The sequence below is a fragment of the Delphinus delphis genome, chromosome 19 (assembly GCF_949987515.2).
Source record: "Delphinus delphis chromosome 19, mDelDel1.2, whole genome shotgun sequence".
Taxonomy (NCBI): Eukaryota; Metazoa; Chordata; class Mammalia; order Artiodactyla; family Delphinidae; genus Delphinus; species Delphinus delphis.
The window spans coordinates 17,421,629-17,563,768 of record NC_082701.1 but is presented as its reverse complement, the minus strand read 5'-3'; the positions used below and the strand labels follow the sequence as shown (position 1 = coordinate 17,563,768).

At 50.9% G+C, this 142,140-nt stretch overlaps 2 protein-coding genes and 1 pseudogene across 6 annotated transcripts; 1 reads left to right on the top strand and 2 right to left on the bottom strand.

Moving 5' to 3' along the window:
- Positions 1 to 38,322: 38,322 nt before the first annotated feature.
- ARHGAP27 (Rho GTPase activating protein 27) lies at positions 38,323 to 69,032 on the bottom strand. 4 transcript variants are annotated; one of them, XM_059998778.2, is made up of 18 exons: positions 68,820 to 69,032; positions 67,756 to 67,888; positions 65,792 to 66,466; positions 46,106 to 46,513; positions 45,675 to 45,857; positions 45,376 to 45,456; positions 45,218 to 45,301; positions 44,758 to 44,825; positions 44,362 to 44,452; positions 43,727 to 43,831; positions 41,053 to 41,151; positions 39,979 to 40,084; positions 39,718 to 39,840; positions 39,546 to 39,644; positions 39,278 to 39,355; positions 39,057 to 39,191; positions 38,794 to 38,899; positions 38,323 to 38,687 (listed from the first exon to the last, which is right to left on the bottom strand). In XM_059998778.2, the coding sequence occupies exons 3-18, from the start codon at positions 66,446 to 66,448 to the stop codon at positions 38,510 to 38,512; spliced, it is 2,601 nt and encodes an 866-aa protein (XP_059854761.1). In that variant the 5' UTR covers positions 66,449 to 66,466; positions 67,756 to 67,888; positions 68,820 to 69,032; the 3' UTR covers positions 38,323 to 38,509. The 4 variants fall into 4 exon arrangements, with proteins under 4 accessions (XP_059854761.1, XP_059854762.1, XP_059854763.1 ...); XM_059998779.2 differs by having other exon boundaries at positions 68,828 to 69,032; XM_059998780.2 differs by lacking the exon at positions 39,718 to 39,840.
- A 1,319-nt stretch (positions 69,033 to 70,351) lies between these two features.
- On the bottom strand, positions 70,352 to 121,612 carry PLEKHM1 (pleckstrin homology and RUN domain containing M1). Of its 2 annotated transcripts, XM_059996305.1 has the most exons (14): positions 121,557 to 121,612; positions 118,698 to 118,859; positions 114,539 to 114,627; positions 111,436 to 111,683; positions 109,041 to 109,667; positions 100,360 to 100,765; positions 88,974 to 89,235; positions 84,693 to 85,616; positions 82,334 to 82,479; positions 78,860 to 79,053; positions 74,342 to 74,405; positions 73,656 to 73,813; positions 73,206 to 73,316; positions 70,352 to 72,897 (listed from the first exon to the last, which is right to left on the bottom strand). In XM_059996305.1, the coding sequence occupies exons 3-14, from the start codon at positions 114,584 to 114,586 to the stop codon at positions 72,786 to 72,788; spliced, it is 3,300 nt and encodes a 1,099-aa protein (XP_059852288.1). In that variant the 5' UTR covers positions 114,587 to 114,627; positions 118,698 to 118,859; positions 121,557 to 121,612; the 3' UTR covers positions 70,352 to 72,785. The 2 variants fall into 2 exon arrangements, with proteins under 2 accessions (XP_059852288.1, XP_059852289.1); XM_059996306.1 differs by lacking the exon at positions 73,206 to 73,316.
- Positions 121,613 to 136,504: 14,892 nt separating this feature from the next.
- The window catches only part of LOC132414564 (RAD52 motif-containing protein 1-like), an 8,736-nt pseudogene continuing 3,100 nt past the window's right edge, over positions 136,505 to 142,140 (top strand).

Genomic DNA, 142,140 nt, shown 5'->3' with positions numbered 1-142,140 from the left:
AAAAAGCATTTGACAAAATCCAACACCTCTTTGTGATAAAAACACTCAAGCTAGGAATAGTAAAGAACTTCCTCAACTTGATAAAAGGCACCTACAAAAACCCCACAGTAGGTTTTTTAACGGTGAAAGACTGAATGGTTCCCCTCTAAGATTAGGAACAAAACAAGGAAGATCACTCTTGCCTTTTCTATTCAATACTGTACTCAGCAAAGTGTAGAATGGTGGTTGCCAGGGGGCTGAGGGAGGGGAAAATAGGGAGCTGTTGTTCAATGAGCATAAAGTTTCAGTTATGCAAGATGACTAATTTCTAGAGATCTGCTGTACAACGTGGTGACTACAGTTAACAATACTGTATTGTGCACTTAAAATCTTTGTTAGGAAGGTAGATTTCTTTCATGTTCAGTGTCCTTACCACAAAAAACAAGACAAAACAAGGGGACAAGAGGGAACTTTTTGGAGATTTATTACCTTGACTGTAGTGATGGTTTCATGGGTGTATGGAATTCATCAAATGTGTCCAAATTGTATGCATTAAATATCTGCTGTTTTTTGTATATCAATTATACCTCAATAAAGCTGTTTAAAAAAAACCCCAGAGAGGTACTTCCCTGGTGGCGCAGTGGTTAAGAATAGCCTGCCAATACAGGGGACAGGGGTTTGAGCCCTGGTCTGGGAGGATCCCACATGCCACAAAGCAACTAAACCCTAGAGTCACAACTACTGGGGCTGCGTGCTGCAACTACTGAAGCTCGTGCGCCTAGAGCCCGTGCTCCGCAACAAGAGAAGCCACCGCAATGAGAAGCCTGCACACTGCAATGAAGAGTAGACCCCGCTAGCCGCAACTAGAGAAAGCCCTCATGCAGCAACAAAGACCCAACGCAGCCAAAAATAAAATCCATAAATAAAATAAATAGATAAATTAACTATATTTGAAAAAAAACACCCCATAGAATTGGAGGTTCTAGCCAGGGCAATTAGGGAAGAAAATGAAATAAAAGGCATCCATGTTGGAAAAGAAGGAGTAAAATATCTATATTCTCAGATACCGTGATCTTTTATATAGAAAATCCTAAGGAATCCACTAAATAACTATTAGAACTAATAAGCAAGAACAAAGAGATTTCAGAATACAAAAATCAGTTGTACTTCTATACACTTGTAATGAACAATGGGAAAATAAAGAAAATAATTCCATTTACAATAGCATAAAAAAGAATAAAATACTTAGGAATAAATTTAACAAAAGAAGTGAAACTTTATACTCCTGAAAACTACAAAACATTGCTGAAAGATGTTAAAGAAGATCTAGCTTCTTTAATAAATGAAAAGATATCCCACATTTGTGGATTAGAAGACTTAATACTGTTGAGATGATAAATTGACTTTTTAGATTCAATGCAGTTCTTATTGAAGTCTCAGCTGTCTTATTTCCAGAAATTGAGTCTAAAATTCATATGAACATTCAAGGGATTCTGAAGTCAAAACTATTTAGAAAAAGAACAACGTTGAAGAACTTGCCCCTCCGAATTTCAAAACTTACTACAAAGCTACATAATAAAGACAGTGTGGTACTGGCATAAAGATAGATATAGAGATCAATGGAATAGAATCGAGAGTCCAGAAATAAACCCTCTCATTTATGGTCAATTGATTTTTGGCATGGATAAAGCAATTCAATGGGGAAAGAATTTCAATAAGTGGTGCTGGAACAAATGGATATCCACGTATAAAAGAATGAAGTTGGATCCCTACCTCACACAATATATAAGAATGAATTAAAAATGGATCAAAGGCCTAAATGTAAGAGCTAACACTGTAAAACTCTTAGAACATAGTACAGGGATAGATCTTCGTGACCCCAGCTTAGGCACTGGTTTCTTAAATATGACACAAAAGCACGAGCAACAAAAGAAAAAAATAGATAAATTGGACTTCAACAAAATTAAAAACTTTTGTGCTTTAAAAAATACCATCAAGAAAAAAAAAAATACCATCAAGAAAGTGAAAGACAACCCACAGAATGGGAGAAAAAAATAGGCAAAGGATCTGAATAGACATTTCCCCCCAAAAGATATACAGATGGTCAGTAAACACATGAAAATCTGCTCACATCATAGTCTTAAGGGAAATAAATGCAAATCAAAGCCATAATGAGATGCTACTTCTCACCCATTAGGATACTAACAACAACAACAATAGATAATAACAACTATTGGTGAGGGTGTGGAGAAATACACTTCTGGTGGGAACATAGGTGGCGCAGACACTTTGGAAAACAACTGAAAACTTATCTAACCCTAATGGAGGCCCCGACAGACCTCTGACTGGGGGCAGTACAAGCACAAGCAACTGTAGGCCAGAGGGGTGAGTTCCTCAAAAGGTTAAACACAGGGTTACCATATGATCCAGCAATTCCACTTCTAGGTATGTACCCAAGAGAATTAAAAACATACATTCACACAAAAACTCGAATGAATGTTCATAGAAGTATTATTCATAATAACCCCAAAGTGGAAACAACCCAATGTCCGTCAACTAATGAATGAATAAATAAAATGTGGCATACCCATGCAATGGACTTTACAATGGAATATTATTCAGCAATAAAAAGGAATGAAGTCCTGATTGATGCTACAAGATGGATGAACCTTGAAAACATTATGCTAAGGGAAGGGACCAGACACAAAGTGTCACATGTTGTATGATCCCATTACATGAAATTTCCAGAATAAACACATCTATAGAGACAGAAAATAGATTCGTTGTTGCTTAGGGTTGGGGTGGGGTGGAGGAATGGGGAACAACTGCTAAAGGGTATGGGGTTTCTTTTTGAGGTGATGAAGATGTTCTAAAATGGACTGTGGTGATGGTTGCACAAGTCTGTGAATATACTGAAATCCACTGAGTTGTACACTCTAAATACGTGAAGAGGACGGTATGCGAATTATTTCTCAATAAAGCTGTTACAGAAAGAAAAGAAACCTAGAAGTGGAACTTCATCGCACCCTCTGACTGATAAAGTTCATCAGCTTAGACACAAACAGAACGAAACCAAGTATGAATCATTCATTACCTTCAGCCTCTCTCACTTCCTCAGTATGTTTTCCCTTGCCTCGCTCAACCCCTCCTTGACCACAAACTTGTGGACCTAGCAGAGGAAACCTGGTTGCAAACCTTAGGCTGGTGTTCCACGTGGTCCTCTGTTTTGATGCCTCTGCCTAATTTTCCAGATCTCATTTACCCCAGGAAGCATTTATTTAGAATCTATGTTCTGCGAAGCACTTTGAAGAAAAGAAATATAGCCATTGCCTTACATTTTTCGCAGAATCATAGGAGAGATAAGACCTATCATTTAGGATTCACTTTGTTGATACAAGATAAAAACCCAAAATACCAATGGCTTAAACAAGACAGAATTTATTTCACTCACGCTAAATAGAAGCCTGGAGGGACTTCCCTGGTGGCGCAGTGGTTAAGAATCTGCCTGCCAATGCAGGGGACATGGGTTCGAGCCCTGGTCTGGGAAGATCCCACATGCTGCAGAGAAACTAAGCCCGTGAGCCACAGCTACTGAGGTTGCGTGCTGCAACTACTGAAGCCCGCGTGCCTAGAGCCCGTGCTCTGCAACAAGAAAAGCCACCGCAATGAGAAGCCCGCGCACTGCAATGAAGAGTAGCCCCCGCTCGCCGCTACTAGAGAAAGCGCATGGGCAGCAATGAAGACCCAACACAGCCAAAAAAAAAAAGAAGCCTGGAGGTGGGTAGTCCAGGGTTGGTACCGTCTTTCCTCAGCGTCACTGGGAACCCAGGCTCTTTTATGTTTTTCCGTTTTGTCCTGGCACATGATTTCCCATCCCAAGCTTCACTTCCTGGGCTGAGACGGCTGCTGAAGCAGGTTGAGAATGAATGGGGACTGAGGCAGAAGGAGCAAAGAGATGAATGGCACAGTAGTTGGATGCGCATATGAGGTCAAGAGATGAATTTGAAAAGATGGGAGACAGTAGAGGCAAGTGAAATAATCTCATTCAGAAGGAGAATTTACAGGTGGCAGAGAGGGTAGAATAGCTCAGGAGTCCGGTTCTTGAGAAGGTGAGACGAGACGGCATCTAGAGCCCATGTGGAGCGAATGGTCTTGGAGAGGAGCAGGGACCCTCTTCCACTTGTCACGAGGAGTAGGAGAACATGGTACGGATGGGGACATGGGAAGGTGAGGGTGCTCCTGAGGGATCGCTTCTATTTTCTAATTGAAGCTGTCTCCCCCTTGGCCCTCTTTATTTCTTTATTTTTTCCTTTCTTTTTACAAGCATTTATTGAGCTCCTACTGCATGCCGTAGCACTGTTCTAGGTTACAGCAGTGATTAAACAGACAACACCACCTCATGGAGCATACATTCTCCCGGGTGGAGTCAACTAATAAAATGAATAAGTAGGTTTTATTGATGTTAGAAGGTAGTAAATGCTACAGGGAAAACTAAAGCAGGAAAAGAAGACAGGATATTTTGGTGGGAAGAAAGGAAGGAAATAAGAAAGGAGGCTGTGGGGAAAAATGTTGGGGTGATTGGATCGGAGATGTTGGAGCACTGGTGCAGCGAGAGAGAGAGCTGGAGGGAAGGGGGATGTTATCTGAGGGTGGGACAAAGTCTAGCATGTTCTAGGGCAATGGGTGGCTGAGATGGTGTGAAGGCAAATAGCTTTGGAGGTGCGGAGGTCAAGTAACTGAGAGGCCAGCGTCTTGAAAAGTCATTCCTGTGGACGGCGAGGTCACAAGAATATCGACGGGGTGTGGGAGTGACGCGTGGACCGTGCCTGGAGCGAAAGTTCCCAGTGAATTAGGAGGTTGGTCAGGAGGCAGGTGGACGCACTGGGGAGAGGCACAGAGGTTTAGCCAGTTGGTGCAGACTTCGAAGGAACTAGAGGGTTTTTTTTTTTTTTGTGGTACACGGGCCTCTCACTGTTGTGGCCCCTCCCGTTGCTGAGCACAGGCTCCGGACGCGCAGGCTCAGCGGCCATGGCTCATGGGCCCAGCCGTTCCGCGGCATGTGGGATCTTCCCGGACTGGGGCACGAACCCGTGTCCCCTGCATCGGCAGGCGGACTCTCAACCACTGCGCCACCAGGGAAGCCCAGAACTAGAGTTTTTAAGGGAGGAAGGAAGAGAAATGACTTTGAAGGAGCTGTGGGGAGTAAGGCAAACATCTGCCCCACCCCCGGCTCTAAGGTACTTGGAATATGAGAGAAAAAATAGCTTCCTCTTGAGCAGGAGGCAGTGTCTCAGGGGAGAGCTTGGTTTCCATTAGGGCCAGGAGGTAGGGGAAATTTCCAGAAGAGGTAGAGTGGGAGTTCCAGAGAGCCCAGGGGGAGGTTTTGGAAAGGGGAGGAGAGGGATCGGGTAGCTTGGAATGAGCGTCTGAGTGATGATGGATCAACAATGACTTGCAGCGAGTGATGTGAACAAGGGTGTGGGGCCTGATGGGATAGTCTCAGTGGTCTCACAGAAGGAGAGAAATTAGTCCAGACTGTGTTGATGAAGATTTGTTTGTTTTGCCCTTTTTTCCAAAATGTTTTATTATGAAAAATTTCAAACATACAGAAAATTTAAAAAAGAATTGCATTTGAGCACTCACATACCTACCACTGAGGTTCTACAATTAAGATTTTGTTCTGCTTAATCACATGTCTATGCATCTCTCTTTCTTTCCCCATCCATCCATCCATCCACCTACCCACCCATCCATTCACCTATACCTCCATTTAAAAAAATCTTTGAGGGAATTCCCTGGAGGTCCAGTGGTTAGTGCTTTCACTGCCAAAGGCCTGGGTTCAATCCCTGGTCAGGGAACTAAGATCCTGTAAGCCACACAGTGTGGCAAAACAAAAACAAAAACTAAAAAAACAAAAACAAAAAACAAAAAGAATTTTTGAACCATTTCAAAGAAAATTGCAGACATTAACATATTTTACCCCTAAACACTTCAGGAGGTATATAATTAACTAAAGTTCAACATTTGTTCATCTTGTTCAGGTACAATTTACATACAAGAAAGGCACGGATCTTAATTATACATTAGGTGAATTTTGACAGGTGCCTGTACCTATATAATTCAAACCTCCATCAAGATATAGTACATTACCATCACCTCAGGAAGTCCCCCATGCTCCTTCCTAGTCAGTCCCTTCCTCCCCCGACCCAGGCAGCCACTATTCCGATATTTTCACCATAGATTAGTTTTGCCTGTTCTAGGACTTCATAGAAATCAAATAATACTACATGTACTCTTCTGTGTCTAATTTTTTTCTCTTGGCATAATGGGTGATTCATTCATGATGTTGCATGTATTGGTAGTTAATTCCTTTTTATTGCTAAGTAATGTCCCATTGTATGATTATACCAGAAGAATTATTTATTCTTCTGTTGATAGTCACTGGAGCTGTTTCTAGTTTTTAGAGATTATGAATAAAGTGGCTATGAACATTCTTGTATGAGTCTTTTTGAGGACATATACTGTCCTTTCTCTTAGGTAAATAGCTAGAAGTGGAATTGCTAGAAGTGGAATCATAGGTAGCTTTTGTTTTAAGAAACTACCAGATCTTTATCCAAAGTGGTTGTACCGTTTTACATTCTTACCAACAATGTATGAGAGTTCTGATTGCTCCACATCTTTGCCAACATTTGATGTTGTCATTCTTTAATTTTAGTTGTTCTGGTAGGTGTATATTGGTGTCTTGTTGTGGGTTTTATTTTGTATTTTCCTGATGATTAATGACGTTAAGCAGTTTTTCATGTGCTTCTTGGCCATCTGTATATTTTCCTTTGTGAAGTTTTTATTTAAATCTTTTGTCTATTTAAAACATTGGGTTCTTCTTATTTATTATTATTGAGTTGTAGGAATTCCTTATATATTCTGCATACAAGTCCTTTGTCAGATATATATATATATATATATATATTTAAAATTTATTTATTTATTTTTGGCTGCGTTGGGTCTTCGTTGCTGCACACAGGCTTTCTCTAGTTGCGGCGAGCTGGGGCTACTCTTCGTTGCGGTGCATGGGCTTCTCATTGTGGTAGCTTCTCTTGCTGTGGAGCACGGGCTCTAGGCACGCAGGCTCAGTAGTTGTGGCACTCAGGCTCAGTAGTTGTGGCGCACGGGCTTAGTTGCTCCACAGCATGCGGGATCTTCCTGAACCAGGGCTCGAACCCGTGTCCCTTGCATTGGCAGATGGATTCTTAACCACTGCACCACCAGGGAAGTCCCTGTCAGATATATTTTGCAAATATTTTCTCACAACCTAAGGCTTGTCTATACTACACCTAATAGTGTATTTTTAAAATAAATTTATTTATTATTTTATTTATTTATTTTTGGCTGTGTTGGATCTTCATTGCTGCATACGGACTTTCTTTAGTTGCGGTGAGCGGAGGCTACTCTTTTTTTTTTTTTTTTTTTTTTTGCGGTACGCGGGCCTCTCACTGTTGTGGCCTCTCCCATTGCAGAGCACAGGCTCGGGACGCGGGCCTCTCACTGTTGTGGCCTCTCCCATTGCAGAGCACAGGCTCGGGACGCGCAGGCTCAGCGGCCATGGCTCACGGGCCCAGCCGCTCCGCGGCACGTGGGATCTTCCCGGACCGGGGCACGAACCCGTGTCCCCTGCATCGGCAGGCGGACTCTCAACCACTGCGCCACCAGGGAAGCCCGAGGCTACTCTTTATCGTGGTGCGTGGGCTTCTCATTGCAGTGGCTTCTCTTGTTGTGGAGCACAGGCACTAGGTGCGCGGGCTTCAGTAGTTGTGGTGTGTGGGCTCAGTAGTTGTGGCTTGTGGGCTCTAGAGTGCAGTCTCAGTAGTTGTGGCGCACAGGCTTAGTTGCTCTGTGGCATGTGGGATCTTCCCGGACGAGGGATCAAAACCCTGGTCTCTGCATTGGCAGGCGGCTTCTTAACCACTGTGCCACCAGGGAAGCCCCACCTAATAGTGTATTTTGATGAGCAGAATTTTTAAATTTTTATGAAGTCTAATTTTTCAATCTTTTTAAAAATAGTTATTTCTTTCTATGATCTATTTTAAGATACTTTGCCTCCAAGTCCCAAAGATATTCTCCTACATTTTCTTCTAGAATTTCAGCCTTTGACTGAGGTCTGTGATTCATCTCAAATCAACTTTTGTGAGGGAGGGAATGAAGTTTATTTTTTTCTATATGAATTTTCAGTTGTTCTAACACTATTCGTTGAAAAGACTTCCCTTTTCCCTTTGGATTGCTTTGGTGTCTTTATTTATTTTAAAAAATAAATTTATTTTATTTTTAACTTATTTTTGGCTGTGTTGGGTCTTCGTTGCTGTGCGTGGGCTTTCTCTAGTTGCGGTGAGCAGGGGCTACTCTTCGTTGCGGTGCATGGGCTTCTCATTGCAGTGGCTTCTCTTGTTGTGGAGCAGGGACTCTAGGTGCACGGGCTTCAGTAGTTGTGGCACGTGAGCTTCAGTAGTTGTAGTTCGTGGGCTCTAGAGCACAGGCTCAGTAGTTGTGGCACACGGGCTTAGTTGCTCCGCAGCATGTGGGATCTTCCCAGACCAGGGCTAGAACCCGTGTTACCTACATTGGCAGGCGGATTCTTAACCACTGCCCACCAAGGAAGTCCCTGCTTTGGTGACTTTATGAAAAAATCAAATGACTGTTTAATTGTGGGTCTATTTCTGGTTTCTCTTCTATTCCATTGTCATTTATCCTTATGACAGTGCTGCAATATCTCAATTACTGTAGCCTTATAAGTCATGATGACAGGTAGGATACATTCTCCATTTTGTTCTTCTTTTTCAAGGTGCTTTGGATATTCTAGGTCCTTTGCATTTCCATAAAAATTTTAGAATCAACATGTCAATTTCTGCAAAAGAGTCTGCTGGGGGCTTCCCTGGTGGCGCAGTGGTTGAGAGTCCGCCTGCCGATGAAGGGAACACGGGTTCGTGCCCCGGTCTGGGAGGATCCCACGTGCCGCGGAGCGGCTGGGCCCGTGAGCCATGGCCACTGGGCCTGCGCGTCCGGAGCCTGTGCTCCGCAATGGGAGAGGCCATGGCAGTGAGAGGCCCACGTACCCTTAAAAAAAAAAAAAAAAAAAAAGAGTCTGCTGGGATTATGATTGAAATTGAGCTGCATCTAAAAATCGTTTTGGAGAGAACTGACCTCACAACAATATTGAGTCTTCCAATCCATGAACATATCTCTCCATTTCTTTAGGTTTTCTGGAATTTCTCTCAGCGATACTTTGTAGTCTTCAGTACAGAGGTCTTACACATAATTTGTGAACTTTTTTCCTAAGTATTTCATGTTGTTTTAAAAAAATGTTATTGCAAATGGAATATTTTCAAACTTCATTTTCTATCGTTGGCAGCAGAGCTGAATGCCAGAACAGTGACAGAAAAGACAGCCCACCAGGAGATCCTAGGTTTGGGAAGTGGGAGTGGGGAAGTACCATTTGTTTACAGGCAATTGTATAAGGTCTAGGAAGGTTAAGAATATTGCGGCCATGTGATGGGAGGGAGAAAGAGGCACAATACGGCGTGGAAGGCTGAATTCCTTTCTCTATCCTGTTCCTGAGAAGGGATGTCCCTCCTTAACACCCTTCTGGGAAGGGAAGGCAGGGCAGTGCCAAGGGGCCTTGGGAAAGTGCTCTCGTGTCCCTCCTCCCCAACCTTCTGGGCCACATCATTCAACTAGCCCTCTGGTGGGGCTGCTGCCACCATGGCCTGGGACGAGTGTGGCCCTCTGTGGACAGGTAAGCTGGCGTCAGTGGTATAGGTGACCTATTCTGCCCACTCTGTGAGAAGCTGCCACAGCCTCTGGTCCTTTGCTGGCCCAGCCTGCAGGGAGGAGAGAGAGGCTGAAATACCTGGGATTTAATCTGCTCAAAATAGCCAAACTCCTGGGCTGGCTTTTCCAGGGCCCCCGCTGACTGCCACCCTCAATGGATTTTCCAGCCCCATTTCTTCATGTCGTCCCGCCCAGTTACTGAGTCAGCTGCCCAGACCTCTCACAAGGGCCAAAACTTCAACTCACGCTCCGAGGAACGATTTTCGAGGAGAAAACTGGGCAAGCCCAAACTCCACCCATCCTGGATCTTGTCTGTTTCAAGGGGAAGGGCGTGGGAGGGGAGGAAGGGAGGAGAGTAAGGCACGGGAGTTGTCCTGTTGCAAGGCAAAAGGGCTGTTGGTGGGGGGACAGTGGCAGTGCCGAGGAGGGGGACTGTCACCCCTCTGTACTCCCCACAGTGCTCCCAAACCCCCTTCAAAGAAAGGTATACTGACCATGCTTTAAGACAGTGCTAGTTGCTGTAACAAGTAACCCCCCCACATACAGTATGTTTCTTTCTCACTCGTGCACCAGTTTATAGCAACGGTTCCTGGTTTGCATTTCTTCCACGCAGCGATTTAGAGACCTGGATTTTTGCATATTTGAGGCTTTACCATCCCCTGGTCTAGCTGTCATCCCTGGCACCCATCTAGTTGGAAGGAAAGAGGCATAACCGCTTCTCAAAAGCTTTGATTCTATTGGCAAGAATCTGTCTTAGGGCCACATTCAGATGCAAGGGAGCCTGGCTCCGCAGCTGTTTCCCGGTGACAAAGTGACACTGGCAGAGCTTGAATTGTGCTGGCCCTGCCACCGAGTCCCACTGCATTTTAACCAGTCTTGTGACCTTGCTTTGTAAACTGTAGAGGGCTGTTTGTATGTGAAGGGTTGTCCCCCACCCCATCCCCAAGCTGGGCTCCTCACAGCTTCCTCTGTCTCTGACGTTGCTTTCCACCTCACTCAGCTACCCCAAGGTCCCCCTCTTTCTAAGACATTTGCCTAAATCTGACCTCCTCCACGAAGCTTTTCAGGGACTTTAATATCCACACTGAAGTCTTCCACTGTCTGGGGACCTCGTTTGCCATAAACACGAGCAGGAGAAACATTTAGGGGCGCGTCTCCCCCTTTCTCACCTGCTTCTAAGGTTTGGAATTCCTTCAACTGAGGACCAAGACTTTCTGTCCACAACCAACATTAAGGCTTCAGATATGTGTACCCCTGGGAAAGGGGGCAGAATTCTCACACCCTGTAGGTCCTTATAGGCTCTTCTAGAGGGGAGGGAAGGAGAGCAAAGGGACCCTGGACTGAGCGGAGAAAGGGGCCAGCTGGGGAAAGGGAGGTGTCAGGCCTGATGCAAGCTTTGATGACGTCTCAGCTATATATATATATATATATATATATATATATATATATATATATATATATATATATATATATATATATATATATATATATATATATATATATATTTTTTTTTTTTTTTTTGGTACGCGGGCTTCTCACTGTTGTGGCCTCTCCCATTGCGGAGCACAGGCTCCGGACGCGCAGGCTCAGCGGCCATGGCTCACGGGCCCAGCCGCTCCGCGGCATGTGGGATCTTCCCGGACCGGGGCACGAACCCGTGTCCCCTGCATCGGCAGGCGGACTCTCAACCACTGCGCCACCAGGGAAGCCCACAGCTATATTTTTTATATTTTTCGATCATCATATGTTGAGCATCTTCAAATTTTTCTAAACAAAATGAGACTAATTAATGTCATTTATTTACTTATTTATTTGTTTATTTGTTTAGGCCGTGCCATGAGGCTTGTGGGACCTTAATTCCCTGACTGAACCTGGGCCCACGAGAGTGAAAGCGCTGAGTCCTAACCACTGGACTGCCAGGGGATTCCCCCCAAGCAGTGTCATTTATTAGTGCTTACCATGTGCCAGGCATGGCGAAGCACTAAGACTTGTCTATTGATCTTCCCAACGATCTAATGAGGCAAGGACTCTTATTTTATCCCCATTTTGTAGACAAGGAAAGCAGAGCTCAGAGAAATGAACTTTCCCAAGGTCACATAGCTAGCGAATAGAAAAGTTGGGTTGAAACCTAAGGAGACAACTCCACAGTCTGTTTATCCCTCTGTGCCTCTGTCTCCTGGGACACCCAGCGAGGCAGAGGCACTGAATGCTCACTGAATAGCCGTGTGCTCCTCCACACTTCCCAGCCTTCCTTGCAGTCAGGTTGGGGTCAAGTGACTAACTCTGATCAACAGGCTGTGAATGGAAGTGATGCGTGTCATTTCTGGACCAAGGCATTAGGTGCTGGTGTCTGACCCTCCTGTTCTCTCTTTTCCTTTAGTGGTGACTATAGCGGCCATAGCTTGACATGGAGGAGCCACTAGGAGGAAGCAGCCTGGATCACTGGTTGTCGTACAAAGACAGCTGTCCTACCTGCAGCTGCTTTGTGTGTACAAGAAATAAGCCTCTGTTGTGTTAAGCCACTGAGATTTGGAGACGAATTTGTTACCGCAGCATGTCATAGCCTCTCCTGACTAATGCACCAGACAGGACACCAAATATATCACTGTTTCACCCTGTTGTCTATTGACAACATAGTGTCCCTAAGATACTTTGTTTCGTGAACTGTATTGTGCCCAGAGTAAGAATGACTGCCCAAAGACAAGCTTCCAGAAGCAGATGGGAGAATACTGAGGGTCTTCCTGAGCCCCCTGAGCAGCAGGGACCCCCAGGCCTGGCCTCTTGCTCTGGTTCCTCCTCTGCTTGGCATCAGGCTTCTCCCTGTTGCTGGTTTCCAGAGCTGCTCGTCTTTGGCACAGTGCCCCTGTCTCCACCCCCAGCAGATGGCTTCCAGAAGCAAAGGCCCAGACACCACTGGCTGCCCTCCAGATGCTGGCCAAAGTGCCTGGAAGTTTCTCTGAGCCTCACATTGTCTTTCAGATGTATCCCTGGGGACGTAGAGCTCTCGCAATCAGGGCAATCACCATCTTTTGGCCCCTGCTCACCGGGAACCACGGGCTGGGTGTGGCAGGCAGGAAGCTCAGGGCAGGGCTGCCTGCTTTTAGCTTGTACCTGGGGAGGAAGTGGGGGTTCAGGGCATTGGGCTGGCTCCTGGCTGGAGTGGAGACGGCCGGGACAGTGAGAGTGTTCACTCCTCATCCAGGCAGTTCTCAAACACTCATCTCTGCGCATCTCTGCGGGCCTGGCCCTGTGCTTGGTGCTGTGAGAGCACAAAGGCAAGAGGTCCTCGCCCCTGCCTTCCAGGAGCTTCCATCCCATAGGCTCAAATAGGACATTAGCTACAGAAAACCAGAGCACAGGGAGTAAATCAGTCTGGGGTTTTTCAGTTGTAAGTAATATGACCTCTAGAGAGAAAAGATTGTGTGCTTCTCACTTCTGAAGGTAATTCCGTTTCAAGTGTTATTTTCTGAAGTGTTATTTTTTGGAATACGTGTGCGGTGTGTGTGTATGCCAAAATTAACATTGACTCTTTAGATTTTCTGATTGCAAAATTCTAAATACGTTTATCAAAGCTGAAATCTTTTCCTTTCTTCCTCTGTTGGTCCCCTAAGTTAGCTAGTGCCCTAAGTCCATGCTTTGAGTCATCCAAACTGAACCAATCTCAAAAAGGGAATATTTTGTCCTCATGTCTGAAGGGATTACAGCTTCAGGCTTGGCTGGATCCAGGTTCTTCCTTCAGTTCAGCTCAGACAGGTCTGGAGTTTTCCAGTAGAAATGCTTACTGAGAGACAGAAGGAAAGTGAAAGCACAAAGTGTGATTACAGCGTTTAGCTTTCTCCTGCCAAAGTACAGAAGGTTTGAGTACCCCTGACATCCCCACTACACTGGGCTTAACCTCCCCTCTCCCACCCTATAGGCTGAGCCAGAGGCTGGGTGGAGGATGGGCAGGGTCTGTGGGGACCCTCAGGCTCTCCAGCCTCCAGTCAAAGGTGGGATTTGGAGTTGGTCAAACCTGTGTTTGAATTCCTCCTTTGTCCCTAGGGACAAGTCATGTAACCTCCCCGAGCCTCCGTTTCCTTTTCTGCAAAACGGAACGAGTAAGCTCCATCTCACAAGACTGGCAGGAGGATTAAACGGGATCCTGTATGTCACATACAGGCACAGGGTCTGCAATAAATGGTGACAATGATGATGGTGAAGATGATGAAGGAGATGAAAGAACCAATCAGGGAGGAAGGAAATGGCCAGCAGAGTCCTGTCCCTTGGAGCCTCTGAGCTGAGCCTGTGCGTGAGGCCGTGTCATCAAGCTGGGCAGGTGCGGGGGAAGGGAGGCCGGGACAGAGCACAGGGGCCAAGGGCAGCCCCAGCCCCAGACCACGTTCCTGGACTTTGAACTCTCCTTGCCCTGCTGGGCTCAGGGAACCCCAACATGAATACCACTGGGTCACCCTTCCTGGAGATCCCCAAATTAAGGGAAGCGTGGGCCCTGGGTCATGGCAGAGGACCCTGGAGAGTCAGACTGTGCCCACACATTCCAGGTAGTCACCCTCAGAGCCTCGTTTACCCCACTGGTTAGGGGATACCGGTCAGGCTCTTTGGGGTCCCAGGGCTGCCAGAGGAGCAAGCTTTTCACAGGATTTCTACAAATCTCAGGATGGCTGGAATAGGCCTGAAGGATGGATGGGGTGGGGCTGGTGGTGGGGCAGAAGGTGGGGTGAAGGCTCAAGCCAGGGGTGACCAAGCTTTACTGCTCCCTTCTCAGTAAAATAATTTGAAGATGTATCCCCAAAATGTCTTTGTTTAGTTATTTATGTCAGTGATATATACGATTACACTAATATATTATGCCCACTGTACAATATACATAAAATGAAAAATTTAAAACAGTATCAATAGGAAACAAACAAATTATGGCCCATCCGTACAACGGATTACTAAGAATGTAAGAATGAGGTCTTATAACTCAATAATAAGGGAACTAAATTGAAAAATGAACAAAAGATTTGAATGGACATTTCACTAATAAAAGAGATATGAATGGCTAATCAGCATATGAAAGTGGTCAATTTCATTTAACATTAGGGAAATGCAAGTTAAAAACCACACGGGTTCGTGCCCCGGTCCGGGAAGATCCCACATGCCACGGAGCGGCTGGGCCCGTGAGCCATGGCCGCTGAGCCTGCGCGTCCGGAGCCTGTGCTCCGCAACGGGAGAGGCCACAACAGTGAGAGGCCTGCATACCGCAAAAAAAAAAAAAAAAGAAAAAAAACACATGAGGGGGATTTCCCTGGTGGTCCAGTGGTAAAGAATCCGCCTTACAATGCAGGGGACGTGGGTTAGATCCCTGGTCAGGGAACTGAGATGCCACATGCCTCAGGGCAGCTAAGGCCACGTGCCACAACTACTGAGCTCGCACACCTCAACTAGAGGCCGTGTACCACAACTACAGAGCCCACGTGCCCTGGAGCCTGTGCACCACAACTAGAGAGAGAGAGAAAAAGAAACCTGCACGCCACAACTAGAGAGAAGCCTGCGCGCCATAAGGAAAGATCCCGCATGCCTCAGTGAAGATCCTGCAGTGCCGCAACTAAGACCCGACACAGCCAAAAAAAAAAAAAAAGTCAATTATTAAAAACAAACAAAACAAAACAAAACAAAACAAAAAAACCACATGAGGTAACCCTGCACATCTTCTACCATGGCCTTCTTCAAAAAGAAAAATAATAGCAAGTGTTGTCAAGGACATGGAGAAATTGGAACCTTCATCCATCACTGATGGAAATGTAAAATGGTGTGGCACTTTGGAAAAACAGCTTAGCAGTTTCTTAAAAAGTTAAACATAGGGGCTTCCCTGGTCGCGCAGTGGTTGAGAGTCCGCCTGCCGATACAGGGGACGCGGGTTCATGCCCCGGTCCGGGAGGATCCCGCGTGCCGCGGATCGGCTGGGCCCGTGAGCCATGGCCGCTAAGCCTGCGCGTCCGGAGCCTATGCTCCGCAACGGGAGAGGCCACGGCAGTAAGAGGCCCACGTACTGCAAAAAAACCCAAAAAAAACAAAAAAACAAAAAAGTTAAACATAAACTTACCACACAACTCAGCAATCCTCCTAGGTATCAGCCAAAGAGGAATAAAAACATGTGCCCACACAGAGACTTGTCTGTGTTTGTAAGCAGCATTATTCATCATAGAAAAACCTGGAGACACCCTAATATCCATCCACTGGTGAATGGATAAACAAAATGTGAACTATCCTTACAATGGCTATTACTCAGGGACAAGCTAATTAAACGTGCTGCAACATGGATGAACCTCAAGGACATTATGCTCAGTGAAAGAAGCTAGACACAAAAGACTACATAGCCTATGATTCCATTTCTATGAAATTTCCAGAGAAAGCAAATCCCTAGAGACAGGAAGCAGCTCAGCAGTTGGCTGGACTAGGGGTGGGAATGAGGGTTAAACTGTAAATGACCTGAAGGAACTTTGGGGATGATGGAAATATTCTAAAACTGGATTGTGGTCAAAGTTGCACAACTCTATAAGCTTAGTAAAAATCATCAAACAGCATACTTACAATGGATGAATTTTTATGTAAATTATATCTCAATATAGCTGTTGTTTTAAAAAAGAGGACATTCTTTAGGCATCAGTATATACAGGTTTCCAAGACATATTTTTTTAAATTTTTAATTGAAATATAGTTTGTTTACAATGTTGCGTTAATTTCTGCTGTATGGCAAAGTGATTCAGTTACCCATATCTATTTATTCTTTTTAAAAATATTCTTTTCGGGACTTCCCTGGTGGCGCAGTGATTAAGAATCCACCTGCCAAGGCAGGGGACAGGGGTTCGATCCCTGGTCTGGGAAGATCCCACATGCTGTGGCGCAACTAAGCCCGTGCGCCATAACTACTGAGCCTGAGCTCTAGAGCCCACGAGCCACAACTGCTGAAGCCTGCGCGCCTAGACCCCGTGCTCCACAACAAGAGAAACCACCACAGTGGGAAGCCTGCACACCGCAATGAAGAGTAGCCCCCACTCGCCGCAACTAGAGAAAGCCCGCACACAGCAACGAAAACCCAACACAGCCAAAAATAAATAAATAAATAATAAATTAAAATAAAATAAAATAAAATAAAATATTCTTTTCCATTATGGTCTATCACAGAATATTGAATACAGTTCCCTCTGCTACACAGTAGGACCTTGTGTTTATCCATTCTATATATAACAGTTTGCATGCAAGATGTATTTTAAATGGAAAAATCAATGTACAGAGTATGCTGCTGTTTGCATTTCTTAGAAAAGAAAAGGTGCAGCTGCTATGGAAAACAGTACGGAGTTTTCTCAAAAAACTAAAAATAGAACTACCATATGACCCAGCAATTCCACTCCTGGGTATATATCCAAAAAACCCCAAAACACTAATTTGAAAAGATACATGCACCCCAGTGTTCACAGCAGCATTATTTCCATAGCTGGGCATTATTTATAATTGCCCAGCTATGGAAGCAACCTACGTGTCCATCAGCAAATAAATGGATAAAGAAGTTGTGGTATGTATACACAACGGAATATTACTCAGCCATAAAAAAGAATGAAAATTTTGCCATTTGCAACAACATGGATGGACTGGGAGGGTATTATACTCAGTGAAATAAGTCAGACAGAGAAAGACAAACACTGTATGATATCACTTATATGTGGAACCTAAAAAATAAACTAGTGAATATAACAAAAAAGAAACAGACTCACAGAAATAGAGAACAAACTAGTGGTTACCAGTGGGGAGAGGGAAGCGAGGAAGGGCAAGATAGGGGCAGAGGATTAAGAGATACAAACTATTTTGTATAAAATAAATAAGCTACAAGGATCTATTGTACAACACAGGGCATAGAGCCAATATTTTATAATAACTATAAATGGAGTATAACCTTTAAAAATTGTAAATCACTGTGTTGTACACCTGTAACTCACCACCATCCATCTCCAGAACTCTTCTCATCTTGCAAAACTGAAGCCCTGTACCCATTCATCAGTAACTCCCCCAGCCCCTGGCAACCACCATTCTACTTGCTGTGTCTGCGAATTTGGCCACCCTAGGTACCTTATATAAGTGGAATCATACAGTCTCTGCCTTTTTGTCCCTGGCTTCTATCCATTCGCATAATGCCCTCAAGTTTCATCCATGCTGTAGCATGTGTCAGAATTTCCTTCCTTTTTAAGGGTGAATAATATTCCATTGTCTGTATATACCTTTTGTTTATCCATTCATCCTTCCGTGGATGCCTTGGGTCCCATCTTTTGGCTATTGTGAATAACGTTGCTATGAATACGGGTGTACAGATTAGCTCGTGGAGATCCTTGTATATTTACATTTCTAAAGCATGTGACTTGTGCAACTTCTTTGAAGAAAAAAAAGTAAATTAAAATGTAAAGCTATGAAATAGAAGTGAATCGAAATGTAGGTTGTACTATTTCTCCCCACATCCCCTTCGAAGGCCCCTGCGCAGCCGTTGGGCCTCCCGGGACGCGCTTGCCTGCCGGAAGGAGTGGGGGGGCACTGAGCCGGGTCCTAGGGGGCGCGTCCTCCCCGCCCCTTGCAGGGTAGCTGCCAGACGCTGGGGGTCCGGCAGGGGCCCGCAGGGAGGGTCTTGCTTAGTCACCGGCAGCCCAGCCGTGCCCTCGCCTGCCCGCCGCCCACCCCCTGCCAGGCGATTGGCCGGGCCACATTCCTGCGAGCTGCCTGCTGCGCCCCGGTGACTCACGGCCCAGGCAGCCAGGGAACGCCCGGCCTCGTCCTGGGGCCCCGCAGCCGTTGGTTTTCCTATTTGGAATCTCCTTAGACGCCTCCGCTCCAGCCAGCCCCCTCTCCTCCCCGGTCCCCAGCAGGAGGGGGAAGGAGGGCAGGGAAGCCTGGGGACAAGCGCCCTCTCTGTGCAGCGACCCACCGGCCTTGGAGAGGAGCCATCCACACTCGCTTATCCCCAATTCCAGAATCCAAAAATGCCTGAAAACCAAATGGATGGCAAAACCTGCTGAACTGACGTGAAACTAAGTTACCGTCTTTATCGCGCTGAATGCAGATGCTCAGACTTTGGCTACGGAAATGTACGTCTGATTACAGGATGCTGCCCCAGGTGCCCTGGAGGTGCCATATAATGTACATTTCATGCTGAACCTCCTTTCTAAAATCTGAAAAATTCTGAATTCCAAAACCCACCTGGCCCCCAGGATTTTAGATAAGAGACTGTGGATCTGTGCTTTGCCCATTTTACTGAACAGGGTCAAGGCTCAGAGTGGTCAGTCAGAGCTGGGCATGGGCTGGTGGGTCTAAGCCTGAGGTGGTGTCTCTCCCAGATGCTGTCCCTGCAAGACTCTGCCACCCTCTCTGTCCCACCCCCTCTTCTGTCCCTCCTCTAGAAAACTTTCCTTGTCCATCCAACCAAAACCTACTGTCCAACTTGGCAAAGGACCTTCCCCTGTTGGGTCCCAGTGCCCACCACTGATGGGCACTTGTTGGGAAGCAAGAGAGTAGAGAGACTCAGCAGGCTGACCCGAGGCTCCAGCTACTCAGGACCTAGCTTTGGTTTGGTCACTTTTCAGCTATGTGACCTCAGGCAGGTTACTCATCCCTTCTGTGCCTCCGTTCCCTCCGTAAAGGAACATGATAATAATACCCCTCCCATAGGGCTGGTGTGAGGACTGGAGGGGGTGGTCTGGCGAAGGGCTGCCAGATAAAGTGCAGGACACCCATATTGCATGGGACATACTTATGCTAAAAACTCATTCACTGTTTACCTGAAATTCAAATGTAACTGGGTGTCCTGTATTTTTATTTGCTAGATCTGGCAACTTTAGCCTATATGTTAGCTAGTATATTAATAATAAATGTTGAACGACATGGGAGGCTTTTTAAAAAATTTATTGAAGTATAGTTGATTTACAATGTTGTGGTAATTTCTGCTGTACAGCAAAGTGATTCAGTTACACACACACATACACACACACACACACACACACACACACATATATATATATATATACTATGAAAGGCTTTTTATCATAGTATTTGTATGTGACTAATCTTCCTTACTAGATTAAAAGCTCTTCAAAAGTATTCATTCATTCAATCATTCACTTTATTTATTGAGCACCTACTATATGCAAGTCACAGTTCTAAGCTTTGGGGATAAAGTATCAAACCAGACTTGGTCCTCATGGAACTTCCAGTCTGGCAAGGAAGATGAATATTAAATACCAATTACTCAAAATGATTAGTAACCATTGCGACAAGCCCTGAGGAGTCCTAGCTGCAGGGACTGTCTGTGATGGGGGCCTGGACTGGTCAGGGATGGGTGCCCAAGCCTCACACTTTTCCATCATTCTCTCAGTGTCCTGCCTGGTGGGTGGCTGGGTGGTGGTGCTAATGGAGAAGGGCTTAGCGAGGATGCTCTCGATCCCCGTGCTCCTGCAGGGGACCCATGGATGGACACACCCTAAACCATCCACGCTCTCTCCCCATCCTCCCTGTGAATGGAGCAGGTTGGGAGGTGGCAGGTTTAGCTGAGGACCCAGTCTGAGATCCAAGTGGATCTGGGCTGAATCCAGGTCCTTATCTTTAGGCGCGTCTCCTTCCTGTGTGTTTTTCCAGTCATCAGGCTCTGGCTGGGGGCTAAGAGAACAGGTTTGGGGTGAATAAGGTCTGTGGAGGCTGGAGAATCAGCTTGTGATGTTACCAGAGGAGAGCGTCTTAAAGATCAACTGACCTGACATTTGATGGATAAGGAAACTGAGCACTCTAGAGGGAAGTGACTTCTGAAGGTCACGCAGATGTCTCCTGGTGGAGCTGCCACCAAAACCCAGGCTGACTCCCAGCCAGGCCAGAACCCACCCCCTGGCCCCACCCCCACCCTCCACTGCGGTGCTGGAGGAAAAGGGCCCTGTGAGTTTACTGCCCTGCCTCCACCCGGGAATCCCCGCGGGGGTCACCTGGGTACTGTGGCCCCCCTTCTCCCACATCCCCCAGGCAAGTTTCGGTACGTTTCAGGTCCCAGACCTTTGCCTGCTGCTCCAAGCAGGGGAGCCACTGAAAGCCAGCCTCACACAACAGATGAGAAAGTTGACCTTGAAAAAGTTTCACTTCCTAAATTTCATGGTGGTGACTACAATCTGGGCAGCGGGATCTGACATCCCTATGGCTCCCTCACCAGCTCCTTAAAAAAACCCTGAGGAGTTTGGCCCGCGACCGTTCCAGGCTCACTGAGTGCAGGAAGGCCCTCTCCCTTTTCTCCCCGGTGCTAGGTACTGATTCAGGCCCCCTGCCCTGGAGAAGGGGCTCCCCGAGCCCCTGGAACCATCCAACCAGCCCAGCAGTCCCTGAGCCTCTGGGCTGGGATGTCCGCGGGTAGACAGGACAGAGCTCTCACCTTCTTAGCATCACTCCTCTCTGTCTCCTCTCCAAGCCCACATCTACTGCCTTCGTGAAGCCCCTTCTCTTTCCTTCTTGGCAGCCTGGAGTCATGTGAGGTCCTATGGCCTGATGCGTAGACACTGCCATCAGACACCCCAAATTCACCTTCTGGCGCCGCTACTCCTAGCGGTACGTGGCAGTTCTAAACCACGCCCACAAATTCTTTGGCCATCAAGAGGGGGGGTCTATGTCTCCTCCCCTTGGAGGAGAGCCAAACTTATAGAGTATGGCAACAATAGGGTATGGCAGAAGTGATGGGATGTGACTTCCAAGGCTAGGTCTTAAGGACAATCCAGCTTCCTTCAAGTTCTCCAGGGATACTCACCTTTGGAGACCTGAGCTGCCGTGTAAACAGTGCGAGGCTGCCACGTTGTGAAGAAGCCCGGACCGTGTATAGGTGTCTGGCCAACAGTCACAGCCAAGGTCTGTGCTGACCAGTATCAACTGCAGACAGTGAGGGGAGCTGTATTTAGAGAGAGAAGAATGAGCCAGAGGTGTCTGCCAGGGATGCTGGGAGCTTCTCAATCAGGACCCACTAAGAGGTGGAACCTTGACTGGCCCCAAATCTGGGCTTACAGCTCGGAAACTCAATGTCAAGGGTCTCCAGAGATGAATGGGCTCAAGGGGAGAGAAGCCCCCCGCCCCGGACTCATAATTAGAGATACTAGTTTTGGGTGCTATTCCCAGCTCTTAAGCTAGCACCCTCCTCCCTATGGGCTCCAGCCCAGGAGGAGCACGCTCATGAGCGGCATGTTGGAAGGGACCGTTGGTCTGGGCTGTTAAACCACACCAGCTCTCAAATCTCTGTTTCCTTTATTTCTTTGTTTCTTACTTAGCTCTCTCTCTATGAAAGCAGGGGCTACAGGAGTTTATCTGTGTTGTAATCTGCAGCATCTCCGGCGCTTACAGCAGTGCCTGGTATATAGGAGGTGCTCAATAAACATTCACTGAATAAGTAAATGAATGGATGCATGGATGGTGTGTCTGTCACTGTGAGGCCAGACCAGCTGCAGACTAGGTCCTGCTCCCTCCTCTGTGCAATGGGCGCCATGACGGGACTTACCCATCGGGGGTGTTTGTGGGTGACTGGAGAGGATGGACGAGTGCTCATGCCTGACAGATCACTAACCCTCAAGGGGCAATTGCTGGGACTGTTACCATTATCAGTTGTCACCAGGACATTGGTTGGGTTCCCTCTGACCAGAAAGGCACATTCAGGTTTCCTGACGCCCCTTGGCCCAGGCTCCATGAAGACTCGCAACCTGTGAGCATACTACTGCTTCTGACACTCCAAGCAGCTGAGGCACCTTCTTGGGGCTCCCAGAGCCCCATGTGTACCCAAATCCTAGTTGTGGCACACTGATCACTTGTTGGTCTGTGAAATCCCAGCCTCCCTCCGTACACCGTAAGGATTACTGCTCTGTGACAGCCAAGATGGTGGCTCACAGGGCCAATTTCTTCTCATTTCCCTCCCAGAGCAGGAGCTCCATGTGGACCTGTCAAGACAAAGGCGGTGGTAGTGTCAAAGGGGTCCCCCTACACACACGGATAAGGTAGCCATGGCCTCTGAGAGGCAGCTTCTTTCTCCACAGCAAACACAGCAGGGACACCAGGGGACCTGGAGGCTAATCTGGCACCCCAGGTTCCCCACCAAAGCCCCTCATGGTTGAAGAGCAGTTTCTGTGCCTCTCTGGTGCCCACGGAGATTATCTGCAAAGGAGCAGCGGTGAGGAGATGGGGCCTGTCCTCCCTGTGTCCCTCAGCTACTTTCCCCTGGGTCTGCCCAGCCTCGGGGCCCCAGGCCAGGAGGGAACCCCTCTCCCCAGAGTGAGGGAAGGAGGAAGGGGTCTGGGAAAGACCAGTACTGCTGGCCTGGAAAGACCAGTGGTAGAAGCCACAGTTCTGGCAGTTTTGGGGGTTCAAGGCAGTTCTGCAAAAGAATGGATAGTTAACCTGGTCTACGTAAGCTAGTTAACTTCTCGCCCTCTTTGGGACCTTCCTTCTTCCACAGCGCCCTCTGCCGCCACGACCCATGGCCTCCGCCCTCTCCGTCCCCACCCGGCCTGCCCGGCTGGCCTGTTTGTTCTTCTACTCCAGCTAGTTGGGAAGTCCACCCAGGGTGACCTCAGCCTGGCCCATCTCCGCATCCGGGCCTCTCTCTCAACCCCTTTACAGCCCTTCCTGGGGGCCTCGGGGTTCTCAGGGTGTCCCCCCAACCTCCTGGTCAGGGTGGAGACTTCCCAGCAGCCCTTGCAAAAGGAGGCATCTCAGGGCCAGGAAGTGTGTGTAGGGGTGTGTCCTCCTCTTTCCCTATAGTTTCCAGACCATTCCTCCTTCAACCCCCGGCCCCTCTGAACACACACCAACCGCAGCTGTACCAGCCTCTGCCAGCGCTGGCGTCCACCACCTCCCAGCCACCCCCAACACTCTGGGGGCCCCGATGCCTGTCACCCAGCCTGGCCTGGTTCCCAGTGACTCCCACATCCACGCAGATGGTCCTCAGCATCCTGACCTCCTGGCCTCCAGCCGTTGCTCTCCGCTCTGCCAGCTGCCCACTGCCAGGGTCACCCCTTGACCTCGTCCTCATTGCTGCCAGTGCGGTGCCCAGGTCTCCACCCTGACCGCCCCTCTCATCCTCCCAGCTCACTTTCTCTCGGGTGGGCACTGTCTAAAACCCCCAACCAGGGACTCTCTCACTTTCTCACTGGCCGTCACCCCTGCCCTTTCCCTTCAGTCTCTACCACCTTGGAGCCCATGGTCTACCATCTTGATTATCCTCTCGCAACGACCCCAACTCCCGTTCCCTCCTCCCTTCATCATCCAAGTCTGCTGGAGCCTCCCTGTGGCTGAAGCCTGCTCTCCACTTTCTCCCCAGAGAGGCAGGAAGCTGCTGAGCCAGTCCCACAGCCAGGCTGTCTGGGTGCAGCCCCTCAGATGGGCACTGGCCTGGCCTGGAGACGGTTCTATTTTCCTGGTGTGAACACGGACCGAACTGAACCTGTGTGGAGGGTGAAAGGAAGAAAGGATGTGCAGGAAGGACTTGGAAATTTCTGGCTGGAGCAGTAGGGTACGCCGTGGGGCCGCTTTTCTGAGATGGGACAGATGGGGAGAAGCAGGTTTGGAAGAGAAACCAAGGCTTCCTGCAGTGGGTTCTGCCTGTTTTACCCCACACACAGACCGTCCATCGTTGCTGATCTCCCACCTCTGCTGCCTCCAGCTTAGCCCCGTGGTCTTGTTCAAGCCTCACTCAGGATACAGCAGCTCACTTCCTTAACACCTTTCCATGGATTCACATCTCACTGCAGAATTAATCCAACGTCTACAAATCTTTTCTAATCTGGCTGCTGGCTTCCGCCTCTGTCTCATCACTTCCACTCTCCACTTCACCCTCATCGAATATTCCAGTTTTCCAGCTACGCAGAGTGCCTTCCTTCTGCGCCTCCAATGCCCCCGGCACTGTCCCACCTCAGCACCTTTGCACTTGCTGTGCACTCGGCCTGCCCTGCTCTTTCCACGGTTGCTAACTTCTCAGATGTCACCTTCTCTGAGAGCCTTCCGCGCACGCACCCAGCGCAGCCCCGCCAGTCACTCCTGGTCACGTCACCCCGTTTGCCGTGTCTTTCTCAGAACTTAGCATCACCTAGCATTACCCTGCTGGTTTGTGTACAAATTTACTCTCCGCCACACACGGATGAGGGGTCTTGCTCGACTTACATTCTTGGCAACTGGCACATACTAAGCTGTCAATATATATTTGCGGAGTGTATGAATGGATGGATAGATGGAGGGGTCCCTCTCTCCAGCGTTGCTGTGAGGATGCGCTGTGATCCTGGCTGATCCTGGCTGATCCTGTGAGGATGCGCTGTGATCCTGGCTGGGCCAGGATCACTCTGGAAACTGCCTAATGCTGCACATGGTGGGTGTTCTGCTCCTGCACCACACCTGGCACGAAGTAGGTGCTCAGTAAGCGCTGATGAATGAACTCATGCAACACGAGGCAGGATTTAGGGTGTAGAGGAAGTGCAGATGCAGTGCCCGGGGCAGAGGGAACTCATCAGAGAAAGCAAGCGGGGGGAGGCAGGGGCTCTGTCTGGCCCTCTCCGCCCTGCCTGTCTCTCTGGCCTCATCCCTCGCCAGTCTCCGCCCCTTCCCACCCCAGCTGCATCTCATTCCCCTCACATGTCCTGCCCTTTCCCACCTCCAGCCCTTTGTTCACAAAGTGCCCCCCTCCTAGAAAGCCTGCAGAAAGGTCAGCTTTCACTCATCCCGCACATCTTAGCTCAGCTCTTGCCCGATTCCTTCACCGATACTCCTGGAACACCTGCTCTATGCCTGTCCCTGTCCCGGACTTTCAGGCATTGGAAAAACAGCTGAGGACAAGGTGTGAGGTCCCTGCCCTCGTGGAGCTTACATTCTAGTGGAACAGAAAGCAAACTGATCAGCAACCAACACATCAACCTCCTCCGGGAAGCCTTCCCCTTCCCCAGCCGCCCCTGACCAAATCTGATGCCTCTTCTCTGGTCCCCTGTACCCCTCCCCCACTGCACTCACCGCCCTCTTCCGTGAATTTCTGTCTGTATCTGTCTACACTTAGGAGATAGGATAGCTGGGATTCCTGTCTTTTCCATTTCTTATTCCCACGGATCTGGTACTTGGTGATAACGGTACCTTTGAGTTGAATTTCAGACGCTGAAAAGGTGAGGCACGTTGTTCTGGGCTGAGGGGCCGGCAGGGTACAGTGTAAGTGGCTGCATGTTTGGGGAGAGCATGGGGTGCAGGAGGTGGGGTGAAGGCGGCATGACCGTTGTCACCAGATCTTGGAGGGCTGCTCAGGTTTCAAATGGGGGTCTTGCCGAGGGAATGTGTCCCGATTTACTAAACCGCCAAGGGAGCCATGGACTCGATCACGTGTGACGTCACATCGGAATGAGTTGCCCCATTCAGTTACTCTCCTCCCGTCCTGCACAGCGACCTGTAAAAGCTGAAAACTAGGTGTCATTGTCTCAATCAGCAAGTTCCTGGCTTAGGGACCCTGTTAGGCTACCAAGAGGTTAAGTAGAAGTTGGAGTCACTCTCGTGGGTGACCTATCCATATAAGGTGGTAAAGGGAACTGGGATGACTTGGGGACATCCTAACCTTTGAGGCTGACGTCATGGTGATAACCACTCGCCCACAACGCATCGTGTGGTACCCGTTCTCCACAGAGATGGATGAGGTCCCTAACACGGGGCTGAGTGTCTGATGCTCTTACAGGCACGCAAAGGGAACCAGCCCCCGCCCCACCCCACCAGGAAACTGCAGAGAAGTTAGAATCGTTTGAAGTTACAATCATTCTTTCGTTCGGCAAATATGTATCGAGGGTCTCCTCCTATAAGAAGGTGCCAACCACTAAAGGAATAAAAAACCACGTATAGGTACACCTTGGAGATATTACAGATTCAGTTCCACACCACCACAGTAAAGCAAATGTCTTGATAAAAGGGGTCACACAAAGTTTTTGGTTTCCCGGTTCATATAAATTTATGTTTATCCTGTACTGTAGCCTACTAAGTGTGCAATAGCGTTATGTCTAAAAAAATACTTTATTGAGCTTCCCTGGTGGTGCAGTGGTTAAGAATCCGCCTGCCAATGCAAGGGACATGGTTGCGAGCCCTGATCTGGGAAGATCCCACATGCCACAGAGCAGCTAAGCCCGTGCACCACAACTACTGAGCCTGCGCTCTAGAGCCCGCAAGCCACAACTACTGAGCCCACACGCCACAACTACTGAGCCCACGTGCCACAACTATTGAAGCCCGTGTGCCTAGAGCCTGTGCTCTGCAACAAGAGAAGCCCCCGCTCACTGCAACTAAAGAAAGCCTGTGTGCAGCAACGAAGACCCAACGCAGCCAAAAAGAAAATAAGTAAAATAAATAAATAAATAAAAAACACTTTATTGTTAAAAAATGCTAACCATCATCTGAGCCTTCAGAGTCCTAATCTATTTGCAATAGTAACATTAAAGATCACCATAAAAATATAATAATGAGGAAAAAGTTTGAAATATTGTGAGAATTACCAAAATGTGACACAGACATGAAGTGAGCAAATTTGTTGGAAAAATGGTGCCTGTAGGCTTGCTTCACACAGGGTTGCCACAAAGCTTCAATTAAAAAAAAAAAAAAGCAATGTGTGTGAAGTGCAGTAAAACGATGTATGCCTGAATATTGTATGTGTTCATGGGTGGGATGGCGCAGAGAGGGCGGAGCTAGCCTCTTGTGGGGCCTGGCATCAGGTAGGAAGGTAGGTGCTTGAACTGGGCATTGAAGGATGGGCCAGTGTAATCACCAGATAGAAGGGCGTTCCAGGGGAACAGCATGCACAGACACTTGAGGGTGCAAAAAGGTGTGATACAGCAGGGCTTGGGCAGGGACAGTCAGGCAGTGGGTGTGGCTCCATTTATCAAGGCCATCCTATGTGCCCAGCACTGGACCACGTTGTTCCTCTGATCAAGCCCATCACCCTCTAAGGTGATTTATAGATGAAGACGCTGATGCCCAGAGAGGCTAGGTAACTTGTCTGAAGTTCCACAGCCAGTGGCAGAGCTCAGGTTCCAACTCAGGTTTGTCAGGTTCCCAAATCTGTGCTCCTAACCACCACGCTGAACTGCCCCATGACATGATGCAGGACCAGAGGAGCCAGGTATGACCATTCGGACTTGAGTCCTGAGAACTCCCCGCACATCGGCCATTTGCACTCCATCTTCAAGAGACCTGTCGTGTCCTCAGACGTTCATTGTCTGAATGCTTGTCTTTATTTTTTAAAATTTTTCTTTATTTTTAAATTTCTTAATTGATTTACAATGTTGTGTTAGTTTCAGATGTACAGCAAAGTGATTCAGTTATATATAAATTTTTTTTTCAGATTCTTTTCCCTTACAGGTTATTACAAAATATTCAATATAGTTCCCTGTGCTATAGGTAGGTCCTTGCTGGTTACCTGTTTTATATATAGCAGTGTGTGTATGTTAATCCCAACCTCCTCATTTATCCTTCCCTAAATGCTTGTCTTTAAATGTTTCACTTTTTAAAAACTTAAATTTAAGTAATTTTTTCTTGACATACAACACATATGAAGAAGTACACAAATCAATTAACTTTCACTCACGTTAAAAAAAAGCGCAGTGGTTGAGAGTCCGCCTGCCGATGCAGTGGACATAGGTTCGTGCCCCGGTCCGGGAGGATCCCACATGCCGTGGAGCGGCTGAGCCCGTGAGCCATGGCCGCTGAGCCTGCGCGTCCGGAGCCTGTGCTCCGCAATGGGAGGGGCCACAAGAGTGAGAGGCCCGCGTACCGCAAAAAAAAAAAGCAATTTTTCACTCAGGTCAATAACAGAATATTATGAGCCCTCAGCAGCCTGTCTTGTGCCACCTGCCAGACATAGCCCCACAGGTAGCCACTCCTGAGTTGTAACAGCATAGATTAGTTTTGTTTGCTTTTGAACTTCATATAAATGGAACCATTCATATAAAGGCTGTTCTTTTAATGTGTCTGGCTCAACATTTGTGTAGTTTAATTTATTCATTCTCACTTTTATACAATATTTCATTATGTGTATATACCAGAATGTTATTTCTCCATTCTATTGACATGTAGCTTGTTTTCAGTTTCTGGCTGTTATGAGTAAAGCTGCTATGAACATTCTTGTGCACGACTCTTGGTGAACACATGTGCTCATATCTGTTGGGATCATACCCAGAAGTTGAATTCCTGGGTCAGAGGGTAGTATGGAAATGCCCAACATGAGTGGATATGGCCAATTTCCCAAAGTAGTTGTCATAAATTACATCCTCACTACCAGTGAGTCAGAGTTCCAATTACTCCACAGTCCTGCCAACATGTGATACTGAAAATCTTTTTCTTTTTAGTCCTGGTGCATGTACAGGGATATCAAACTGTGATTTTAATTCATACTTCTCTGATGACTAATGCAGTTGAGCACTTCTCATCTGTTCATTGGTCACTTATATATGGCCTTTTTTTTTGAAGTGTTTAAGTCTTTTGCTCATTTTTCTATTTGATTTTTAATTTCTATTCCTTTTTTCTTATTGATAAGTAAGAGTTCTTTATATATACTGGATGTTAGTCCTTTGATAGATATATGATTTACAATCTTTTCCCAAGTAAATTTATTTTATGGGCCATTACTACTATAACTAAAAACCCAATATCACGTGTCATAGATAGTAGGCAAAATACATAAAATAAAAATAAGACAATGTTATTACATTCTAGCTAAATATCTCATGGCTGGCAGAATGGATAGAATCCTGTTAAGAGATTAGCAAGTGAAAAGGAGGTGTTAAAGACATTTGTGGAGACTTTCTCCTTGATGTCTTCAGGAGGTTGGAAAAAATTAGAAAAGATATAATTTTCTCATTTTGCAGCTCCATGTTAATTATTACCCCAGTGTACCCTTTGTCCTTGAGCCTCCTATAATTATGCCACCCACTGTGTGAAGTCTGCACAATAGTTAGGAGATGGTGCATGCGAGGAGGGTTTTCTTTTGTTTTTTTTTTTTTGCGGTACGCGGGCCTCTCACTGTTGTGGCCTCTCCCGTTGCGGAGCACAGGCTTCGGACGCGCAGGCTCAGCGGCCGTGGCTCACGGGCCTAGCCGCTCCGCGGCATGTAGGACCCTCCCGGACCGGGGCACGAACCCGCGTCCCCTGCATCGGCAGGCGGAATCTCAACCACTGCGCCACCAGGGAAGCCCAGCGAGGAGGGTTTTAACGAAGGAGGTTAAACTAAGGGGTTGACATAATAAAACTGATGTTTTAGAAAATCGTTCAGATAACAATGTGAATAAAAAAACAAAAATAGAGGTGAGGAACCTAAGTTAGGAGAAGTTGAAGAAGTCCAGGTGGTAAGTGTCAAGGGTCTAAACCAGGGGTGAGCCAGGGGCTGGGGGTGAGTGTGGGGACTGGAAAGACAAGAGGTAGAATCTGGGCAACGTAGTGGCTGATTGACGGGTTAAGAGAGAAAAAGAAGATGTCTGGGGGACATCTGTGGGATTTGTGGGATTTCTGTGGGATTTCTAAGTCGGACTGGGAGGAGGGGGATAGCAAAGACTGGAGAAGCCAATCATGGGAGGGAGGAGGTGGTGAAATCTATCTGGAATGCGTTGAATTTGAACTGTTTGCAGGACCTCACAGGGAGAGTCTCCGTTTTTTTATTCATTTCACAAATATTCACTGAACGCGTATGGGTGCCAGGGGTACAGCAGTGGATCAGACAGATAAGATTTCTGCTCTGATGGAGTTTAACATTCATGGGAAAGATGGACGGTGGGAAAGACAGATAAGGACCAGCAAAGTATGCACGTGGCTCAGGGCTCTGGGCCATGGGGTGGATTGGGGGCCTGTGGGAGTCAATGCAGCCATTAAAGCAGTCGGCGCGAGTGAGCTTGCCTAGGGAGAGGGACAGAGTGAACTGTGCGGAGGGGAGGGTGGAATGCCAGCGTTTAGAGGCAGCAGGGGAAGGAACACCCTCAAAGTAAACCACGGAGGAGTCATCAGAGGAGGAGGAGGGTGGAAGTGGGTCACAGGAAGAGGGTTTCAAAGATCTTTCAACTGATGCATTCATTCATTTATTCAATCAAACTTTACTTGGTGTCTTCTGAGTACCAGGCTCTGGGGAATCAGAGATGAATGTGAAGTCTCTGGGGGAGGAAGTTGTGTGAACTACAAATGATTAGGCAAGGCTGCACGAGAAATAGTCTATTATGGAAGCACAGTTGATGTATGTCGTGGGAGCTCAGAGGATGGGAACTCCCGCTTTTTGAACCTAGTATGCGCTAGGCTTCCTGGAGGGGTGGGCATGGAGCTAGAGAATGGGGGCAAGGGCCTTGACAGAGAAGGACCAGCCTGAGCAAGGGCGAGGAGGTGGAAAGCTGCTTGGTGAGTTGTGGCAGCCAGGATCCACAAGCACAGGAGGGGTGGAGCAAAGCCAGAGGACCAGAAACCCGGGACAGGCTTAAGCTCATGCCGAGACAGTGGGCTGAATTCAGAAGGCGATGGGGCCAGTGCAGATTTCGAGGAGAATGCCTGCCACCAAGCCCGCGGGAGCCAGAGCCCCTGACAACGCCCCTTCTCTTCCCAGCCCCCAGCCGTTAGGAGGCGCCCGCACGCTGCACAGCCAGTGTCCACTCTGCGCACTCCACGCAGCCCGGAGCGCCCTGGACAAGCCCCGGGAGAAGGGGTAGGCATGTGCTGGAAGACATCTTTCAGAGAGGTATGTGAGAGCCGGGTAGAGTATGGGCGCTCCAGGGTCTTGGGAGCGTTCTCGGAAGAGTGGACGGAGAACTGAGGGCATCTGTCAGAGATGGAGAAGGGTGGATGGGGCAGGAAGTGCCAAGGTCCAGCCCGGTGGCCTGAGCTCCGAGCCACCTCCTGATGGGGAGCCCTGGGCTGACGAAGGGCCAGAGCTCTCTCCCTCCGCACCTTCTCCTAGTCCAGGCCTCACCTTGCCTCCTCCCCCACTACGGGTCATCAGCCTCATCTCCCAGCCTTGGAACTCAGGGCTGCACTGAAACTTTGGGGCTGAGGGCTGGAGGGGGTCAAGACTCTAGGTTCTCTTGGCACACGCCCACAGCGGCCCACAGCGCTAGCAAATCCTCCCTGGTGTTCGGGGTTGGGAATCGCCCTTTGGGCAAAAGACCTCTGGCGCCCCCTACTGCCAGCTCAGCTTCAACGACCCCATCCCTCCTCTCTGCTGCCGACCCTGACCCACGTGGCCGGAACACACCGAGGGCCAGTTTCAGTGGCAGGAAGTGATGAGGAGCCCCGTCAGGACACAGGTCTGGCTTGTGATGTTTACCTGGACTCCAGCAGCTTCCTAATTGGTCTCCCTCCCTCCCTCCTCCACCCACAGCTGGGAGAATCTCTTTAAAACATATCTGTGGAATACTACTCCGTGATAACAAGTAATGAACTATCCGTACTTGCAGTGACTTAAATGGCTCTTAAGCACATTATGCTGAGTGCAAAAAGCCAACCTCAAAAGGTTACATACTTTATGATTCCATTATGTAACATTCTTGAAATGACACAATGATAGAGATGGAGAACTGACAAGATTGCCAGGCCTTAAGGAAAGGGAGGGAGGGTGTGGCTATAAAAGGGCAGCAGAAGGGATTTCTTTTAAGGTGATGGAACAGTTCTGTATCTTGATTGTGGTGGTGGTTATACGAATCTATACATGTAATAAAATGTCATAGAATTAAACACAAAGACATACCAAAAAATAAGTGCATGCCCAAAATGGTGAAATTGAGTGAGGTCTGTAGTCTAGTTGTGTCTAATGTCAATCACTTTTCTGGTTTTCGTAACACTACAGTTATGTAAGTTGTCACCACTCGGGGAAGCTAGGTGATGGGTACACGGGACCTCTTGGTACTATTCATGTGACTTCCTGTGAGTCAATAATTCTTTCAAAATAAAAAGCTTACGAAAAGAAAAAAAAAGCATACCTGGCCATATCACCTAGCTTTTGCTTTTGTTTTTTTAAATACATTTATTTATTTACTTATTTTTGTGTTGGGTCTTTGTTGCTGTGCGCGGGCTTTCTCAAGTTGTGGTGAACAGGGGCTACTCTTCATTGTAGTGCACAGGCTTCTCATTGCGGTGGCTTCTCTCGTTGCGGAGCATGAGCTCTAGGCACGCGGACTTCAGTAGTTGTGGTGCATGGGGCTTAGTTGCTCCGCGGCATGTGGGATCTTCCCGGACCAGGGCTCGAACCCGTGTCCCCTGCATTGGCAGGTGGATTCTTAACCACTGCGCCACCAGGGAAGCCTCCGCCTACCTGTTTATCTTGTGGCACCTGGTGGGCCACAGAGGATGAAATTCATGGAAGGAAAAGTGCCCACTCCTTTAGTATACCAAGCCCTCCTCTGAGGCTGGCAACAGAAAAAGAATATTCCCTCTTGGAGGGCACAGGGGACTGGACCTCACAGCCCCGATTCTACCTGGGGGGACTCGCTTGTTAATCCCAGTGCATCCCCTCCTGTACTGGCCTGAGGGGGCGCTCTTCCACCTCTGATGCTCTGGTCGCCAAGTGGACAAAGTACCCTTCCCTTAACACTGCTGGGCCTCACTTTTGTTTGTTTGTTTTATTGTATTTCTCTTTTTAAAATTTTTTTAACAATCATGTAAAGTTTTAAATCAGGAAATAAACTTTTTTAGCTTAAAAAAAATTTTAAGACACACCAAGCTTCCTATCTGGATATAGTCATGTATGAAAATCGTATCTTAGCACTTTTCTGTATCACTTTTAAAAACGGGATCATTTCAATGGCTGTGATCCTCTATATGAGTTAGAAGGCTAATTAAGCATTGAAAGGCAAGTTTTTCACCAGCTAAATATTTAGTCTTATTTCAGTAAGACGTTTCATTTAGACATAAAATTTCACAAAACTACAGCTTGGGAGTGGTATAGCTATCTATTGACAGAGGCTACTTACATGTGTAACACAATAATAAACCTTTATGAAAATGTTTCTGCAGGTGTGCTGGTGTCCTCCTGGGTATCACAAATACATCTGTGGGGATCAGTCTCGGAAAAAAGGCTGTTCTGGAGCTCCGGGAAACAAAAGCTGAAATAAATTATGTTTTCAGACAATGCAAAGTAAGCTTTTAAGCTTCCACGATGTTGGGTGAGGCATTATAATGAGCTGGTTGGTCCCCATTTTTTAAAGTGCAGCGAAGGATAACCAGAATGACTTTTCAAGATGTCTTATTCACTTTCCCCTTAAAATGAAACTGGTGAATGGTAGTCAGTGCTTGGCTACTGTTAAGTTTACCCCCCAAAATGTTGATGAATAAATGAATAAATAATTTTTACTCTAAAAAAAAAAAAAAGAAGAAAAGAAGAGGGAGAGATGAGCTCCCTCTCTCCCGCTGTGCCGTGTGAGGTCACAGCAAGAAGGCAGCCATCTGCAAGCCAGGATGAGAGCCCTCACCACAACCCCACTCTGCTGCCACACTGATCTCAGACTTCCAGTTTCCAGAACTGTGAGAAATAATTTCTGTTGTTGAAGCTACCGTCTGTGTTATTTTGTTACAGAAGCCCATGCTGACTAAGACAGTATTTCCCATAAAAACTCGCACCTGAATGTTCACAACAGCATTATTCATAACAGCCCCAAAGTGGAAACAATCCAAACATCCATCAGTTAGTGAATGGATAAAAAAATGTGGCATATCCATACAATGGAATGCTATTTGGCCGTAAGAGTGAGTGACGTACCTCCATGGACTACATGGATGAACCTGGAAGACATGTAGCCCTTAGCCTAGCGGGGAAGTGAAGGCTATGAAAGCACAATTCCGTTACAGCCAGGCAAGTGTGATGAGGGAGAGAGGCACGTATGAGAGATCTGAGGAGGGGTGTGGGGGCAGGTGTGAGCTGAGGCTGAGAGGAGAAGGAGGAATTAGCCAGGAGAAAGGGAGGAAGACAGGGGACTGTGAGCTCAAAGGCATGCAGGCAAGGAACATTCCGGAGTGTGCTGGGAGCTACAGGCATGGGCACAGCTGCTGTGCAGAGAGGTGGGAGGCATGGTTGGGGAGGGCCTCAGAGGCCACACACCAGAGTGCCATGGTCAGATGGCTGCTAAGTGGGCGATGGAACTGGAAGTGGAGGAGTCCATCCAGATGAGAGGCTGAGCAGGGGTGGGAGAGGCAGATCCCGGAAATCTTTAGCGGGTAGAAGACAGGGACTTGGAAGCTGACTGGATACGGAAGGGAAGACGCCCTGGGTGCATGGATGTGCTGTGCCCTGAAATAGTGGGAGGGGCTGGCTTCAGTTTTGTTTTAGGCAGTGCGGTGCCTGGCAGCCACCCGTGCAGGTGGACATTTGCACTTGGAACTCGGAAGTGAGCGGTTCAGGCTGGTGACAGAGATCTGAGTGATGCACGTGCAGGCTTGATGACAGTCCCCAGAGTGGAACGGGTGAGCGCCATCAGGGAGGCGGAGAGGAGAGAGCAGTGGGCCGGGGCATCACCATTTACAGGCTGGGCAAAGACCCATGTTGCTGTGAGCAAAGGACAGCTTGTCTAGGAGGATGACAGGCAGTTCACGAGTCCACTCACATGAAGGCTGGGCGCGTCCACAGGACTTAGCAAACAGGTGGACACCGGAAGCCTCTTCTAGGGCAGCGTCAGGGCAGATGCCTGGCTGTCGGAGGACATGGGGTATCTGCTGGGAGGGGGACAGAGGCTGCCCCCTGGGGCAGCCCTTATCAACTGTGTCACTTATTTTTGTCCATCCCCCAACCAGATGGTACTTCAAGAGGGCAGACACTCTTTCTATATATACGAGTATACATATACTCTTTCTATGTATCTTTGTGTCTCCAGACAAAATCCAGTTCACCCCAAACGTGTTCACTGTGCACCTGCAGTGCTCGCCATGCACTGTGCTCGCCATGCACTGTGCTCGCAGCTGAGGGTTATGGCTGAGCTCAGCCTTCTGGTGGGGCTCATGTAGGTGCTCAGGCCGTGGGCATGAAGCTCTGGGCAGGCTCTGCCGCCAACCTGCCGTGCGACCTCAGGTGAGTTACAGCTCGTCTCTCCAGGAGTTTACTCTCTGGCAGTAGCTGATTTCTGAAGCTCCTCCTGGGAATAGTATGTGATGATTCTGGGACTTCCGTGCCTGCAGCTGCCCACGTTACTTGCTGCCCACCAAGCTCTTGGCAGGGTCAAAAGCTTGGGGTGGGGTGGGGAGCTGACACTTCCCAAGACCTTCCTGCCCAAGGATCCTCCTGCCACAGGTCCCCATTCATCGTGGTCCACAAGGCCCTGTGCATTCTGCCCCGTCAGCCTCTCCAGCATCACCTCCCCCCCAGGCCTGCTGGCTTTGTGGGCTCCAGTCACGATGGTCTTCGCTCAGATTTTGTTCTCCCCACAAGACTTCTTGCCTCAGAGCCTTTGCACATGCTGTTCCCTCTGACTAGACACCTTTCCCTTAATTCCTCACCTTGTTGACTCCTCCTCATTCTTTAGTGCTTGGCTCAAATGTGGCTTCAGCAGAGACATCTTGGCCCCCTGGGGGACAGTCACACCCCAGTGACACACCTTCAGAGCACCCTGTGCTTTTCTCAGCTCCTGTACCAACATGGTTAACCAAGTAGTTGGATGTTTAATATCCGTCCAGTTCCGCCCTTAGACCTGTGAGAGGGGTCTCTGCCCTGCCATGGGTCCCACTTTAGCTCTGGACCTTCTCTGTCTGTGCTTCTCCCCCCAGGATGAGGAATCTTTGGCGCCCCCTTGGAGCCCAGGCCCATCCCTTTAGACCATGCTCCTGACACGTGGGACCCCAGGCCCATTCCCTCAGTGGGTGGACCATGTGGGGTGACCAAGGGGCAGCAGATTGCACTGCTGTGTCCACCTCCCCTTGGGCCAGGATGCTCTGAGGGTGGGAAGATATGGTGTGCGTGGCTGAGAGCAGAGCCAGCTCTTCTCATGCCAGCCATCTGGGCATGGAATTCGGAAGAGTCAAAGAAGTTTATGTTAGAACCTGGCCTTTGGGGATTCCCTGGCGGTCCAGTGGTTAGGACTCCTTGCTTTCACTGCCTAGGGCGCAGGTTTGATTCCTGGTTGGGGCACTAAGCTCCCACGAGCCGCATGGCAAGGCAAAACGAAAAAACAAAAAAAAACCCTGGCCCCCCAGGTCATCATGAAAGATATTTGTCAAAGTAGGAGAATAGAACACATTTTATTGAACACTTGTCAGCTTGATTTATAGCTTTACGATATGCTGACGTATGGTATGAGGCCTCCACTTCTACTCTTGCCCCAGCCCCTCTGGCATTAGGGGTGGGCTTCGGTCAGCCCTGCCCGCCGAACCATACGCTCCACCAGGGAGGCCGTGTGCGGTACCCCGGCCCCAGAGCACAGTGCCTGGCACAGAAGAGCAGATAATAAATATCGGCTGTGAGAAACAAGTGAGATGATATGGTGCAAATGTCAATAAATATTAGCTATTATTGTTTGAACACATGAACGGGCCGGTGGGCCAGGGTGCTGAGACCCATGTACTGAGGTCGTTTGTGTACAAGAAGGGAAGGGGGGCTGATGACCGCAGCGTCCACGCTTCCTTTTCTGAGGATGTGCCCTCCTTCCCCCTACCCATCGGGTCTCCCTCCCAGCTCTTCATGGCAAGGTGGGCACCAGGGAGGCCTACCTGACAGGGTAGGAGCTCCTGCCAGTGCTACTTCCCCTCCCCGCAGAGAAGAACAGCTGCGGCAGATTCCCTCTTTGCCTCAGGGACCTCCCCAGGCCCCGACAGAACCCACTCAGCTTCGTTTCCCTGCTTTACCAGAAGGCCATGCTGGGGTTGAGGGGTAGCTGAAAGGACTGATTTCACCCTCACAGGAGGCTGTGCTCTGGTGTGAGAGGAGTCCGATCACACCCCAGACCCTGAACCAGGCACGTTGCCTTTGTACGCCTCAGTCTCGTCATCTGCAAGACGGCATTACTAGTAGAAATGGTGCAAGTCAAGTGGCAGGTGCAGGGCACACATTTAGTGACCAGGAAGAACCCCTGCACAGAGCACAAGTGGATCAGGGAGGGCAGAGGCTCAGAACCCCAACAGGAAAGTCAATGAAGAGGGTCTACAGCCAGCCAGTGATTGGGCCTGGCAGGAGCTTCAGCCCAGAGGCCCGGGGAAAGGTAGCTTCAGCTGCCCGCCGGAGGCCCGGCTCAGTCCTGTTTCCGCAGCAGGGAGGTTGTCGACTGCTGCTTCATGATGGGCACAGTGCCACGCACGGGCCGGGGACCCACAGGGCCTCCCTGAAGGCCTCCACCAGGTGCAGGCCTGACGAAGCCAGGAAGCCCTTCGGCCAAATTCCTCCTCGCGACAGCGGCCGTCCCGGAAAACTCTCCCCCCACCCCTCGTTCTCGCACACGCACAGTAGGTGGCGCTGTGATAAAGAATAGAGCCCAATTAACCCCCAAACAGGCCAAATCAGAGGAAAAAAAAAAAAAAAATCACATTTTGCGAACTGCCCACCAGGAGTCACCATACCCTCAGAACCGAGAGGTGCAGAACTCGCACGGGCCTGCGGACTGGCGGGAGGCGGAGGGTCTCAGAGATAGAGTCCAGACGCGTGGCTTCCAGCCGCCCCGCTTCTATGCAGGACCACTGTCGCCGCCCCCACTCCCAGGTCCGCAGCGCCATCAGCGGGGGTAGGGGTGCGGGCCCGCGGTCAGTGCGGCGGGAAGACGTCTGCGCACTGCTGCAGGATGAGCTCCACCACCTGGTTCTGGAACACCATGGTCATGGGCATGCTGGTTTCCTCTGTCTCGGGCCGCAGCAGCGTGGGCCCGAACACTATGGCCACGCTCTGCACGGACATGCGGTTCTGTTCTCCGTGCTCGATCACCCTGCGGTGGGGGTGGGGTGGAATCAGGGCCCAGAGCTGGGGGGAGGCGTGCGGGGGAGGGTCCTATCAGGCCCGCCTCCCCATTCCCCTGCGGCTCCCCGGCTCACCTGCACAGGTGCTGGAAGAGCAGCCGCATTGTGTCGTGGTTGGGGGCGGGCAGCGAGCGCACCAGGCTCTGAATACAGCGGCTGCGCTGGGCCTGGTCCTGCAGCTCTGGGCAGGGGAAGGGTCAGAGGCAGAGAGAAGAGAGGGAGGGAAACAGAGGGGGCTGACTTCCAGTATTTTGCGGGGGCGGTCCCAGCCAGACGGGTGCCTGAGGCAGCCCAGCCCCACCCCTACCCCATCCGCCCCACCTCCCTCAGGCGCTCACTGATGGCTGCGATGAACTGGGGGAAGTGCGAGAAGGGGAAGAGGGGCTCGGGCAGCTCTCGAAAGAAGAGCTTCAGGGCGCCGGTGATTACGTGGACGTCCTCCCAGCGTCCGTCGTCCAGGTCCAGACGTTCATCTGCGGAAAGGGGGGAAGGGAGGAAGAGGAGGTCAGCATCCCTTTGCACCCTCGGGCCTGGGGCAGGGACAGGGGACGGGCCTCACCGTGGTCCACCTTATAGCGCAGCTTCTGGATGGTGGCCAGGTTTCCACTGATGCGGTATAGACCGTCGATGTCCAGCCCTGTAGCGGAGGGAGGCGCTGACCGCGGGTTCGGTGGGATGGCGCTAAAGCCCTTGCTATGATTCCTGCTCAGGAACTCCCGTTTTTTCCCCCTCGACCCTGTGCTCCCCGGGGGTTCCGTCTGGGGTCCTGGAAGGAGGCCTTCAGGCTCCCGGAATGCCAGGCCCAGCCGGCCGGCGCACGTACGTACCCCGGGCCTCGACGGCGCGGATGCACTGCTGCACGAAGCGCGGCACCTGGCTCTTCTCGCGCTCACACAGCACGGCCAGCGCGCAGCCGAACACCTGGTCTGGGGGAAAGGCTCGTCAGCGTCGCCTCGCCCCTGCGCCACCGGCGCCCAGCTCTCCGGGTCCCTCCTGTACCTCTGATGTAGCCCTTCTCCCGCAGCGACTGCAGCGTGGGCCGCTTCAGCAGGAACTTGCGGAGCTTGTTCCGGACCTTGCTCAGGTCGCTCTCCAGACCTCCGTGCCCCGGGGTGGGCACGGCTGCCCAACGGGAATGGGAATGCCAGGGCTGGGTCAGTCAGTGGAGCCGGGGTTGGCCCGGCAGCCCTAGCCCGGTCGTCACCACCCCACCCAAAGGATGCCCACCACCACCTCCACCAGCCTCACCCCCAAGCACACCTGCACCAGGCCGTGCCTCATCGTCCCGCCAGCTTCCTAGGCGCTCACTCGACCCAAAGTCCACGGTGCTGCTCTCACTTTCCTCCTCGGGGGGTAGGTCTGCGGACTAGAATCACACAGCCTCAGAGAGGCAGAGCCTTGGGCCAGCTGCATGTCCTTCTGGGATGGGGTGAGGGACCCGAAGTGCCCTCCCAGCAGGCCTGGACTGGAGACCCCCGGCAGGGAGTTTGCTGTTTCCTTATCCAGGCCAACCCCCTTCGCCTCCACCAGAGAACCCCAAACGCTCCCCTCCCTTGACTGCATGGAGCCCTCCAGGTGTTGGAGACAGTCATCCTGTCCTCCCCCACCTTTTCTTATCCTGACTACCCCTACCGACCTCCCAGTTCCTGGTCCACTTTCCCCATAATTTTCCTTAGCTCCTCTGTACACACTCCAGTAGGTCAGTGTTCCTCAGTACGAGGCTCCCAGTTCGAGCTGGCAGTTTGAGCTGGGGCCGGAGCGCTGCCAACAACCTCACCGGCATCACCTCCCTGGATCTGGATCCCTACCTCTATTAATACAGCCAGGCAGGGCATCCAGTGTTGCCTGGTCCCTTAATAGGGACTTAAGGATCAAAAAGCCTCAGGTCGTTTCCAGGTGAAGAGCTGTCAGAGCGGGCCTACCCCATCTCTACGTATGCAATTGATATATTGAACTTCCAAAACAATGCTAGACTCATCAATTCAATCCTTTTAAGTTCTGTCTTCTGGTTTCGGCCTGTCTTTCCAGCCTCAGGCTGTTTAGCAGAGTATTTACTTTTCTCTTGCCTCAGTGTGGAATGGGACACTCCTCTAGGATATGCCCACCTGGAGAGTCCTCCTGTGTGGCCAACCCCAGAGGCTGGATTCACTTCCTTAAGAAAGGCTAATTTCTTCAGCAGCCCATCTGCATCTGCAGAGAGGGCTACTTACCCACCGGTGCCATGGAGCTCCCAGTGCCCGAGTGGAGGGCCCCACCCACAGTGGGCACAGCTGCCCTGCATAATGGCTGCCCATCCCCTCCCCACCAGCCTTGGCGGCCCCCAGCTCTGCCTACCAGCTCCTGGATGCCCTGGGCGATGGCCTTGTGCCAGGTGCTGATGATGGCTTCCGAGTCATGCTGGATCAGGTACTCTGAGCCATCTCGGCTCCGCAGCTGGTGGGACACAAATCACTCAGTCATCTCTGGTTCGCTGGGTCTGTCCCAGGGGGGATACAGAGGTAGAGGTGACCTGCTCCTGTCCCCAGGAACTCAGAGCCTAACAGAGCAAGGGCCTCACCCCAAGCCAAGGTATTTCACCTCATTAAAGCGGTAGGTAACAGCACCTCCGTGTTACAGATGGGCAAACTGAGGCACAGTGAGTGTAAGCAACTTCCTCGTGGACACACAGCAAGGATCTGAGTGCAGAAGATCTGCACATCTGTCAACGGTCTGGTGTGCTTTTCCCTGCCCCATCCTGTCTCTCCATGAGCCACAGAACACGGCAGGCCTACCCAGAGCACAGGCCAGCAAAAAAGTCAATGAAAGAAACTCCCGGTGGGAGAGCCCAAAGCCACTCTTTTATACTATTGAGGAGCAAGCAGATATTAACAGCCTGGGCTATTTTTCAGCTGACTGCTGTTTCCCTAACAAAGTCTACAAAGAACAAGGTGAGGCAACTTGGATGGATCTCTCCTCAACCTCTGGCTCTGAGACCCAAACATTCAAGGTCGATGGGAATGGTTGGTGGCCACAGCTTTGGGTCACACGAGAGTCAGAGTCAGCAAAAACTGTCTCAGACAACAGGGTACAAACTTCCAGAATCAGAGAGGGCTGTGTTTTGGCTGTCTACCTATCTAACTCAGACTTGAATGCTACTTAAAATGCTTTCCAAGACAAAACCAAACAAACCTGCAAGTTCTACCCCATCCCCCTCCCTGCAAAGACTAGAGAACCTTCAGTGGGCGCACCTCGTGTGTGCCCACAGATAGCACAACCTCGTGCTAACCTGAACTGACAGGAGCCCTGTCTGTTATCCCAGAGAATGGCCTAACAATGCCTCTGAAACAACAGCCATTACTGTTGGCAGCTGTCTCAAAACATATTCAGTTCCTATTTGAGTTTCATACGGAGGCACATCTGTCTAGTTACATTATCAATATACTGCTCAAGACATTCATTCTGTTTAGTGCACAGGCAAGCCGAGCTCAAACCAGCCATTCTCAGGGGACTGTTACTGAAGTTTTCTGTGACTCTGGGGTGACTAGAAAGACCGGCCATCCTCAATGATATAGAATTTGGGGCGGTCTCTTGAGAAACATCCAAAGTCACCTACAGGTCACCCCTGAGTGGAGGAAGGATGGCTGCCAGCCAGTGGGAAGCAGGGGCCTCCAGGATTTCCATTCAAGACTGTCAGCCTTCCCGTCGCCTGGAGGAGCTCTCAAAAGCACCATCTGCCTTCCAGTCCTTGCCAGAAAAGACAACTCAGAAGCGTCTCCTCTGAAGCTTTCATCCAAAGCCCGGTCAGAGAGGTGACATTCAGAGAGCCCTGTTTGAAGGATGTCCCTCCAGATCAGGAAGGAGCATACCTAGCAAATATGATGTCCCTCCTCAATCTGACGTCCACGGCAGACATTGCTAGTCGGTTACAGCGCTAAGCCTGGGGAAGGCTCCAGACCTACTGATCAGAGCGGCTTATGAGACAAAACAGGTTTCCAGCTCTGCTCTGTGGATACTCTGGTTCTAGAACTGAATGAAGCTGGTGAATCATCATTAAACGACACACTCAAGCTCCTTGCAGAATTGCTTTTTCTGAGCTGAGATGGAGGGTCATGCGTTTGGGGCTTTCATCAGATGTTAGCTGAAGCAGCCCAAGCGTCCCTTTACTAAACTAGAACGGAGCTGCACACTAGAAACTGATTTCCCTCAAAATCCAGGAAGGTTTCCCCCCGCCCCAATAATAAGAGCCGTGTAACTGATTGCCGTTCTCTTTTCACTCTGGCAACCAGGAAGCCTGGAGGTGATTTTTTTCAGCAACGACAACTTTAGCACCTGTACATCATTCCAATCCCTCTCCGCGCTGCCCTCTTCCTCTAACTTGTTTCGTGCGTCCTGGCTTTCAGTGGCTTTTTCCAGCTCACCATATGCCTTGTTACTGTGAGCTGCCTCAAAACATTCGGGGACTGAGGTGAGGGTAAGAGTAGTTTAAAAACAAGACAACACATGGACAGTGAAGGGAAACACAACAGTGAAGATGGTGAAGACAACACATGGACAGTGGCCTGGGGGGGTCTTGCCTGGGCCCCACCTGGCCTCTCTCTTCCTGCTGCAGAGCCTGAGAAACGTGTCCACTACCCTGGTTTATTCACTGCCAGTTGGAAGCTGGGCTCTGACCAGCTAGAGCAGGTGTCCCAGCCTACCAGAGTAAGTAGCTGGGGACCCAGAGCCTCCTGTCTGTCTCAGGCCAAAGCAGCTAGGATGAGGACTGCGCTTCTAGGCGTGACAGTTTCATTCCCCAAGGACCCCCTGCTTAGGACCAAGGACTCCAGTGAACTCCACTCCTGGAGAGGGAGCTGCAGAATCTGTGATGCCGGAAACACTGTGGATGGATCCCCAAGGTGGAGGCAGTTTTGGTTTTGAGCCCCGAGAATTCCAGCCCTAACTCCCCAGGTCCACCTGCTTGGGGCTTGCTTAGTGAGGGTCTCAAGCCATCAGTAAGCCCCTTCTCCTTCTCCCCCACCCCACCACTCACCTCCAGCACATTCTTCTTGCTGGATTTGTCTTTGGGGGCCCAGGCGAGAGAGGCCCCCTTCAGCTCCACCGTGTACTCGGGGGTGGAGAGCTTGGAAGGCTGCCTCTGCGGGAGAGGGAAGAAGGGTTGGAGAGAGCATGGTTACAGCACACCCTCAGCTCAGCTTGGGCCCGTCACAGCGTCCTGGCTCCAATATACCAGGCTCCCTTGGCTTCAGGGACAAAATGGGGTCACAGATCTGGGGGCAGGGGGCCCAAGGGTTCCTGGACCCCAGAGATCCTGGTACTTCTTAACCATGGAGCCTGCAGGCTGGCTGGTTGTTTGCTACCTGCCCACCTAGGAGAGGAAAGGAGAAAGGAGTGCAGCCCCATCTCTGCGAGCGGGTGTGTCCAGTCCCCAGTCTCCCTGCCCACCAGGCTGGAGCTGTCCATCCTCAAGGACTGGTCCCCAGGCCCAAGGTGGCTGGAAGTGCTTGTCCTGGGGTGATCTGCTCTCATCACCCCCTGCCAAGGCCCAGCTCCCTTGACACTCATATTCCACGGTCTCAGACCTAGCCTTTGGCAAGGCTGATGAGATGAAGACCCACAGGAGTCAGGAGCAGACGGGGTGGTCCCTGCTGGGCGCCTGGGCCTTACCAGGCCACCTGCAGTCGAGGTCTTCGAGTCCTTGAAGAATGTCAGGATGCCGCCCTCCAGCACTGTCCACGAGGCACTCCAGTTCTTCTTCCTAGGCGGGGCGGTGGTGGCAGGGCTTGGGTTCAGTCCTGGTCTGAGGCCCCCCTCCCACCCCCAGGAGCAGGGCGCAGAGTTTAAGAACACAGCTTGGGGCACCCAACCGTAAGGGGTGGACTCCCAGCGCTAACACCTGGTAGCCAAGGGACCTGGGGCAAGTCACTTCCTCAGTGCCTCAGGGTCCTCACAGGACCTCATAAAGTCGCTCTGAGGGTTAACAAGAGCCTGGCATACGGGAAGTGCTCAGTGAACGGCATCGTTAAGGCCCACCGTGGAGTCTGGGGGCAGACGGGTTCTCACCGGAGCCGCTTTCCTTTGTCCACCGTCTTGGTTCGATGGAGCACGCCTGCCTTGTCCAGGGTCTTGATCTTAGAGAAAGAAGGGGAAGGAGGAGGCAGTTAAGGGGGGAGCCACGGGGCTGGGGCGGGGGGCGAGAGGCTTGCCTCCCTCTCAGCCAGCCACTCCCCACAGGCTGGGCCTGAGTCTCCCCTGAACCCTCTTTGCCGGCACCTGGCCGCTGCTTGGTGGGGTGCCTGCTCCCACAGCAGGAGCAGCAGCAGGAGAGACTTCCTTCCAGCTCCGAGCCTCGCCCAGCTCTGAGCCTGGGATGACCCAGAACCCAGGTTCATTCAGCCCAGGCTAGTGCTCGGGGCTATGGTGGAGACGTGCCTCCAGACCCAATCCCAGCCTCCAGAACCTCCAGAAACACCCCAGTTTTTCTGCGGGGGTCCTGCCTGGTCCTACATGCCCCCTCCCTCACCTTCTCCTCAGGTGGGCTGGCCTGGGCCGGGGTCTCACTGTCCTGCCTGGATTTGCGGATGCTTCGAGGGGCAGGGACAGGGACCTGGGGAGAAAGACACTGTCGTATATAACCGCCCCCCTCCTCTCCCCGGCACTCTCCCTTCCCCACTTGGTTACCTGGGGCAGCTCCCACTGAACGGAGGCGTCATCTGGATTGTAGAAGTAAGGCTTCCCGTGTTGGTCCTCCAACCTCATCCACTGTGGGGAGAGGGATGGTCAGGGACCTAGCTCTCCTCATGATGGGGGAGCAAAAGGTTCCCTCCAACCAGAGGCCAACATAGCCCCGAAGAGTTTACACGGGCAGGTGTGGGTGATTCGGTCTTGGGCTGACTTGGAGCCCGCGCGGGAACTTCAGTTTAGAGTGTTAAGGGGAGCGACCCCGCGGCTGTCTGGGACCATCTGCCCACTGCCCCTACCTGTTCTTGGGTGTAGTTGTTAGTGTACAGCGTCTGCCCATCCTGGCTCACGTGGCAAGACCAGCCTGGAGGTGTGACCAAGGGAGAGGCGGGGCCGGGCTCACCGAAGGAGCCCACGGGGGAATAGTCTTCCTCTGGGTAACTGGTCAGCAACTCGGGGTAGTCCGTCTCAGGGGTGGGGGGCTGCAGGGAGCAGAAGAGTCAGAGGCTCTCAGAGCCAGCAGTGACCCCAGGGGCCCGGCCCTTTCGGTCCAGGCCACGCCCCCTCACCCTAGTTCCCCCGAGCTGTGGGAGACAGAGGCGGGGTCAAAGTCTCTCAGAGATAGCCCCGCCCACCCATGACCACGACTCCTCTCTCTCTGAGGCCCTCAGAGTCAGCCCCGCCCACCCTGGCCAGGCCCCGCCCTTTCAGACGAGGCCCCGCCCCTCACCCTCTGGTCCCTGGGGCTGCCGGGGCTCAGGCCAGGCTGCATCTCCTGCTCGTCCTCCGGCTGGTCCTCGGACTCGTCCTCCCAGGCCGTCTCGCCCGTCAGCGGGTTGTAGAAGAACACCCTGCGGCTCTCCTCATCCCAGTACTGGCCCCACTCGGTCTCGAGGCTCTCGTGGCTGCCCACCGAAGCCGGAGACGTGGCCGGGCTGGCGGCGCCCTCGGCAGCCTCGAAGGGCGACTCCCAGGTGGTCACGCCCGTGTCCGGGTTGTAGTAGTAGGGGCGCCCGGTGCCCGCGTCCGTGTGCGTCTCCCACACCGAGCCGGTGCAGTGGGCTGCGGTGGCGCCAGGCGACGTGGCCCGAGGCTGCCTCTCTACGTTCGCGTACACGGGCTCTGGGAGGTCATCCACCTGCGGCGGGAGGAAGGAGACGTGACCTTCAGGGCAGCCCCGCGGTCACATCGTCCCCACTCGGGCACTCGCCACTTGGGCGACTTTCAGCAAGTCACAGCACCTCTCTGCCTCGGTTCCCCCAGCTGCAAAATGTCTGCCCTCCCCACCCCGGAAATTGTAGTGAAGAGAGAATGAGGAAATGTTCTTGAAAGTGCCTTGTAAAGTATGAAGTGCCCCAGATGCATGGGACAATTAGATTAATTATTTATCAACAGTAGTAAAATATCGATAACGAAGTTCTCCAGCTGCACACTCACAGGTGTGAATCAAAGGTTGTGCGCAGGAACAGAGAAATGGCCTGGGCCCAGTTCCTTCTTGCCTCAGGCCCCAGGACACTGGGGGGCGGGGCCCTGCTCCATTCTACAGCCCCCACAAAGAACCCCCAGCCCTCCTTCCTCCTCTGCCAAGAAAGCTCTGAACTGGAACCAGTACTGCCTCCGGTTCCAGATTTGGAGCCGTTACTTCCCCAATACAGGGTTTGCAGGCCTCAGAATCAATCGCAGACAAGAGAAAGAGAAAGAACCAGATGGGAAGGAGGAAGGAGGGCAAAGAAAAGGTGAGCCCCATGTCCCCCTCCAAAGTAAAGTGAGGTGGGCTGGAGGGTCCAGTCACACAGAATATAAGCCTGGTCATGCTTAACACCCTCACGGCTCCCTGCTGGGCAAACTCTAAGCCCTTACCAGGGCCCCAGAGGCCTTCCGTCACCTGCCTGTCTTCCCCCCTATTTCCTGCCACTCCTGGCCCTTGCCTTGAACTTCAAGCTCCAGTAGCACCGGCTTGCTGGAGGCCCCCAGCCTCTCTGCTGTGTCTGCTACAGGCCTCCGCTCCCTCACAACCTGCCCCTCCTGGCTGACTCCTATTCCTTCTCTAGGACTCAGCTCAGGTGTCAGGTTCCAGATCTCTCCCGAGATTTCTCCTGTGTGCCCACCACCCCCAGCCTAGCACCCACCAGAAAGATAACTAATGACACTATCAAACCCCAGGCAGCAGAAGAGCACGAGGAGATTAATACTGTTTTCTAAGAATGCATAATGGTACAAGGGAAAAGCAGATTTCAAAAATGTAAACTCAGTACAATTCCAATTTTGTGTTTTTAGAAACTCTCCAAAATGCTAACGGAGGTCATCTCTGGGTAGGGTAATTATAGGACTTGGATTTGGTCTTGTTTAGTATTTTTCTTTTCTGCAGCATCAAAATTTTGTGCAATAAATCTTTTTTAAAAAATCATAGAGGGACTTCCCTGGTGGTGCAGTGGTTAAGAATCCGCCTGCCAATGCCGGGGACACGGGTTCGAGCCCTGGTCCGGGAAGATCCCACATGCCGTGGAGCAACTAAGCCCATGCGCCACAACTACTGAGCCTGTGCTCTAGAGCCTGCGAGCCCCAACTACTGAGCCCACGTGACACAACTACTGAAGCCCGCGTGCTCTGGGGCCTGCATGCCGCAACTGCTGAAGCTTGTGTGCCTAGAGCCCGTGCTCCGCAGCAAGAGAAGCCACCGCAATGAGAAGCCCGCGCACCACAACGAAGAGCGGCCCCCGCTCGCCGCAGCTAGAGAAAGCCCGCGCGCAGCAACGAAGACCCAACGCAGCCAAAAATAAATAAATTAATTTTAAAAAAATCATAGAGGTTCCTCTGTTGCTGTAACACCTTCACTAAGCTATAAACCAGGGGTCCCCAATCCCCTGGCCACGGACCGGTAGTGGTCCCCAGCCTGTTAGGAACTGGGCCGCACAGCCCAAGGTGAGCGGCGGGCGAGCAAGCGAAGCTTCATCTGCTGCGCCCCACCACTCCCCATAGCTGGCATTACAGCCTGAACCATCCCCCACCTCCCCCCCCTCCTGCCCCGGTCTTCCATGAAACTGGTGCCTGGTGCCAAAAAGTTTGGGGACTGCTGCTATAAACTGCTCGAGAGGGGAAGCACCTCCCGCTCAAGGCAGCCTCTCACTGGGCCTTGGGCAGGCGCCTACAAAAACATTCACTTGGCCAGCAAAGATCTGCCTGCTCTGTGCCAGGCACTGTTCTAGGCACTGGGAATGCAGCCGTGGACAAATGGACACAAATCTGCCCTGACGGAGCTGACACTCTAGCGCATATGTGTGTAAATGGTGGTGGGGTGAGGAGGGCACCAAGCAGGGTGATAGGGAAATGCACCGCACCTCAGTGATGACTGCTGCTAACAAGAAAACGAAAATAGAAGGGGGTGTTGCCATTTGAGACAGTGTGATGGGCCCCAGGCATGGAGGGGGCAGGAAGACCTGCGTACACCAGTCCACTCCTCTCCCTCGCTCCACAAGCTCCTGTGTGGCCGAAATGGGACCTTCCGCACCACTTCTCTCTCTGTCCACAACAGCCCTCCTGTGGCATCCTGTATTCCAACCACACTGGCCTGCTGACCCTCCCCCAAACACAAAAGGCATCTTCTTACCCCCATGCCTTTGCTCCAGATGTTCCTGTAGCCTGGAAACCCACCACCCTCCCTCCGCATTCCCTGCTGGTCCAAATCCTGCTCCTCTGCTGGTGCTCAGCCCACAAGCCTCACCTGGGGGAGGCTTTCTCCCTCGGATGAGAAGTCTAACCCGCTGGAACTCTGCTTGTCGCTCTGTTGGGGCCTGATGGCATTTTGCCTTGGTGGTCCGTTCATTGTCCACCCATCTGCCTAACTTCTCTGCCCCCAAAAGGCAAGAGTTTCTTGAGATCAAGACCCAGGATGATGTAACTGACCATAGTTGACCCCCAGGAGATGGTCCAGTGCCCTGAGCCACACAGCCGATCCATCAGAAACACTTACTGAGACCTCCCTGGTGGTCCAGTGGTTAAGACTCCGCGCTCCCAATGCAGGGGGCCCAGATTCGATCCCTGGTCAGGGAACTAGATCCCACATGCCACAACTAAGAGCCCGCGTGACGCAACTAAGGATTCCGAATGCCGCTACTAAAAGGTCCCACGTGCCACAGCAAAGATGTCACGTGCCGCAAGTAAGACCCGGCACAGCCAAGTAAATAGATAAATATTTTTTAAAAAATGCTTTATAACAAACAAACAAACAAAAACAATTACTGCATGAGTACGCAAGTCAATTCCATGCCAAACTTCAGTAACAAACAAAAACCAAACACACCTGATATTGCAGGAGAGACTGGGGTTAGCTTTGAGCAAGAACTTCCTGAAAATGAGAGTTCAGGCACAGGAACCAGGGAAATCCTTGGGAGAACAGGATATGGGCAGCGGGTGGAGGAAAGTGGATGACCGGACACACCTCCTACCCACCCCAGCTGGACCCCAGCGGCCTTGCTCATCCCAGGGACAGGGGCTGGAAGGGTGCCAAGGAAGGAGACAGGCTCTTGGGAGTGGGGAATTCCATGTGGCCAGGCTGCTGGCCCTGGCTCTGAGTCCACGGGGAGCCCCAGGCTGGTCCGGCTGATCGGGGCCTTGTACAAGGAACACGCCCAGCCGGTATAGAGGAGATTTGGGAGGTAGAAGTTGAGGCCCCCCCACGTGACTGTCACCAGGAAGAGAAGACACAGAATTACACTGGGGAGCTCCAGACTGCAAATCAGAGGCCAAACGGGGGCAGGGCAATGCCCCTCGGAGGGAAGCACAGTCTCAGGATTGGAGCTGCCCCAGAGACACAGGCAGCTGTGGAAGGTTGTGAGGGGCCTTCGTCTGAGGTGGGCAAGCAGAGTCGAACCCCTGCTAGGGACGCTGCAGCGCTGTGGAAAGAGCTGGACTGAAGTAGCTCTGAGGCCCTTTCAGACTCTAGAACTCTCTGTAGAGCCCCCGCAGTGCTGAGATAGAGGTACTTCCCTCTCCTGGCAGAGCCTCAGACAGGTTCAGACTGGCTCCTGGAAGCCAGATGGTGAAGCCAGGCCCTCCAGGCCCTCAGGCCTTCAAGGAGGAGCTCTCCCCGGTTAGAGCAGGGCTGCCGCCCCTCCCCCAACTCCTGGAGGCCAAGACTAGATGCAGACACAGCCCGTCAACAGGGGTCTGACTAGGGCACCAGGGGCTCTTGGGCCCCAGATCCCAGTCATGTTAGAGACACAGGGGACACTGAGTGGGAAAGAGAAAGTGGTCTCCCACCTCAGTCCGGAGAACAGAGCCAAGAGGGGCCCGGCTGCCCCCGTGCCCCTCTCAAATCCAGTCCCCTCCCCTTGCCCACAGGCAGGTGACAGGCCTTGCCTCTCCCCTCCCCGCCCCCCAGCCCCGAAGCAGGTCACCACCTCTCAGCATCCCTATGCCACCCCTCTCAGACAGGCGGGGCCTCAGAGAAGGAAAGAGGAAAGAAGGGAGGAGTCCCACCTCGGTGAGGCTCCCTCAGCTCCTAGTGGGGCCAGAGGATGGAGGCCCACTGGCAGCCCCTGACCCCATAGACCCCTCTGCCATCCCCATCAGAGGCTGAGCTCTCCCCGCAATGCCAGGGTCCCCTACCTGTCCCCGCAGGCCCCGACTCTGCCTCCTGGTCAGTTTGGCAATGATGTCCACCATCCTGTGCCCCTGAGCTGGTGGGATGGAGCCCTGGGAAGGCTTTGGGGGTGGAGCTAAGGGGCACAAGCCCAGGGCTGGTACAGGGCAACAGGGAAACAAGAAGTTGTCTTGCGATGGCAGGAGGCTGAGCCTCCAGCCCATTTCCTGTCAGGGCTGCGGAAATGCTGCCTGAGAAGGAAGCCTCCTGAGACAGGGTGGGGTGGAGTCGGGTAGGGGTACCTCGGGGCAGGGGTATTTTATGTCCAGGGAAACCACTGACCACCCCGCTCAGTGCTCTGATTACCAGGGAGTTCTGAAACCCAGGCCCAGACGCAGACGCGGAGCAGGCTACACAGAGGACGGCACTGGGCCCGTGTAGGGGGGAGGGGTGGGCTGCACATATGGGGGCCGGCAGAGGGGGCAGCTGGGTGCTGGGGCCTGGGCTGGTGTAGACAGGACAACGAGTGGCCGTCAACTCCTCCAAGGCCCAGGGAGGATGTGATGGAGAAGAGGAAGCTTGTGTGTGGGGGGGGGATGTCTCAAAGAGGAAGGGGCCTGGGCAGACGTGGTATCGGAGGGAGCTGGTGTCTGGATCCCTCCAGCCACGCGGAGGACAGGCGGGATTCTGGCCACACCACCATCTACCCGCCTGACCGCCTGGGTCCGCCTCCTCCAGCCTTGGTCACCAAGACGCATGCGTGCACCCTCACCTGCGTGCCCACACACACGAGCAGGTACGCCCGGGCCCCTCCCCCGCCCTCCAAGGACCCAGAGACTAGCCCCCCACCCCACCCTACCCTAAGAGCTTTCTTCTGGCCTCTCCTCTCTTCACCTCCTCACCAGGTGGGTGCTCACAGAGGACACAGCAGGTCCTGGATGAGAAGCTGCGGCCTCTCCTCCGAGCCTTTGGGGTCCATCTTGTCTTTATTAATCCCCTCAGAGGTGCTTCCTCCTCAGCCCCAAGTGCCCACCACCCGGCAGCCCGCGGGCTCGCCCGCAGTGGCTGACCAGGACGCTCTGACCCTCACCCTACCACCTGCATCCCAGGGCCCTCATCTCCCATTTCAGCAATCCCTCACCCCACAGCCCTGGCTCTCCTTCCTTCCCGGCCCACATCCCCCAGGCTCTCCTCCCCTGCACCCACTGTGGGCTCAGGACAGGGACACCCAAGTCGAGCCAGGCATGGTGTAGATTTGGGGTGTGGAACACCTGGGGAGACCCCATTCAGAGCAAGTCTGAGGCCTATGCCCTACTCTGCCCTCAGGGCTCTAGTATCACTTCACTACCATCCCCTGTGCCCCAACTCAGAAGCCAGCAGCCCAGGGGCAAGACTAATCCCCCAGAGAGGCCTGGAGTCCTCACTTGTCACACATATGGCGCGTCACCTTGCCCCTACCCTGAGGGCCAGGGAATACACACACACACACACACACACACGCACACACACACACACACACAGCCACCAAGAGAGAAGAAGCCAAGCCCCAGAGAAGGGAAGAAGCTCTGCAAATCCCAGAGCAGCTGAGCCACCAGGGAGGAGCTGGGGTGGGGAGGGAAGACAGGAGGACAGGCGCGGGAACCTAGGCCCTCAGCACGGCCCCACAGGAGGAATTGGGGAGCAGGGTCTCCCTGTGGCAGGGACCAGGAGTGACAGTGGGGGGATGGCTGGGACCACAGAAAAGGCAGCGCCCCGGCCACAGCTCCTCCCCTCTAAGAGGCCTGGCTCCCACGCCTGGGGTCTCCCTCTGGACTCCGGCTCCACACTTCAGGGACCGAGCAAAACCCACGCAGCTCTGGCCTGTCCTGGTCACCGAGGCTGGCTCCTCAGGCCTCCTGCCCGGGCTTCCCCTCCCCCGGGGAGAGGAGGTGTTGACCACAGCGGCTCCCCAGCAGGGTCCTCCTCTCTCACCACACCCTCGCGCCTGGAGAGGCACATGCGGGGGGGAAGGGGACACAACAAGCCAGCTGCATATCGCCCATCTCTCCAAAACTCTCACAGAAGTATCGGGCCAGAAGCAGGTGCAACCAGAAAATCCTATCAGCTGTCTGGGACCAGAGGCAAAAGAAATGCCCACAGACCAGCGACTGAGCCCAGGGGCTGGCTAAGGGGGGCCGGGGCAGGGGGGACAGGAACTCCTCGGCTGCCTCTGAGCCTGCTCTGTGCCACCCGGGCTGGGGTGGAGGGGGAAATGAGTCGTGATCTTTGTCCCCAGGGCCTTAGCCGTGTACAGAACCGCCCCTGTTCTGGCGTCCGTCCTTCCTCTGAGCACACCTTCTCCAGCACAGAGTCCAGACCTCACTCCGTATCCACCCCTACCACCGTGCAGTGGGGAGTCATGCCTGGCCCCACCCCCTGAGAGGCACTTAGCGTGAGATTCCAAACACAAGGACCTGGGGTGAGGTTCTTCTCCTGGGTTTGGGGCAGAAGCTCCATTCAATTAAAGGGAAAAGAGAATGGAGCCAGAGTCCAGAGACCTGGCTTCTTGTGTAGACTCCGTCTCAGTGTCTCTCTGGGCAACCCCTGGAATCTCTGGACCTCAGTTTCTTTATCCATAGAATGGGCTGTCATTCTCTCCCCCGCTCAAAGGGTTGGCTGGTACAAAAGAGCCAAGCAGGAACCTGAGTTCCCACCCCCACATGGGGACGTGGGGAGGAAAGCAGGGTTGCACTTCTGCTTTTCTGGTTTGGGGTTTCAGTTGGGTGCCCTTGGTTCTGGACTCTGTTCCCAGCCTCTTGGTGTCCATCTCCCGCGTGCTTGGTGTCTCATCTCTGCTTCTCACTCTACTGTCCTGGGAGAGCTCAACCAGCTTTATTAGCTTAACAACTTGCAACTGTGTCTCCAGGTTGAGAAATCCAGCTGCCCCCCTGCCCCCGCCCCAGGACGGCCTTGGTACACTGAAAAGATGCACACACCGAGTTCATCTTCATTCTCCTCCCCATCTCAGCATCACCTCTGCTGCTCAAGCAGAAACCTAGAATCACCCTTGATTCCTTGTATCACCTGCCTCGGAGCCCTGGCGATCCAGCCTGCGGAAACCTTTCAGAATTACCAGTCCCCAGGTAACACCAGGGTTAGAGGAGCATGGGAACATCACCACAGGGAAGCCAACATTCAGATCTGAAACAGACATTCTACAGGACAACTGGTCTGGTATCTTTTACAAGTCCGTGTCAGGGCAGAAGGAAAGGAAGGGGGTTGTCAAGGGAGATTTAAGAGACAACCGAATGCAATGAACGCATAGGATTGGATCCTGGTTTGAACCGGCTGTGAGAGACTTGTCTCAGGATAATGGGGGAAATTTGACTATGGCTTGGATCTTAGAGGATATTAAAGCATTAATGTTAATTTTGTTAGATATAATAATGGTATCATGGTGATAGAGAAAAAGATCATTTTTGATCATTTTTAAGAGGTGCGTGCTGAAGTTTTCAAGGGTGAAATATAATGAACTCTGGCATTTGTAACTTTTATAATTTTATTCTTGGCAAAAAAGATAGAACATGGAAAACGGTAACTGTTGAATCTAGCTAATAAGTATAATTATATTCACTTCAGTATTCTTTTTTCTTTTTTGTATGTTTGAAAAATTTCGTAATAGAAAGAAAAAAAACCCTCAGACTTTTTTTTTTTCTATTCTTCATCCTCAGTGCTACTACTTCACAAGGTATTCATTATTTCTTATCTGCAAACAGACCGGCCCTTCCAGCTCTCCCCTATTCCCAATCTGTCATAGACAAAGGAATTTCTCTCCCTTTAAGATACAGTTCTGGGGCCAGGGATTCTGAAATATAGCAGCTTAAACATGCCCTGCTTCTCTTCTTCTCCCAGCTGCTACCCTCTACTGCCCAAACCAAGTGGGAGCTGGTGCAGGTGAGTGGGCAGGACCTGGCTGGCACAGGTGAGAGGTCCTGAGACAGAGGCTGGGACCCGGGAGACCCTGGTGTAGACTGCCCCTGCCATGGGACTTCACCTAGGGTGAAGGCAGGGGGAGCCTTGTCCAGACCCCTTGCCCCCAGGAGCTGATGGGGAGCCAAGCAGGTGGGCTAAACACCCTCTGTCCTTAAGGCTGGGCCTGCCAAGGAGGCAGGGAGAATTCACACTGGCAGAGACCACCGCTGCTCTAGGGACCCCCCACCAAGCTCACCCCCAGCCCTGATGAGCAAAGACTCATAATAAACTCCACTCCTCTGATGGCCCAGGGGCTGGAGAGAGGTGGAACAAACAAAGCCACCAAACTGGCCACTGCTATCAGACCTCAGTACGACTGGGATGCAGGACACGCTAAAGACGCCATCACAAATCATGGCAGGAAGGAGAACTTGTCAATAAAGGGGGATGGGACAACTGGAGGACCATCTGGAAAGAAAAGGTAATTAAAGGTGAGTCGACATCTCACTCTGTCCACTCAGACATACCCCCGAAGGATCAAAGATTCAGATGTTAAAAGTGAAGCCATAGGGCTTCCCTGGCGGCGCAGTGGTTGAGAGTCCGCCTGCCGATGCAGGGGACGCGGGTTCGTGCCCGGGTTCGGGAGGATCCCACATGCCGCGGAGCGGCTGGGCCCGTGAGCCATGGCCGCTGAGCCTGCGCGTCCGGAGCCTGTGCTCCGCAACGGGAGAGGCCCCAGCAGCGAGAGGCCCGCGTACCGCAAAAAAAAAAAAAAAAAGTGAAGCCATAACAACAATACTCAGAGAGGAAAATATAAGCAAAATTCTCTTTTAAAAAAAAGCCTTTGTGGGATTTCCCTGGAGGTCCAGTGGTTAAGACTCCGCACTTCCAATGCAGGGGGCGCGGGTTCGATCCCTGTTGGGGAACTAAGATCCCACATGCCGCGTAGTGCAGCCAAAGGTGTGTGTGTGGGGGGGGGGAAGCCTTAGTAACAAAGACTCTAAATATAAATGCCATAAAATAAGTGAGTTATACATTTGACTACATAAATGTATTTTAAGAAAACTTGTGTGGCCAAAAATTACCATTAGCAAAGTCAAAAGACAAACTTTGACAAGGGATTACAACTCATGTAATAGACAAGGGGTGATTTTCCCTACAGAAAGACCTCCTGGAAATCAACAAAGAAAAAGACCAATAATTCAACAGATAAATGAGGAAAGGATAGGAACAGGCCATTCACAGAGAAAGAGAAGCAAACAGTCCTCAAATATGTAAAAAGATGCTCATTCTCACTGGAAAGAGAAATGCAAATTCAAGCTCCCTTAAGATAATACATTTTCCTGTCAGATTGGCAGAAACCAAAATTTTGATGACACTCAGTCGGCAAGGCCGTGGAGAAATAGTCGTGCTCATTTGCATTGGTGGGAGAGCAAATTGGTATAAGCCCCACCCACAGCAATTTGGCAACATCTAACGAATACCTACTGTTTACCCTTCAACCCAGCAACTGTACTTCTGGGATTTGTCCTCGATTTACCTGTACAGCTGTAAAAGATGATTTATTATAGTGTTGTTTGTAATAGCAAAAGATAGGACACAATCCAAGTGTCCATCAACAGTGGACTGGTTAAATGAATTATGATACCTCCCTACAATGGGAAACCATGTAGCTATAAGGAAGGATACTTTCTGTGTACAATCTCCAAGATACACTGTTAAATCAAAAAGGCAAAAAATAACAAGATATAGGACCCTGTGTCCTGCATACTATCTTTGTGTAAGAGAGACAGAAAACAGTCAAATATATATTGATACCAGTTTGTGTTTGTATAAAGAAACTCTGGAAGAATAGAAAAAGAATTAATAAAAGTGGTGACTTTTGAGCCAATGGAGAACAGGGCATGGAAACAACGGTGTGAGAATTATTGCTATATACTTTTTTTTTTTTTGCCGTACGCGGGCCTCTCACTGCTGTGGCCTCTCCCGTTGCGGAGCACAGGCTCCGGACGCGCAGGCTCAGCGGCCATGGCTCACGGGCCCAGCCGCTCCACGACACGTGGGATCCTCCCGGACCGGGGCACGAACCCGTGTCCCCTGCATCGGCAGGCGGACTCTCAACCACTGCACCACCAGGGAAGCCCTGCTATATACTTTTTAATATTGCTTTTTTTTTAACCCATGTAAGTATACTACCTGGTTTAAGAAAACAAAAACAAAAAACACCTTGAGGCTATTCGAAAGATAGAGGGCTGGAAAATATAATTACAACATGAACAAAAAATAAAAACTCTTAAGGAGATTCAAGTAAGGCACAAAAGAAGGAAAAAAAGGACTATTTTAGAACTTAAAATATATTGTTGTACTACTAATTGAAGGAGAAGAGAGTCACTCTTGAGATTCAAATGTGTGGCCTGGGAGACCAAGCAGAAAAATACCTCAAACCTCAGAGCAAAAGCACATAGAGATGGAAGTAAAGAGGGAAAAGATAAGAAACTGGTGGGATCCAGCCAGGAGCGCTAACATGCAAAGGAAAGAAAAAGTAAAAGAAACAATAATCATGTAACAAAAAGATTCCCTAAGCTGGAAAAAGACCCAAGTCTACCGACTGACAGTGCTCTGAGAGCTCCAGATGGGCTGCTGAGAAAGAGTTCTCATCACACACATCCTCTACAACACACTGGATTAGGAACCCCAGGGAAAAGCAGAAGCCACTAATGACGAGCAAAGTGCAGCAGGACAACAGATTAACAGGGAGAGAAAAAGGGAATCGAGAGCAACCTGACTGAAGGGGAAAAGAAAACCACAAGGTAAACCAATAAATGTAAACTAAACCATTAGTGGGACTTCCCTGATGGTCCAGTGGTTAAGACTCCACGCTCCCAATGCAGGGGGTCCGGGTTTGATCTCCGGTCAGGGAACTAGATCCTGCATGCCGCAACAACTAAAGACACCACGCGGCAACGAAGATCCCCGCGTGCCGCAACTAAGACCTGGCGCAGCCAAATAAATAAATAAGTAACAAAATAAAATAAACCATTAGTAATAAAATCAAGGACAGTGTATCAATTGTTAAATGAAATGTGAACAGATTGAATTATCCCATTAAGAGACAGCTTGGGTTTTAAAAAAACAGTGATATGATATGTACAAGAAATACACTTAAAAAAATGATAATGGTTGAAAATAAAAGGATACTGAGAGACCAGCAAGTGCAAAAAATAAAATAAAATGAAATAAAAAGGAAGCATGGCCATATTAATAACAGAAAGGTGGAATTTCAGGTTTAAGCACTAAGCAGGATAAAAAGGGACATGGCAGAATGATAGAAAGGCACGATTTGTGAAGATGGGACGGTCAAAACCTGTATGCTCCCAATAGCATTATAGTTAAACAGAAAAAGCAAAAACTATTAAAAGTACAAGAAGAGGGCTTCCCTGGTGGTGAAGTGGTTAGGAATCCGCCTGCCAATGCAGGGGACACGGGTTCGAGCCCTGGTCCAGGAAGATCCCACATGCCGCGGAGCAACTCAGCCCGTGCGCCACAACTACTGAGCCTGCGCTCTAGAGCCCGCGAGCCACAACTACTGAGCCCGCGAGCCTAGAGCCTGTGCTCCGCAACAAAAGAAACCACCGCAATGAGAAACCTGCGCACCGCAGCGAAGAGTAGGCCCCGCTCACCGCAACTAGAGAAAGCCCGCGCGCAGCAACGAAGACCCAACACAGCCAAAAATAAATAAGTTTTTTTTAAAAAGTACAAGAATAAATTTACAGAGAGAATTTGAGTGGGAGATTTAATAAACCTCTATCAGAATCAGAACAAAAGACAAAAAAAGAAGCGTACAAAGGAAATGTATCTGAATAATATAATCAATAAACTTGATTTGATACATATGGACCCTTACATCCCTTAAACAGAAAATATATACAGTTTTTGTAGGTCTATGGAGAACTTTGAAAACTTAAAAAGGAATACTTTCCCGGTAAAATATGAAAAGGACAAAATTAACTAGAGAACCAGTGGGAAAATTGAAAAGACTAATTACCACTGATGAGAAGAAGAAAAAAAAATCTGTCACTGCAAAAGCACCAGGTCCAGAAGGTTCTGCAGGAGGCTGAACTGTAGAAACCGTTAGGATTCACCTCTGACATCCCCTCCCTGGACAGGAGGATTGTAGATTTCCCTTTCGCCTGAGAGATCCCGGGAGGGGGGCTTCTCGGACGTGCCCCCCACAGCACCGTGCAGTGACATTCGCCACAAAATACTGTAAGTGTCATTTACTTGTCAATCTCTCCCCCTGGACAGTAAGCTACCTGAGGGCAGGGACCACCTCTGATTTTTCATTGTCTCCCAGAGCCTGGTAACATCACCTGCCATTTACTGAATCAAGGAACGTGGAAGTGGAAAAGTACAGCATAATCGTCAGCACACTGGGATGCCTGTAAAACTCCCCAACATGTAAGCCTAGGAAAGCAGAATGGATGGAGAGAAACCCAAATCCTAAATCATTAGATTGAAGTTCCCCCTCCCACCCCTTTATCCAAATATTTGCAATGGGGTTAAATTATTTTTATAGGGAAACAGGCATTTACAAGTTCAGACAAGGCGAGGAGCACTCCAGTGTATAATGAGGAGTGAAGACGGCTGGCAGGGTCTGGAGGCAGGCCTCTTCTGGGCTTCCTCTCTCCGGCCCAAGTGGGCCCAGCCTCCAGGACAGACATGAAGCCTAGACATGGAGTCCTGGCCTACTCACCTTCATGCTCACGATGGACCTGCAGGCAGGGCAAGGAGAGGATGCAGGGCGGCACCATGGAGCCCAGAGCCTGGGCTGGACAAAGGGTCCTGCAGGCTTCATCTTGCCTAGGCAGTAGCTCTGGAAATCCCCTCAACACCACAATTCTTCCTCAATTTGGAAACAGTGTCCGAATTTTAGCAAGCACCCCTTCGCGGGACCCAGCGCTGGGAGCCCCATTTCCCTCAACACCAACCAACATCAACTGTCCCCTTGCTGATCCACTTAGATCCAGCTCCAAAGCTCCCCAACTCTCTGCCGTGGAACCTTGACCATGTTCTGACCATCAGCTACCTCCGGTCATGATCATGGGCTCTCCCATGCCCAGGACCTGGCACTGACTGGCCATCGGGGCTGGCATTCAGTACCAACTGCCCGACCCCTCCCACTGTTGGACCGACGGCTCTAGGAAGGGCAGAGAAAATAGATACAGAGTGAGGCCAGCTGCCGGAGCCCAGGAAGGAAGTGGGGAGGCAGGTGGGCTTGCCGCGGGGTTGTCTCAGGAGGCCTGGGGGCTGAAGGGAACCGGGTGAAATGAGGCCCAGGCTGGGGGAGCGGGGGAATCACCGAGTGACAACAGTCTGCAGGGTGGGAGGTTGCTCCTTTCTGCCTTGGGGGCAGTGGGCAGGGGGGGCTCTCAGTGGGCAGGAATGTGGGGTGAGGATGGAAGGGAGCTCCCCAAGAACCTGCTCTTTCACAAACCAGGTCATAGGTTGGGCAGTTGGGCTCCCGGGCCAGCCTGGGGCTGCAGGTGAGTCATGGGGAGGGTAAGTTCAGGCCAGGTGTCAAGAAAGCAGCTGGGCCACCCCAGGGCAGCTGCCCTTCCTGGGTCGGGGTGGGCTGAGGTGTTGGAAGGAGGGCGTATGGACAAGGGGACTCATTAGGTCCTTCGCTTGGCCTCGGCTCCCCTGTTCTTACCAGCCCCCCGTTTTAGAAGGCCCCCTGGCTGGTCCCAAAGGGGGATCCAGGTGGGTCAGCCCAAGGCCAGTTCCCTTATCTCCATCACAGCTGCCTGGGGCTGCCCCTGGAGTCTGTCCCAGGGAGTGCGTGCCAGGGCTGGGATCCAGAGAGGAGAGTGGGGCACCTGGCAGCAGGGGTCACCGGGTGGGCTCTAGGGTACAGGGAAAGGCCGGGAGGGGAGTCGGGGAGAGAGTGGGAAAACCGCTGTGGCACGCCCCTCCTTCCCCCCAGGGTCCCAGCTCCTTGGGAGGCGAAAGGTCACTCACGGTTCCTGGCAGAGGAGGAGGGAGCAACGAGGGCCCTGGGGTTCCTTCCAGTCCAGAACCCGCTCAGGTGCGGTGCCTCCTGGGCTGTTTGCATAAGCAGCTGCAGAGGCCAGGGCTGTAACGCCTTCCTCCCTGGGGCCAATGCCCCGGCAGCAGGGGCGGGCTCCAGTCCAGGTGGCCGGCCTGGGCCTTCCCACCTCTGAGTCAGCTTGGGGCAGCGATGGTGACCACACCCTGAAATCCCAGAGTCAGGACGGCCCATCGCCCAGGGGCGACCCCGCAGCAGCCACCGGGGAGGAGTCTCAGAGGCCCCTTCCTCACCGGGCCTCCCTGGGCCCTCAGGGCGCCTCCCGGCGGGTGTGCATGGCTGGCGGGGATACAGTCCTCCAGCTCACCTCCCGCCCGCCTCAGAAGGGTGTGCTTCTGCCCCCTCCTGGGGCATCTCATTCTCAAGGGGGGCGTTTGGAATCCCTGCCTCCTCCGTGCCCCCATGCCCACGGCTGGGCACATACGGAGCACACAGAAAAGTGAACACTTGGGAATCCCCTGGCGGTCCAGGGGTTAGGACTCGGCGCTTCCACTGCCGGGGCCCAGGTTCAATCCCTGGTCAGGGAACTAAGATCCCGCGAGCCACGCGGTGCCGCCAAAAAATACCCCAAAGTGAGCCCTTGCTTGCCTTGGGCTTGTACTGTCCTTGCTGAGCACAGTGGCCAAGCCCGAAAGCCGCCTGGCTGAGACTGGGCCTGGTAAGGGTGGGGTTTGGGGTCTGGAGGCCTGCAGCTGATCTGGAAGCAGCCACCCCCTGGCCGTGTGGCCTTTGGCCAGTCACTAAAGCTCTTTGAACCTCTGTTTGCACTCGGGACAAACGTGGGGGGGTACCCATGCCTGCTCCCGGGCTGCTGGGAGGATGAGTGTTTGAGAGCCCACAGGACCGTTAGCCCCTTTGGGACAGGGACCGTCATGTCTTACCATGCTTTGTGGCCCGGTGGCCAGCACACGCTAGACGCTCACTGTGTGCTTCCCCAGCCAAGTGAGTGGTTAATGACGAGGCTATGAAATGCCCCACGTGGTACAGGCTCCTCTCCTGTGGCGGGGACAGTCCCTGCCTCTGCCAATTGTCCTGCCCTCCTCGCCACCATCTCCCCCTGTCCAATGGCCCATCAAGTGGACACTGTTCCTACCCCGCCAATGACCCCATGTCACCTCCATGCACACATCCTTGCTCCTCCTCAGAGGAAGTAGGTCCCTTCCCCTCTGCTCTGGGTCCCTCCCTCACTCCTTTCTCCTGGGATCTCATCCCTTCAACGACCTCCGCACCATCCTCAGCCTCCCCCTCTTCCTGCCCCTTCACTGAGATTTGGGGGAGTCTCCACCCTAGATCTGCACCCGCATCTGACCACACGGGTCCCCCTCCCTGCTAAGCTTCTGAGAGTTGTCTACATGCTACCTGTGTCCTCACCCTCATTTCTCTGGCCCTTTGCTCTCTGCCTTCAGCAACCCCTTGACCCCTTGACCAGCTTCTGATAAGGTGGCCGCTGACCTTCTGGTGGCCACTACCGATAAATGTTCGATGGCCTTCATCTAACTTCCCTTTTCTCTGGACACTTCCCCTCGGCTTCTGGGTCAGCACTCTCCTGCTTTTTCTCTTTGTTCCCTGACTGTTCTTTCCCCTTAAGATCCTCTCTCCTCCCTCTGTCAGTCACCCAAATGCAATAGCCCCAAGGCTGTTCAGGTGCTCCATTCCCCAAGTCCACATTCTCTCCACACCCATGGCTCCTCCATCACAGACTGAAGGTCTCCTCCTGGATGGCAGCCCCAGCTATCCGACTGCCTACTGGACCAGGCAGGGCCAAAGTGGGCACCGCGTCTTTCCTCCACCCCTTCCTCCCCAGTTATCCCAGCTGTGAACAGCACCACTGTCTGCCCCAGAGTGCAGACTGGGAGACTGGAGCTCCTCCTGATTTCCCACCACCCCCCGCCGACCCATCAGCCACCAGGTCCCGCCAAGTCTACCTCCCAAATCTCCCATTATCACTGCGTGCCTGGGAGACCATGAAGGTCCTCGTCATTCTCCAAGGCCCAGCCACAGGGGTTTTTCCTCAATCCCCCTCCCTTCTCTGCTGAAAGCCTTCCAACAGCTGCAGGATAAAGTCCAAATTCCTGGCGAGAGCCCATGAGCCCCGGCTCGGCAAGACACCATCCACTCCCGACCCCAAGCCCCCATTCCTGAGCCCCAGCTGTAAGGCCCCAGAGGTGCCGCATCTTCCCGCACCTCCACCTCTGCCCATGCACCCCGAGTGTAGCTCCATTACAGGTGGCCTGTGTCAGGCACTGAAGTCCCCTCCTCCCAATCTCCCATCCCAGACAGCGAACCCCTCAGAGCTGGATCTGTGCCTCAGTCACCTTTAGATCCAAAGGCCCACCTGGTGCTTGGCAGGTGTTCAGTCAATTCACATGTAGTGAATGGAGGGGAAAGGTAGGACCTGCTTCTCCTGCATCCTCCAAGGAGAAAACAGGCAGGCTCACCTTTCAGGAAACTACTTCTCTAAATGCTATCTTGAACAACTGAGAGCAGGGTGGGATTTCCTTCCCAGGAGGGAACCATCTGCCCACCCCTGGAGTTTGTCAGGGATGGGGTTTCAAGGGAAGCCCACAGCTGACACTCGAATAAAGCACAGTCACAGGGAGTGTGGTATTATACCCATTACACAGGGGAGGAAACAGGACCAGAGATGCTAAGTGACTTGTTGAGGTCACACAGTGAATTAGGGCCAGAAGTGGGACTGGGCAGAGCCTCTCTGCCAAAACCCAGGTGTCTGGGAGACACCCCAGTTCCTCCCTGTACAAGCGCTACCCCCATCATCACCTGTGTCCACATACTCCTAATACACCACTGCAGCTGCCGCAGCTAGAGAAAGAAAGGGCAGTGACCCTGGCTCCTGGGGTGATTTCTCTTCTCAGGAGGTACCAGGATGCGGGGAGTGGGGTGGGGTGGTGGTGTCTCCTCTCCCTCTTTCTCCCATCTTGGTCTTGGGCTCATGGGTGGAGCCCCTTGGGCAGACCTGCAGAGCCCCGGTTCATGGTAAGGGGGCTGGCTCTCTTCGTCCCTCTTCAACACATTCGGCAAGGCTCTGGGCCAGGCCCTATGCCAGGTGCTGGGGTTCAGAGAGAAAGGCCAGTCCCCCACCTCAAGGATCGAGGAGTGCACCTCCAAGGGCCAGACAGACATTCCCACCATCACAAGGACAGAGAATGTGGAAAGGCCCCGGAGTGTGCCGCCGAGAGCCTGCTCAGTAAACGGAGGGGCGCCAGGGAAGGGGTGCTGGCATCCAGCCATGTATTCCAGAGGAGCTTGGCTGAAGGACTCGCCCCATCCCTGCTCCGCCCTCGCAACTCTCCCAGCTCCGGGTCTGGGTCCCGATCTCCTTTCCCACCCACCGCATGCTGTTCTCCGCTCTGGCCACCAGGGGGCGGGTTGGTCCTTGCAGAAACCTTAGCAAAGGTGGCGTGCACCCGGAGGAAAAGACACCCAGTGGGACCTCAGCCGGTCTTGGCTGACCGCCTACTACGTGCCAAGCACTTCCACACTTCACCTCGTTTAAGGCTCTCAACGCCTCGAATCCTTTGGTATTGTTCTGCATGTACACAAGAGGGCATCGTGGCCAGGGGAATGAAGCGGCTTGTCAGGAGCTGGCAGGTGACCCAGCAGAGTCAAATTCGAGTCTCTGCCTCAAATCCTGAACACTGCACCATAACGAGACCGGGCGGAGGGAAGACCCAGGAACTCACAGATGGGGACGGTGCCTCTTTCTTCCCAGACTCAGTCCCTGAACGTGGCAGGCATCAATATTTATTGTAATCATACTGGGTCCAAAGAAGGAAATCAGAGACTCACAAGCTTCAGGGGTCATCCATCCCCTACCCCCTTGATCTAAACACGAACTGAGACCCTGAGAGAGGAAGTGGATTGCCCATAATTACACAGCTGTCAGATGTGGCACATGTCAGAGGGGGCCTGTGCCCTCCACGCCCCCACCTCTCCCTGAAAAGTCCGTAAACTTGAAGAAGTCCAGGCCGCCGAAGTATTCTGAGGATGTAAGAGTTTTTAAAAGGTGCTCTTATTTTAAATGATATTTAAATAAAAATTTTAAATTTCCCAAATTTACATAACCGAATTCTGAGGCAAAAAGAACATCCTCGCGATAACTGGACTTCTTTCTGAAACAAAACCATCAAAATTACAAAAAAAAAAAAAAAGGAACTAAAATGTTGGAACCAGTCAAAAAAGGAAGGAAGCAGACCCCTGACTTTCACATCCATTATCTCCTCCGACGCCCAAGCTCATGTGAGAAAGGCGAGGCAGGTAGAGCCGGCGGCGGCAGGTCCACAGTCCCCTATTTCATTCTGGATACGTTTTGGAATGGTTCGGATTTTAGAAGGATAACCGGCGCACACACCTGCCACAGGTGACATAACTCTCCCTGCAAGGCTTGGGCAGCAGCCTGTAATCGGGTTTATTTGCACTTCTGCAGCAAAACTTGAATATTCACACTAAATGGGATAAATTAAGACCGTCCACGGCCGCACATGGTTCAAGTCAAAGTTTGCCATCAGCTGAGTTACAAAAACCCTTTGGGCTCCAGGGAGCTTTGACATTTGGGAATTGCAGCTAAGAGATCGTTAGTAAGCCTGTACCCCTCTCGTTTCGTAGTTGAGTAAAGTTAGGCTCGGCGTGAGCGGTCCAAAGCCGGCGGACACTGCTGCTCCGTGGAGCCCGATGCAAGACTGAGCGGGTCTCCTAGGGCCGCCACTCGCGGCGCGCGTAACTCCCGCCCGTCTGCCCGCTCCCGGCTCCCCATGGCGTACCTGCTCCGGGTGCTGCTCCAGCGGCTGGCCGCGCACGTCCTGGATGGCCTCGTAGACGTTTTCGGAGTTGCTGCCCGCCAGAGGCCGCGGGCACAACCAAGAGCCCGCCACGCTGCAGGCCTTGAGGCTGCCCCCGCTCCCGAGGAGACCGGCAGGGGGCGCGGCGGTGCGGGCCAGGTCGTCCAAAGACTGCGCGGGCCGCACAGGTGCCATGGGCCTCGTGTACAGGCAGGCGGGCAGGCAGGGCGCCAGGCTTCGGCGCTGGCTTGCTGCGCCGCGCCGAGCTAGGCCGCACATGGAGCCCGCGCGGCCCCGGGGCTCGGCGGGCGCGCCGTCGGGACCGGCGGGCGCCGACGCTCTCACGAAGCGGTAGTCATAGGAGAGCGGTTCGGGGTCTGCGGGACCCGGAAGGCGCGCGGGCGGCTGCGGGGCGGGGGCAGGGTGGCCGAGGGCAGGCAGCTCGCGCACGTACTGCGCCGGCAGGTAGAAGGGGCGGCCGCCGGGCTCGCTGCGCACGTGCCACCAGTGCTCCGTGCTGCGGCGCAGCAGGCGGTAGCGCTCGTTGGGCTGGATGGCAACGCGGCGCCCGTCCTTGCCCGTGTACTCGAAGGGATGCTCCACCAGCACGTACACGTCCCCCTCGACGTCCGCCGCCATCGTGGCCGCGGCGTGTCCCTGTGGGCAACGAGGAGGAGGGGCGCGGAGGTCAGGGCCGCCGAGCCGGGAAGCGCACCGCACTAGGGAGACGGAAAACTTGGGTTCGAGTACCGAAGCTACAATCGTTTGTGTACGTTCAGGCCTCAGTTTTCCTATCTCTAAAACGGGGGACTTGGATAAAATAACCTCTAAGGTTCTCATTCTTACACTCAGTGATGGAATTAAGACAGCCCTTTCATTCTCTTGGTTGATAGTAAAATTCTATCCCTTGGTGGGGAGATTGTGAGTAATACTGGTTCAGCTTTACAGCCAGGGAAGCTTTGGCTCAAAGAGATGGGGGTGATTGCCCGCGATAAAGTCGACACCACGTTTGCCAGAAGTTGACTAGGCCTCAGTTTCCGCGTCTGTGAAGTGGGAAGAATAGCTCATTCCATTACCCCCGTCCCACCCCTCCCCGACGCTTCTACCCCTCAGGGAATCGCGTCCTTGGCACCCCACTCCCCAGGCGTGTGCGCCCAAGGCCCGCGGGAACAGGGTTGGGGCGCGGGCTCCAGGAGCGGCCCCCGCTTTGCTCTAGTCTGGGAGTGTCCCTGCCCCGCTTAGTCCAAGGGCCTTGGCGTAAGGGGCCGCAACTGCCAAGGCCGGGGGAACCGGTTCTCTCGGTTGCTCTTTCCTTCCCCGGCGGCTTTGCCGCAGACGTGAACCCGGAGTCCGGCCTGCCCAGACCGACCGGCACCGCCCCCTGCTCTCTGGCTCCCATCTCCACCTTCCGAGAGAGGCTCGGCCTTGCGGCCTGCCCCCCTGCCCTGTGATCTCTACTTTGCCCCATGAGAATGGCCCCTAGGGAATGCACTTTGGGACAGTGACTACCCGTGAGGTGTAACCAGGGACCTCCAAAGCTCTCCTGGAGTGATCACCACAACACGACCCCCTCCACGCCAGCTCAGTCTGGCCCTTGGTATGTTGGGGGAGGGAGTCAGAGCCCAGTTGTAAGCCTGCCTGTGTGGCTGGTCCCTCCAAGCCTTTACATCGACCACACCTACTGACCCACAAAGGTGACCTGGGACCAGCAGCTGGGAGCTCGGCCTCTTGCTGAGGCTGAGGGATCCAAGGCACAAGGTCTGGTCTGGTGTAGCGCTCCTTCTCCTTCTCAAGCTTTCCCCGATGGGGAAGGGGTGTAAACTGAGTCATTAAGCACACTGGGCCCTGGAGGCGGGGTCCTTGAGCTGACGGGAGCTAAGCCACCAAACCCTAGGGGGGGGACACCACTTCTCACCACCTTCCCCTGGACCCCCGCGCTCACTCACGTCGGCAGGGCTGACCTCAAGGAGCCCATGGGCTGGCTGGGCGGAGCCGGCGGATGCATGCAGGTTAGGCCCCTGCCATCTCCTTGGGCGGGGCTTCAAAGAGCTAGGCTGGAGAGACCTCGGGAAGGAGGAGCTGGCGAGGAGAGCAAAGAAGGAGAGGGCTGCCTTCAGTTCCCAAAGCGGCTGTGTCTGGGAGGGGCGAGGAGGAGCCTAAAGAAATCTGCCTGGGCCGGTGGGGACTTTGGGGGCGGGGCCCGGGGCAGGAGAAGGCCAGAGGGAGGGGCAGGGGCAGGGAGGGCTGCGACCGAAGGGGCGCTGGAGGGTCGCGAGCGGATCCAAGGGAGGGTAGGGTCCCGACCCTGCCCCGCTCCACCCCTACGCGCGACATTCGTTGTCCGCGAGCCTCTGCGTCCCGCGGGCGCGCTGCTTAGGGGCTGTTCGACCCGGGCTTGCAGTCTTGCCGGGGCGTTCCCAATCCGAGCAAGGCCATTTGCATCCTGAACTGTGCGGATTGCAGGCACTACCCGCTCCCGTCCCATCTACGTCCTCCCCAGGCTCTTTCCGAACGCAACTCGGCCGGGCCTGGCAAAACTTGGAGCGGGGTTCCCACCGCAGGGACGCTCCCCGGAACGCAGGGTCACTGGCTGGGTGGGGAGGGGACCCAACCCTCGGCTCCTTCCCCGACCCTGGGGGAGCTAAGAGAACGGAAGGGATGGGGGAGCTGGGAGGATCCCTGGAGCGCGAGGACGGACCCATCACCAGGAGGTGCACTGCGTCCACTGCCCGGGAGACAGACAAGAGCCACAGCGGCGCCAACGCCTGGGTCGAAGCTGGGGGCCTGGGCCTGCGCCCCTCCTGCCCCGGGACGGAGGGCAGCCCTTCGCCTCCCACCTCCTCCCGGGGGAGGGGAAGATCCGTCCCGCGCGGCCCTCCTTCCGAGCCCGCGCAGCTCAGGCTCCAGCGCAGTGCGAAGGGGCTGGCTCGCGATGCTCCCGGGTGAGGACCCGCCACCTGCGGTCCCCTTCCCCGCCCCAGATCAGCACCCCCGCCCAGTCCGGCCCTACCCTGGCACCTCGGGGTGTCCGACCGCTGGCCTCGCCTCCACTTGTCCTGGCAGCCGCGCGGGGGCTCGGCGTCCGGCGCTCCCTCCTCCACCGCCCTGCTCCCACGCTGCCCTGTTTCCTGTTCAACAATATAGCGAGGGAGGCACCGGCGGAGAGCACCCGGCAGAACTTCCTCCCGGACTGGGGTTGCGGCTCCGAGAGACAATCCCCGGTGTCCTGGCTTCCTGTCCCCTCTGGGACGGGCCAGCGCCCGAGGAGCAGAGGCGCCACCCCTTCCCCTGCACCTCCCGGGATCCTGGGCCACACCTGGCGGTCTCCCGGAGGTGGAGACAGCAGAACCAGGATGGTGGGATGAGAGGGGAGGAGGCCTTCTCACCAACTGCTGGCCAGATTTCCCTCCACTGCTCTACCCCACCCCGTTCCCCCACTGCCCTGCCTTGATCCTTGTGGGGGAGGAGGGCCTCCTCCAATCTGTCCGTAGGATAAGCTCAGAGCAGGCTCCTGGGGCTTGAACGCAAGATGCTCACCTTATCTCTGCATCTCAGTTTTCTTTCCTATAAACTGGGGATTATAACACCTACTTCATAGGATTGTTGTGAAGATTAAATGAGATGCACTAAGCAGATGTATTGTTATGATCACGTTCTAAGAACACACATTAGATTAGTTATTACCACTAATTTTATTATGAGGTGAGCTGTCCTCCTCTTTGGGGTTGAATTGAGGTCTCCAATCCCCACTCCCCCATCCTCCTTTAGGCAGGAGGGGGAAGGGAGACACAAGTGTTCTCAGAAACACCTTGCTAAGGATGGAGGATTGAGTCCAAAGGCAGCACACAGGTCATGTGCTCCTGGCCCTCCTCTGGGCCCGCCGCCTCTAGCCCGCGCACCAGGTCCCTCAGGTTTCCTCGGAGCCCACCACTGCCTGCCCTTGACGGAAGCTGGGGCTCGTGCAGTGGGCGGAGAGTGAGTGGTCCCTCGAAGGCCGAGAGGCATCTTCAAGGACAGGAAACTGCAGACCTGAATCTTTCAGTCCCATTTTCCTGCAACCTGATTTCCCTGGGAATTACTCTGTTTCCTTCTTCTGTCTTTACAGTGGGCAGTGGCGGGCTTCCCACTGCAGGCGCCCCCCACCCCCACCCCTGGGACTTCTTCTGGAACTTCAGAGGAAAGTTGGCAGCCAAGTAAAGGCCACATTGAGCCCTAAAACCATGAGCCCTGAATCGGGCCCTGCTCACAAACCTTTCCTTCCTGAGCCCCTTCTCTTGCCTTGGATAACCCTGTGGAAAATGGTTTCACATGTTCCAGCGTCAGGAGTCTGTGCTTTGACATTTAAGGAACAGGAAAGAAGTCATCACGGTGGGATTTCAGGCATCAGCTTCATTAGTTATAGGAGTGTATGTAAGTAAAGCTCCCCAAAGGCCCTGAAATCCTACCCCACGGTGGGGGAGGGGGGCTGACTCCGGGGAGAGGCAAGGGTCGGGGGTAGACTGAAGAATTACTTCCCCTCTTCTCCATGCCCACTCCTGGCACACAAGCCCCCTGCTTGCAAATGTTTACCAATAACCACCCTCCTCCTGCCCTCCGTTGCCTACGGTTTGACTGACAAGAGAGCAGAGGCGGCTATCAGATGGTAACTGAGGGCCTGTGGTCTCCCCCAGTCAGTGGCAGCATTAAGATTCAGAAACCAGGGACTTCCCTGGCGGTCCAGTGGTTGATACTCTGCGCTTCCACTGCAGGGGACCTGGGTTCGATCCCTGGTCTGGGGAACTAAGATCCTGCATGCCAGGTGGCACGGCCTAAATAAACAAACAAATAAATAAAATAACCGAATTACATATTAAAAAAAAAAGATTCAGAAACCAGACCACAGGTTAGAAAGATCAGGTCTTTACTGCAAAATCATTCAAAAATCACACGCAGCAGTTCCTTCGGTACATTGCAAAGCACTTCTCACGGCCAGGGCCCCTCACTAGAAACAGTTTATTGCATAAAATGAAATTTTAAAAATAGTGTGGGCACGACCGAGGTTCACATCAGCTTCCCATTGGAGGTGAGGGTGTTAAAAGTCAACTCATCTGAAAGCATCAGCAGCTTTTTGGTATGGGGGAGGGTCAGCTCTAATGCTACTGATCTCGGGGAGGGCGGGGAGCGGGGCGTGCCAGGCCCTGCCAGACCAAAGTGAGCGCCTCCAGGGCCTCCTGCTGCCTCCTAGGGACCTTCTGGAATACAGGATATACTCACAGGCCCGAGGAAACAGGGCTGGGCTCAGGCGGCGCTGCCCACCCCAGGCCCACTCAGCGATCTGGACCAATTACGGCTCTGATCAGGCTGTGTCTGTGGTGGAGCATTAATGCTGGCTATGGGGGGTGGGGATGGGGGTAAGGATCCACCTTCTTTGGTGCGCTGGGCACAGGTGTGCACCATCTTCCGTGATGGGGACAGAGCAGCTGTGTGACACCCCCTTCCCCATCCGCCTGCCACCTCCTCGATTCTATTGCACAATTTATCCAGCTCCACAGGGCCGGGCAGGTGACTCAGCAGTCAGATCAGCCCAAGGGAGAGGTGGGAGTAGGTTCGTATCTTGACAGTGAAGGCGGATCTCCACCTGAGGCCCCCAATCCAAGCTGAGTGCAGATAGGATGGCCAGAAGACCCCAGGGCTGAGGATCCAGGAGAGGTGGGGGGAGGCAACAGAGAAATCATGCCCAGATTTCACCCCCCAACCCCAAGGGTCTAAATATCACTTTGAAAACAATTCCAGGCTCCACCCCAAGACCCCTTCAAAAGGCAGTCATGCTCCAGCGAAATTTTCCAGTCTCTCGGCAGCGCCCCTCCTGGGCCAGTCCAGCAAAGCTCTGTGAACTCTCATGGCTTTGTAAACTGAGGCTGAGCATCCTTCCACGGGGGTGGCTTCTCCTGCGTGTCCCTACGCATCTCAGCAGCAGGGCTGACACTCTTCGTGGAAGGACGAGGGTTCTGAGGGTTCCACAGTGGGGACCCAGCCTACCTCTGTCCTGGTGGGAGTCAGTCAGGCGGGGATGCATTCCTGCGTCTGCAGCAGTCCCCCGCCCGTCTGGCTGCTTGTCCGTGGTAGGAGTGAGGAGGGTAGGGGGCTGAGGGATGGGCTAGATGACGACCCTTCCCTGGACCAAGGAAGGCTCAAAGTGCTGACAGTGCTGGTTCCGAGTCATTCCCCTCCTCCTGCGGGACCAAGATCCCAGGCTATTGGAGAGCCAGGGGCTCCGACACGGAGGAAGTGAAGGGCTTTTCAGGTGAGGAGGGGGCGGGGAGCAGAGAGGAAACACATGGTCCTCAGGACTGAGCCTGCCTGGCCCCCCGGGGGTTTGGCACGTTGTACAGGAGCTGTCGGCAGCGAGCGCTCGGTAAGGGGGAAGGAAAGGCGCCCGCCAGCTGGCAGGCTCTGTCCTAGGGGGCCTGTCCACCCAGCCGCCACCCGCCTACAGGCCTGGCCTGAGCGGTTCCTGCACATTTGCTCAGGGTGAGAGTGGCTGGATTTCTTGGGTGACTTGTGGAGGGTCAAGAATAAAAAAATATTTTCTGTTGAAATATGAAGGGAAAAAACCCACCTTAAAAAAACTAGGCCTTTTAATCAGGAATGTGGAATTGAAAATGCTTCCCAAGTCTTATTTCCACAGTGTGTGAACAGCCCTAATGGAGACGGTGCGTCAGTGAGGCGATCCAGGCCAATTAGTGCAAAGCCCCCTCTCCTCCCGCATCCTCGGACAGGGGCATTTGCTGGTGTCCTGGCCTCCAGACGGGTGGGGGGCAGGAGGTGTCATCAAGAGCTCCCAAGGCTCCCTCTCATAGGCTCATGCTCTGGTCACATCTGAGAGTCTTCCTGACAAGGGAGACATCTGTGACACCTTGAAAGTGTGACCCAGGCTGATGGCCAACCCAGCTGGGATGGCTGAGCCCTGGGTCCCGGGTGGGGACAGGAAATGGGGTTAGGCGAGAGTGCTCTGTTGCTGGTACTTGAGCCGGCGGGCACAGCGGGGGCAGCCCTTCTTCATCACGGCCTGACAGCTCTGGTGGAAGACGGTCTTGCATTCACCACACCTGGGAGAGAGCAGCAAGCACTGCTGGGACCGACGGGCCTCCCGGGGCTCGAGGCTGGTCAGTGTTCCTGACGGGGGCCTGCCACCCACGGCACATGGCGCTGCCCCTCCGCTCCGGGACAAAAGGTTCTTGCCACAGTGCTTACTAAGCCCCGCAATGCACACTGATACTCTCTATTCTATTTCCCTTTTATAAATACTGCTGAGACTCACAAAACGATTTCTTGCCTATGTTTCAAACACTCTGCAGTTTAAAAAACTCAGCCCCAGGTCTGTTCAGAGGTCAAATGCGGGTCCGGGGACACCTACTGAAAATGAATGAATGCTCCCACCAGTTCCATTTTCCACTCCCACATGGACTGGAATGGAGGTTTGGTGGATGAATTTTTCCATTTAGAGGCTTCTGATAATGAGCAATAACTGGGGACAAGAACAATTGTTACGGGGGCAGAGGCGGTGGCAGGTACCACCCACCAGGTGCCCGCTTTATGCCCGGCCTGTGCCAACACTCCAGGCCAGAAACTCATCCAGTTCCTCCTCCACCTGCTCATAGAGGACGAAACTGAGGTCCTCCCACCGCAACTCAAAGAGGCAGCAGCCACCTCTTCTCCAGAAACATGGATGGCTCGGTGGAGGCAGGGAGTCCTGTGAGGGCTTGTCTTGTCCCCCTCCCTGGGTACCGGGCCTGCCGCCCAGGGACGCCGTGGGGCCGGGTGGGAATGGGGGTGGGGCGGGGTGGCTGGCTGAGGGTCCGCATACCTGACTGTGGTGTCAAACTCAAAGGGGAAGATGATGTCATGGTGGTGGCAGATCTGGCAGATGAAGCCGCGCTGGGTGCACAGGTCGCAGTGGTAGACGTGCTGGGAGGCAAACTCGATCAGGGACTTGAGGAATCCTTCATACAGCCCGTCCGCGATCTGTGGAGGGCAAGCGTGGGCCACCAGGCCTTTTAAGCAGCTGTGCTGAGCCTGAGGCTGCCTGCAAGACGTGGTCTGCTGCTGCTCCTGCACCCTGCCTGAAGAACTCCTACCCCAAGAGGAGTTTCCTTCCACTTGGGCAAGAAAACCTCCCGGAATCAGGCCGAGCACGTGCAGCCCTTGTGCACGGAGGAATCCACTGTACCCTCCCTTGAGGAAAGGAACGTCCCAAACCCTCACCCCTCCCCCTGCCCTCCCTGCCGGGGAGGAGTCCAGACGCAGGGAAGGGGCTGAGCCCTGTGAGCCTGGGCTTTGCTGCAGTGCCTGCTGGTCCCAGGGGCGCTGGGGGCTCAGCCACTGCCCAGGAAGTGTGGATGGCGGGACGCCCGTTCCGAGCTACCAAAGAGCTGAAGACGGCTGTCTTGCCTCAGTAAACTGCAGGCACTCTCCCCGCACCCCATCATCTCCCTTTCTGATTTCTCCAGGAATAAGGTCCCTCTAGAGAGGTCTGGGGGGTGGCATTCTCACCTGCTGGAGGTCCGCGACACTGTACTTGTGAGGAGACTCCAAGAGATAATTCCTGTGGTTGAGTCTTCAAAGAAAACACAAGAGATTCCTTAGAAGGAACCCGGGCCAACCTGGGTTTGGTTTCATTCCCTCAGCGCTGCTGACCAGGCATAAACAGCTCCCGCCTGGGCGGAGCAGTCAGCCGCCTGGGCTTGGGACCTGGGCTTCCAGGTGAAAAGCTGTTGGGACCTTGGGTAAGTTACTTAACCTCTCTGAACCTTAGGTTTCCTCACCTGAGAAAGAGCGCTGTTCTGAGGATGAAATAATTTATTTAAAGCATCCGGTACAGTGCCTCGTACATAGTAAACAAGGAATAATTGTTAACCGCAGTTGATAACACTGCACTGCATAATTGAAATTTGCTAAGAGTAGAACTCAAATGTTCTCTGTCTCTGTCTCTCTCTCTCAGACACACACACACACACACACACACACACACACACACAAACACCATGTATATATATATAAAAATATATAAAATATGTGAGGATGATGGATATGCTAATTGACCAGATGGGAGGAATCCTTTCACAATGTAATCATATGTCAAATCATCACAACATACACTTTAAATGTCTTACAATTTTGTCAAGTATACTCAATAAAGCTGCAAAAATTTTAATTTGAAGATATAAAAAAATAAACATCTATTTAAAAACTAATAATGATGAGGATGATGAGGAAAGCGAACGCTTGGTACCGGGAACGGGACTAAGCTTTATATATATTAACTCACTTAATTTTCACAAGACTCCTGTGAGGTTGACACTATTATAACCCCCATTTTGCAAGAGGAAATGGAGGCCCAGAGAGGTTAAATAACTTGCCTGTGGTCACACAGCTAGTAAGTGGCGGAGCTGGAGTCTGAACAAACGCAGGAGTCTGGCTCCAGAACCTGCATCCTTTCCACCCAGTGAATGCCTGTAGGTGTTAACTGTTGTCATTATTGCCACTATTACATACCAGGGACAGGGCTGGGGACAGAAATGCACAGGACGTGGCCTCTGCCTTCCTGTAGTCCCTGGTCTAGTGGAGGGACAGACATTTAAGCATCTGGTTTCAGTGCTATGGGAGAGGAGCTGAGACACGTCCTGAGTGCAGCAGATCCCATTTCAGAGATGGGGGAGGGCGGGGGGTGGGGGAGGCAGAGGACGAGAGCTCAGCTGCCAACCCAGCTCTAGTTTCCACCTCACCAATGGCACAGATCCCAAGGGTCACATCCTGAGAGATGGAGAGGAAACACCTGCAGAAATTCCCCTGGTACAAAAACTTGTCTAGCCTTGCTGTGTGTCTGTGTTGGTACTGGGGTTGGGGGGAGAATTCTCCCAGTCTGAGGAAGCGTGGGAACCTGCCCCAGGATGCTCTGGACACCTGGAGGCGGGAAGGTGCCAGGCCCTGCGGCATCTGGAGTGGGTGCTTGCCTTTGCCCACCCCGTGGCCTCAGCTGTGGTCCAGGGGGGACCCCACCCGGGGCCGAGATGGCAAGTTCCACCAGGCAGGCAGGCAGGCCAGGCTGTGCTGCGTGGGGTGAGGATGCGGCCACTCAGCTCAACGTGCTGGTCTCCCCAGTAAACTTCCAGCTTTCTGGGAACAGGACGCTGCCGTTTATCACCAGGAAAATGCAGGCGGTGCGGGGTGCACAGGCTGCTGCTGCGCCGGCAAGAAGGGTGGGGCTGATTTGGATGGAGAGTCCCCTGCCCACAGTCGTGGAAGCCCAGGGGGCCAGCCAGGCCCAGGGCCTTCCCTACGAGCCACCTATCCTGGGTCTGTCATACCCTCAAGTGAGGCCGTACAACTGTTGGGGGAGATGAGGTCAGGGAGGAGACCCTTTGCCAGGGCAGCCCCCTGAGAGAAAGGGGATCCCACATCCAAAACCTGCCTGTTTCTCCTCAGTCCTTCCCGTCCTCTCACCCTTCACTCTGGCTGACTCAGTCCAGGCCTCCTCACCTCCTGGGCCAATTCCTACACCAGCACCCACGCTCCACTGCTGCTAAACTGGTCTTTCCTAAACTCCTGACTGAACGTGACCATCCCTTGCTCAAAACCCCTCAACAGCTCCCCAAGGCCAGCAGCATAAAATCCAGACGCCTTTGCTGTGGCACAGGGGACCTTCGAGGTCTGGCCCCTGACCCACCACCTGGCTGCCCTGAGTCCCCCGAAGGCCCTGGCGAGCCGTGCTCCTGTCCCGCCTCCATGCCGTGGGTTCCCTTAGCCAGGAAAGCGGGCCCTCCCTTCTGCTTTCTTCTCTGCTTCTTTTGCTGAACCCCAGTTCACTACACACGTGATGCCGTTTGTGTGGTGGCAACTCTGTTCTCCTGTGTGAGGACCAAGAGGGGTCTGGAGCATCTAACAGAACTGATGGTGGCCAGACTAGAGAAGGGGGATCCCAACTTTCTGCTTGACTCTCTTTCATACTATTTGAATACTATCTTTGTAAAGAAGAAAAAGAAAAGCACTTTTTCTTTTTAAAAGAACAAAAGAAATGAACTTCACAAACCCTCAACTGATGCCACCTCCTCCTGGAGCTCCCCTGGCCCTTCCTTCCTTCTTCACGGCACACGCCGCCCTGACCCAGGGCCATTTGTCCACCTGTCCCTGTCCCACCCCAGACACTGATCCCCTCATGTGGCCCTCACCACAACTCTGGGAAGCCACGTCAACACAGGGATCACTGGCCCATTTTACAGACAAGAAAGCTGGAGCTCAGAGAAGTGAAGCAACTTCCCTGAGTCACACAGTGGATCTGGGGCCAGGCGGAGGCTGCGCCTGGACTCTTTCCCCCGCCCCACGCTGCTTCTGAAATGGGACTTCCACAGGCCTGGCCCTGGGCACCGTGTGCAGCGCTGCCGCCCAAGGATGGGAACAGCAGGGCCACAGAGAAAGAGGCAGGACTGTCCCCAGTGCCCAGGCAGGGCAGCCCGGACAGGCCAGTAAGGCTGCTGACCAAACAATCTCAGCACGGCAGGGATGGGTGAATGAGGCCGGCACCCAGGACCCACCCTACGGGCACCTGGTCTTCTCAGTCTGCAGAGAACCCTGGACCGGGGAGGGTGACAGGGTCCCACTTGACCTGGACAGAGGGGCAGGAGGGCAGACTCTGGAGCCCTGGGTCCTGGAATCTCAGGAAGGATGGGAGTGAGTAGGGACCCAGGCACTCAGCTGATTATGGAGACAGAAAGAGCCTTCCCAGAAGCAGCCTTTCAGGTCCCTCACGGTGGCCCCCAAAGGGCTTTCTGTCCTTCTGGGCCCTGTGGAGGAGACCAGGGCTCAGCCGGCTGCTCTGGGAGCCTGGGAGGGGCCAGCCTCTGCTCTCTGCCTAGGAGAGGGGCTCCCCGCAGCAGTCTCTCCCTGCGCCGCCCCGACGGGCACCAGGACTGAGCAGGGAGCCCGTCAGACAGGCGGTCTCTGGGCCAGCGCTGTCGGGAGGGGTGGCTGCAGGGGGAAAGTGGAGGGACTTGTGAGCCGCTCCAAGACCTCAGAAACCCAGCGGCGAAGCCCAACTGGGCAGCCGGCAGCAGCTCATCGCCTGAGCTCTGCCCTCCTAGGGCCCCACAGAAGGTGTCACCCCTCAGCCCCGACTGAGCACTGAATGTCCCCTTCAGGCCCTGGGTACCAAGAAGCTTCTTGAAGGGCATCTTAAGGGTCCCACACAACCCTGTCCTCTTGCGAGGATTTGGGGACGGATGCTGCCACAGCAGCAAAGCCAAGCCGCATGGGGTGAACGGCTGGCGGCAACCAGAGGAGCCAGGGCGACACAGCCCTTCTCACCTCTCCAGCCTCCTCTCACCACATCCCTACTTCCCTCCTCACCCCCCGAAAGTTCTGCCTTCCACGCATGGGGCCTTCATTCACAGCCTGAGCACACCACTCCTTCTATCTGGAACAGTCTTTCCTGCGTCTCCTCGCTTTCCCACTCGTTGGGCAGGTCTCACCTTGGATGTCAGTTCCTCCAGGGAGCCTTCCCCACTCCGCCCTCCTCCAGTCTGGGTTAGATCCCCCGCCCCTCCAGTAGGACTTCCAGGGCGTCCTACTCCCTCCTCCAGCCCTCACTCAGCAGTAAGGTGCTGCCTTACTCACCTGCCATGCAGGACCCAGGTCCACCTTGCTCAGCACTGGGGCCCACGCCCCAAGCCCAGTGATGGACCCTGAGCACGTTCTCAGTAAATATTTGTCAAACGAATGAATGAACAAATACAAAAAGCACAAATAAAAGCCACTCCTAAATGCAAAGGGAAGGCGTTCTCCACCCAGCCCCGGCATTTCTTCCGAGAAGCTGCTTTTGCACTGACCCCGTGTGTATGTGTATTTGTGTGTGTGTGTGTGCGTGTGTGTGTATGTGCATGTGTGCCTGCGTGCGTGTGTGCGTATTTGTGTGCGTGTGTGTGCATTTGTGTGTGTGCATGTGTGTGCGCGCGTATTTGTGTGTGTGCGCGTGTGTGTGCGTGCGTGTGCGCGTCCATGCACGCCCAGGGTGCTCACCTCTTGCTCAACTCCTTCAGGGCTCCGCTTCGGCACAGGCCCAGGTAATCCCCCAGGAGCTTCAGCTGCTCCCGGCTCCTACCGATGAGGTGCATCCGCTCCACGTGCTCGTACAGAGACGCGTTCACCAGCTGCAGGTTGATGAGGGGCTGGGCCCGGATCCGCGTCAGGAACTTCAGGGCCTGCCTGCAGACCTGGGGACACCACCAGGCAGCGAGGGTGAGATAGGAGGGCCATCTGGTGAGCACCTGAGGGCCAGGCACTGTGTTACCTACTCACTCGCTCACGCCTCCCACCACCTGCCGAGGGAAGTGGTACCATCTTCATTTTACGGATGAGGAAACTGAGGTTCAGAGAGAGGAAGTGACTTGGCCAAGGTCCACAGCTCGCACAAGTCATGATGTGAACCCAGTTTATCTGACTTCCAAACCCACTCTTCCCCCTTGACACCAGCTGCTGCCCCTCCTGACGGTGCTGGGACGGAGGAGGGGCTGCTCCGGTCAACACGCCTCTCCTCCTGGGCCTCACAGATCCTTCCCACTATTTCCTGTCGTCCCTGCCCCCACCTTCCTGCCGAAAGGAAACAGGCACTACCCCGGGCCGACTCAGGAACCAGGTGACGGGTGTGAGTCAGGCTCCAACCACAGTAAGCTACGGATCAGACACTGCTTAACTAGAGGTTTCCTGAGCTCCCTCCACCCCTGCCAGCAGCACCAACCAGGGCCCCCCAAGGCTCCATGTGGATTTGAGTGATCAATCTGGGCCTCTCCCACGTGATAGGACTTTGAAGGTTCTACCCTCAGCCCTGACCCTGATGCCAAAGCCAACTACTGAGCACCTACTATCTGCCAGACGCTGGGCTAAGGACCTCGACCACATCCTCACAACAACCCAGAAGGGAAGGTGTCATCATCCCCATTTTACACATGAGGAAACTGAGACTCAGAGAAGCTAGAGTGGCTTACCCAAGCCACCGGAAGAAAGCAGAGCCCGCGTCTAAACCGAGGTGTTGTCTCTGCATACTTGGCTGCCTCACGTGCTGAAGAGGAGCCCCTCTCCCCTGCAGTCTCCTCCTTGCCGTGATAAGGATGGAGGAGCTGAGATGTTCTCCACCGTCAACCACCCTGCAGTGCTCAGGAGTCGGGCTTTGGCTCCTGGTTCGCCCCTTCCCAGCTGTATGACCTTATGAAACTTACCTAACCTCTCTGTGACTCAGTTTCCTCACCTGTAAAATGGGGAAAATAAAAGCACCTAGCTCATGGGATAATTTTGAGCTTAGATGAAAAGAAAATCCATGTAAGCGTATCCTCTGTAAAGGGGAGCTGCCATCAGACTCTGTGAGTGCCTGTGGGTCCCGGTGTCTGTCCCCTGGCTCAGGGGGACGTAACAGGGCCCTCAGGAGACCGTTAGGCTGGGGGCTGCTCCACCAGCTTCACCAGCATCTCTCGCCTCCCGCAGCAGCTGACAACTCCATCTTTTCCCATTTCCCAGAGCCCTGAGGAACCAGCCCCCAGCCAATAGGCAGCCCACTGGCAAAAGCCTGGTGAGTCCGTGACTCGGGTCAAACTGCTGCTCCCCAGCCCTTCCCACGACTCAGCCCCAGGCTTCTGGCGAGGCTCAGATGAAATACCACACAGGAATGTGCGCTGAAAACTGCCAAGTTCTGCCGACAGGCATGGGCTTCGAGCTCCCCAGGGACTGTCCCTCCCCCGTGGGTGTGGAGGAGACAGACAAAGAGAGAAGCCCCAGGCCTGGGCTGACATCCTGCCAAGTAGTGCCAGCCGGACCTTGCACAAGTGGGTCAGCCAGAGTGGTAACAGTGGACAAAGGGCCCTTAACCCGCCGATCAGCCACTTTCTAGTGTGAATTTTCATGTCCTTCCCAGGCCCGGGATCTTTGAGAGAGCTGGATACTTCCTGACCTCAGGCATGCCAAGGGAAGTGTTAGAATTCTCCAGTTGGAAAAAGGAAGTGGTACCAAAATTACAGCAGTGAAAAGAAGGTGGCTCAACAGAGGCACCTGGGTGTTGCAAGCAGGGAGGGTGTTTTATGGGCAGAGGGTTCTTCGCATCTGCGGTGATCTTGAGGCTTAGTTTTCTCCATGTAGTTAGTTAAATACTTAACATTGAGGGCAGGGGTGGGGATGAGGTAACCAATAAAAAAGCCAAAGTGAAGCTAATGTCTTTGGAAGGTTCTCACCCCCAGCGGGGTGGGGGTCAGGGTGGTACGGGCTCTGAGAACCATGTTCCCTGGACTCTGATGGGGACATGTGAAGACACCTCCACATAATGAGACAGCACGGCCGGCAGGCCTGGGTCTTGAGAGAAGCACCCAACCTCTTCCGGGTGTTTCTGTGTCTTGTCTTAGCAGAAATCTGTGCCTTTGGAAGAAAGCCAAGTTTGCGCCCCTTGAGGCAGACCCTCAAGCAAATTAGGGGCAGAAGGTGAGGCCTCAGGGCACTAATGTAAGGCACCAGCTAAGTGACTGGTGGGTACTGTCTCTTTTGGTCCTCACACAGCCTGGGGACAGACGCTGTTATTAATCCCCCTTTACAGACGAGGGAAGTGAAGTTAAATAGTCTGCTCATGGTAACACAGCTACGTAAGTGGGTAAGCTCAGCTGAAGAGGAAAATCTGAAAGATCAGAGAATACATCTTATGCGGAAGCATTTGGTGAACATAAAAAAGTACCCAAGATGTAATACTAACTAAACAAAGCACGTTATAAAGCAGTATGAGTCCAGCATGATCCCAAACTTTACAAAAAGTAGATGCAGGAGCTTGTAATCTTGGGGGTGGGGAAGAAAGGCTAAACAACCGAATAAAGATGATTTTGAACGGTGAAAAAAAAAAGTAGATGTAAATGTAAAAAACAAAAATGCATGGAAAAATGCTCCCAGGGAAAGTGCAGCCAGCTGGCTAGCCCACCCATCCATCCACCCACCCACCCACCCACCCATCCACCCACCCACCCACCCATCCACCCACCCATCCATCCACCCACCCATCCATCCACCCACCCACCCACCCATCCATCCACCCACTCATCCTTCCATCCACTCATCCACATCTACCCACCGATCTACCCATCCATCCATGCACGCATCTACCCACCTAACCCATCCACCCAACCATCTATATCTAATCTATCCTATCTGTCATTTCCATCTATGTATCTAGTTGTTGGTGCTTTAAACAGTTTTATCTGTAACCATGGGGAGCTGCAGCAAACCATCCTCAGATTCCCACCTGAGGACCAAGGTAGGCACTGACAGAGCTGTGTCCAGGGGCTGGAAACCAGCACCCAGTTACTTTCTTGGTCAACTCCCCCACATCATGGGGCCTGAACTAGTGACCCGGGCTTCCCTAGAGCCAAACTCCCCCAAACATACGAACAGCAGCCACAGAGAGGAGCGACCCCCGCTCTGTCGCTCGGCAGCCCCGCGCGGCCGCGGCAGGCTGGGCTGCAGACTCACCGGGCGCTTGGTGAGGTCCCAGTTGTGGATGATCCTGGCCGGGATCACTGAGGCATCGTCTTGATGGCAGATGTCACAGTAGTAGAGGCCAGAGAAGGCACAGAGCTTGGGCCGTACAAATGAGAAGCCGATCTGCCGGGAGCAGCCTGGGGAGAAGAACAGGGAGAGGGTGAGCAGCGGTGGGGACGGAGTCAGCTCCTGAGTGACCCGGAAGCGGCCAAGGCAGAAAGGGCCCGCTATCTAAGGAAAGTATCCATAGAAAGATTAAAAAGGAGAGTACGAAGATGAAAACCACCACCGCTCCTATGCCCACCAGTCAGAACCAAATTAATCTTTACGACAAAACACTGTTAAGGATTATCAGCTGCATTTCACAGCTGAAGAAGCTGATGCACAGAGGTCAGGAAACCTGCCCAGTCACACAACGATGGAGTGGCACAGCGGGAGTCAGATTTGGGTGGGGCTGGTGTAGAGCCCTCATTCTCTTATTCCCAGCTGCCTCTCTTCACTGCTTGCACAACAGTGCCAGCCTCCTCTAGGTCCACTCCTCCATGGCGGCCCAGAAATGGAAGCCACGGAGTCAGGGTCTCGCCAAGCAGGGCGGGAGCTGGGGACATGGGGCTGGCCACAGGGAGTGGGTGGGGAAGCCAGCCAGAGGCAGGGCTGTCTGGACATGGCCTGGGGCCAGCTGGAAGCCACAGCTGCCTGATACCTCGGGACAGTGGTTCAGGGCCAGCTTCAGTCCCTCTGCTGGAGGACCCTCCACAGGGGGGCGGGGGAAGGTGGGGGGACCAGGAGTGGGGTGTACCCAGGGCACAACAAAGGCCTGGCTCGAATCCTGACACAGGCCCTGCCTCCTACAGGGCCAGGGAAAGAGTCCCTTCCACCTCCCGGGGACTAGAAGGACTGGTTCTTCTGCATGCTAGCTGTCTCATCCTGACCGAAGTTTTGCAAGGTTCCAATTCCCTACTACTTGCTCTTCTGTGGGGTTATTACAAAGTTTAAATGGAGTTTTGAAAGCGCCCTGTAAACTATGAAATACAAGCCAGATGTCAGAGGTTGACGTCTGCCCGGCCACCGAGCTGCGCTCGCAGGCAGAGAGGAGGCCCGAGCTCCCCAGTTTCAGTTTGGCCGGCAGGCTGGCGGGCGGCAGGCGTGGGGAGAGCCACCCACCAGCACCCACGTCCCCAGCGAGGGAGCCCTCCTCCCAGCCCCGGAGGCCTGGCCTCCTCCCTGAGACTGGCGCCCACGTGCTGAAGGGCAAAGTGTGAGTGCTAGGGTCTGGCTGGTGGGGGGCGAGGGGTGAGCAGCAGCTTGAAGATATTTTCTGCGGGAAGCTCTGCTCTGCTTAGCTACTCCATCCTCCAGGGGCACCAGCTGCAGACCACTCCTTTCTAGATGCCTGAAGCAGGCTTTTGCCTCCCGTCCCACAGGCTCCTCACACTTCACCCGGAGGGCCCAGGGTGATGGATGTGGGTGTCTGGGTTGGGGAGAAGAGCTAGAAATGGAACGTGAGCAGCAGAAGATCACGAAGCCTTGAAAGCAAGGGAGAAAGCAAGGGAGCGGAGAGGCCCTGTGAGGGCCTGGAAAAGAGCACAGGTTCTGGGACCATCAGGTCCTCTGCGGGCTCCACCATCACTCGCTGTGTGAGCGTGGGACAGGTACTTACCAGCCCTGTGACCCAGTTTCCTCAGTTACAAATAGAGACAAACCCCCACAGGGTTGTTGTGAGGATTAAACAAGGTTATCCAAATAAAGCCTCTGGCCCAGGGCCCAGCACAGGATTTGACGATGCTAATGACAGAGCAGACGTACTGACGTAGAAGAATACGCATAATATACTCCTAAGCAGAAAAAAGCCAAGTTGCAGAACAATAGTTATAGCTGCGCCGTCTAAAACGGTGGCCACGAGCCACAGGGGCCCATTTACGTTTAAATATATTTACATTAAAGCAAATTGAAAATTCAGTTCCTTCCACACTAGGAAGCCACATTTTAAGTACTCAGTAGGCACATGTGGCTTGTAGCAACCGTACTGGACAGCACAGATCTAGAACATTTTCATCATCACAGAAAGTTCTGTTGGACAGCTCTGAGTAATACGAGCCCATCTTTGTAATTTAAAAAAAAAAACTGTGTCCACTTGCAAAAGCATGCAAAAATGTTTTGGAAGGGTACCACGCCCCTGCTCCAAAAGAATACAATGTGATCATGGAACGGCCTCATTTGCTACAACTTCCCCGGGGCAGGATGGGGGCACTCGTGGGGAGCAGGAAGGGGTGCAGAGCCTAGAGTGGGAACCCCACCGCGAGCAGAGCGAGGCTAGCAGGCTGGGGGCAGCAGGACAGCGAGTCGGCACCTGCACAGAAGCAGCCCTGGGAGTCGAGGCCTTTCTCCGTGGGGATGGCCACCAGGTACTGCAGCAGGAAGCCGTTCTCCCGCGTGGCGAACTTCAGCACCTCCTGACAGTTTTCATCCAGACTCCCACCGAGTGTCACCGCCTCCTCAGCTGTCTCCAGGTAGGACGCCAGGACCTTGCGCACCAGGTCCCTCCACAGGGCGGCCTCCTCAGCGTTCCCGGCCTGCAGCTTCAGGACGGCCTTGGCCGTGATGATTTTGAAGAAGGATGGGCCCCCAAGGCTCGTGTCCGGCAGGATATCTCGGATGGTCTCGACTCCATGGCTGTCACTTAACATCTTCTCGTTGTTTCTCACGCGGAAGCACTTCAGAGACTCCAAGGACAGGGAGAAGATACAGGGCATCCAGGTCCGGTCTGTGTACAGGTACAGAAGGGATTCCTTAATAGCGTCTGGCTCGGGAACCTGGGAAGAAGACCAGTCAAACTGCGGGCCCTGGGGGGTTTCAGCCTCCGAGAGCAGGTCCGAGTGGGAGGGGCGGCCACCCTGGGGGGCCTCTGGAGGGTCCTCGGGCTGGTCTGGGTACTGGATGGTCACCCACTCCTCCTCCTGCTGGGGCCGCCGGCACTTCTGCAGCGCCTCGCGCACACGGTCCAGCCAGTCCTCGGCTTCATCGCGGCATGAGGAGCGCAGGGTCAGCTTCTTGCCCGAGAAGACCAGCTCGAAGCGGCCGTCGCTGTGGGCCGGGCCCACGGACTCACAGCGCAGCAGAGAGCAGTTCTCCACGCAGGCGCGCTCCTCGCCGCTCAGGTAGAGGCGCAACTCCAGCGGGGAGAGCTCGCAGAAGAGTTCCTTCCAGATGCCCATGGCCCCCCGCCGCTCCACCGTGCCCAGCTTCAGAAGCCCCCGGAATGGGTTAGACAGCCCTGGAGGCAGAAAGAGGTGCTTTAGACGACGGGCCTGACCCTTCACCACCCAGGAGAACGTCCGGGGCCTGAGTCCTGTCCTGCGTGCAGACGACGTGACCACCAGGAGAACACAGGCCCACCATGGGCCGGATGGGAACACTTTTTGAGAGCCTCCATTGCATCCTCACCCCAGCTGTTGACCTTGTTCTTGAATTTCACCGAGAGAATAAAAGCGCTCAATCACCTCCACATGCCCCCCACTACCCCTCTCCCTTCCAGCATCTGCACCCACACTCTGACTGCCCCCGTCGCCAGGGATGAGCTGACTACGCTTATGTCTGAGGCCAACCCTCCCATTTGTGCATCTGTGCAGGGGGTCCCACCGCCCCCCACATACTCAAGGACAAGGACGTCCCTCCAGCAATCCTCCCTCCCTCTCTTGCGCTGCCGTTTCCTCCCTTCTCTACTGGATCATTCCCACCAGCCCACAAACACACTGTTATTTCTCCCAGCTTTAAAAATAACCTCTTGACTCCACTCGCATCTCTAATTACCACCCTGTGTCTCTGTCCCCTTTTCAGAAACCTCCCTGGGGAGGTGTGGGAACTGTCTCTAGTCCCCCTGCTCCCATTCCTGCTTGAAGCTGCTCCAGGCAGCCTTCTGTCCCCTCATTCCACAGAACCTGCCCTTGGGAAGGCTACCAGGCCCTCCTTGTCGCCAAGTCCAAAGGCCAATCCTTGGTCCCCATCTGGCCTAGCCCATCAGCATCACTGGACACAGCTGAGCCCCCCTTCCCTTGGCTCTTCTCAGCCGTCACTGTCCCCCCTCCTGTGTCCCAGGCTCCCCCTCCTCTTGCTGGCCTCTCAATGCTGGAGGCCCCGGGCTCAGCCCTGGATTCTCTTCTCTACTGACACCAGCTTCCTAGCTGATCTCCCCTGGTCTTGGGGTTTTATGTCAACCACTCCCCAGTTTTTATCTCCAGCCTGGACCTTGCCCTTGAACTTTAGATTCTGATCTTTAACTGCTCTGTGTATGTCTAATAGGCTTCTCAAAGTTGACATGTCCAAAAATGAATTCCTGATTCTCCCACTCCAAACCCGCTTCTCTCCTGAAGTTCCTCATCTCATAAAATGACTAACTTCATCCTTCCAGCTACTTGGGCTAAAAACCTTGGAGTTATCCTTGATTTTCCTTCTTTCACACTCCACATCTAATCCATCAGCCCATCCTCTTGGCATATCCAGAATCTTCCTCCACACCGCCTGCACCACTACCTCAGGGCTTCAATCCGCCGTCATCCCTGGCCTGTTATGGCCGTGGCCTCCTAACTGGTCTATGTCCCCTTGTAGCCCTTCAACAAATGAGCCAGTATGACTCCCCCTTTCAAGAGACAAGTCAGATCACGTCTCTCCGCCCCAAACCCTGCAAAGCTGCTGTCTCCCTCAGAGCAAAAGCCGACGTCCTTTCTGTGGCCCACGAGACCCTCCATCACTCTGACCTCATCTCTAACCACCCCCCTCCCCATCTCCTCTATTCCAGCTACTCTGGTCTCCGCTCTTTTCCTGGACACGCCAAGTACGTTCCCATCGCAGGGCCTTTGCACATGTTCTCCCCGCTCGAAACACAAAGATCGTCTCGTGCTTTCCTCCTTCCCTCCCCGATTTACTATTCCCCACAGATTATTATTACCTGCCCACACTGTACGTTTACTTGTTTATTTGCTTATTTCCTGCCTCTCACACTAGAGTATAAGTCTCGTGAAGATAAGGACTTTGCTTTGTTTCCTGCTGTGTCCCCAGCACCTAGAACAGTGCCTGGCACATCACAGATGCTCAGTAACTATCTGCTGAGTGAGTGAGTGCGTGTCTATGTACCACACACAGCCCAATGCTCCCTGCTCCCTGGGGGTCAACCATCCCCTGAACCAGGGGGTCCAAAGGACACACACGTCTCTCTCCCAACCTGGACTAGCCTTAGAGATTTCAAACCATTGTGTAGGGTCTTCCCACCCTTCAGGGTACCTGATGATGCAGGCATAAAACACACCTTCTCTGGTACGGTTGCAACCATCACATGCGCTGGAAGAAAAACCTAAAAGGAGGCAGCATGGAGACCAGGGCTCTGCCCAAACTCCCCGAGCCAGGGCCCCAGGAACCTGGCCAGAATTCTCTGCTGGGTCATTGCAAACAGAAAATGAGGAGAGAAAGAAACTGACTCTAGAGCACATGTGTTTGTTTGTTTCTGAGGGTTACAGAAAAATTAGGTTATGGTTATTTAATGCTGTCTGGAATTTCACAGGGTGTGGAGATCAAGGTGGCCTCACTGTAAACTGCACATAGAGGACACTGAACAAACAGCAGATCTAATAAACCCCATCAGAGCTGTTAAATAAACTAAGAGAAAGGCCTTGGGAAGGAGCAGTTGAAACACCTGGGCCTTTAAGAGGCGGGGGTTTGCTCTGGGCTACAGACAGAATCACGATGTCTATATACTCATAAGATTATCTTATGTATCTTATGTATAATCATAAGATTTATAGGAGAGTTTCAGGGAAGATATTTTCCATTTCAATATATGAAACAGTATTTGTGTACTCTGTAGGCAGTCTTGAGCATTACTTTATTAACATTTTATGAGAGGGACTTCCTTGGTGGTCCAGTGGGTAAGACTCTGCACTCCCAATACAGGGGGCCCAGGTTTGATCCCTGGTCGGGGAACTAGATCCTGCACACATGCCGCAACTAAGAGTCTGTGTGCCACAACTAAGTGTCCCCATGCTGCAACTAAGAGTCCACGTGCCGCAACTAAGACCTGGCCCAGCATGCACGCATGCACGCATGCATGCATGCATGAATGAATGAATAAATAAATAAATAGGGCTTCCCTGGTGGTGCAGTCGTTAAGAATCTGCCTGCTAATGCAGGGGACACGGGTTCGAGCCCTGGTCCAAGAAGATCTCACATGCTGCGGAGCAACTAAGCCCGTGTGCCACAACTACTGAGCCTGCGTTCTAGAGCCTGCCAGCCACAACTACTGAAGCCCATGTGCCTAGAGCCCATGCTCCGCAACAAGAGAAGCCACCACAATGAGAAGCCCGCACGCAGCAACGAAGAACCAGTGCAGCCATAAATGAATGAATGAATGAATGAATGAATAAATAAATAAATAAAAGATTTTATGAGAAAATATAGTACTCTTCCTGAAATGCTTTTCTGAATTACTCAGCAAGGGTGCTCCTTATTACATTTTGGGACGAGGTTTTTCTTGGGAGAAGACACTGCCCAGTTGGTAACGGAAAAGGGGACTTTTGAACTGCTTTCTGAAAGGCACTGCCCGCGCGCAGTGCAGCGCCCGGAAGCCTGCAGAGTCGCTTACCCATCTGCCTGCGGTGCACCACCCTGAAGTTCTTATGCTCCGGCATCGGGGCGGCCTTGCTTCTCCTGCTTCCTAGGGAAGGCACACAAGCTTTGTCTAAGGTCTCCATGGAACAGCTTCTTCTTGGTCCTTGCGTGAGGAGACCAGGCCTCGGCTCTGGAGTCCCTCTGGGAGAAGCCACGGAAGCATGGGAAGGACTCTCTGCGGGCTGTTCCCGGGGAGGCCGGTAGAAGTCATCTTCTGAGATCCAGCTCGTGCTTTTCTATTGGGAAAGAAGTAAAGACAGGTTGTTTTTAAAAACATCTTTATTGAGACATGATTCACATACCATAAACTCAATGCATCGAAAGCATGTAATCCAGTTTTCGTGTCTTCACGGAGTTGTGCAACCATCACTACAATCTGAGTGTAGAACATTTTCACTGCTTCATAAGGAAACCTCGTCCTCATCAGCAGTCACTCCCTGTTTCCGCTCAACCCCCCCAGTTCTCGGCAACCAATAACCTACTTTCTGTTTCCAGAGGTTTGGCCATTTTGGACATGCATAAACGAAATTTTATAACATGCGGTCTTTTGAAACTGGCTTCTTTTCCTTAGCATAATGTTTTCAGGGTTGATCTATGGTGTGGCATGTATCAGTACTTCATTCCTTTTTATTACCAAATAGTATTCCAACATATGGATGTACCACATTTTGCATATCCACTCATCAGCTGACGGACGTTTGGGTTGTTTCCACTTTTTGGCAATTATGAATAATGCTGCAGGGAACCTTGACATACAAGTTTTTCTGTGGACACTCGTCTTCTGTTCCCTTGGTACATACCTAGGAGTGGAACTGATGGGTCATATGATAACTATGTTGAACTTCTGAAGAATTTCCAAACTGTTTTCCTAAGTGGCTGCACCATTTTACATTCCCACCAGCAACATATGAGGGTTCCAATTTCTCCACCACCTCTCCATCATTTGTTATTATCTGTATTTTTGATTATAGCCATCCCATATGGCTGTAATAAGAAATGCAATCTTATGGTTTTGATTTGCATTCTCTAACATCTAATGACACTGAGCATCTTTCCATGTGCTTATTGGTCATTTGTATATTTTCTTTGGAGAAAAGTCTATTCAAATCCTTTACCCATTTTTAAATTGGTTTACTTGTCCTTTTGTTCTTGTGTTATGGGTTGAACTGTGCTCCACCCCCAAAAAAAGATATGTTGAAATCCTAACCCTCAGTACCTCAGAATGTGACGTTAGGTGACAGAATGTGAAAACAGGGTTGCTGCAAATGCAGTTAGTTAAGATGAGGTCATACTGGGGTAGGGTGGGCCCTTCATCCAGCGTGACTGATGTCCTCATAAGAGGAGAAAAGACACACAGAGAGAGAACACCACGCGAAGACAGAGACACAGAGGGAGGCCACCATGGGATGACGGAGGGAGGGCCTGGAGTGATGCGTCTACAAGCCAGAGAATGCCCAAGATTGCTGGAGACACGACACGTTAAGAGAAAGGCGTGGAACAGATTGTGCTTCAGAATCTCCAGAAGGAACCAATCCTGCCTCCATTTGGATTTGGACTTCTAGCCTTCAGAATATCAGATACAGTAGTTCCCCTTTATCTGTGGTCTCACTTTCTGCGGTTTCAGTTACCCACAATCAACTGTGGTCCAAAAATATTACGTGGAAAATTCCAGAAATAAACAATTCGCAAGTGTCACACTGCGTGCATTCCGGGTAGTGTGATGAAGTCTTGCACCGTCCTTCTCCATCCCGCCTGGGCCGTGAATCATCCCTTTGTCCAGTGTATCTCACCCATTTGTCACTTACTTAGTAGCCCTCTTGGTTATCAGATCTCCTGTCATGGTATCACAGTGCTTGTGTTCACGGAACCCTTATTTTACTTAATAATGACCCCAAAGCACGAGACTAGTGATGCTGGCAATTCGGATCTGCCAGACAAGCCGTAAAGTGCTTTCTTTAAGTGAAAAGGTGAAAGTTCTCAACTTAATAAGGAAAGAAAGAAATTATATTCTGAGGTTGCTAAGATCTACGGTAAGAATGAATCTTCTGTGAGACTGTGAAGAAGGAAAAGGAAATTTTTGCCAGCTTTGCTGTTGCACCGCAAACTGCAAAAGTTATGGCCACAGCATGTGATAAGTGCTTAAAGGCATTAAATTTGTACAATAAGATATTTTTTTGGGGGGGGGCAGGCCACATTCACGTAACTTTTATTACAGTATACTGTTATACTTGTTCTATTTTATTATTTGTTATTGTTGTTAATCTTTTACTGTGCTAATTTATAAATTAAACTTTATCATTGGTATGTATGTATAGGAAAAAATACACTATACATAGGGCTAGGTACTATCCATGGTTTCAGGCGTTTACTGGGGGTCTTGGAACGTATCCACTCAGATAAAGGGGAACTACTGTAATACATTTCTGTAGTCTCAAGCCATCCATTTTATGGTCTTTTGTTATAGAAGCCCTAGGAAACAAACACAAGTTACAATGTTTTTTTTTATATTCTGGACACTAGGCCCTTGTCAGATACATGATTTGCAAATAACTTCTCCAATTCTGTGAGCTGTCTTTTTACTTTCTTGATGTTGTCCTTTAAGGCACAAAATTTTTAAATTTTGATGAAGTCCAATTTATCTATTTTTCCCTTTGTCTCTGTGCTTTTGGTATCGCACTTAAGAAGCCATTGCCTAAGCCAAGGTTACAAAGACTTACTCCTATGTTTTCTGCAAAGAGGTTTACAGCTTTAGCTCTTACATTTAGGTCTACAATCAATTTTGAGTTAATTGGTTTTTAAAAAGAATTAATGAATTTTTGGCTGCGTTGGGTCTTCATTGCTGTGCACGGACGTTCTCTAGTTGCAGCGAGCGGGGGCTACTCTTTGTTGTGGTGCGTGGGCTTCTCTTGCTGCAGAGCACAGGCTCTAGGCGCGTGGGCTTCAGTAGTTGTGGCACGCAGGCTCAGCAGTTGTGGCTCGCGGGCTCTAGAGCGCAGGCTCAGTAGTTGTGGCGCACAGGCTTAGTTGCTCCGCGGCATGTGGAATCTTCCTGGACCAGGGCTCAAATCCATGTCCCCCGCATTGGCAGGCGGATTCTTAACCATTGCGCCACCAGGGAAGTCCTGAGTTAATTTTTGTGTAGGGCGTGAGGAAGGGATCCACCTTTATTCTTTTGCATGTGGATATCCAGTTGTCCCAGCACCATTTGTTGAAGGGATGTAGGGTTTTTCAGCACTGCTTGTAGGGTTTGAGATGAGGGAGGCGTGGGTGAGCAGGACCCAGAGACCTCACTAGCTCCCTCTGCCTCTGCTCCCCACTTCTGAACAGGCCCCTGCGGCTCCAGGCAGCCAGGCCCTAGCCCTTCCCTTCTGTTGCTGTCTCTCCGAGTCTGAAGTTGCTCACTGGCTGAGGAAAGTGGGTGGCTCTGGGGTCAGGAGGCTTGTAGGAATGGACTCTGCCTCCTTTTCTTCACTATTTCAAGTGCTCCCTGCCTTTCCGTGCCTAAGTGTGGAAGAGCAGAGGTGAGGAAGCTGGCTGGGCGCCTAAGTGGCTGTCTACACAGAGGAAATGAGTCACCTGAGGGGTGGGACAGCCCAGCTGTTTTGTTAAGTGCCACCGACCTCATCCTGATGTTGCTATTTCCACCCCCTAAATTAAGACTGCCCTCCCTGCTCCCGCAGACAGGGAATGGGGGAGCAGGGCTTGGAGCTACCCAGAATGCCCGGAAGGATTGGTTTGGACAGTTTAATCCATTAAGATGCTGCCAAATTTTCTGAGTCAGGAGCTTGGAGGTGGGCGGGGGGCGGGGGGGCGCTCACAGAGCTGGGCCTCCAGAGCTTCCTCCCCAAACCCTCAGATTGGCAGGTGCTTCCTTCTGCCAGTGACAGGACAACGTGTCAATCAGGGTGACTGCTAGGGACTATTTACAGCTCTGAACAAAGCCTGTCTAAGTCATCATGACCCAGGGAAAATGGGCTGGAGGAGCAATCACATGGCTGTCCAGGCCACCTCCTGGAGCCTGGCACACACACCTGGGAAACCCTGCAACGCTGCAGCCCCGGATAATGGCCCTAATGGGAGAGACCACTCTCCCTTGAGGCTCAGCTCAGGGGTCATCCATCGCCTTCTCCTGGAAGCTGTCCTTACTCACTCACCCCCAGCTGGGTTTGGGACCCCTTCTGGGCTCCCATGGCATTCTGTGTTCACCCCCATCCTAGCACCTACAAAGCTGTTTGGAATGGTCATCCTTCTTTGTGCCGGGCACAGAGCTATAAAAGATGAGGGGATACACCTTGACTATCCAACTATCTTTAACATAAAGTAACACGGATGGGGTGAGGAAGCAAGGCAGGAGACAGATGTGGATTTTGAGATGGTGTAGGCTCACTGGTGAGGGCCTCTCTCTCCTTGGAGATGTTCACACCTGGTCCAGTGGCCCCAGGCCGGCCACCAGGAAGTGATACTCTAGGGAAAACCTTTTGTTCTCTTAAGCAATAGAGAAAAACAGCAGGAATACTGGGTCCTTGGAGCTTCTGCACATGGGCCTGGACTGAGCTCTGCGGCTGTGCCCCCCTCCAGGACCCCCAGTTATTACACGGAGCGGGGGAGAGGGCAGCACACCACTGTTTCCCCTCCCCCACTAAACCTTCCTGCCTCCTGCTCATTCAGGGCCCCATATCTGGCCCGTTCGCTGCCCCTTTAACAGTGGGGGGAAATCACCAATGACCAAGGATCTAAGCCAGAGCAGCACCTGCCACCAGGACCCAAGACAGAAGAATGCCCCTTGGAGTTACTACAGGGACCAGGACACTGTGTACAACAGCTAAGTCCCAGAGAGGGGACTGGCAGAGGAGTGGGACGTCAGGTCTCTGGACCACTTTCAAAAAATCCCTTTTGTTCAGTCTGTCCTCATTATGTCAGGCCAAGGGACTGCCTGTTCCCCCTCCTGGGGGAGGGGACCACATGCCAGAGGCCAGTGGTCCATGAGGGCAGTGATTAGGGCCAAGTCTTAGAATTCAGACTGTCCTCTGGGAGTTAAACTGAGAAACCAACTCACGCCCTTCCGGATGCCACAGAGTCACCCTAGTTTCCCCACTCCTGTCCTTCCCAGCACTTATCACCAGTGTAATTATGATGCAGATAGTTATTTGTCTAACATAGTGTCTGTCCCCAAGGAGCAGAGCCTTTGTCCTGTTCCATCGCTGTACCAAGTGTAGTGCTTGGCCCATAGCTGGGGCTTTTAATTAAATTCATTAAAAACAAATTTTTAAAGAAAGACTGAATGGCTCTCGGGATTATAAAACTTGATAGTGACTCCCTCCCCCCCATAAAGTATCAGATAAATAGCAGTGACTAAATGACAGAAGCATAGAAAGATGAGAATCGCAGGGGCAGCACAGTGACTATCTCCTGAGAAGGGAATGGACGGACCCACAGCTCCCCTCTAGAGACAGACTCTGGGAGGGGCGAGCATCCGAGGTTCTCACGCTGAACTCGGCACCCGGTGCTTCGATTCCACGGTCCCCAAGCAACCCTGCAGCAACCAGACTCCCCTGATGCTGGCCAGGAGGCGGAGGGTGACCTGGTCAGACCAACCTGCCCGCCCCAGGCACCTGGTGGAGCACTTCTCAGTGTAAACTTACAAGCTGGCATCTCGGGAGTCTCTGAACAATTTGAGAACTATTCACTGATACCTATGCTTTCCGAGGTACAGTGCTCAGAACTGACAATATAGAAGTGAACGTGGGACTTCCCTGGTGGCGCAGTGGTTAAGACTCCACGCTCCCAATGTAGGGGCCCCGGGTTCGATCCCTGGTCGGGGAACTAGATCCCACATGCATGCCGCAACTAAGAGTTTGCATGCCACAACTAAGGATCTGGCAAGCCACAACTAAGGAGCCTGCCGGCCGCAGCTAAGACCCGGTACAACCAAATAAGTAAATAAAATAAATATTAAAAAAAAAAACAAGTGAACAGACGTGGTCTTTCGTATCATGGAGCTAACATCCTGGACAGAAATACAGGAAATAAACACGTAGACAATGAAAGCGATAACAGAATCTAACCTACTGATGAGTGTCATAAAATGAAGCAGGTAAATGGGAAAGACAGTCATAGGGGATGGTGCTTTTGAAACAGGGTGGTCAGGGAAGGCTGAAACGACAGTGAGGAAAAGCAGTGAGTTGGGAAAGGGTCCAGGCAGAGGGAACAGCAAATGTAGAAGCTGGGGCTGGAAGGAGCGGGCTCTGGAAGCAGGTGCACGGAGGCAGTGCGGGGGTGGAGGCGGTGGGGACCGTCAAAGCTTGGTGAGCAGAGGGGGAGCTTTGCTGACGAGGTAAGCTGTTCTGTCCATCAGCTCTAGGACCCTGGCAAGATAGGATGTCGGAGCCAGCAAAGCAGAAGCCAGACCCTCGACAGGAGTGAACTCACCACAGTCAAGGCCACGCTGGGGAGCCCTGTTGCGGCCCACAGCCACTGTCCACAAGGGACATCCCTTTCCTCTAGCTCGAGTGGGGGCCTCAGAGCCTTTCTCTTCAACCTTCGGTGTGTGCTGCTGGTTTTATAGTCACAACCTTCAGGGTCTTGCGACATTCTGGGCCTAAAGCCACCTTCAAGACAGCAAAAACTGGGGAACTCCCTGGTGGTCCAGTGGTTAGGACTTGGCGCTTTCACTACGGTGGCCCGGGTTCAATCCCTGGTTGGGGAACTAAGATTCCCCAAGCTGCAAGGCCCGGCCCCCCCTCAAAAAAGAGAGCAAAAACTGAGAGTCTGACCCACACTTACACAGTTCCATGATTTACACAGTCATACTCGATAAATGGTACTAAGTCAATCAGATATCCATTTGGAAAACACCTACCTCACACCATATACAAAAACTAATCCCAGATGAACCATAAACCTAATTGTAAAAGGTAAAATATGAAAGCTTCTAGAAGAAAATACAGGGATTTCCACAGCCTTCACAGCCTTGGGGTAGACACAGATTGTAAAAATAGACACAAAACACATTGATCCAAAACAAAAAGACTGATAAATTGAAGTTCATTAAAATTAAGAACTTCTGGGACTTCCCTGGTGGTCCAGTGGGTAAGACTTTGAGCTCCCAATGCAGGGGGCCTGGGTTTGATCCCTGGTTGGGGAACTAGATCCTGCATGCATGCCACAACTAAAAAGTCCACATGCTGCAACTAAAAACCCCACATGCCACAATGAAGACCCCGCGTGCCGCAATTAAGACCCGGCACAGCCAAAGTAAATAAATAAATAAATAAATTTTAAAAATTAAGAACTTCTGTTCAACAAAAGATATCATTAAGAGACTTAAAAGGCCAGCCATAGACTGTAAGAAGATATTTGCTATAAACATATATTTTTCTCCAGTAAAAGACACATCCACAGTATATAAAGAGCCCCTACAAATCAATAAGGAAAACACATACAACTCAACTGAAGAATGAGACAATTGTAGTGAGGTGGATGGACCTAGAGTCTGTCATACAGAGTGAAGTAAGTCAGAAAGAGAAAAACAAATACCATATGCTAACACGTATATATGGAATCTTAAAAAAAAAGTGGTTCTGAAGAATCTAGGGGCAGGACAGGAACAAAGATGCAGACGTAGAGAATGGACTTGAGGACACGGGGAGGGGGAAGGGTAAGCTGGGACGAAGTGAGAGAGTGTCATGGACTTATAAATACTACCAAATGTAAAATAGATAGCTAGTGGGAAGCAGCCGCATAGCACAGGGAGATCAGCTCGGGGCTTTGTGACTACCTAGAGGGGTGGGATAGGGAGGGTGGGAGGGAGATGCAAGAGGGAGGAGATATGGGGATATATGTATATATATAGCTGATTCACTTTGTTATAAAGCAGAAACTAACACACCACTGTAAAAGCAATTATACTCCAATAAAGATGTTAAAAAAAAAAAAAGAATGAGACAATGACTTTAAAGGATGCTTCCACAAAGCAAATGAAAAGGTATCAATATCATTAGTCATCAGCGAAATGCAAATTAAAACCACGGTGAGATACCACTACACACCTACTAGAGTGGCCAAAATGTAGAAGATTGATAATACCATTGACTATGATAAATAGCAATGAAAATGCTCATATATTGCTACTGTGAGTATAAGTTAGCACAAGCACTTTAGAAAACCATTTGGCAGTATCTATTAGAGCTAAACATATGCCTACCCAGTGACCTAGCAATTCCACTCTTAGATGTACACCCAGAAATGAGTACACAGGTTCACCGAAAGGCAAGTACAAGAATGCTCACAGCTGCTTTCTTCATAATAGCCCAAACCTGAAAACAACCCAAATGTCTGTTAATGGGAGAATGGATAACGATGTTGTGATATATTCTTACAGTGGAAGACTACAGAATGATGGAAAAGAGCAAACTAGAGCTTCAGGCTACAGGTACAGATGAATCTCACAGACATAGTGTTCAGTGAAACAAGTAGAAGAGTACATACTGTATGATTCCATCTATAGGAAGTTCAACGACAGGACAAACTTTATGGACTAGAAGTGAGAATGGTAGTTTCCTCTGGAGCAGGGCAGTGAGTGGCAGAAGGCATGAGGGAACCTTCTGGTGGCTGGAAATGTTCTGACTCTTGATCTGGATGGTGGTTACAGAGTGTGTATGATATATAATTATTCACTGAGGTGTACACTGAGGCTCTGGGTCCTTTAAATACACCATTCCTCAAAAAATTTTTAAAGGGGAAAAGTAGGACAATTCCGTGGGGAAATAATAGTCTTTTCAACAAATGGTGCTCATACAGCTGTACAACCACATGCAAAAAAATGAAGTTAGAGCAGAGACTTAAATGTAAGAGATGAAACTGTAGAATTTTTAGAACACATGGGAGTAAATCTTCACGACCTTGGATTAGGAAATGAGTACTTAGGTATGACACCAAAAGCACAAGTGACGAAAGAAAAGACAGACAACAGCAAAATTTAAAACTTTTATGCTTCAAATGATATAATCAAGAAAGTGAAAAGACAACCCACAGAATGGGAGAAAAATCTGCAAATCATTTATCTAATAAGGGTCTAGTGTCCAGAATATATAAAGAACTATAACTCAATTTATTAAATAACCCAATTTAAGAATGGGCAGGGACTTCCCTGGTGGCGCAGTGGATAAGACTCCACGCTCCCAGTGCAGGGGGCCCGGGTTTGATCCCTGGTGGGGGAACTAGATCCCACATGCACGCCGCAGCTAAGAGTTCGCATGCCACAACTAAGACCCAGCGCAACCAAATAAATAAATATATAAAAAAAAAAAGTCTGTGACAACTGTAATCTGTTAAAAAAAAAAAGAATGGGCAGATGTTTTGAATGGACATTTCTCCAAAGAAAACACACAAGTGGCAATAAGCATTTAGATGAAAAGATGCTCAGTATCATTAGTCATCAGGGAAATGCAAATCAAAACCATAATGAGATACCACTTGTCACCCACTAGGATGGCTATAATAAAAGCAAAACCAAGAAAAACAGACAGTAAGAACTGCTGGTGAGGATGCAGAGGAACGCACTGCTGGTTGAAATATAAAACAAGGCAGCTGCTCTTGGCAGTTCCTCAAAAGGTTATATATAGCTACCATATGAGCCCAAAATTCTACTTCAAGGTATGCATTCAAAAAGGTTAAAAACATATGTCCAAGCAAAAAATTATACATGAATGTTCACAGTAGCATTATTCATAATAGCCAAAAGGTAGGAAAAACGCCAATGTTCATGAACTTATTAATGGATAAATAAAATGTGATACATCATCTAATGAAATCTACAATGGGATACTGCTCAGCAATGAGAAGGAATGAAGCACTGATACAGGCCACAACATGGATGAAACATTTTGCTAACTGAAAGAAGACAATCACAAGTGTCACATATTACATGATTCCATTTATGTAAAATGTCCAGAACAGGCAAATCTATAGACAAAGGAGATGAGTGGTTACCAGGGGTTGAGCAGGGTGAGGTAGGAGGGGAAAGGGACAGGAGTGATTGCTAATGGGTAGGGGCGTTTCTTTTATGGGAGATGAAAATGTTTTAAAATTAGACTGTGGTGATGGTTGTACAAATCTGTGAATATACTAAGACAAATTGAATTACACACTTTAATTAGGTGAAGTGTATGGTATGTGAATTATATCCCAATAAAGCTGTTAAAAAAAGAGAGTGGACATGCCTCTTCTATAGTCTATTTCATGGCGCTGGCCCATCCTGAGTTATAGGATCTGAAAGCTACAGGCCAAAGGAGAGATGTGTGTGGATGGAACTGAAAGAGCAAGGTTATATCCCCAACACAAGCCCCAGACAGCGGCTAGGATGAGCTCTGGGTTTTATGTGTCTGTGACGACGTGCACTCCAATTCCTACTTCTGCTTTTCATGACCCAAGAACAAATGTGAAATGGCACAAGAGCTTGGGTTCACAGCTTGACTACTGCTTCCCGGGGTCCACAGTTCCAGCCTCTACCCTCGGGGCTCTCTCCAGGACAGTCCCAGAGCTGGCTTCCTCGCGTCATCAACACACTGGATTGGCTTATTCTAGAACAGCGCTGTCCCACAGAAATACAACGCAAGCCACATGGGTCACCTTAAACGTTCTAGCGGCCACATTTTTAAAAGTTTAAAAAAACAGGTGAAATTAATTTTAATAATATATTTTATTTAAAATACATATTTTAAATGTTTTCATTTTAACATGATCAATAATCAAATTACGAATGACACATTTTACATTCTTTTTTTTCCTACTAAGTCCTCAGAAGCCAGTGTGTATCTTACTCAGCTTATCTCAGTTCGGACGAGCCACGTTTTAAGTGCTCCAGAGCCACACGTGGCTAGTGGCTGCCCAAGTGGACAGTGCAGCCCGAAACCTGCTTCGTGTTGCAAAATGAGTATTTTCAAAGCCTGGTGCTTCACGAAAATGTTAATTTAATAATAACAAGTACTGAGGAGGAAACCAAAGCTCAGTGAGGTGAAGGGCCTCGCCTAAGGCCTAAGGGCATAACCCCTGAGTGGCAGGGGTTAAGAGAAGAGAGTCTGCAGTTGGGTGAGAATTCCCTGCTCCACAGGGTCCATGCGCAGATGACAGGAGACACCCATGGGAAGAGATGGGCGCACAGCCCGGCTCACATCCACCACTCACACCCCAAGGAACATGAGTTCCATCACCACAATGCTATTAATACCAAACCATGCAGGGCGAGAGGCTCAGGGGGAAAAGGCAGAGACCACTCGGGGTCACTAGCTGGAGAAACCCCGCACCGCCTCTGAGACATTCACCAGCGCCCCCCCCCCCAAAACCCAGCTTGTACCACTCACCGGACTGGTGGGCGAGGGAACCACAAGGCTCAGTCGAGGTCCCTCCTCCTCCGGAGGCTTCCGCTGGCCACTTCCTCGGCCGACTGCTCTGGTCGCCTCCCTCACAGGACTAGGAGGCTGCTGGCCTGAAGTGCTCCCCCAAGGGACAGCTTGGGCACTGCCCGGCTGTGGCCAGCCCAGGTCGCCAGGTGCCTGGGAAAGCGGCTCCTGCTTGCGGTCCCCCTCTCGAGTCCCAGGGGATGCTTGGGCGGGGCGGGGCTCTGCAGGTACCTCAAGGCGCAGGGGTGTGCTGGTGTCCAGGCCGCGGAGGGCGAGCAAGGCCTGCAGCGTGGGAACCTCCGCTTCGTGGCTCAGTCTGTCGGTTGGCACAGAGTTCACCTGGGCTTTGCTGAATTCCGACAACACCCTGGAAGTTTTTAAACAAAGAAACCTGTGTGAATGCCCAAGGCTAAGTGGAAAACTGCTGTTTTGTGATTGAACAAAAAACAAAACAAAACAACCCCCAACCCCTTAATCATCGCTGCGCTCCCAGCTCACACACACAGACGCTCCCACCAAAGTTGCTCCCCGGCTGGGACTTGGGCAGGTTGGGTAGGCAGGTGAGTTGTGCGGCCCAGGATCTCAGCTGACAGAGCCCACAAAGCAGAGGACAGGACTAGGGGCGAATGGGAACTGACCGCCTTTCAGCCTCTGAACAGGCTAACGGTGGGCCTGAAGAGCCGGCTCAGCCAGACAGCTGTGTGGCCGGTCCCTGCCCCAAGGCGACCTCAGCAGTGCCTCGGTGAACAGCATGTCTCAGGGCTGGGCTCCAAGACTCCGCTCCCTGGGACACGGGCTTGGGCGAAGTGAGGACCTGCTTTGCTCCTGGAACAGTACCTGGGCAGCAGGGTCGGGGTGAGGGGCTGGGTGTGGATCCACAGAAGCCTCAAATCCCCAGATGCTGCTGCTGGAGCACAGTGCATACAAGTTGTGCAGTGCGTGTGCCCGTGTACACGGGGATGTGTTCCTAATGGGACTGGCACGTTCTGCCCCTCAGTGGTGTGTCTGGGGCCGGGGGAGCCAATGTCACTGCCTTTGTGTACACACACACACACACACACACACACACACACACACACACACAGTTCTGGGACCTCTGGAACGTGCACTGGCTAGTGGCTGCTTCTCCCTCCCTCTCCTGAGAATCCAAGTTCTGTTTCTGAAGTAAACCTACTTGCTGTCTCCACCTCTGCTTATGAATCCAGTGAGGACGTCATGGGCAAATACAGGTTCTGGTGGCAAGAAAGCTGTCTGGAGCCCAAGAGATCTCACCATCGCACGTATCTGCCCTAATGGCTTAGACTGGGTGCAGAAGACACATCAAACTCCCCTTAATGCGGTTACGGAAAAGAGGATTTTAGAACTCAAGTTTTCATCTGATTGTCTTCTAGGTGAGCTCTGCTCTTATTTACACCATCATAACCCCAAACAACATAGACATTTTGGACAAGAAGAGGTGACCAACCCATGCATTTCTGGGCAACTGATTTTCAACAGAGGCACTGAGACATTTCAGTGGGGAAAGAATAGTCTTTCAACAAATGGTGCTGGGCTAAGTGAATAGTTCCATGCAAAAGAATAAAGTTGGACTCATCTCACAGCATATAAAAAAATTAACCCCAAATGGATCAAAGACCTAAAGGTAAGAGCTAAAACTATAAAACTCTTAGAAGGAAAGAGGTGTAAAGCTTCATATCTTTGGATCAGGCAATGGTTTCTTAGATATGACATCTAATGCATAAGTGACTAATAAAAAATATAATAAAAATATTTGCATACAAAATGTGCAAATATTATTATATATCTGATAAGAGTCTAGTACCCAGAATATACAGAGCGCTTACAACTCAACAATAAATAACCCAATTTAAAAACAGGCAAAGGACGGGACTTGCCTGCTGGTCCAGTGGTTAAGAATCCGCCTTAAAATGCAGGGGACGTGGGTTTGATCCCTGGTCAGGGAACTAAGATCCCACATGGCACAGGGCAACTAAGTCCACGTGCTGCAAGTAGAGAGAAACCCGTGGGCCGCAACAAAGAGCCCATGTGCCACAACTAAGACCTGATGCAGCCAAAAATAAATAAATAGTACAGATGAACTGGTTTGCAGGGCAGAAATAGAGACACAGATGTAGAGAACAAACGTATGGACACCAAGGGGGGAAAGTGGTGGTGGTGGTGGTGGTGGGGTGGTGGGATGATTTGGGAGATTGGGATTGACATGTATACACTGATATGTATAAAATGGATAACTAATAAGAACCTGATGTATAAAAAAATAAATAAAATTCAAACAAAAATAATATTTTTAAAAAGAAAAAAAGCACAATGCTTTCAAAAAATAAATAAATTAAAAATAGGCAAAGGAAAAAAAATAGGCAAAGGATTTGAATAGACATTACTCCAAAGAAGATATATAAATGGCCAATGAAGACATGAAAAAGTGCTCAGAATCATTAGACAATAGTGAAATACAAATCAAAACCACAACGAGATACTACTGTACGCCCAACAGGATGGCTATAATAAAAGAGACAGAGAGGGCTTCCCTGGTGGTGCACTGGTTGAGAGTCCGCCTGCTGATGCAAGGGACACGGGTTCGTGCCCCGGTCCGGGAAGATCCCACATGCCGCGGAGCAGCTGGGCCTGTGAGCCATGGCTGCTGAGCGTACGCGTCCGGAGCCTGTGCTCCGCAACGGGAGAGGCCACAACAGTGAGAGGCCCGCGTGGAGAAACTGGAACACATGTATACTATCAGTGGAAATGTGAAATGGTGCAGCCCCTGTGGAAAACATTTGGTAGCTGCTCAGAAAGTTAAATAAAGAGTTATCATGGGACTCAGTAATTCTACTCTTAGGTACTTACCCGAAAGAATTCAAAACATATGTCCACACAAAATACTTGTAAATGAATGCTCACAGCAACATTATTCATAATAGCCAAAAAGTGGGGAAAAAATGTCCATTAATTGATGAATAAATAAATTGTAATATATCCATACAATGGAATATTATTTGCCCATGATATGTGCTATATAACGTGGTTGAACCTTGAAAACATGGTACTAAGTGAAAGAAGGCAGTCACAAAAGGCCACATATTGTATGACTCGATTGATATTAAATGTCCAGAAAAGGTAAATTCATAGCTAATGGGTAAGGGACTTCCTTACGGGTAATGAAAATGCTCTTGAGGTAGACAGCAGTAGATGTTGAATTCACAACCTTGTGAATATACTGAAAACCACTGAACAGTACCCTTTACAATGGTGAATGTTGTGATATGTGAATCATATCTTGATAAACAAACAGATGACCTCTCAGAGAAAGCTGTAAATGTGTTTGTGGAATAGTTACAGAGGGGACGCAGGTGGGGACTCGCTCTTGCTCTAAAAGCCACACTCTAAAAACAGACCCACAAAAAATCCAAGAGTGCAATTTGCAGTGAGGAGGCAATGATGAGCTCTGGAAAGAAAGGGGTAGTTTCCACAGGCAGAGGAGGAGGGGCATTTGCTAACCACTTATATGTGTCCAAACCACGAGGCCCCCTTCTGAAATGAACTAGGGTGTCAGACTTTTTACAAGGTCCTCTGTGAGGTCCCGGCTCCTCATGGGCTCCCAGGAGGTGGTGTGGTGAGTGATTAAAAGCAGGGGCTCCTGAGTCCACCTGGCCTTGCTTAACACACGGCTGTGGGCCCCACAATGTGAACATTATGTTCATGGACTTAATTCCCTTACCTGGAAAATGGATGTGGTATCAGCACCCATCTTTTATGACTGTGACAAAGATTAAATGACATAATACAGGTAAAGTGCTTAGCACAGTGTCTGGCACAAAGTGATCAATAAATGTTAACCTCATTATCATTGATAAGACTGCTTAGCCTCTGTGTACACAAACATAAACGTGTAAGGAAAGGAACAGATTTACTGAAATACTCACTAGCATTACCAAAACAGTTACCAATTAGAAGTGAATCCTAACCTATAAGAAAGATTTTAATGACAAGCGTAGACTGGGTGTTAGAATAAGTGAGTGACTTAATGCTTAGAGAAATGTCACCAAACAGCAGGAAGCTTGTGTGATCAATTAGAGCTTCTGTCAAATCAAAACCAAGATCAAGGGGAATTCCTTGGCAGTCCAGTGGTTAGGACTCTGCACTTCCATTGAAGGGGGCACGGGTTCAATCCCTGGTCAGGGAACTAAGATCCTTCAAGCTGCAGGGCACGGCCAAAAAACCCCCCAAAAACAAAAAACCCAGGTCAAGGTGAAATGAAGCTCACAGAGCTTCATCAGAATTGGTGAAGGATCCAGTGAGAATAAGAGAGACACGTACATCAAGTGGAAAAAAGGGCTAGAGATGAGATTTTGAAGGAAAGGCAAAAGAAAGAACATTTTTAAAAATTTTGAGGAAAATGAAACATAGAAATGAAACTGGGGGAAAAAAAAAAAGGAAAAGAAATGAAACTGAAACCACTACAGTCCTTCCACTTTGGTCTGGTTCAGGGCCGTGTTTCCCAAAACCTTTCTGTTCGAAAATTGTTTTTTTTTTTTTGGCTGCGCCGCCCGGCATGTGAGATCTTAGTTCCCCAACCAGGGACTGAACCCAGCCACCCCCTGCATTGGAAGCGCAGAGTCTTAACCACCGGACTGCCAGGGAAGTCCACTATTCGAAAATTTTTAAACTTTGTGCTTTCATTTAGAGAACATCTGGAAAAAAGGTATATGTATTATAAATACTTATGTATGAAGTAAATTAAAAGCATGGCCTGGAGAATCTGAATGGCCACCTTATAAAGTACCCCTGAGAAGTGATCCTGAGCCTGCGGTTTTCCTGAACATGCGGACTATTGTGTTGGTGATACACAGTATTATTTGGCAGTCAAGAGCCACTAATAAAAGCAAAGAGGGCTTCCCTGGTGGCGCAGTGGTTGAGAGTCCGCCTGCCGATGCAGGGGACACAGGTTCATGCCCCGGTCCGGGAAGATACCACGTGCTGCAGAGCGGCTGGGCCCGTGAGCCATGGCCGCTGAGCCTGCGCGTCCAGAGCCTGTGCTCTGCAACGGGAGAGGCCACAACAGTGATAGGCCCGCGTACCGCAAAAAAAAAAAAAAAAAAGCAAAGAGGTAGGCTGCACATGCTAAGAATCATTTCCCCCAAGGGAAGCCCTCATGACAATGACCTCTGACAAATATTAGTAACCAAGGTTTTGCAGCAGTGTATGTGAGGGCAAGCAGTAGGAGAACGGATGTCACAGGTACACCAGTAAAATGACACCACCACCCAGTGAGCATGCATGCTGTGTCAGACACTGCTCTAAGCATTTGACAGACCTAAATTCATTTCATCTCCCCAGCATTCCTTTGAAGCATTCTTATCCCCATTTTACAGATGAGGACATCAAGGTCAGAAAGGTTGAGTAACTTGCCCGAGATGGCAAAGCTGGTTGATGGAGGGCTCAGGCAGTCCGGCTCCTGAGTCCACACTTTTTACCATTAGACTGTACCTATGCATGATATAATTATAATTATAATTCAGGATATAATTATAATTCAGACCCAATGAGCACAAAAGAAGCTATGTGGGACAGTCGATCCTCTCTTCACAAGGCAAACTGTAATTTGGCTTCTGCAAAACATTAATAAGTTTCATTTGGAATGTTATGGGTTTTGCGCTTCATGTTTAATTTGTAGATTTTTTCTTTTTTTTTTTTTGGCCACACAGAGAGGCTTGTGGGATCTTAGTTCTCCGACCAGGGATTGAACCTGGGCCCTGGCAGTGAAAGCGCAGAGTTCTAACCACTGGACCACCAGGGAATTCCCAGTTTGTAGATGTTTTGACTTTATAGCTGTAAGAGTTTTAAGCACAACGTGTTTATGCCTAATTTTAAGTTATATACATTTAAGCAAACTCTTACGTGTTGGTGAGCATCTTTACCATTAAAACATATACTCTAAGAAATGCTGGTCTCTGTGAATGCTCCAAGACAAACTTCCAGCCCAGCTCTAAGAATGATGGCGCTGGCTGCGTGCTTGTGTGTGTGTGTGTGTGTGTGTGTACGTGTGTGTGTGTGTGTGTGTGTGTGTGTGTGTGTGTGTGTGTGTGTGTGTGTGTGTGTGTGTGGTGTCTGTCGCTTCCTCACATCACTGTCCAGTGTTGGTCTGTACATCCTGACCCTCTTCCCTTGAGTTCCCCTGGAATACCCAGGACAACACTTCCCATGCAGGGTGGATGGTCACTGATTCAGTGGCCTTAAGCTGGAATTTTCCAATCACAAGACTCATGAAAGATAAAGGCGAGGCACATGACAAAGAGAAGGCTGGCTGGTCTGCGGGAGGAGGGAGAGACAATCAAGGGCTAAGACAGGTGACTGAGCCCCAGTCACGCCACGGGCCCAGCATCTCTGGGGTGGGGGCTGCTCCTTCCCAGCACGTTATATCCAATCCTTCCGTTTGACATGTGAAAATTCTATCTGATGTGCTCAATGTTCGGAGGCCATTTCTGGGACCTACCAGACATTCTTATGTGTGCATCTCACTCATGGGTATCTCACTTGATTCTCAAACAGCCCTATGAGGGAATTTCCATTTTAAAGATGAAGAAACAATAAAATAGGTAACTAATAAGGACCTACTGTATAGCACAGGGAACTCTACTCAATATTCTGTAATGACCTATATGGGAAAAGAATCTAAAAATGAGTGGATATAAGAATATGTATAACTGAATCACTTTGCTGTACAGCAGAAACTGAAACAACATTGTAAATCAACTCTACTCCAATAAAAATTAAAAAAAAAGAAAAAGAAAAAGATGAAGAAACAGAACCTCAAAAAGAGTTAGCCGTGTACGAGACATTACTGGGCTTGTAGGTGGTGGAACGGGGCTTGAAACTAGATCTGCTCCAGGGCCAGTCCCTGACACCCAATCCTGGCGTGATTCCCACACCGGGTGGGAGCCCTGTGAAGACCTGAACCAAGGTGGGGGGAAGGGTGGGAACAGCAGGAGTGGAAAGGTCCTAAACACAGCTGATGTAACACAGGTCCTACTAGAGGAAATGCTTCAGAGACGGCTACCATGTTTCACCTATGAGACGAGCAAATTTCCAAAAGTTTGATGATACCTTCTGTTGACAAGCCTGAGAGGACACAAGCACAACCCTGATGGAGTGCAAATAGGCAATATCTGTGAAAATTACAAATTAATTTATTCCTTGGCTCAGCAATTTTGCTTCTGGGAATTTACTGAACAGAGCTAGCTTGCGTAGGCCTAAAGGACCACATACACAGGTTATTGATAGAAACACTGAACTCCAATGTCCATTAAACTCAGGGCTGATTCAATAAACTAAGGTACATTCATACAATGGAAAAATCTGTAACAGGAAAAAAAAAAAAAAAAAAAAGAAGCTCTGATATGAAAAGATCTCCCAAACAAGGTATAGAATAATTTATACTAGCTTTCGTGGAAAGAAAGGAATAAGAAATAAGAAAGATAATAACCTATAAGGGAAAAGAATCTGAAAAACAATATATTTTATATATATATAACAATGTTATATATATTATACATATATAACATATTTATATATATGTATAAATAACTGAATTACTGTGCTGTACACCTGAAACTAACACAACATTGTAAATCAACTATACTTCAATTTAAAAAAAAAAGAAAGGGCTTCCCTGGTGGCACAGTGGTTGAGAGTCCGCCTGCCGATGCAGGGGACGTGGGTTCGTGCCCCAGTCCGGGAAGATCCCACATGCCGCGGAGCAGCTGGGCCCGTGAGCCATGGCCGCTGGGCCTGCGCATCCGGAGGCTGTGCTCCGCAACGGGAGAGGCCATGGCAGTGAGAGGCCCGCGTACCGCAAAAAAAAAAAAAGAAAGAAAAGAAAAATTTAAAATTTGTACATTCATATTTGTTATAGATGCATTTAGAAATTGGAAAAATATGCAAGAAATTAATAATTATGGTTACATAAATACAGTGGGAAAGTCTTTTCACTGTATATATTTTAGATTTTTTTAAACTATAAAAATATATTATCTATTCAAAAATTAATGTTAAAAAGCCTGAAGGAAGGAAGGCTCTGGCCAGGCTCCCTTCTCCAGTCCAGTTCGTCATTGCATGTCCTCCTCCTCCACACACTTGCTCGTCCCCATTTGTCTGCCACCCCCGTCCTGGCATCACTCAGGTTTTCTGTCCCCCAGAAGGTCTTCTGTGAGGTCCCAGAAGATCACCCTTATGCACTGTGCTTCACTGCACTTTTTTGGAAGTTGTACATAGAGCTCCGAACTATAAGTTTCCTTCTCTCTAGATGAAGACGACAATAATATTTCACACTAAATCTCAGAGATTAAATAACTTGTTACAGGTCACCAGGACAGAGATGGGGCTGGAACCAACTCTGAGCCCCATCTAAATGCATTCTCCCCACTGGCCCCAGTCTGCCTGAAGGTACAGCTCCCAGCAATTCCAGTCTCTGGGGGAGAGTCCCTGCCCCCTTCGTCTGTCTTTACGCCCTAACAGAGTTCCGTGCTCAGTGACAGGCAATCACATGTCCCAGGAAGGGAGGGAGGGCAAGAGGAAGAGAAGAAGGAAGGAGAAAGAGAGGGAAGGGGTGGGGGAGGGGTACTCACTCTTGCAGAGACAGGTCCGAATCGTCAGCATTTGCCATCCCCAGGTCTGAGTCGCAGGACATGGGCTCCTCGGAACGGTCTGGACTCTTGGAGCCATTCTCTTGGAGCAGGCAGCTGTCAGAGTTGAGGCTGCAAGAGAGCTGGGATGAACTGGCCGTGTCCAGACTGAGGGAGGAGGCCGTGAGCCCCCTGTTCCGTCGGATCTTATGGCCCGAGTGCTGGACCTCGATGTCCTCCGAGCCTGAGGAATGGGAGATGGAATCCAGAGACTCCTTCCGCTGTAGTTCCGCTCCGGAGGTAGTGAGGGGGTCGAGCTCCGAGAGCGGGCAGAGCCCGGAGAGGGCCAGCGGGGTGAGCGTCCACTCGTTTAGGATGGCAGACTTGTAGGAGAGCTCAAAGGACAGGGACGTCAGGCCCTGCAGGAAGCTCAGGAGGAACTCGCCCTCCTCGGCGTCACGGAGCAGGGCCGTGGGCTGGTAGTACTCGCACAGGCGGGCCTGCTCCTGCAGCAGCAGCTTCAGGTAGCACTCCATCAGGCCGTCATTGAGGGCCAGCCGCAGCCAGGCCCGGCAGCGGCCCACGTCCGTGCTCACGAAGATCAGGTGCTCCAATTCCGAGATGATGTGTCTGGGAAGGTGGAGAACACACGTGTTTTCAAGAAACAACTCCAAATCATGGACATGTCATTTTATCCACTGGTTAGCAAGAGCCAGTAACAACGACCACAAATACACATAGGCATGAAAAGCTCCTGGATAGCAGTGTTCAAAGGGGAATTTAGAAAGGTTCAGCTCTAAACCCCCAACTTTTTTACATTTAGTGTCATGAAGGATTGTTGCCATTTTCATGACAACTACCCGTCCGGCCCCTGACATCATCTGCTCACCCAGGACATGTCTGCTAAGCCCCTAAATTTTAGGTTGAGGTCCTTGGAGCTGCGAAGACACAGGGTAAAGTCATGGTCCCTACCCTCGGTCCAGGAAACCGCCTTTCAAGGGCATATTGAGGTGAGCCCTGTTGTTAGCAGAGCTGGGGTGAGGGCTGGGTAATCACCTCTGGGTTGGAGTAAGAAAAACACCACAGAAGAGGGTAGTATCTGAGCTGGGCCTTGAGAGACTACAAGAGGCAAAGATGGATGGAGAAACTTTGAGGCACAAGGGACTGACGGAGAAAAAAGCATGAAGGGTAGGAAAGCAACAGACTGTAACAAGAGTGGGGAGCGCTCCAGTTACAGCACACGGACGAAGAGTGGGTGATTGGGTTGCAAAGTCAGGTAATGCAGGGCCTTGAGTATCAAACGGGGGAGGCAAAGCGGGGCGATGCTCCCCACACCTGGCTGTGCACCCGAATCACCTGGGGAACTAGGTTAGGATACAGGTTCCGGGGCCCCAGCCAAGTGAAGCAGACCCCAGGCTGGCGTTTGGGAGCCTGTGGGCTACGGGTTTTTGCTCAGGAAAGTGACGTGCTCGCAGCTACGCAGACTTCAGGGTGGGGTGTTCCTACCCAACCCGACCCCACGTGTACCAAACTCAGCTCCTGAATGCCTCGGTCTGATGTAAATGCCCCTCCTCTGACTACCGCCAACCCCTGTGCACGTCTCCTCCACGGGAGTGCGGACCGTACTCTGCAGAACCCAGTGATGGAGCTCCAGTCAGCTTAAGCTCAGTAAATGTTGGCTGACTGACCAAAGGAAAGACAGAATGAGATAAGGGGGACAATTAGAAAGGCACTGCCACCCAGGAGTCAGGTAAGAGCCTGAGATAGGGCAGCGGCAGTAGCACGGGAAGGAAGATTAGAGACTGACAAAGGCACCTTCGGGCAGGAGGTGGCATTTAATAGCCCCGAGAGGCACAGTGTCAGCTGCCTGCTCTGAAGCCCAGGTGGTTCAGGGCAGGGCCAGCAAGACAAGTGTCTCAGAGCACACATTCAGAGGCTCTAGCTGGATGCCACTCTTCTTAAGAAAAAAGAAGCAAACCCTACCTTGTTACAAGTATGATACGTAGCACACAGATGTGCAAACATCCTAAGGCAGGGTCAGCAAACTTCTGGAAAGGGCCAGACAGTAAAGATTTCAGGCTCTGCAGGCCGCACAACCTCTGTTGCAACTACCAAATTTGCCAGAGGGTGGTACAAAGAAGGCTCCTGCTCTTGCTTAGGGCACCCAGCCCAGGGGCTCGACGCTGCCCCAGGCCATGGCCTGAGGGGCTCACTGAGCCCTGGTCTAACATCCCCCCACCCCCACCCCGCTTAGTCCACCATCTCCTCTCCGGGACACAGGGCTCTCTGTGCCTCTCCCGCACGGCTGGAGGGAAGAGCCCAGCATCCCACACTCTGAAGCTCTTCGCCGACGTGAACCGCCTCCACCCCCCGCCCCGCCGCCCCCAGCAGCTCTCACTTGTGGGTGACAGCTTTCAGGAGGGGCCAGAAGACGGGCTGAGGCAGAGGCTTCTGGTGGGCACTTTTCTTCCTTTTCCCTCCGGCCTCGGCTCGGATGTGCTTGGTGTGCAGGCCGTGGATGAAGACGGCTTCCAGGGCGCTGCACATGCTGTTGGCATCTCCGTCTTCACTTGTGACTGCTGTGTCCAAGGACACGTACTGCTTCTGCAGTGCCTTCACGGAGCCCACTAGCTTCTTCTTGATGACCTGGGTGGCGCCAGACATAACACAGGCCTTTAGAGGCTCCTGTGGCGACCCCTGCAATGTGACTCTTCCTGTGGCCAAACACATGGGTCCACATGCATGCACAAATCTACATACCTGTGTAGCACAACGAGTGCAGGCTAACAGTAGAAAATAAAGAGAAAGCAGAGAGAAGTAAAGGAAAATCGCCCCAAGATGTGTTAGTTTTTGCAAAGATACGTGTGTTTTTAAAATTTCTTTGTTTTCTATTTTTTATTTACTTATTTATTGGCCGCACGGAGAGGCTTGCGGGATCTTAGTTCCCCGACCAGGGACTGAACCCGGCCCACGGCAGTGACAGCGCTGGGTCCTAAGCACTGGACTGCCAGGGAAATCCCTGTTTGTTTTTTAAACCAAACTTCAGTGAGCTGAGAGCCATATACACCTTGTGTTTAAATACTGGCTCCATCAGAGTTACAGCTATGGGAGCTTGGGTAATCCATTTAGGGCAGGGGTGAGGCTTTCCACCTTAATCACATGACCAACATTCCACTGAGAGTCAACAGGTTAAGAGTCAAAAAGTGCTGCTTTAGAACAATAAAAACACCCAGAAACAGGAGCATGGTTTACATGAAGAAAGATCCTAGACCTGGCAGTCAGAGCCTGGGTTTAGTCTCAGCTCTGTCAGTCACCAGTTGGGTCACCTCAGATATTTCACTTAACCTCTCTAAGCCTCAACTTTCTCATCTGTTAAATGGAAATAATACTTGGTGATTTGCAGCTGGGGGTATTACTCTTCGAAAGTAGGACTAGTTTTTTGGGTTTTTTTGCGGTACATGGGCCTTTCACTGTTGTGGCCTCTCCTGTTGCGGAGCACAGGCTCCGGATGCGCAGGCTCAGAGGCCATGGCTCACGGGCCCAGCCGCTCCGTGGCATGTGCGATCCTCCTGGACCAGGGCACGAACCTGTGTCCCCTGCATCGGCAGGCGGACTCTCAACCACTGCGCCACCAGGGAAGCCCAGGACTAGTTTTTTATTCATCCTCGTGCCCTCAACAATGGGCCTGGTTCTTGGCACATGTACTCAGTAAATGTTTGCTAAATGAATAAATTATAAAATATACCTAAAGTCCTTTGAAAATACATAGTTAAGATCGTTCTATCATAATATAAGTACATATGTCAAAATTACCTAAGGGTTTGGAAAAGGACTGGAAGGGATTGCAGAAAAACTGGTTTGAATTATTAGGTGATAGGATTATGGACAAATATTTCACTGTTTCACTTTTATTTTAGCCAACACAATTAATGTTAATGTTCTTTGAAAAGTTAAATGTTCCTTTTTTAGAACAGCTTTAATGGGACATAATTTACATATCATAAAATTCACTCATTGAAATACACAGCTCAGTGGTTTTTAGTACATTCACAGAATTGTGCAACCATTTCCGCTATCTAATTCTGGAACATTTTTATGACCCCCAGAAGAAACCCTGTACCTATCAGCAGTCACTCACTATTCCCTCTCCCCCAACCCCTGGCAACCACTGATCTACTTTCTGTCTCTATGGATTTGCCTATTCTGGACATTTCTTATACATGGAATCATATGATATGCAGCCTTTTGTGTCTGACTTCACTTAGCGCGTTTTCAAGTTTGTCTGTGTGGTAGCATATATCAGTCCTTCATTCCTTTTTATTGCCAAATAATATTCCATTGCATGGATATATCACATTATATTTATCCATTCATCAATTAATAGATATTTGGGTTGTTTCCACTTTTTGGCTACAACACTGCTATGAACATTCATGTTCATAGTTTTTTGTGTAAATATATATTTTCAATTCTCTTGGGTGTATACCTAGGAGTGGAATTGCTGAGTCACATGCAACTCTATGTTTCACTTTTTGAGGAACTATCAAACTGTTTTCCACAATGGCTGTACCGTTTTACACTCCCACCAGGAAGGTATGAGAGTTCCACCTTCTCCACAACCCCACCAATACTTATTATTGTCTGCCATTTCGATTACAGTCATCCTAGTGGATATGAAGAAGTATCTCATTATGTTGTTTTTTTTTTTCTGGCCACGCCGCACGGCGTGTGGGATCTTAGTTCCCTAACCAGGGGCTGAACCCATACCTCCCCACCCTGGAAGCACGGAGTCTTAACCACTGAACCACTGGGTAAGTCCCTCATTATGATTATTTTTTCTTACTATTTTACTTTTAAAATAAAATTTGTATTGGAGTATAGTTGCCGTACAATGTTGTGTTAGTTTCAGGTGTAGAGCAAAGTGAATCGGTTATACATAGACATATATCCACCTTTTTTTTTTTTAGATTCTTTTCCTATACAGGCCATTACAGAGTACTGAGTGGAGTCCCTGTGCTATACAGCAGGTTCTTATTGGTTATCTATTTTATATATAGTAGTGTGTATACGTCAGTCCCAATCTCCCAATTTATCCCTCCCACACCTTGTCCCCGGTAACCATGAGTTTGTTTTCTACGTCCGTAGTGACTCTATTTCTGTTTTCCTCATTATGGTTTTGATTTGCCGTTGTCTAATGTCTAATGATGTGGAGCGTCTTTTTATGTACTTATTGGTCATTTGTATATCTTCTTTGGAGAAATCCTTGGTCCTCAGGTAACCTACATGCAATCTCCATTGTTTTTTGTAAATCTCCGTTTTATCACCAATAAGATGATCTAGAAAGGGCAGGCTCTCCTCGGAGCCTGCTTCTGCTATCACTTTTTCTCAACTCCAGGCCTCTCTTTCTGAACAGTGCAAATGCATTTCAAAGTGAGAAAAAACAATGAAATGGCTGTCCCAGGCACCCCTTCCCCCACCCTTGATTCTCCCTTGTTGCCTACCGGGATGGCAGCCCGGGGGCCCAGTCCATTCTCCACCGCTGAGAGCATTTCCACTCAAGCAGCAGCTCCCCAGAAGAATCACATGACACCTACAGGGACAGACACGGCCGGATGAACAATCACTGTGCCCAAACGATCTCCTCCCCACGCCCCACCCCCATCTTACTCAACCTGCAACTGCAAGGACTTTCAATACAAAAGTAAAAACTGAGAGTGGATTTTAAGGATGGAAACAAGGAAGGAAAAAAGATTTCGTGGGGTGTGCCATGGGCGGGTCTATCCCAAAGGGTGGGTAGAAAGGGCTCTTGACGCCACTCCAAATGCTGGCACAAAAAAGCAGGGAATAAAAGGCTAATTTAGGGACCTCCCTGGTGGCGCAGTGGTTAAGAATCCGCCTGCCAATGCAGGGTACATGGGTTCAAGCCCTGGTCTGGGAAGATCCCACATGCCGCGAAGCAACTAAGCCCGTGTGCCACAACTACTGAGCCTGCACTCTAGAGCCTGTGAGCCACAACTACTGAGCCCGTGTGCCACAACTACTGAAGCCCGCGCGCCTAGAGCCCGTGCTCCGCAACAAGAGAAGCCACAGCAATGAGAAGCCCGCACACCGCAACGAGGAGTAGCCCCTGCCTGCTGCAAATAGAGAAAGCCCGCGTGCAGCAATGAAGACCAAACGCAGACAAAAATAAATAAATAAATAAATTTATTAAAAAAAAAAAAAGGCTAACTTAGATACAGATCTGAGGCTGCAAGGGGGGATGCTGCAGCTGAAGGTGCCAAGAACCCACAGGGGCCGGGAAGCAGGGGCTCACAATTCACATTCAGGGCCTGGGCTCTGCAACTGTCCCGACTCCCGTCCCATCCCAGGGTCGGCCAGCTCAGTGGGGAAAAGTACAACTGAAACGCCTTCAAAAGGAAGGGCTCTCTCGCCACACAGCTGCTTCTCCTTTGGGCTGCAAAGGTCTAGCTTGAGCAGCACAGGGACATGTCTGAAGGGGAACAACACGCGTTCTGATCTCAATTTGCCACTAACCAGCTAGGCACACTGGGGCATGTATCAGACCTCTTAAGGGGAGACTATGAGTATGGAAAACGCTGAGCGCAGGGCCTGATATTTACCGAGGATAAATGGTATCTCTAACCCCAGTGGATGCGGCCGCCCAAATCTACAGGCGAAGAATGCCACTACCTAACTAAGCGTGTGCTAGCAGCTGAAGTCAGTACGCAGAGAAATCTCTCGGGGCAGCTGGCTCTCTCCCGGGGTGGCTGAGGCCAAGGGTGGGGTGGGGGCGAGGACTGCGGCCTGAGCATGAAGGGGCTGCTGCCTGGCCTGCCCCACCCCGGGAACTTGCACAGGGCAGGACTGGACAGGCACACTCACATCTAAACAAATCTCTAGTGGCCACACAGCTAAGCATGAGGGGACACCACCACCACCAACAAAAAATAATAAAGAGAGAGAAAATCAGGTTACTGCTTTCTCTGCTCTCAAGAACCCATGGCCCAAAGAAGTTAGTAAAACCAAGACCTGTTAAATGGGTTTTGTGCCCTTTACATGTGTTACCCCATTCATTCCTGATAACCATCCTAGGAGTGTCTTATCATCTCAGTCTGACAGATAAGAAGTAGAAGCTGGGCTTCCCTGGTGGCGCAGTGGTTGAGAGTCTGCCTGCCAATGCAGGGGACACGGGTTCGGGCCCTGGTCTGGGAAGATCCCACGTGCCGCGGAGCAACTAAGCCCGTGAGCCACAATTACTGAGCCTGCGCGTCTGGAGCCTGTGCTCTGCAACAAGAGAGGCCGCGACAGTGAGAGGCCCACACACCGCGATGAAGAGTGGCCCCCACTAGCCGCAACTAGAGAAAGCCCTCGCACAGAAACGAAGACCCAACACATCCAAAATTAAATAAATAAATAAATTTTTAAAAAAAGAAATAGAAGCTTGGGAAATTCCCAAGATCCCAGGGCTGGTAAGTGGCCAACTCTACCAGCCGCCGCCAGGACAACAGCAACCCAAGCCCAAGAGAAACCCCCAGATTCCAGGAGGAGTGCGACCACCTCCCTTCTGGAAGAGGCGGGTGTGGGCTGGGGCTAAGGGGGCGACTGGCGAGGGGGCAGGGGAGGCCTGGGAGGAGGGCTCTTCAGCCGGGGGCCCCGGTGAGAGGCCACAGTGGAACACTGAGGTCAGTCTGGCAGGAGAGGTTTACAGGGGGACACGGGCATGATGCTTGGAGATGAGAGAGGCAGAGTGGCCCTAAATGGTAGGAGCTGCTCTGATTCAATCCCTGGCCTGTGGAGTGGGCAGTGGGTAAACAGGACCCAAGAGCCAACCTCTCCAAGTAAGGACATGCAGAGGGAGGGAGGTGTGTGGAGGGCGGCCCCCACAGAGCCAACTCTGGTCAGGGTGTGAGAGACCCCAGAACACGGGCCCCCGGCCTCAGGCCTTGTCTGACTTACCTCACCCTCACCTCACCCCCCTCCCACCTACCAGGGATTCTTCAGGGCTCTCCTCCACACTCCAGCCACCAGCGCCCCAGACAAGGGGACATGTGCTGCAGACAGCCCCTCTGGACAATGTTCCTTCCAGGCCACCCTTGTGCAGCCCAGGAGGCCAAATCCAGGTTCTCTGGCTCCAAGACCCTGGGTTCCAATCGCCTTCAGCAATTCCAGCAGCCGAAGGCCTCCCCTCCGGCCTGCCCTTCTAGAGCCTCAAGCTGCGAAACTGCCCTTCCCTCAGCCAGCCACGGGCCAGGCCAGGAAGGGCTCAGGCCTCAACAATCTGAAGAACAGCCCGGATCCGTTAAAGCCTCATTGACTAATTAACTGAAAATAGTATTCATGGGACAGAGGGAGGCCTGTTAGTAAGTCGGTCCTCCAGCCCAGTAAGGGTCTGCTAAAAACCCAAAGCAAACTGATGCTGAGAGGTCAGAGCAGGGGAAGACATGTAATCACCCCCTAAAACCAAGAGTCAGAAAAGCCACAAAATGACTGACGACGGTGCAGAGGAGTCCAGAAGGAGAATGGCCACTTGACAATTCACAAAACAGGACTGAGGCTTTGGGGTTCGGGCCACAATCCAGGGCACAACTTTCTTTGCAAGAAGCCAAAGCACCCCACCTATGTGGGTCTGCTCCATCATGCCTCAGGGCGCAGGAGACACGAGAACTTGCTGACGGAACCATAAGGGGGCTTTGGGTCTCCTGACTGCTGGGTCAGCACTCCGTCATTCTCCAGACCCCCAGTCCACCTTCCTATGGGACTGGTTTCACTTCCTGTCCCCAGAACAGTCTTCATTGACACCAAAAGCCAAAGCAAAGAGAGGCGTGGCTGCAAGGAGACCTAGGCTAAAAAGAGTTAAGGAGAGAACGTGGGCAACATTACCAAAGAGCTCTTCAAACATTACTGGTGGAGTTTAGCAGAAAAGGTGACTTCTGTCTGCCTTTTAGGCAACTCCTAACCACGAGAAGTCTACCTCTCCCCGTAAGTATTGATTCATCCTGACATGGCTCTCCTAGCTTCTCTAATCTCATTTAATTCTTAAAACAATCCTGGGGACTTCCCTGGTGGTGCAGTGGTTAAGAATCTGCCTGCCAATGCAGGGGACACGGGTTTGAGCCCTGGTCTGGGAATATCCCACATGCCACGGAGCAACTAAGCCCGTGTGCCACAACTACTGAGCCTGCACTCTAGAGCCCGAGAGCCACAACTACTGAAGCCCATGTGCCTAGAGCCCATGGTTTGCAACAAGAGAAGCCACCACAACAAGAAGCCCATGCACCACAACAAAGAGTAGCCCCTGCTCTCTGCAACTAAAGAAAGCCTGCGCACAGCAATGAAGACCCAACGCAGCCAAAAATAAATAAATAAATTAATTAATTAAAAAAAACAAAAAACAATCCTGTGAGAGAAGGATGATTATCCCCGTTTTACAGAGGAGAAGACTAAGGCTCAGCAGAAAAGAGCCCCAGGTAAGGGACAAAACTGTCTGGTTTCCTCATTCTAAGTCTTGTGTCAGACTTCACCAGACCAAACTGTCTCAGGTCTCTGGTTCCAAGAGTTTCAGGCAAACTGATTACTTATAGACTAGGTAATAATTAACTTAGTACTCAGAAAGCTCCATTTTTATCAAATAAGGCTAAAATCAACAAGAAACAATCTTACCCATCAGGTCTGTAGTCCCAACCAGCTGAGGCCACATCCTTTCCATGGTACACAGGTTTCACAGCTGTCCTTTCTTAAATGTTCCAACACACAGGAAGGAATTGTTCTGGTTGCTTTTCTTTATTATACTGCCTGGGCTTCTGCAAACATCCAATTTCACTTCTTTCAGAGACCAAGGAAGAAAGAAAAAAAATGGCTTATATGAGACTTACATTAAAAGAAGAAATGGATGGCTTGGCTTCCCCGCTTCTGAAACACTCCATCCATAGGTAAACAGCAACCTCTCCTCCTTAGAGACTTCTCAGCCATTCTCAACAGCCTCCTCTCTACAGCCTGAATCCAACCCTGTACCGGGCTGTTCAGAACAAACAGCCTGACGTTTAAGCCATCCAGCTGCTGTACCAGTTGATGAGTCATGATTTTCAGTTGGAAAAGAATGACAAAGTTATCAGTTGGAAAAGAATGACAAAGTTATCTTCTGATTCAGAAAGGCAGCTGATCTTTCAGACATGTTAGTGCTGAGTAAACTGCACCTCCTCCCACCTGTAAAAGGCTGGATTTCTGGACAAGTGTCCTGGAGGGCGGGGGATGCAGAGAGTGTGCTGGGGAACTGCATCTTTGAAGCAATTGGATACCAGCTGGAGGGCAAGAAACGTCTAGCCTGTGATTCCCAAACCAAAGGCTAGTGAGTGAGCCCAGAAATGTGAATCAGTGAACAGGGGGTAACTTTCTTTCCCCCCTCCTTCCTTCCATTCAATAATACCCATCTCCCCCATATTTCTGTCCCATCCTTAGGATTCCAGCAAGGATCAAACTCTGAATGACTAAAAACAGGAACTTTGCTCAACTCATTCACCATTACATTTCTAGTGCCTAGAACAACACAGAGCACGCAGTGGTGCTCAGAAAATACCTGCTGAATGAACAGAAGAATAAAACAAAAATAAGGCTCAGGGGCAGGTTATCTCCATTTCACAGACCGAGGAAAGCTGAGGTATAGAATTCTCAGCCACGATGCAACTCCTTTCATTAAATCACCCTGCCAGCAGGCTGAGACCACTCTGATATATTGCACCTTAATAGGGGGTGGGGTGGGGGGACACTGAAGGGAGAGCTTCAACTTTCAAAGGAACAAGACTATAAACGGCAAAAGCAAAGACAGCGAGTCCTGTCTGGGGCCCTTTAAAATTGCTGCCAGACGGCCAACCCTCTGAAGCCAGGTCACTAGAATTCGGAGAGAATGTGTGCCCTAAAAGCCCAGGAGATGATAAATGCTGAGCTTGGGGCCCGGGTGCCTCAAGAATGTCCCTCTGCCTCAGCTACTCAGATATCTCAACTCCCCACGTTCATGGGTAACCAAATGGCCAAAACTCAAAGATTCAGCACCTGCAAAAACAGGAAGTGATTCAACAGCCTCTGTACTCGCCTTCGCCTCCTGGGAACCCTCTCACCTACACTCTTCACAACGTGTAACATCATCTCTGGCGTCCACTGTGTTCCCTGTGTTAAGCGTTGGGACAGGTCTGCTGTCAGCTCCAGCCGGGAGGAACACTGGGTGAGGAGGGTCCTTTACAAGTGCCAGGACAGCACACGTGGACGTGGTTCTGTGACCACAGTCACACAGTGGTACTCCCTGAGTTTCTCCTGGGCCAGAAAACCAGCCAAAAGGAAGTGATGGCTTCCATTGGCCCAGGCTGTGAGTGAGCTAGGTGAGTGGCCATTCCTCACCTTCCAGGTATGTGGGCGACACCCACCATTCCAGCAGTAGCACAAGTCATTTAATATGAACGCTAGACCCATAATCGCTGGGAGCAGGTACAGGGGACAAGACACCCGGGAAAAAAAATCCCTGACCCTGACCCGAGGGCGGATCTCTACTTCTCCACACTTAGTTACCACCTGAGGCCCTGCATGCACCCATCAAGGTGCTCAGTCTCTAACTGCTGGGCTCCCAGGAAGCACCTAAATTTGGCTGTTGAGGGGCAGCCGGTGGGGTTGGCAGGGGACTCTGCACTAAATTCTCAGATTGAATGGGGACGAGGGTCAAGAGAAAAATGGGTGTAGAGCTGAGGTGGGGACAGCAGAGGTGAAAGGGCAGGAGATCTCATTTTTAATAAGATTGGCTGAGGGTGGTAGTAACTGGGGCACCAAGAGTTGGGGGTGGTTTAGCAAAGACTTAGGGATGGGGGTGTCCTCTGATGGCTGGAGATGGAAAGGAAGTGTATGGTGGGCTAGGAAGTTAGGGTTTGAGTCTGTGAGGACAAGATACGTGTAAGACTTGGGATAGGGCTGAGATCAGAGTTATCAAAAAGAAAAGGGTATGCTCAACAGGGCATCTACTTTAGTGGTGGGTCTTAAATGAGAGTGGGACAGAGGTGGGGAGCTGACCAGCGGGGTGTGGGAGATTCGGATAAGAAAGCTGATCCCGAAAAGGGCAAACCGCAATGGTGGGTCCCGAGGAGGCCTGTGTGCAGCATTAGCACGGCCAAAGGGGTTGACAGGTGAAGACGAGCTGTGTTAGAGGGAGGCGGAGGGATGTGGCCAAGGTTGGGGTTGGAAGGGGGCTACAGGGCGGCTGCATTTCCGCAAGACCGGCGGTGAGAGGGCGGGGGTAAGGGCTGGGGTCAGGTCACGAGCGGCAAATAGAGGGGAGAGGCCAGCAGCGGCAGTGCGGGCCGAAGGCTAGTTGGAGTGGGGCGCGGGGCTTGGGCTGGGAAGGGTGAGGACTCTGAAGCAGGACAGTCTCAAGGTAACCAGGGGTTTGGGATCACGGAGAGGGCTGCTGTTCCCTGTTCGCCTGTTCCCGTCCCGGCCTCGCCGCCCCTCTGCTGCCCGCCTCGCCCCCGACCCCTAACTCACCAAACGGAGTGGGGAGGGGGGCGGGGGCACTCCCGGTCGCTGCAGCCCCTAAGACTCCGACCGGACGCTGCGGCCTCCGGACTACTGACAACAGGAAGCGGTTCCCGCGGCGCCTGACGCCGTCCATCACGTCGGCTGGGCGTCCGGCCCCGCCCTGGTCCTCGGAGCCAATCGCGGGGCGCGGAGGAACCGCGGGGCGGGGCCAGCGCGCTTGGACGCCCCAGGGTTCCCAGGCCGGGAGCAGAGACGTGATCTGGGAGACTCGCGATTCTCGCATTCCTGTTGGGCGCAGAGAGGCAACGCCACAGACACCGGGCGGAGTGCGTTCTCACTGCCTGCCTCTCGCAGGGTCTGCGTCAGACGAGATCCTGGCTTCTGGGTTCCTGACCTTATCTGGCCGCAGCACTATCTGCGTAGAATTGGGGCCGACACATGGCCTCCTTCAGCGAAGATTGCCCACTTGTAAAATGGGACCAACGCCTACCCCGTTTTTGCCTCCCCCAGGGCATCAGAGTAGCCCGGTGGGCAGAGCCCAGGCGCAACTTAGAACTTCCCTCCTGCTCTCGGGAAAAACGTAGATGTTTTGAGCACAGCTTATACCAAGTGAGCTCCTTGAGGTCCTCTGGGCATTGTCCTGTAACGTGCGCCATCATCCCCGCGCCGCACATGCTCAAGCAATTCTCATACAGCCTTGTTTGCTTTACATCGTATAAGTGCTATTTCTCTTTCAAATGGAATCAGAGCAAAAGGTCAAAAGTAGCAGGGGTGTCCTGCCATACTTCAGACATTTAACACATGCAGGCTTTGATCGACTGAGAGCCTAGGGTCTGAGCGTGGGCAAGGGGCGGAGAGGTACCACTACATGCAGGTCCAGGGGACCCTGGAGTGGCTTACAGGGCTGGGAGAGGAGGGGACAGGCCAGTTCTTAGGAGCAAGCTCCACTGATCTCTGCTGGATTCCTGTGCTCCATCCGCCTCTCCAGGGAAGGTGTTCCTCATATCTCTGGGAAGACTGAGGTCCCAGTGTAAGCAGTTGTGTGTGTGTGTGTGTGTGTGTGTGTGTGTGTGTGTGTGTGGGTGTGGGTGGGTGTTCCCAGGAGGAAAAGAACCCGATATAGCTTTTTGACATAAGAGAAGCCATTTTCAGCCTAAGCCATTTTGTGATCTAAGCCTGACCACAATGCTTGCCTTTGAACAGGTCTCAGTAATTAATGATCTTAAAGGAAAAAAGGAATGGAGGAAAGCCATCAAGAAACAATAATTCCGCGATAAAACAGGAGTCCTAGTTCCTCCTTAAGGGATAGACTTAATCTGATACATATCTTTGAGTTGTACTACAGGAACTAAGGACCCCCACCCAGGTGGAGGGTGGTAACTATACGCTAAGACCACAGACTGGTGGAAAATTAAGGAATGATGATGTTGACCTTTTCTGACCCTGGTGACTTCAATCAACTAAAGCTTGGACTCTGTCAACCTTTGCCCCTATTCTATGTTGAATTCCCCTCTGCTCAAGCCCCTTCATGAATGTGCATACACCACCCAAGCCCCTTCATGAAGTATGCATGTGCCCTTAGTTTAAAACTGCCCCAATTTTGCTGTTTGGGGAGATGCTACTTAGGGAAAGATCCTCCATGTTCTCTTGCTGCAAGTAATAAATCCTTCCTTCTGGTCTTTGGCTTGGTTGTGATATTGAATTGGTCGACTGGACCTGTGCCAGGGTCCTGGCCAGCTGAGACCCCTGGTCTCTGCCAAGGAGGTTTTTTCTGCTTGGATTCGCACAGCCAATAATGAAACCGATGCTGAGACTGGAACAGACAAGCTTTATTCAATGGCTAAAGAATGGAGAAGAGGGGCTTCCCTGGTGGCACAGTGGTTAAGAATCTGCCTGCCAATGCAGGGACCCGGGTTCAAGCCCTGGTCCGGGAAGTTCCTACATGCCGCAGAGCAATGAAGCCAGTGCGCCAGAACTACTGAGCGCTTGAGAGCCCACAAGCCACAACTACAGAAGCCCGTGTGCCTAGAGCCCATGCTCCGCAACAAGAAAAGCCACTGCAATGAGAAGCCGCGCACCGCAACGAACAGTGGCTTCCGCTCGCCACAACTAGAGAAAGCCCACGTGCAGCAACGAAGACCCAACGCAGCCAAAAATAAATAAATAAAATAAATAAATGAATAAAAAAAGAGAAAGAATGGAGAAGAGGAACTTTTCTCAAATCAACTTCTCAACCCAACTCAGGTGGAGACATCATATATATAGGAGAGGTAAAAGAGAGTGAATTGGAAAGAGAGAATGACTATTCGTGAGTTATCCAACAACAGGGGTGTGGTTTGGACGCGGAATTGATGCAATACTCCTTTTCAGTCCTTGTCCGGGCTCTTCCAGTTGTCATGGCAATTGTCAACTGTCATGGCGCTAGTGGGTGTGTCATTCAGCATGGTAATTCATTACAGTGAGGCTTAAGGTCTACTGGAAGTCAAATCTTCCACCATCTTGGGCCTAGTTGCTTCTAACCACTTCTTGTTTTTCTCTTTGCAGCTTCCTCCTGAAACTTAAATAAGAGACTTAGTTTCCATTCGAGGGAGGGGTAGGTGGATGATTCTGGAGAAACAGCCTTGGTAATAACAGTTGTGTCTTTTAGGGACTTCCCTGGTGGTCCAGTGGTAAAGAATCCGCCTTCCAATGCAGGGGGCACGGGTTCAATCCCTGGTCAGGGAACTAAGATCCCACACGCTGAGGGGCATCTAAGCCCGCATGCCTCAACTAGAGAGCCTGCGTGCTGCAAACTACAGAGCCCCACGTGCCCTGGAGCCTGCGCACCACAACTAGAGAAGAGAAAACCCACACGCCACAACTAGAGAGAAGACCGGCACCACAGCGAAGGGCTCGCGCACCACAGCAAAAAACCCCGCGTGCCACAACGAAGATCCCGCGTGCTGCAACTAAGACCCAACGCGGCCAAAAATAAACAAATAATAAATCTTTTAAAAAAAGTTATATCTTTTGGCTTGACAGACAACAAGAGGTGAACCCAGCTTTCAGGTGACACCAATGACAGTTTCCAGTTATAAAAGCGTCTGCTGGGGCTGTGGTCGGCCCCTCTGTAATTCTCCAGCAATGAGAACCACCGCATCTTCAGCTTTAGGCTAGATGCATCTGACTGCTGAGCGCCTTCACTGGGGTTAACGGTTGAGCGGAAAGATTAGAAATAAGGACATAGAGGCAAAGTGTTCTCTCAGGGCCGAACTCATTGTAAACAAGGTGGAAAGTAAGAGATTTACTAGGGAAATCCGGTTACCTTGGCAGAAGGACAGTGTTTCTGGTCATGATTGGCACAGCAAGAGCCTCACTGGCTTGGCACAAGCATGCCCTCCCCACAAATGGAACATGCAACGTCCCTCGGTTATTCTTTTTTTTTTTTAATTTATTTTATTTATTTTTGGCTGCGTTGGGTCTTCGTTGCTGTGTGCGAGCTTTCTCTAGTTGTGGTGAGCGAGGGCTACTGTTCATTGCGGTGCGCGGGCTTCTCATGGCGGTGGCTTCTCTTGTTGCGGAGCACCGGCTCTAGGCGCGTGGGCTTCAGTAGTTGTGGCACGTGGGCTTCCGTAGTTGTGGCTCGCGGGCTCTAGAGTGCAGGCTCAGTAGTTGTGGCGCACGGGCTGAGTTGCTCCGCGGCATGTGGGATCTTCATGGACCAGGGCTCGAACCTGTGTCCCCTGCATTGGCAGGGGGATTCTTAACCACTGCACCACCAGGAAAGTCCTCCCTCAGTTATTCTGATAGGGGCAGAGTAAAGTAGGTGATTAAATAGTTAATCCCACTAGGGGATTGTAAGCAAAAAAAAAAAAGTATGGGAAACCCCTGTAAGTTAACGATTACTCAAGAAAGCAGGTTTGCTTAACCACAAAGTCAAGCAGGCTTGCTTAGCAACAAAACCATGCAACAGAAGCAAGAGACATGCCCCCAAACTATAAAACAATGGTGGCATGAGACCCACATCCTGCCCAGTGAGCTCAGTAAGTTAATGACCCCTAGGACATGCTCTCTGTACACGTAAAAAACAATAATTTATGGAAAGGTGATATTTCAAAGTGAAAGACCCTCATTGTACTGAGACCTGGAATAATTTTTCCATAGTCCCATGACAGAGAAAACCCCTCCGCCCGACATAGAGGAGGACTAATGATGGCAGCATGACGTCTACTCAAGAATGAGGAGGACGGTGGTCTTTCCCCCCGCCTCACTTTTCCTTTGATTATACAACTGTAGCCCACTGAGTTCTCAGGGCGGGGCACCCTCTCACCCACCCGCTTGTAAGCCTCACAAGCGTCCTCTTCTAATAAATCACTTCTTATCTAACACTTTGCCTCACTGAATTCTTTCTGTGCTGAGACATAAAGAACCAGAGCTCTTTGGAGCCCCCTGAAACGCCACCTAGCGGTTTCAATTGGGATGAATGTTTGCACAGCTGCCATCTGCAAAAGCTGTGGGAGTCCCCTGGATTAATGCTGTCTGACTTTTCAGCAGCACCCCCATCTCCCGGTCTTCTCTTATTTCCCAGGCTTCTCAGCCTCTGTGAAAAATCTGTGGGCTTGTCTTCCTCCTTCATCTTGCTCTACAAAACTTTGTGAAGCTGAATAAAGCCTTGGATCCTGGCAGGCGGCTGGGGGTGGGACGGCTGGAGAATGAAGGGGCATTCCACGAAAGGTTTTACACATGGACCAAGAGTCCACCAGGTAGACTCCAGCTAGAAAAAGAATCTCACATTACCACACAATTTGAACAATAATAAAAGTACTTGCAAACTGCTAGACAAGAGAGCTTGAAATGCATCCTGGAGGAGGTGACTTTTGATGGATTTAAATTTTAGGGACTTCCCTAGTAGCGTAGTGGTTAAGAATCCGCCTGCCAATGCAGGGGACACAGGTTCAAGCCCTGGTCTGGGAAGATTCCACATGCTGCCGAAGAGAGCCTCCTCTGCTCCCTGTGATTCAGTGGGCACTGAAGTACTGGTTTAAGACCCCGCCCAGCATATGCACATGACCATGACTGGCCAATCAGGGTCTCCTCCTCCTGGACACATGGTCCAAAGGTGTGGAGTGGGAATGACTAATGACCATCTTTGCTGTCAGGGTGCGGGAGTCCTCTGGAGGCTGAATCCATGAGAGAGGAAAGCAGAGTCAAGGGACAGATGGGGAGAGGATGACGTTGTTTGAGTCCTGGAAGCAGCCAGCTCTAAGCCCGTAGGCTTCCTGGTTATGTGAGTTGATATACTGTGTGCCATTTGTGGTTTAAGCATCTTTTAGTTGGATTGCTTTCACTTGGAACATAAAGAGCAGTGACTAATATATTATCTTTGTGAACTTGGGTGAGTTATTTACTCCCCCCCCCCACCCCAAGTCTCAGTTTCCTTATCTGTTAATTGGGGAGAATAAGATCTACCTCACAGGTCGCTGTAAGATGAGATAACATACACCCTCAATATGTGATAGCTGTTAGTGATACAATAATTCTATTTGTGGAGACAGGATTTATTGGCTCTGCAAACAGGGCTTGGTGGACACGTGTGTTATGAGGCCCCCTGCTGTAACTCGTCTTCCCAGGACTTACGGCCACATCTTGGAAACCCACTGCTCCACGTGTTGCCTCTTGAGCAGAGCAACGTCTAATCTCTTGTCCCCTTTTGGTCTATGCTTATTCCTTCTCTAAAAGCATCATGTGGTGTTGCATATTCCCCCTACCCCCGTTGCGGGAAAGAAAGTGGGGCCCGAGTGGATGGTCACGTTCCAGGTCTCAGGCGAGTCCCTGGGATGGCTGCCGAGTGTGGGTTCTTGCCTTCTCGCAGGAAAGAATTCAAGAGTGAGCTATAGTAAAGTGAAAGAAGGTTTATTCAGGGAGATACACACTCCACAGACAGAGTGTGAGCCATCTTGGAAGGTGAGAGGCCCCAAGGTATGGAGCTGTCAGTTTTCATAGGGGTGGGTAATTTCATAGGCTAATGAGTGGGAGGAGTATTCCAGCTATTTTGGGGAAGGGGTGGGGGTGTCCAGGATTTGGGCTACGCCCACTTTTTGACCATTTATGATCAGCCTTGGAACTGTCATGGCACCTGTGGGTGTGTCATTTAGCGTGCTGATATGTTACGAGTGTGTACTGAGGTTCAAGGTCTAGTGGAAGTCGACTCGTCCGCCATTTTGGACCTAGTTGGTTCTAACGTTTATGTCGCATGCTCTGGCTATGTCATTCTTTTTTTTTTTTTTTTTTGCGGTACACGGGCCTCTCACCGTTGTGGCCTCTCCCGTTGCAGAGCACAGGCTCCGGACGCGCAGGCTCAGCGGCCATGGCTCACGAGCCCAGCCGCTCCGCGGCATGTGGGATCTTCCCGGACCGGGGCGCGAACCCGTGTCCCCTGCATCAGCAGGCGGACTCGCAGCCACTGCGCCACCAGGGAAGCCCCTATGTCATTCTTTAGAGGTTGTGCCCTGCCCACTTACCCCTGTTTCACTTGGAAGGTGTGCATTCTGCAGAACACTTCTTTCTGTTACACAACTAGGAATATCCTTACCAACAGGTCCCATGGCTGCTGTTTATTGATGCAGAATAAAATCACAGTCATCTGCATACATTTCTCAAGAGAAAAAAAAATGCCGTCAACCAGTGCTTGACAGTAGGTTGTTTTTCCCTTTTTTTAAAAAAATTAGGGCTTCCCTGGTGGCACAGTGGTCGAGAATCTGCCTGCCAGTGCAGGGGACACGGGTTCGAGCCCTGGTCTGGGAGGATCCCACATGCTGCAGAGCAACTGGGCCTGTGAGCCACGAGTACTGAGCCTGGGCGTCTAGAGCCTGTGCTCCGCAACAAGAGAGGCCGCTACAGTGAAAGGCCCGCATACCGCGATGAAGAGTGGCCCCCGCTCTCTGCAACTAGAGAAAGCCCTCGCGCAGAAATGAAGACCCAACATAGCCAAAAATAAATTAATTAATTTTAAAAAAAGAATAATGAATTTAAAAAATAAAATAAAAAATAATTTATTTATTTTTGGCTGCATTACGTCTTCGTTACTGCACGTGGGCTTTCTTTAGTTGTGTCGAGCAGGGGCTACTCTTTGTTGCGGTGCGCAGGCTTCTCATTGCGGTGGCTTCTCTTGCTGTGGAGCATGGGCTCTAGGTGTGGAGGCTTCAGTAGCTGTGGCTCGCGGGCTCTAGAGTGCAGGCTCAGTAGTTGTGGCGCACGGGTGTAGTTGCTCTGCGGCATGTGGGGTCTTCCCGGACCAGGAATGGAACCAGTGTTCCCTGCATTGGAAGGCAGATTCTTAACCACTGTGCCACCGGGAAAGCCCTGTTTTTCCTTTAACATCCCCTTGCTACTTCACATTGTTGTCTGTGAGCTCACAAGAGCAGAGAGATGGTGGCAGGAGCTAAAAGTTCACACTGTGAAAAAAAATTAAATGTGAAATCATAATATCTATTAACTTATTTTGTTTTAGGCTGATTGCAAAGTCATCTCCTGGGAATCACTGTCCTGGTACAGTGACCCTACATGGAGATTTCTATTTATTTGTTTATTTATTTATGGCCGAACCGGGTCTTAGTTGCGGCATGCAGGATCTTTAGTTGCGGCATGTGGGCTTCTTTAGTTGCAGCATGAGAACTGTTAGTTGTAGCATGCATGCAGGATCTAGTTCCCCGACCAGGGATCGAACCCGGGCTTCCTGCATTGGGAACACGGAGTCTTACCCACTGGACCACCAGGGAAGTCCCCCTATATGGGGCTTTCTAATTCCCAGTTTGTTTTTTAAAATTTAATTACTTAATACAAATACATGATATAAAATTCAAAAGGTACAAAACGGAATATGGTGCTGTAGTCTCCCAGTTTTCTTCCCTGAGAGCAACTACCATTATGAGTTTGTGTGCCCTTCCGGAGATATTCTGTACCAGCATCATCCAACAGAACCATAGTGATGAAACAGTCTATCTGCATATTGTCCAATATGGTAGCCGTTAGGCACATGTGACTACTGAGCACTTGAAATGTGGCTAGTGTGACTTAGGAGCTGACTTTTAAAATTTATTTAATTTGCACTAATTTAAATTGGGATTTACATAGCTACATGCAGTAGTGGCTACTGTATTGGACTGTGCAGTTCTCTACTGTACATCTAACACAAAGTGTATAGAAGCATCTTGCTTTGTTCACTTAACAACACGTACGTCTTGGAGATAGATTGTTCCAGTCTGCCTTATTTTTAAAACCTGCTCTCGTAATCCAGTAAGGCAATCCCTTACCCAGCCTAGAGAAGTCATCACTTTTAATAAAAAGCTCTAAAATCTTTTACATGCGTCATAACCAACACATCTCTCAAGAATGCTGCGTTCCCCACCCCTCCACTTATACCGGCCTGGGCCTGAGTAGTTTGACATTGAATAGTCCCTTTTAGGGACTGGAAGCTATGACTTACCATGAGTCACTGCCCTAAAATACGCTTTCCACCCTCATGCCCTGTGCCTGGAATTCAGTGGTGACGGTGGCATTCTTTAGGGTTAATCATGGCTCCCTTTAAGTGGTTCTCCTTTAGGGTAAAAAGTCTGCAGGGCAAGGCAACAATGAACGGAGAGCATCTGGGGCCAGTTTTGCTTCTGCCCCGATGACAGGGACAAAGACATGATGAGAGGGGCCAAGGGGCTTTGTGGAGCCGTGCGGGCTCTGATGGTGAATCTCACTGTTCTTAAAGTTGTCTTTAAGTCCACATGGATCCCTAACTAGGATTGTGGTTTTATTTAAAATTTATTTTTATTTTTTATTTTTATTTTTGGTCGCACCACACAGCACATGGGATCTTAGTTCTCCGACCAGGGTTCGAACCTGGGCCCTAGGTAGTGAAAGTGCCTAGTCCTAACAACTGGACCGCCAGGGAACTCCCTAGGATTGTGCTTTTAGACAGCCTTCCTCTTAGGATATTTCAGGCAATGAGTCTCTTTCCAGTGTCAAATGGAGTCTAGAGAAAGACATTTCACTAACCTGTTTTGATGTTTACCCTGTACAAACCTTTTCTTCTGTGAGGTCCCTACGTGAGGCTGATGTGGGTAAAAAACTCAGCTCCAAATGGCATAGTTCCTTTGCAGCTTATGGGGCCAACACATAACATCTTGTGCTGACCTCTAGGAGGTCGGTCTGTATTTCACAAGGAATCATATGGGGAGAATGAAGAAATGGTCTAAAATTCACTGAAGAATATTCCTGAGTCATCACTGGGGGCAGGGCCTGCTACTAGACATCGGGGAGAGGAAGGAGATATGATTCTTGCCTTGTCAGCGTTCCTGACCTAATAGAGAACAGTGTCTGGGTCTGCGCACTGATGGACACTGTCTTTCACAATGTTCCATTTAGAGGTGACACCTGAAAGCGTGGAAGGTGTGCATTCTGTGGAACACTTACTTCTGTTACAGAACCAGGAATAGCCGTGCCAACAGGTCCTGTGGCTGCTGTTTATTGATGCGGAATAAAATCACAGTCATCTGCCCACATCCCCAGCCAAGACTCAGCCACATCCTGGGACAGATAGAATTCTTAGTCCCGATTCCTCATCCCTCCCTGCATCCAGACTCTTTGCCATGTCTCACTGTGGGCAGAGTGTACTGTCCAGTCCTCTGGCTTGGGTCTTGGCCATGTGACGTGCTCTGGCCCATGTAATGGGCAGAAATGAGAGCGTGCCAGTTCCGTGCCCAGCTGGAGGAAGCCTGATGCTGCTTGCCCCCGTGTGCTTCTCTTGGGTAGCTGCTGCCTCTTCAGCCCGGGCCCCTGAATGAACACACATGGAAAAGAGCTACCTTGGCTGATCTGCAGACCAGCAATGAGAAGCAGAGCAGACCCAGCCAGCAGAGCATTAAACCATAGCTGTACCAGCCAAACGGTAGACTGATGGGAATCGTTATTCCAACCCACTGAATTTCTGGATGGGTTTATTACATAGCATTATTGTGGCAGTAACTAACCAGTACATGTACCCGCTCTTTTATTAGGTTATAAGTTCAGCTGCTGCAATAGAGACCCTAAACAACAGTGGGTTAACTAAGAAAGACATTTATTGATCTCTCGTGTAGGAATCTGGTTAAGTAGTCCAGGGTTAGTTTGGTGGCTCGTTTGTCAGGGAGCCAGGCTCCACCATTCTCCGTGTGACCCTCTTCCACCCGAAGCCTTCATATTGTTCACAGATCGAAGTCTTACCGAAATATTCCACAGGGTGGCGCCAAACCCTCGTTCCAACATCACCGTCCAGCACCTAAGGTCTCACCTTGAACCATGATTCAGCTTCTCTTTCAGGCCTGGGGACTTGTCCTCTTCTTGAATGGGCGTGCTCCCCCCGACGTCCCCAAACTGGTGCTCCGCTACCATCCTCCAGGTGTCAACGCATCTCACTCTCACCAGGACCCCAGGGGCCAGAACTGGCCAGGGCCTGGTGCTCCCCAGGAGTGAGAGGCCCTCACCTCCATGGGGGACGGGGGGAGCCGTCCAGTGTCCAAGACAAGAGTCCAGTCTCCCTCCCAGTCATCCTCGCACCTGGCCTCTCCCACCCTCAAATCCCTGCTCACCTCCGACCCCGAAGAAGCCAGAGAACCTCGGCAGCCCCTACTTCCCTGCCCCCCTTCCTTCCACACCTCAGCAGTTCAGTGAGCGTAACAAGGCTTGCTAAAATGGGTCCCTCTGCTTCTGAGGTTGACTCAGGATGGGTGGGCACGTGGATTTGGAGGGTGACAGACTCTCTGCTGGACCAAACTCTAGCCAGGCTCCTCTGAGCCTTCCTCTAGATCCAACCTTGGCCTCTAAAGACGTCAACAAACACTAACAGAGTTTCTAACAGCTCGAGACCACATGTCTAGGATGACCCTAGCCCTCCTTAAAGTGGCTGCCTGAAAAAAGCTCAAGGCTGCCTAAAGGATTTGCTGTTTGTCCTAGCCAACACCTAAAGATAGGGCCCTTGTCTCCCAGCTTCTGGGACAGGGTAGGAGCCTAACTTTGAGAAGCGTCAGTTAGCCAGCACAGATGGGTTTCACGTGACCACCCCCCCTTTCCCCTTCTCACTTCTCTGACTAGACAGACCCTCCCCCCTCCTCATCCCCTCATCCTCCCTTTAAAAGCCCTGTACCAGTCGCAGTTGAGTTCAGTTCATGATGGTCTCTTTCCCTCTACCACTGCAATTGTACATTATTGATTGAACTCTGATTTTACCACTTTAAGTAGCACGTGGCTTTGTTTATTTTTGATAAGGGGGGGCGTGTGTGTGTCCAGGACTAGACTTTATTTTTATTTACTTATTTAGGATCAGCGTTTTATTTTTAAATTTTTATTTATTTATTTTCTTTACTTTTTGGCTGCGTCAGGTCTTAGTTGCAGCATGCGGGATCCTTCTGTTGCAGCGTGCAGGATCTTCGTTGTAGGGCTCGGGCTTCTCTCTAGTTGTGGCGAGTAGGTTCTCTCTCTCTAGTGTGGCACGGGTTCCAGAACGCGTGGGCTCTGTAGTTTGTGACGCGCGGGCTCTCTCATTGAGGCGTGCGAACTCAGTAGTTGTGACGCGCGGGCTTAGTTGCCCTGTGGCATGTGGGATCCTAGTTCCCCGAACAGGGATTGAACCCACATCCTCTGCATTGGAAGGCAGATTATTTATTTATTTATATTATTATTTATTTTTGTCTGCGCTGTGTCTTCATTGCTGCACGCAGGCTTTCTCTAGTTGCGGTGAGCTGGAGCTACTCTTTGTTGTGATGCGTGGGCTTCTCATTGCGGTGGCTTTTCTTGTTGTGGAGCACGGGCTCTACGCAAGTGAGCTTCAGTAGTTGCGGCACGTGGGCTCAATAGTTGTGGCTCGCGGGCTCTAGAGCACAGGCTCAGTAGTTGTGGCACACAGCCTTAGCTGCTCCGCGGCAGGTGGGATCTTCCCGGACCAGGGCTCGAACTCATGTCTCCTGCATTGGCAGGTGGATTCTTAACTACTGCGCCACCAGGGAAGTCTGGAAGGCAGATTCTTTACCACTGGACCATCAGGGAAGTCCCAGGATCAGCCTTTTAAAGAAGCATCCCAGAGATGTTTGAGTGCAGAGGTCCAGAGACCATATTTTGAGAAATGATATTTCCCTATGGACATCTTTCCTCTGGCAGCCCTTTTGAATGGCAGCTATGTTCTCTCCAGTGCTGCACTGCCTGCAGTCTACCCAGCTTTCATCCCAGTGAGAACATTCCAGAGACCAACTAAGGATCAACTCCAGGTGTTTCTCCAGTCACCTCTGGGGCTGACTGCATGTCACCAGCAACCAGTACCTCACCTGCTGCCCAACTACAGTGACAGCTTCCAGATTTGTGACTCAGCTAGCTCTCCACCATGTTATTCTATGTAGACACCACCCGCCTTTTACAAAGCCTTGGACACCCATAAGCCTATAAAAATAAAAGAAAAAAAGGAGTAGGGCTCCAGGACTTCTCCAAGTACAGGTGGTGCCTCCTCACCATACCTGTATATGGACGCATGTTGGTTAGTGTTGGCTTGCAGGGAGAGCCAGTCTTCGGGACTGTCCCCTGTGCACTGACGGGTATCCTCTTTCTCCCTTTCAGAACTGCTGAGCCCAAATCTTCTTTCAATCATCAACTATGCGAAAAAGATTGTGTCCGGAACAGGGGGGATGAAGAACTGGAGAGGAGGCCATGGTGGGACGAAGTTAGTGGGCAGAGCCTTAAGAAAGATGTAGTGACAGAGAAAGGGACAGTAGGCCAGGACCTGACCTTTTCTACAGCCTAGAAAAATGTGGGATGTGGAAGGGCTTGGAACTCCGACTTAGAAGACCTGGGATCTGGCTCTTCCTCTGACACCGTATTAAACAAAACTCTTTTGGTTGCAGGAACAGAGCAACTTGAGCTAGCTGGGGGAGATTTATTCTGAGAGGACAAGGTGTCTTGCTGAGCCCACACGAGGGGTGCAGCTGGGCCTCAGGAAGAGGGTGGAAGCAGGGCTGGAAACTTTCCTTTGCAGGTTTCTGCTTCTCTTTGTGCATTCGCTTCACTACTCCCTCTGCAGACCAGCTTTCTCTGCTCTACAGTCCACCAGACAGACTATGTCCGCCCTGAATCTATGGGCTAATGTCCTAAGCGACCATAGAGACTAGCTAGGCTCAGTCCCAGTCCAAGTGCCTGGCAGGGAGGATCTGATGGGTTCAGCTTGGACCCTGTGTCCCAGCTCCATTCATTCAGCTACAGGCATGGAAGAAATTAAGCAACATAAACATGGCTGCCACGGGCCCTCTCTACATAATTGGCAGCAACATTTTCTATAAAAAGTGTTGCTGGCCTTCCCTGGTGGCTCATTGGTTAAGAATCCGCCTGCTAATGCAGGGGACACGGGTTCGAACCCTGGTCCGGGAAGATCCCACATGCCGTGGAGCAACAAAGCCCATGTGCCACAACTACTGAGCGCACACGCCTGGAGCCCGTGCTCCGCAACAAGAGAAGCCACCGCAATAAGAAGCCCGCGCACCGCAACAAAGAGTAGTCCCCGCTCACCGCAACTAGAGAAAGCCCGTGTGCAGCAACGAAGACCCAACGCAACCAAAAATAAATAAAATTGATTCTTAACAAAAAAAAAGAACCAATCTTCTTTCTCTCCACAGGGTAAAATAGAGGTTGCACTGTGCAGGCCGGCCACTGTCCTACTGGATGACAGGATGCCACCTGGCATGAGACAGGGAGCAGGCCTGTGGTGGAGTCATTCCAGAACACCTCTCCTCACTTGGGAATTCTTCATTTCTTCTTCCTCTTGCCTCCACCTCATGTTATTTTCTTCCTTTCCCATTTACAAATAAAACTGACCAGAGCCCCAGGAGTAAATGGTTTTCTAGGACTTACTCCTTGTTCCTATCCAGGCCCAGGCCCCTGGTTCCTGACTGTCATTTGCAAACCAAGAAGACCACGATGAAGAATTTTTCTATATTTTTGGAATTATTAAAGCATTCCTTGTGCAAAGAATGTGTTAATTTAGTCATGATTAATCCCAAGTGTATTTGAGTACCTAATAGAGTATGAGGGTGCTAGGTACTAGAAAAAGGATGATAAATCTGTAAATATTGTTCATGAGGTGTTCATAATCTATCTGGAGAAGATTATGGATCTTCTCCATACACAGATAATGGATACAATGAATAAATGGATACATACAATGAACGCAATGGATAATGATATGGATAATAAATCTATAGTTATTGGTTTGAAACAGTATCAAGATCTAAGTAATTCCTCCAAAGTCAACAATTCTTGAAGTAAAAGAGCTCAGAAGTAGGTAATGGGTGGGGCTAAGGGTCTGATATATTGAGGTGGAGAAAGTCATGGTGGGGATGGAGAAATGTGCTGGGTGATTTGGGAGTACTTTAGGAAAATGGGCTGGAAACCAGCTTTTTAAGAATTTCGTACTAGACTGTTGATGGCTTTAATGTTATACCTTGATTTGCATATTTAAGACTCGTGCAAACACTCAAGTCGAAGGATTGCATCTTTGGTGGTCATTTCTCACACAGAGTCGGGAAATCTAAATTTTTAAAGTTCAGTGGATAGTTAGCGCTAACTACTTAGTACTCTAGTCTCCTCTGGAACTTTGAAGATGAAGCCAGCTGCTGTAAAGATGTCCGCACCATTCGATCCTGTAAACTCACACTTTGGACTCTACGCTAAAAATACACTTGAATAGAAACGCTAAACTTCAAAACTTCTGGGCGCGCGGGTTGCGGAAGGAGAACTAGAGGCAGAGGCAAGCCCGGAGTGGGAGGGGCGAGGGAGAAGTTCGAGCACCGCCCCCGTCCCACTCCCACCGAGCTGGCTCCGCCCCTCAGGCTCCCATTTTTAAAAAGCGCGGGCGCGCGTGCGCAGGCGCAGTCCGCTTGCGCCCCGAGCCGCGCACGCGCGGTAACGGCAGAATGGTGGAGTTGGTACGTTTTGCGGTTCCCGTTGCGGGTGACAAAACCTTGCTGGTGTGGGAGCTGAGCTCTGGACCCACGGCCGAGGCCTTGCAAGTGAGCCGAGCCGGGGCGGAGGGAGGGGTGGAGGAAGCCGCCCCGCGCCCCAGTAACTGGGCGCCCCGGGGTACTGCTTCAGCACCTCATCTGCCTGTGGTCTCCGCTGAGAGGAATCTTAGTTCTAGAGCCGACCTGAGCAGTCAGCTCGCCCCCAGAGATTTTTGAGAGATAGTTCCCAACAGACGGCATTGCCTCCTAATGCTTCTCGAAGCTTAGGATTTCAGAGGGAAACTTGTTCATAAAATGAGAAGTGTTTGGAGTTGCCGGCTCACCACAGTTGCCTGTGGCGAAGGGCTGGGGGAATATAAGGGAATGGGCGGTTTGTTTTCCTGGGCGTGAAATTTCCTGCACTTACTTAGTATGGGACCACCCTACAGCATTCTGTGTTCAGTCTTCTCCCAGTTTGGCCTTCTGTATTCGGTCCGAGTCTTCCCAAACGCAGCAGTGGCCGGTCCTGGGTTCTATGGCATCATCAAGTTTTATTCAGCAAGGGATGCCCACAGAGCCCAAAAGGCATGCGACCAGAAGCAGCTTTTCCAGACATCTCCAGTGAAGGTGGGTCCAAATGTGGAAATCCTCGCTCTACTGGGATGAAGTGCTGAATTTAAAAGTAATAGGCCATCGGAAATTCCCTGGCGGTCCAGTGTTAGGACTCTGCACTTTCACTGCTGAGGGCCCGGGTTCAACCCCTGGTCGGGGAGCTAAGATCCCAGCGGCGGGAGCGGGGTGGGGGGGGGAAAGGCCAGCGTTTGTACAGCACTGTGGTGTACAGAATGCTCTCAGATTCACTGCTCCACTGATCCCCCAGTTCCCCAGATCTTTCTTTGTTGTTTTTAGATGAAGAAACTCGAACTGAGGATGGTTAAGTGACTTACTTAAGGTTCATGACAGTAAAGGTGGAAACTAGAGGCCAAACCCAAACTTAACTGATGTTAAACCCCATGTCATTTTATGCTGCCCCTTAATTTAAGAAATCATCACAAGAGTCTTCCTTATATTTACTTTTATGTGAATTTCAAATGTGAGAGGTTGACAAACTTTTTCATGAATTAATTTATTTATTTTTGGCTGCGTTGGGTCTTGTTGCTGCGCGCTGGCTTTCTCTAGTTGGGGCGAGCGGGGATTCCTCTTCCTTGTGGTGTGTGGGCTTCTCATCGCGATGGCTTCTCTTGTTGCGGAGCACGGGTTCTAGGCACGCAGACTTTAGTAGTTGTGGCATACGGGCTTAGTTGCTCTGCGGCATGTGGGATCTTCCCGGACGAGGGATCGAACCCGTGTCCCCTGCCTTGGCAGGTGGACTCTTAACCACCGTGCCACCAGCGAAGTCCGGAGCTTGAGGAACTTTTGTCAGATGTAACATAAAGGAGGCTTCATCATCACTCTCAAAACTGCCTATTCAGAACTCCCTTCACATTCCAGAAAATGGTTAAAATATTCTCTCATGCATTGTAGAAACCTTATTCCATATTAACATGCCATCCAATCTTACTTGCCCAGAATTAACATTTCATTATGTGCCTCCATTCAGCCACCATTCCTTTTTCAAGGACCTTTTCAATTCCTCTGAATAAGTGAATGAGGCTTAGATTTCCAGACCTTTCCCTTTATAATTGTGTGTCTTCTCTGATTGGCTTCTCGCTCTGGCTACTTCCTACTGACCTTGCTGCCTATTCTCACCCATATTTCTTCACTCACTGAGTTCACCTTTATTGAATCTGAGAACTCTCCTCAGATGTGACTCCAGGTACACTACCTCCCACTTCTGTACCCTGTTTAACATCCTCTTCAATCCTGGCTGTACTCCCTGGGATTGAAATGATTTTGTGCCAGGCATTCTTTTGTTTGTAGACCCTGCGACCATTTCACATAACCACTCAGATATTACAGATGGTCCTGGAAAGATTATGAAACGGTTACTTGGTGTCACTTGTGAGTAATGAGTTCTTTTCTTATATTGGACATTAAGACCATTCCATAAGCTTAGGTTCTGAGGTTTTCACAGCATAAAGCTTGGCACTGATAGAATGTTCTACAAGTCACTATACAGTTGAGAGGAAAGGGCATTCGTATTAGATTTCCTTATTTAATGCAGGGCCTTAGTTTACTGCTCACACGCCCGAAATTGTTACCCACTTTAATTATGCGTTCTTTTAAAATTTTATTTATTTATTTATTTGGTTGTACCGGGTCTTAGTTGCAGCAGGCAGGCTCCTTAGTTGTGGCTCGCAGGCTCCTTAACTGTGGTGTGTGAACTCTTAGTTGCAGCATGCATGTGAGAGACATAGTTCACTGACCAGGGATCGAACCAAGGCCCCCTGCATTGGGAGCATGGAGTCTTAACCACTGCACCAGCAGGGAAGTTCCAATTATGTGTTCTTTTATTCATTGGCAGGTATACATACTTCTTATCTTTTTTCCCCTGTATTTTTTATAAATACAGAAAAGATAATAACATCTTAAAATGAAGGAAAGGCCTAATGTATCTGAGTTTTTCTCAGTAGCACGAAGGGATATGTTTGCCAGCAAGAACTGTGGCAAGGTTATCCCAGATGTCAACTGTCTCTACTACCCAGGGGCTCAGAGCCCTTTGAAGCTTCCTAATTGTCCAGGACAGCTCCATTATGACTCACCGTACAGGGCCTAGCCTCCCATGCAACACTCAACATTTAAAAATTAGTCTTCATTTCTCCTTCCCAGCAGGCAGCTTCAGTTAGAGAAAATAATTTCATTTTCTTATGTACTCATTCATTCACTCAGTCAACAGACCATCACTCCCCTATTATATGCCAAGACCTATGCTTGTTTCTGGTAACAAGGAAAGAATAATATACGGTTCCTTCAAGCACTTAAGGAGCTCGTAAACTAGTGACGGGGAAGATGCACAAACAAATCAAAGAATTAACAATGCTTTGACTTTCTTTGTATTATTTGAATTTTTATGACTGTATTTATATACTACACGCTGTTCAAAATGGAAATAGACATTTAAGAAAGAACTAGTGATGTAAAAACTCCACAGTAATATGTAAGTTATTGAGAGAGTTAAGACTGGAAATACTTGCACTCTCAAAGAAGCTTGTTAATGCAGATGAACCTCTAATTCTTTTGGTTGCTTTATTTACATTTAGAGAGGTATACGTATTCCCTCTTCTAACAGGGGTTAGTAACTTGGGGAGGGGGTGCTACAGATTAAGGTCCTAATTCAGTGGCAGGTCCATCTTATCTCCTCTTCAGCTCGTATTCTCAAGCAGGAGCTACAGGATGAGACGACTGAAACAGTTCACTTCCTTTGCTTACCCCCAGCCCCATAATAGGCTTCTGCTGGGCTTCCTTGGTTGCTTTCATCATCACTTTCACCACCAGAGGTCAGGGAACCTTCCGGTTAATCAGGGGCCCTGGAAATGATGCAGAAAAGTACTGACCTAAAATAATAAATAACATTTATTTAGGGCTCACTGTGAACTCATTACTTAAAATGTTCTACTGAATCTGCACAGCCCCTCTATGAAATTGGTATTGATAAATCTCAGGTATATCCAAAATAAGCCTCTATGTAGGGTTGTGATATTTTTAGGTCTTTTATGTCTTTAGGTTCGTCTCGGCACCAGTCATAAGGCGGTTCAACATAATACGCCTGCCCTAAACAGCTCCAGATGCCAAGAATTGGCAAATTACTACTTTGGTTTCCATGGGTGGTCAAAAAGGATCATCAAGGTAAACTCTGTAGACTTTCTTTGACTAACCAGACTCCTTTCAACACTGAACTCCTAGACTTTAGAGGGAAGAATAGAACAGGGCTATGGGGAGGAGATGTGAGAGGCTTCCACATGGAAGTATCTGAGCATTGGCCTGCCACCTAGAATTAGTGATAATCTCAATGACTTGGATGGTGGTGTCCATAATTTTCTCCAGTGTTTGTATGGTATATAATAAAAAATAGTTGACCATATCGAATCATTCATTTGCAAGTCTCACTTGATTTTGAAGCTATAGCATGCCTAAACTATTACCTGGGGTTGCTGGAGTTTAGTTTTTATTTCTAACAACAGGATATTTTGAAGTCTAGCCTTTAATTCAAAATCCTAACAGCTTCAGGATCTTTCTAACCTTGAAGAAAGGGAAAAGGAAGATATTGTGACACCACTTCAGAAGCAAAGCCTCAAGTTCTTCTGGCTTTAGAGGTGGTGTTGCCCTCCCACGAGTGCAGGAGTCCCGGAGTTGGCATGGCTGAGGAACCTTTGGATAAGTTGGAGGAATGTCTGTTTTCCAATATGTGTGTGTATGGGGAGGTGAGGGAGTGGGATTTCTCTTTTTTCCTTTCTTTCTGAAATTCAACTTTTCAGATACATCATCACCATAGCTAAGCAAGTAAAGCCCTGGGCTGAATTTTTCTGCCTGACAATATAAGTTTTTATCTTAGGCAATACCTGCCAGCACCTTAACTTTAGAATTTTAGAACTGACTTCCTGCCAAGAAGCTTAGGAGGAGGGAAAATTAGTTAGTTTTTGTGTTTTTTTTGGTTAATAATTTGTTATGTGCTAAAATAGTCCTTCAAATACAGATGTCTTCTGGCCTCCAGTTATCCCAACAAAACCATTGTCTAAAGATTGAAATAAACTCTTGTGTAAATGTTCAGTCCTTTGCTCCCATAGAAGGGCCTGAGCGGAAACGTAAATATAGATCCCTAGAAAGGGGATTCCGATTGGTGCTGAGTTTTTTCCTAGAGTCCATGGCACTTGGGCTTAGGGTTTTAAGTCAGAGGCAGGGCTGTTAGCAAACGGAGTGGAGGAGGCTCCACCATCCACCTGAGTGGGTGATGCTTGAGGAGAGGCCAGATCATCTGCACTACCACCAAATCTATCTCACTGTATGAATCCAGCCCTTCACGCACAGGAGAGCAGCGTCTGTAGCAGTGTAGCCTCAGCTTGTCCACTTGAAATCTGTGTGTCATATGCGATTAGTGCCACGTTCTTGGTTTGCATTTCCCATCGAGTATTTTAGGAACTTCCGGAATAGATCTGAGCAGTAAAAATGTGCCAAGCCAGGGTATACCTACAGCAGAGACATTCAACCGCACCCCACTGTAGTGCCTGCCCTTGATCACTAAGATAATGATCTAAGAATCACAGATGCATTTTTAGTTTTAAACACATTACCTAGAAATCAGTTATTCAGCATTTTAAATTCATCTGTTTTGGTTGGATTTAGGGTCATTATCATTCCTTATGAAAAGGAAGGTAACCCAGAAGCTTGCTATTCAGAAGGCTATGACAGATGCATTCCAGAAACTGCTGATTGTGGTTTTAGGTAAGACCTTTTTGACTGTCCTTGAAGTACTTCTGTTTCAGTGAGCAAATAAACTTAATTGAAAAGTTAATTGGTTGAAAATAATGGTTATCTAAACATTACCTATTCTTTCATTCACCAGATGCTTTCACAGCAGCAGTCTTAAATTTGTTCTTTGTGGCATTTATGAGAAAAACGACAGGAAATATTATTGTCCCCAGTGTTTAGATGTAGAATGACTTGCCTCAGTT

Excerpts from the sequence above, each read along its gene's own strand:
- ARHGAP27 (XM_059998778.2), bottom strand. The coding sequence starts at position 66,448 with ATGGCGGCGGACGTCGAGGGGGACGTGTACGTGCTGGTGGAGCATCCC. Across the intron at positions 40,085-41,052 it reads CCCAGGGCATCCAGGAGCTG|TCCGCAGACCTACCCCCCGA; the intron begins GTAGGCAGAGCT and ends GTGTGATTCTAG. Across the intron at positions 39,645-39,717 it reads GGAGAAGGGCTACATCAGAG|ACCAGGTGTTCGGCTGCGCG; the intron begins GTACAGGAGGGA and ends CCTTTCCCCCAG.
- PLEKHM1 (XM_059996305.1), bottom strand. The coding sequence starts at position 114,586 with ATGCTCTCAGCGGTGGAGAATGGACTGGGCCCCCGGGCTGCCATCCCG. Across the intron at positions 82,480-84,692 it reads CCAGGGCTGCTTCTGTGCAG|GCTGCTCCCGGCAGATCGGC; the intron begins GTGCCGACTCGC and ends TCTTCTCCCCAG. Across the intron at positions 72,898-73,205 it reads GGAGCATTCATTCATTTTCA|GTGTGGTGAATGCAAGACCG; the intron begins GTAGGTGTCCCC and ends GCTCTCTCCCAG.